The following is a 112,272-nucleotide window of genomic DNA, read 5'->3' as shown; positions in this document are numbered from 1 at the left end:
AACGCACACACACCCATACATGCTCCTCACGCAATCAAACATGCTCTCGGTGGCATTCCGAAGAGAGACTGAATGCAACGCAAAAGAGTGTTTTGATTGGACGGCGCACCTGATTTATTATCATTAGCATGAGCCATCCATTCTGTTCTGGTAGAGTCAGGTCTCGCCGTGGGAATGCTGGGACATTGGTCCGCACGGGTGACAGCAGGAAATGAGATCCCGCAGCAGGAACTTATTGATGTATGTAATGCATGGCAGTGTTTTCACCTGAGATTAAAGCAACGGAAAGGAGGGAGGGAGACACGGAGCGTAGAAAAACTAAAATGCCAAAAGGGCCATCGAGATGAAAGGTTAACTGCCTTCACAAACTATTATTGACCCCAGAATATTACATTAGCAAGGTGCGAGTTGCCCTTCTGGTGATTTGTACTACCTGTATCAAGCGGGCAAGCGTTTTCTGTTGAATAATCTCTCATAGAAACTAGCAATAGATTTTAATCGTTGAGTGACGGACGAGCTGTGTGGGAAAGCAAAAACCAAAGAAATCCACCAGTGCCGAGAGGAAAGTGCTGTGCAGTTGAGCTGAAAGGTGCAGTTTGGTTTGCTTTTCCTGATGCATTTTGCTACTGGGATAAAGTGGCACGTAGAAAAATAACATTTTCGGATGAAAAAACATTTACACTTCAAATAAAGTAAATCCAGATTTTTATAAAAATTGCTTCTAACAGCTCACTGGCATATTAGAAGTGACTGAGTCAGTATATAATTGTTATAAAGGATATTTTAATAACACATTCATAATTATTTAACTCCAGCTAAACATTGCATATTTGTATAGTAAGGATCAAAACGGTCTTATATTGCAATTAAGCCATTACAAACAGAATTAGGAAACAGAATTAGCTTGAGCTGTTATATGTCGATAACATGTAGGTGCTAATGTTGAATGGCATCTGTGGCAAAGTCAGCTCTCACAAAGGCTATATTAAAAGAAATACTGTAATTTGACTACTTTAGAAAATCTAAGGCTACATGAAGCTTTCCGAATCACTATAACAGTTTTTAGAAACACAGCTGGCAGCCTTATTCCTTAGCTTGAAATGTGTTGTACTATAAAACCTGTGGGTGTTGAAGAAAACAAATATCGTACAATTTTTGATCTGAGCAGCTAAGAAAAACTTGCTATGTACTGCCAAAGAATTTCAAAATGACCCGATGAAAGGAGGAAATGTTATTTCAATGCAGAGTTTAAGAAGAACACAAGGCCTTCATGTTGGGGCATCTTGCTAAATGCCACTCTTGGCCAGGAAAAACATAAAAGTATGAAAAATTCATTTTGATAGAGTTTCATGGAGTGATGTGACCAAACTAGAACTTTTTGGACTCATGGATCAGTGCTTTGTCTGGTCCAAAAAAGCCAAGGTTAATGAACACCGTCCCCATGGTCAAACATGGAGGAGAACCAGTCGTGTTATGTTACGTTTTGCAGTTGCCGGAATTGAAAATCATGACCGTTTGAAAGACATCATGGATGGACATGGACATCAGGCCATTTAGGCAAAGATTGCAAAGCTTTTGGTGCAGAAATTGAAGCAATCATCCCAAAGTATACGTCCAAAACTACTAAAGTTGGAGAATGTTTTTGAGTGGCCTGTTCAGTCTTCAGTGGAAATGTGAAAACCAAAGATTAATAATTGAGTAGAGAGCTGACAAACATTTCCATGCACTTAAAAGCAGTGTTTATTGGAGGTAATAAAGAACAAATGATTCTGCACCAATTGACTTTTGGGGGTTGATTTATTTTGTACATTAATTTACAGAACCAATTAGATTTTTTTTTCATTATTCATCAACCAAACTATCCGTATGCCCTCAGAATCACTCAAATGTGTATGAATAAATGTTCTTTACCTTTGTTTTTCTAATATATTATCATCTGCAGCAAGGGGGTTCAAAAATCTAGCACATATACATGCACTGTTCAACACTGTCTCACTTCCAACTTGTCACATATTGCTGCTTGGTCAGGACCCTTTGGCATAACTTTTTGATGCACAGGGTGCCCCTTTAGCATAATTTTTCGATGTGCAGGTCCTCCATTGCTTTAAATAAGAAATCCTTGGAGTCGATATGCCAACACAAGATACTGGGAATTTTATTGTCATGATTAAATTATATATTGGGTAATGATATTGCGATTATTGCATGTTGGGGTGTGATTTTTCAATGTAAACAGTTTTATTAACATTACATTATTTACACATTTATGAGCATAACCCCTGCCACTAAACCTACCTTTTGTCAATAAAACACAGGCAGATACAATTACCATCATTATTTATTCAAATAGGATTAATATTCAAAGTCATTCAAGGAAAAAAGATTGATTTGTGAGAGGAATAGAAGCGATCATCTAATTAATGAGAGTTACTAATTAAATCATCAACACTGTATTTAAATTACTTTATTATTTACTCGGTCTGAAAAATGTAGTTAATAAGTAACATAATTATTAAAATCGCTATATTTTTCTGAGGTCAATTTTGGCTTATTTGTCATAGCAGGTCTTGTTCGAAATACAATGAAAATTTTATTAATTAAATTGTTATTTTTTTTTGTATCTAGGTAAGGTTGTTGGCACAGAGCTAACTGCATATAAGACAGTACCGTACTTTAGTTTCATACGGATTACATAAATATACAATAATATTTGCTTTGATTTGAATTCATTCATTTAAAAGGTTTTCAATTTCTCAATCAGCACAAATCCAAATATATATATTTCAGTATTTTCATATTTGCGATGTAAAGTATCTGAATGCTAAACTCTTATTTATTATGTAAATGAACTGCTTTATACTTCAGTCACGTTTCAATGGTGACATAGAGGCGGCGCGCTGATGTTTGCTGTTTTATTTTGATAAAGTACCAACTGTGCTGTCAAGTTAGCATTGGAACTGGTGAGTGTGTGTGAGTGTGTGTGTGTGTGTGTGTGTGTGTGTGTGTGAGTGTGTGTGTGTGTGTGTACCGACGCAATCACTTCAGCTGTAGACCAGCAGAATCAACCTTAAATACTCATTATCTTAATAATAATGCAGAACTGTACAAATGTCTGTCTTGATACATGGTGCTTTTATAAAACAAACAAAACAGACAGGATGTCTCTTTCTGCCATTGGAGCTTCCTTTCTGTGAATAAATTAAGCATATCACAAAAAAATAACTGAAACTCAGCAAAAATGGCAAAATTGCCTGTCGCAGTTTTTTCCCCCTTGTTTATTTGTTAACTAAAGGTCCCATGGCGTGACAATTTCACATTATGAGGTTTTTTGCTTTGTCTTAAACTTAATCTGGAATCTTCCCTTTAAGTCATCACCTCCCGTTTCTCTGCTCAGTCTTCCCTTCGTTTCGCTCATTGTTACATTTGATTGGCCAGCTCGTGCGTTTCACCTATCATCAACAACAAAAAAATTACGCCGACTACATTATCAATCTCAAATGAACAAAATCTATTGCAAACACCGTCTTGCTTTCTCCACAGAATCAATTAGAAACTGCTAAAAGCGAACACACCCAGTAAACGACAAAAGTTTCCTAACTCCTGCTTTACATTCGCGTTAGCGCCGTTTAGGCCACTTGAATTAGCATTTTAACTGAATGGAGACGAATTGACATAGGATTTGGGATTCTCCCATTAAATCCAATATACATAAAATCATTCACATGACTGAAAAACAAGACTGTAATTCAAAACTTAGTCGAGGATTTTAAAATTCACGGACACGCACGACTGCCTGTTGCATGAACACTTCAGTCTCTTTAGTGCAGATCAGGGAAATGCAGGAATCACACTGAAGCATAAAGTCATTAATAGGGTCATGTGCTGACAGTAGGCTTTGCATAAATATCATATAGGCTTATGTATATCTAGGGGCTTGATAGTTATATAAAGAAAAGGAAAGATGAAACGAAGAGTCCAATCAAATTCCTCTAAGCGCCTTACAAACGGCAGGCCAGCCCTGTCATGTAACACAGAGATACGAATGCGATGCCCTCAAACCAGCCTTTGATTGCTGCTGTCATTTTCATTCATTTTAACATCACAACAAAGTAAATACACGTGGAGTGTCAGATCACCATCATCAGCTGGGTTTGTTAACACATAAAAGCAAGATCAGCTGCAAATCACCATCAAAGAAGTAATAGTAAACAAAATGTCACTTAGCAAAGACTTACACAAAGGGCCCTGATTTAGGCTTGTGTTCATAAAAACTCGCTGAATGATCTAGTAATGTCTCCTGATCATTGTTTTTAAGGTTTGCAAAATAGCACATCTTGTCAGACTAGTTACAAAACATAGCAAAATACACATAAAATATAAGTATATATTACTCCATTAATTTGGCCAAAGGTGACAGTAAAATACATTTATGATGGCACAAAATATTTAAAAATGTTTTAAATAAATGCATTCATCAAAAATTGCATCACTGATTTCTAAATCGCTGTCACAAAATAGTACAACAGTGTTTTCTTTGACCATAAAATAAATCTTTTTAGCAAAAAAATCACCATGTTTGAATTTTTGGAAGGATCACGCGACACCGAAGTAATGATGCTAAAAAATTAAGCTTCGTTGTAAATTTCAGTGTTCTGTTTAATTTAAAACTTTTTCCACAATTTTTTTATATCACGATAATATATTGGATTCATTTGACCATGATAATCAGGTAGTGAAATCTGTTACTGTGACCCTCCTACTGATTACTCCAACTTTAATTGGCAGGTTTGTGGAAAAGAGATCAGTGTTGAGCAAAATATGTAATTGTGCATTAAAGGGTTACTCCACCCCAAATGAAAAATATGTAATAATCACTTACCCCCATGTCCTTCCAAACCCGCAATAGCTTTGTTTGACTTCAGAACACGATTTTAAATATTGACTGCCAAGTAAATAACATAGTCAAGGCCAGAAAAGCATGAAAGACATAGTCAGAATAGTCCATCTGCACTGTAAGCCTGTACAGCTTGATTGAACTTAAAAAATGTATGGAAACTCGTTGCCCTAAAAAAAGTGAGCAATACATGAACAATACATTTCAAATTCATTGAACTAACAGTTTTTACTTCAGTGCTAATGACATTTTAGGTACATTAAACTTGAAATGTATTGTTTTTTCAACATGAAAAAAAAAATCTACATTTTTAGGGCAACGAGTTTCCATACATTTTTTAAGTTCAATCAACCTTTAGACTTAAGGTTATGCACAGCAGAAAACACATCTGGACAAAAGTTGTGAGCAGACCCAAAACCTGAATTTAAATATAGCTACTTACTGTAAATTATTTAATGATGATGCACCTGCATTACAAACAAGGACAAATAGTAACAATGATTTATCAAAACAGTGACAAAATAAAATGTTATATCTTTAAAACAGCAAATACTAAACAAGCACAGTATGTTATTATACTGTATTAATATGGAACATGACAAAGACAAGTTTAATGAACATCTGCTAAGATTATCATCTAACAACTCTGTAACAGACGTGAAGAAACATGCACTCACTGTACCTGTTTACATGGCAAGCTGAGTTTTAACTGCCAGAATCATGCCCTTCAACTCCTTCTTACCCAAACCTACCAAAACGTGTTGAATGAAAAGAAAGGTGTTGCCCATGCACTTTGGGTAGTCTAGGTGCAGTGCATAAGTTAAACCAAAGAGAAGACACATGGCCTGGGGTATGTTGCTTAAATTGTTCATTACACCATTCCCCTCCAAGATGAGTCCCACTGAGGATGGATGGAGGCGGGACGGGGGCTGCAGAGCCACATCTTCATTTTCTTGATTGAGGATACCAACTGGCACATGTTTGTAGGCATCTCCATCTTCAGAAGCCTGGACAAGAATATGGAGATTACTAGTAAATTTTAGCATTGTATAGTTTTTTTCTCTTCGATTTCTTTATCATTTAAATATTCCTTTTATGTTTGCTTTTGTCTACAAGTCATTGCATATGACATGAACTACTGCTTACATACAAAATATGTGAAGTTATGAGATTATCCTGGATTGTATTTTAGACGTTGTATTTTAGACGTAACTGTGGTTTAAACATGCTTTCATTTTGATCTTGGTGGTGCTTACTTTTGTGGGCACTGAATGTACAATATACACTGCTTTCAAAGCTACAGCCTTGAAATGGACATTGAACCTTTCGGTGGTCTTTCAAGATGTCGAAGGTGGGCAAAGTATTCAGTAATCTGACAGGGTTCAATAAAATTGCAAAGCTGACAGTGGAACTTAGTTTCAAATATCCCCTCAGATTGTTGTTTTTAATTTGCATTATGAAAACGAGTTAAGAGTATTTTAAGGCTATTAAAATATTTAAAAGTACAAAAACAATCCTGATATAAGCATGGAAACGGCTTGCTCCCATGTTTAATTCTGTAATGTTTTAGCAAGCATCCCCTTTTATCACAAGCAAAAATTTCCAGATCATCCTGATTAGCCTTGATTTGAACTTCTTGGGATCTAAAGAGTTAGAAAAATCAACATTAGATAGTTTTATTTAGCTGAAAAGACATATTTTCATTTACAAATTTCTTATAAGCAGATAACAAAAACGAATTATTTAGCTACAAGCATCTAGCATGTCATCGTAAAACAGAATCGCATTAACTGAAATGTAGCTTAGCTAACAGCACACTAATGAGCGCGTCTTTGATAACTTAACATTAGTATTTCTCGCGTGCTGAAAGAGGATCAAATACCAATTTAAGATAGTTTGTTTAATGCTCACAAAGACATGGAAAATTCTAATGGGTTATTAATAAAGTTGCACAATATTTACGGATATATCCACGGCTATATTTTTAACTAGCTATATTTTGATGCACAAACCCGAAGCGAATTAATACAGCAGATGACGCTTTCGGGTTGTTTGTTTCATGGGGATTACTGATCAAAAATAGGATACGTGTTATATTTCAGACGTGACGATTTCCCAATAGAACTAAAATTATATAAAAGTGGCGGAATGCGATTGATTCAACGCTGTGGTGAAAACGGACATGTAAACACAGCCTAAACGTACATTTAGCTTTACAGTTATACTTCTCATTTAGTAATGATTGCTATTGTCTTGTCTGTTTGAGTCCGAAATGCAAAGTCATACTCACAGTAATCAGCATCTTTGATAAAAAGGGCGCGATGCCTGCATCCATGTCTGACGTCACTTAAAAGAGCCAATCAAAATTGTCCTTATATTGCATTGCGTCTTGCAACAGATTAAAACAAGCTCAGTTAAGTTTATTCAATTTAAACAATTCACTAGTATGCAAAAAAATCATCCAAATCGTAACAAACTAAAAACATGAAGTGACAATATGTTTCTTGTACGCAAGTAGTCTGCAGTGTGCCATCAGTGGTTCAACAGTAACATCGACGAGAAAACTAATTTCAGCACATTTTGGAGAGCATCTGATGTAGAACGACATTCTGGCAATGTCTTTCTTACTTTTCTGGAGCTTGAGCTTTCATTACTTGGAAGTCAATGGGACAGTCCCCCAAATCCATCCAAAATATCTTAAATTGTGCTCTGAAGATGAACAAAGCTTTTACAGATTTGGAACGACGGGGTACGTGATTAATGACAAAATGTTCATTTTGGGGTGGATTAACCCTTCAACAACTTTTATTTAGTATGCAACTCACTGACACATCCCCAATGATTCTGTGAGGTAAGTTGTCTCACTTTTTTCTAACATATATAATTAGTAGTGAGCTTTGGTTAATGTTTTATTTCCGCTTGACTAGAGAAGAACTAGAGGAGGAAAGCGGCCACGCTCACAGTTCACCACCCTCTCCTCCATGCCAAAGAAGACAAGTAATCCAGGTTAAATGAAACGTAATCAAGCTCACCACTATCTGGCCCTATATATGTCAGCTGGACTGAAAGAGGAGACGACGGAGAGAGAGACTCGTTCTGTTCTCCCCGAGTTGACTGTGTGGTCCCTCTGTTCATCGAAAGAGAGAGAGACAGATTGACATTCCATCCCACAACACGACCTCATCCATGGAATAGTGATTAGCCAATCAGCATTCCGCTCACATGAGCTCCTCTATCAATGAGTGAGTGAGACGGAGCGAGAGATAGTGAGCCATGCAGAAAAAGAGAGAGAGAGAGAGAGAGACAGACAAGGTGGGAAAGGGTGGGCTGCAGGTTCGATGGAGAGTGGGAGGGAAGAGCGGGAGGAGGAGGAGGAGGAGAGGGGAAGGGAAGCACCGGGAATGTTGATGCAAAGTACCGACAAATGCGGAGATGAAGCATTAAGCGTGACTGATGAAGATGTATGGTGAGCGTACACACAGTCCATCACAGATAATGCCACACACACACACACACAACAAACAAACAGGCCGTCTGTGAGGCTTCATACATACATGTAAATTCATGCACGCTCACCGTGTTGACTCATACTGCCTCACAGAAGAGAGCGAGAGGGGCACGGGCATGAGCAGATGTGTGCTTACTCCCTCTCTCTCACGCTCACACTCGCCGCCAGAGTCACCTTAGCAAGGCCACGGAGATACGGATATTAGGATACAGAGGACTGTGCGCGAGCTGGAAAGAGCCGGAACGCAGAGGGGAAAGGTAAAGAGAAGGAAACGATATAAAGAGATTACTGAGGTCTTGTTCTTGGGAGGAGACGCCTCTCTGCTTGCTCTCCGTAGCTCTCTGGTGTACGAAGAAACTACTGGGACATTAAAGAGATTTGGTTTTATTTCTTGAAATCAGACGATGGAAAGAAAAAAAGCAATGCCATATGGGAAAGAAGGTTCGAGATAAAAATATGACAGACTGGAGGACGAGATGAACGACGACAAGGAGAAACAAGAAGTCAGCTGGGGGAAAAAAATGAAAGAGGGGAGATGAGATTGAAAGGAGCCAAGAGAGAGAAAAAGAGGGAATGACAAATAGAAATAGTAATTAGATGAAAGAGACACAGAAGGCAGTAGAAAAAGATGGTGATATTACAGTAGATTAATAAAAAGGGGTGGAATAAATACAGGCATATTTTCTTAGAATCTATAGTTATTTGCACTTAGTGTAAATAGCATCTGTTTACACTGTTAAAATAGCAAATTTATACTTATAATGCAAATAGTGGCAATCTTGTGGTACATTATAATTAAATACAGTTAAATATAATTTGAATTCAAATTATTAAACGAATGCCACCTTATTGGGACAATAAAGCCTGCCCTACATCTACCGTAAGCCTATTATTTCAACTTTTGGATTATTACCTGTATTTTTATTGAAAACAGAAGCAGGCAGAAAAGAAAAGGTGATAAAGTAGAAATAAGGGAAAAGATAAAATAGATGGTGACAAGAAAAAGAGGGATGAGATAAAGAAAACAGATGGAAATTACACAGACAAAAGGAAATAGATGAGAAAGATAAATAAGATGAAAGAGATCATGAAGAAAAGAGACGGGATAGAAAAAGAGGGGGTGAAAGAGAAAAGGAATTAAAAAAACAAGATCATGAAGAGGATGAGAATAAATGCAGAAGAGATGAAGATGAGACAACAGAGAAAAGAGATGGAATGGAGAGATAGAAAAAATTTTAAGTAAAAGTAGATTCAACAGAGAGAGAGAACAAAGAAAAATATGGGATGAGAAAGATAATGAAAAAGATAAAAGAAAGAAATGGAACAAAAAGGAAAGCGTATGAGGGATGAGATGAAGAAGAGACATTAGAGAGAAAAGAGATGGGATTGGACAAGAAGAGGTGAATAAACAGTAAAGAGACGGAAGCAGAGTCAACAAAAAGAGGGAATGAGGGTGAAGAAGAGACTACAAAGAGAAAAAAGACTGCATGAAGAGATTATAGAAAAAGAGGGATGAGATAAGGAAGAGACAACATAGAGAAAAAGAATTGACAGCGGAAGAAAGAGAGTGATGAGAGGAGGGAATGATCTCTCACAGAGGGAGTGTGCGGAGGAGATCCATCATTCCTACATGCAGTGATCAATGTGATGATAGGAATCTGAGAGAGGAGAAATGATCAGAGCGGAGCGTGAACTCACAGCGGCTCCTCCAAACACAGCACTGCAGTCCGACAGCACCAGAGGCTCGCTGCAATTAATGAAGCGTGCAGCTCTGTTGTTCAAAACCGACGCGGCACAAAAGTTCAGCGCGGTTCAGGCTCCACGCGAAAATCTTCCCAATGACTTCTGAAAGGGTGAACTGAAACGAGAGCAGCTCGATGCGAGCCTCGACGAAACATGTGGTCATCTTCAAGGTGAGCATAATCACCATCTGGACAACCATCTGCAATTATGTAACGTCTTTCACTTCAAAAGCACGCAGTGATTTGTGGGCCGGGCGATGGGGAAGGTGAGTCTCCAGCGCATCATTTCATGCCATAACACCCTGGACATATGGAATATGAGCAACCAAGCATGGTGGAGATTACATCCATCAATCTGGTCTACCACATGTTCACATTATTACGTCCGTGAGACGTGACTTATGAGACAAGCCTATGTTTATTTCCAACTTAATTATGAAAAAAAAACCACAATTACACAACATTTAGTTCCAGTCCACTTATTTGACTGGGCAGCATTTTAACATTCACATTTTACATAACAGCTCTGTGGATGTGTTTGTTGAAAATGATGAAAACGATGTCTGAATCACATGGTGTCGACATGTGCCATTCATACAAGAGAAGTCTTGCTTATGTTTGACCATTTTTGATTAAAAATACAGTAAAGACAGCCATGTTATAATTAAAAGTTTTAAAATGAAAATTAAAAAGGTTATTTTGCACATGAATATATTTGTATAATATTATTTATTTCTGTGATGTCAAAGCTGAATTTTCAGAAGCATTACTCTGCAGTTCACATTATCCGTCAGAATTTCTGTTTCTTATTCAGTTTTGATGTTTTTAATACATTTATTTAAATAACAAATATTTTGTAACATTGTAAATGACTTCTTTTGAGATATATATATATATATATATATATATATATATATATATATATATATATATATATATATATATATATATATATATTTTGCAATTTTACTAAATATTTCTTATTTAAATAAATGTATTAAAATATCAAATATATATATATATATATATATATATATATATATATATATATATATATATATATATATATATATATACACACTTAATCAACATTTGAAGTGGATCAAAACCTTTCATCAAAATTTTCCTAAATGTGTTTGTCTTAGAATAACTTTGATTAACTTTTTTCCACTTTAAATGTTGACTACTGTATATTCTGACTATTGCATGACATTTCTGACTCAAAGCTTACTGTATGTATATACTATGAACTCAACAAACTGCAAACATAAAAAAAAAACAAAAAAAAAAAACAGCAACATGCTACCATAATAAAAGCATGATTTTCGGTCATGCACCGTGGTATTCCTCCAATACCATCCGTTCACACTACTTCAATCTGTAACTGGCGGAATGATTTATTATTCGTAGTGGAGCTATTATGACAAATAAAACAAATGAAATGTTACTTTCTTTACAGCAGAACCCTAAACCGAGCGAGCCGCCCCACTCGAATGAAGGTTACCGCAGGCAATTTGTACTCCTCAGTTCCCGGCAAATGTAAAAACACGGGTTGTACAAAGCCCACGACGCCGCACCATTATAAACTCACGCGGAAATCTCGCTCGTCTTCAAATAAACACTGTCACCAAATCTCCAGTCAATTTAAAATCCATCCGTTGAGTACTACGCCAGCCTCACGCGCTGTGAAATTGAGGTTTCAACACGAATAACAAGGCTTTAAAAGAAAGCGCATCAACATAACTCCGATAGTATTCCTCCTCAGCCTAATGTGAATAAAACATCAGATAGAAGCAATCAAACGCTCGATGCAGGGCTAAGCGGTGCGAAGGGCAAAATTTAAGATGGAAGCCATTAAGGAGAAGTGCATTTCAAGAGCTTTTAGGACTCTTTATGAGTTTGTCTGTTAGCCTTGTGCCCCAGGCAGAGACTTGATTAGCTTCGCCATTGGTTTGTTTCTCACTTCTCTTTCTTGTTTCTTGGTATTTGTCTGCAGTGATCACCACAACACTTTCCGCTGCCGCTGGTGGAATCACAGAGTGCCGTTAACCTTCAGTGGCATACGAAGCCTCATTTCGTGGGTAGCCCCTTTTTGCTTTTAGGTGACGTAGCTGAAAATGACACGGTGAGCACCTGAAGCGGCAGCGCGCAAAGAAAGCAGCCACAACCGAGGCGAGAAAAGGGCTTGGAAATAATTGCACCCCTGTCATTCAAGACTCCCACGCGCCGTCTACATAGAAGGTCACTACATTTAACCTGACACTTGAACTGTAGTCCATGTACCGCAAGACACCTGGGCCCTCCAGGTCCGTATGAGGTTAAGTGCCCTGTCTCTCCCGCTCACCTTCAGCTTCTCCACACCACTGTCAGAAATTAAGCTTCTCGTTTAAGGAATTAAAAGGTAAAAAGGACTTTCTCTAAGGAACACAAAAGGATTTTTTTTCGTATATGTTTTCAATTACAATTCACTAGAAATGAAGGGACCCAAAAACATTGAACTGACGTTAATAATCAAGTTGTGCACTATATCCTGAAAAAGAAAGTGTGAAACTAGTCACTCAAGATTCAAATCATGAACAAAGATTTAGACTAGTCTTTTGAGCTATATTCAAAAAAATAATAATTGTAACGATATGACACACAAAAAATGATCTTCTCATGAATTCTTCAAACTACTTTTTGTAAAAATGTGGCAAGGAGATCTCAGATTTTAAGAAAGATTACTGACTGAGATTTGCAATTAATAGTTGTATGCACATAAAGCTCTAGAGGACTTGTAAAAAAAAATGAAATAAAATAAAAAGTATGTTGCATTAAAGTTGGAATGAAACGAAAAATATTGGGATCCATATATAAACATAGATGTATAATGACATGCATATGACATAGGTATTACAAGGAGAAGGCGGCTCATGGTATTGTTTCCCCATAAAAGGTTTATAAATTATACAGAACTATTATTATTTTTATTTTATTGATTTTTTTGAGAAAGTAAAAATGCACAAAGTTTCCTGTGAAGGCTAAGTTTAGGCATAGGGTCGGTGTAGGGCAATAAAAAAATATGGCTTGTACAGTATAAAAACCATTACGCTTATAGTGTGCGCGCATGGATGAATTAATCACAATAAGCTCTATAACTTTTAAGCGTATAGAAAACAGACTTTTCATTTCATGCTGACTTTAAGCTCTAAAATGAACAAAAAAGCACAATAAAAGCATATAAAAAGCCATCCAAATGCTATATTCTGAAATTTCTTCTGAAGCCATACGATAACTCTGTCACATTCACAATCCTCATTAAGTTTCATTATACTGAAAAGAGTGGCCAAGATATTCTTCAAAAAAAAAAAAAACCTTTTAGTGTCGTACAAAAGAAAAAAGGTCACATGGGTGTGAAATGACATGAGGGTTAGTAAAAGATGACTGAATTACCATTTAAATTGATTTTCAGGGGTAATCTGTAGCTTCATGATGGCTTTTTTTCAAAATATTAAACTTTTTTTTTTTGTCAAACGACTCAATTGAATTGAATAATTAAGCTACATTACAATAACGAATTACTGGATTGATCTATAAAATCAAATTAACATCAAATGCGAAAAGCGCCTTTAAAAAAAAATCACACACGAGATATGATCTACTAGAACTCATTTTAAATTACCACCCGTTCCCTATATTAGAGCACTTCTGACCCTGCTCTTCAACCGCTCCACCCAACCAAAGACTATCACAACGGCCCCAGGCTCCTCAGACATTTGCAAACAGACGCGAGGCTCGAGGAATGATGAATTATCGGAAAATGGGCATTAAAACACGCTCTCACATCGAGTCTGAGATTTGCTAGAATCAGCTTTCCGTGAGAACGTGCGCGGCTGAGGAGTTAGCGCCTAATGTAATGTTGCTCTTGATAAATGCTGATAGTAGCAAAGGGTGACTGCCTACCTCACTCCCCTGAGGACAGACCTCAGATCAGTTTCAAGAGCGTCATTTTGCAAGTGTAATTTGGCTGGTTGTCCATAATGTTAAGATAATGCTATTTGCCTGCAAAGTGGAGGCAGCAATAAATGTCGAAGGACCCTGTGGGCATCACGATAGTGTCATTGCGTGCAAGGAAACTCGCGTGCTTTTTTTTTCCTACCCCTCCTGCCCTCCCACCTTTTCTTCCCCTGCATTGCAGACCCAGGCCTAAGTGGTGGAGGCAGGCCGGAGCCAGTATCACGACACCGCGAGGTCAGTGTGCTGGGCATTAGGAAGAGGACAATGCTGGAAGACTGACACCATTAGAGTTTGGCCGGCGTTCCCGGGCAGCTGCCAAATGTCCACATCCATTGTCTCGGCCATCCCATAATACTAATCCCACCACACATATCAGCCTCTATGGCGCTTCCACGAAGAAGAGCTTCAGAGGAGGAGGCGCGTAAGCAGTTTAAAAAAGTAGGAGGGACGCCTTATCTGGTTGGCTCATGAATATTAATTACGTGATGTAACGTTCAGCCAATAGCCCTCCTGATGAGCTAAACGGCAGAGTGCTACTTCTTCCAGTTGCGTTGTTGTCAGTAAACGCACTACATAAACTGATAAATAACAGAGAACTTACTGACCAATACGATTATAATATAGGAAGATGCAAATTCTGGCTAATACTTACTTGGCCAATGTTTGCTGATCATTTCAAGATCTGCTGAAGGTTTTATTTCGCCGTGTTATTAAAATAATAATGTTATTAAAGATGATCTTTAAGTAGGTGTTGATGCCAAGATGAAGGCAGGTGCAATTAGATCCTTGGGATTTTACTCTGCTGCAGTAATACATTACACTTAAAAGTTTAGGAAACTAATTAAAAACAACAAAAAAACTGTACTTTTTTTAATTTGGTAATCATGCATTCATTGAGTTTCTATTTTAAATAAACACTTTTCATTTGAACTTTAGATTTTCTTAAAATCATGTGACACTAAAGACTGGAGCATCACAGAAATAATTGCATTTTAACAATTGTAATAATATTCACAATATTACTGTCTTACTGCATTTTCATCAAATAAATGCAGCCTTTGGTGACTATAAGAGACAAATAAATATTACATTTAAATATTAAAAGACCCTAAGCTTTGCATTTCAGTAACAATTAATCGTCATGCAAATATTTAAGTGAAGTGAACCCAGAATGCTTTAACTGCATACTAGAAATGCCATTTTGACGTATTTCTCATTTTAAGGTCAATAATATTATCATTAATTACGACACGATAAAAGTTAGTTTAAACTCATGATTTGTTTGGAATATAATGAGCGTGTTCTGCAATCGGGCGACCGAGTAGTACTCACCAATTTGAGAACAGCTGCCCTAATGCTTTTGCCAGCGTAGTGGACAGTCCCCAGCACAAGCAGCAGCTGTGTTTGTCCAGACCGGAAGGCCAGGTAGCACAGGTGCCAACGGAGGGGTTTCTTTCCTTTGTGTGGGCATGGATGTTCTGCCAGGCGGTGACCGCACATGCTACACGCAGAAGGCCAGAAGGCCTTGAATGTTCTGCTGGAAACGCTTCCCACACTAACCACCGAAGCAGATGGAGAAGGAAATAGAAGATGACAGCAAAAGCAACATTGTCAAAATACAGGTTTCTAAATGTGCAAGTGTGATCTGCAAACTTATAAAACTTATGCTGGTAAACAAACTTTAGTTAATACGGATGGGAACTTCGACGTCCAGCTCCACTGTTTTTTTTTTTTTCACCTTAAAGTTTACAAAGCTACAAGATACTCACAGCTGAAAGAAGCTAAACTATTACCAAGAAATATATTTACCTACACTACGAGCTACTAAAACTGGATACATAATGTGAAGCTACTTGCATGGGCAATATTTATAAAACCGTTATAATTCATAATTTAATCATTTTTATGGAAGACCGTGAATGTTTTACTGTGAGTTAACAGTTACAATATTAATCTTGAATAATTACACCTATTATATAATTACAATTATATAACAAAAAAAACTAGTCTACCCTTCAAATGTTAATAATAAGTCCCTTCTGTTCACCAAGGCTGGATTTATTTGTTCACAAATACAGAAAAAACATTAATATTGTAAAATATTTAAATTGCAATTTCTAAAAAATTGAATTGATTTCTGTGACTCAAAGCTGAACTCTTCATCATCATTACTCCAGTCTTCAATGTCGTATCATCCTTTAGAAATCTTTCTGTTATGATGATTTGCTGCTCAAGAAACATTTCTTATTGCTGTCAATGTTGAAAACAGCTGATGGAAACTATCAATTTTTTTCTCAAAATAGCTGAGCTATAGCTCCTAAAAAATATTTAGAGAGCTATTAAGCGGGGAAGTTTTTTTGAGGTATCGGAAGAGGTACTGGATGTGTCTTTTGTGAGGTTGTGGAGGATGATGGGTCGTGGTGAGTAGGTGCTGCTGAAGGGCAGATTTGGAAGCAAAGCGTTGTGTGCGCGGCGTACGCAACACACCGAACAGAGGTTTCAGCCTGGAGTGAGAGAGCCAATGAAGGTCAAGCTCTTTTTTGAGTCACACTGCGATGACCACATAGGTCACAACACGGCCTTACTATTCATCAGGCACCAGCAGCCCTCTTCATCCCTCTGCCAAGTTGGTTGAGGTTTTATCCAGCTAAGGCCTTGCCATTTCTGACTGACCTTCAATGAATGTTCGCAAAACAGAAATGTAGACTTTCAAATCTGAAAATTCCAATAGCTTTGAAGCGCATCACAAGATACAAGCAGAGAGCCAAGACAATTTAATAATGGCCTACAAGAATGATAGCGATAGTTGTAACTTTTTTTAATGTAATTTTGAATAATCTTTGTTCATATATATACACACATATATATATACACACACACACACACACACATATATATACACATACATATACACACATATATATATATATATATATATATATATATATATATATATATATATATATATATATATATATATATATATATATATAATTTTAATGTATAATGTTTAATGTAATATTTATATGATATTTATAGAGTAAATAATATTTTTGGGTTTTATTTCAATTTTAGTGAAATGCATTCAAAGTATAAAAAATATAACAGAATCTCAGTGGAAACAGGACAATTTTTTCCAGCCAACGAATACTAAAGAAAACTATCAACAGCCAATCAGAATCCCCCCCACCTTTAAGACCCTTAAACAAAACATTATGGACCATTGGTGCGGATGCTATTAAAATGATAGTTATCACCCTTGATGTAAACAAGACTTAAGTCTAATGACTCAAGCCATCATGCATGCTCATATCGCAAACGCTTCAGGATGAGATGTTGATAAAAATGGCTTACTAAGAATCACTAACAATAAAAAAAGCGCCTTTGGGGACCTCGAAAAGCACTCTTTGAATGAAAATGTATTATGGGTATTAAATGACAAACGTTTCCTCCAAAACTGCGTGCCAGCCGAGATTACTACCCCAGGACTAACTTTCAAAATAATTTCGCACCATCCTCTGAAACTTTCCTGACACCCGAGAGTTCTGCACCCTGCGCAAACTTTCTTAATAACAATAACAAAGCAGGACAGAGATGATGTACAGCAGCAGCTAACAGGACGAGCGGGAGAGGCAGTGGAGCTGTTTTCCAGAGCCATCATGAGCTTTGGCAGTGGGTAGTGTGACGAGTGTTGCTGCGGGCCACAGGACGACTCGATGCGTTACGCTCCGCTACATCTCTTCTTCATCTCTCCCTCCGCCGCTGCTGCTGTGTGTTCATCGTTTTTTGGATGAGCAGGAGGAGAAGATCGCAGTTTATTAACACGATTTTGCCAAAAGCAGCCGAGGTGGAAATGTGGACCGAAGCAGCTCAGTGAGAAACGCGAAGTGGATGTGACGAATACACAGAGACAGGTAGAGGAACTTTACAAACATGCGCACGGAGGTGGAAAGAATAAAACGCATGTGATGCAACGGCAGCCATAAAATTAATTCAGTTTGGCTTGGCAGCACACGCACTGGAAGAATCAGATAGCTACTTCTACCGTGCGCCGTATCCCACATGAATAAATACAAACACACCGACGTGAATCATCTCCTCGGCCTCCAGGTGAAGCTTTTTACATCCACAGTTAAAGGAGTATTTCACACAAAAAAGAAAATTGTGTCATTTATTCAACATGCTCCTGTCTTCTATTTTGCATGTATTTATGCTTTTTTTGTAACAGTTTTTACTTACAAATAATAGCAAAGAAATCAAGGTAGGGCTGCATGAGGATTTTATCTGTGACGACGATTTCAGCTTGTCGATTTATTAAACTTAACTATATGCAATATTTGCCCACTGATTCTTCATCCTCAAAACTTTATTTTAATTCCCATTTGTATATGGGTTTTTTTTACTGGTACCAAGCATCCACAAACTTTTATGGTTGCATTTGCCAAATTTAAAGCATTTAAATTCCTTTTTTAATAAATCAATGGTTTGCCTAATCTTTCCAACCTGGCAACCATAACCATAACCATTTGAGTAAATATTCTCTTGACTCATGCTTATGCTAAAATGTAGTATTTATGATATCAGTGTAACAAAAAGGCAAATGACAATAATACTGATTACATTTTACACTGAATTAAACTGTTTAATTCTGATGCTGAAAGTCTGAAATAGTATTTTCTTGTAAAATGCAATCTAATAAATGCATGAATGAGAATGGATGCTTTGTAAAGCACTTTTTAAAACTCTTGCAGTCATATGCTGGCTTTATATTTAAGTACTTATTCTCTTATGCTCTAATAGCATAAAAACGAGAACGGAATTCATCTTCAAAAATGTCTCCTTTTGTTTTCCCACTGAAAAAAATAACATTATACGTCATTTTCATTTGTGGCTGAACTATGCCTTTAAGGTGCATGACTCATTACTAAGACATCAGGCCAAACTATTTTTTAATTCTCCCTCTTTCAATCTCACCCTCAGACTAACATGTTCCTTCTGACCTTGACGTAAGAGCGAGTGTGGCAGGAGATGCTCGTAGCGAGGGAAGGATTTATCACAGACAGTAGTGGAATGAACAATGGTGTGTAACTCACCAAACCAATGCATCTTTAGTAGATATGTTAAAATTGCATTAGAAACTCTTTAAATCCCCTAAGGCCGACTGAACGCGCACAGAAACACACCAACAGAGAGGACATTGCTTAAATTTGCACCGTGCACCAGTGTGTCAGTAGTCATTTTCAGAGCGCTATATGTAATGCTTGAAGCGAAAGTAAATAATTAAACAAATCTTTTTGCAAACTCTTGCATCAGCACAACAAAGATGTGGTTTGTACCATACCAATTATTCCGGGGAAGCCATCTTAGGAAAGATTCTTTTTTTTCGGCCTAATTCAACGGCTTTGGCTCGGAAGATAATGCACTGGACTCGTTTAATGGCTAATCACAAGTTCATTACGGCTCCCTCATTTAAGAAATTGACTATAAACCAGTTAGGATTATTTCTCATCGAGCAGCCCGAACGATCCTCCGGCTTGCCATTATTTCATAGACACAGGCTCTATTACACCACTCATCTTTTTTTTTCCTTCTTCTCTTATTGCCCTTCAAAACACGTCCGCCAGAGGACACGGCGTCAGGGACACATACACACACACACACGCCCCCAGTGGCGGGCCGAGGTACTGCAGTGGTGCAATCAGAAACCCCCTGCTATCAAAGTTAATGAGTCGTTTTGCTTGCGCTATTACTTCCGCTTGCACACCCTAATTTATGGTTGCTCGCCTGGCCTGTTGCAGTCCTGTGTGCATGGCCGGCCTGGTTCGGCAAGCCCTGCCAATGTTTATCTGCAGCGGCCAACTGAGTGTGTATGAGCGGAAGTTTGTGTGGGTGGTTAAAGGAGATGCATTGTGGGGCGAGCAGCGAGTTTAAACTCGATTAGACCTCGAATCTGTCGCAGGTTATTGGTGCCGTGTAACTAGGCCAAAGGAGGTTTGAGTCACGCCGGTCGAGTGATAAACCGCATTCGTGTACCGTGTTGATAAACGAAAGGTTGCAAACCCTGCAAGCTATGAGGCATTAAGATTGTGGTCTTGAGTATATATCTTAAAAGGATGTTTTCTCCCAAAAATGAACAGTTTATGCACCCTTACGTCGTTCCATAAAGAGTTTCATCCATGGAGATGTTTCGGAAAATGCGCAGAGACTTTAAAACTACAAAAAGGATAAACAGATCCATTAAATGCAGTACAAAGAACTCTCGCGCTATTATTTCAGAAAACGTTAACTTCACTATTTTTCAAAGCATAATAATTTAAGCTTAATTGCATTAACATTATATTTAACATGGCTGAATTTGGGGCTTACAGTTACAACAATGAAACATGTCTACTTTTGATAAGTACTACTTTATGATTTGCACACCACTGTTAAGAAGTCAGTAAGATTTTATTCAGAAAATACTTTTATTCGGCAACTAGCGGTGTAATATTAAAATCCATTATAATGATACAGTAAATCAGCTTATTAGAATGATTGATGAAGGATCGCATGAATCCAAAAACTGGAGTAAAGATTTCAGCTTTGATCACAGAAATAAATTAAATTTAAAAATATTCAAAATGAAAATTGATATGAACTATTTTTTTCAGTTTCTATAGTCTAAATACAGCCTTGGCGAGCACAGGAGACTTTTCAAAAACCCTAATTTTGGAACTGAAGTTGACGCTCATAATACTTTAGTACTAAAAGAATTAAAAGTACTTTGAAGTACTGTCAAACTTTTCCATAGTGACCTTTGCACTTTAACTCAAGTAGAGGATTTGTGTTCATTTTCCACCACTGCATAGACTGCAAGCACCTCGAATGACTGCTGAATACCGCTTGTGTCACAGCAACTGAAATCATTAGGAATGGCATTATCATTAGTACAATTTATAATGTGACCGACGCAAGACCATAATTGACATTACTGTCTCACCCCGTACATGGGTAATGACACTCAGAGCTATCACTCTCTGTAAGCCGTTCTGCCAACAATGAAACACTGTGGCCTGCGAATAAGGCTGCTGTCATATTGTTTGAAGTGACCTTAATCATCATCACAACCTCTTACTTCAATCCTGTTCATTAGTTTAATTCCTGTTGCCATGGAAACTAAATGTTGAGCGACACTCACTTCTGGACCGGTGTCGTTCCTTCTGTCCACTCCTCCACGATGCAGTTGGGTGAAGTCTGTCTGTCGAGTACGTCATTGGCGGTCTCCAGATCTCAAATTACAGGAAATGACCCATAGCGCAGCTCGTAGCGGTACGGTTTCCATCAGCGCTGCATAAAAACCTTGCTTGCATGTTGGCCATGAAACATGATGAGATGAAGAGATGGCTGGAGGCAGGAACAGATACTGTAAGGAAGCTGGAGGCAACAGTGTGATGGAGGTCTTGACATTTTCTGTGGCCTTACGGTGAGATCCTCAAACATGGCTTCTGTTTGGTCTTCTGATGGGTCGCCTATCTTCCAAGGGGCTCTAATATACCTGGAAAATATCTATTAAGCATTCCCATCCATCACGGTAGCAATTGCACAGTTGGCCCTGAAGTGCACCGCCTGGATGCCGGTTCCAGAAATAATTTTTTTTGGCCTTTTTTGCAAAGCCATAAATGTCATGTGACTGATTGCTCTGTACGTGGCTCCTCGCCACAGACAGTGAAAAATACAAGTCTGCTTCACACTATTAAAATCCCTCCAAAGAAATACAGCGCTGATGAAATATCGTCTATTAGAACTTTGTTCCCGATTTACACTACCATTAAAAAGTTTTGGGTCAGTAAAGTGAATGTACTAGAAATTACTGCTTTTATTCAGAAAGGATCCATTACGTTGATCAAAAGTGCCAGAGGCATTTATAATAATAAAAGATTCTATTTCAAATAAACGCTGTTCGCTGAATTTTCTATTCATTAAAGAATTTGGGGGAAAAAGTCTTAGGTATCGTAAGTATATTTGTAGCAATAGCCAACAATACAATGTATGAGTCAAAATGATTGATTTTTCTTTAAAAATCATGAGGATATTAAGTAAATACTATGTTCCGTAAAGATGTTTTGTAAATTTCATTTTTTGAAAAATATATCAAACCTGATTTCTGATTAGTAATATACAACTTAATTTGGACAACTTTAAAGGTGATTTTCTCAATTTTATTTTATTTAATTTTTTTGCACCCTCACAAATTTTCTGAAACATTCAGCTGCATTACAGGACTAAATTACATATTCAATTCTATATTTTTTATTGTAATAATATTTCACAAAACTAGTGTTTTTATTGTATTTTTGAGAAAGTAAATGCAGCCTTGGTGAGCAGAAGAGACTTGACACTAAAAATGTGAAAATCCTGCGAATCCAAACTTTCGCACAGCAGTCGTTCTATTTTAAGACAGGTTTGTATTGACAAAATACATAATGAAACAAGCCTTTTTCCTGTGCAGCAGCACAATTATGGCATCTACCAGCAGGAGCTAACTGCTGTTATTCATGTCTGTAATTTTGACATGACGTGAAAACTGCTGAAATATTAATTATGTTCTGATTGGCTGTTGTTGTACGGAAGGATTTTCACAGCTCTTTACTGGAATTGGTGGGACATGCCATCACTGGGGTGGCATGCTTTTAAAAGTACCTTGTTTACCCCTAATATGGTGCACATTACCACCTCAAGTACACCATTAGTAGGTAAAAGGAGCGAATTAGCACCTAAAAGGTACACACTGATACATTCTGAAAGGCTTTTCTTCCATTTTGTTCATAATCACAGACGCCGATGAAGCAGCGGTGAAGAACTGCAGCGTTCTTGTTCCAACAGGCTCGGACAGAAACAAACAAACAAAAAAATCCTGCACTCCTGACACCGGTAACGGATGAGAGGACGTGCTGAAGATAAGCCGCGCGCCCCGTTTACACCTGGGATTAAAATCTGTCTCAGGCGATCCCATCACAAGTGGTCAGGCGAGACAGATTTCTGTTTACACCTGATAGCAACACATCTCCCGTGGCTGCTTGTGTACAGATTTCATATGCATTATTAACTACCTCCAAATGCAGCTTCAATAATTGTTTTGGACACTGTTCGTACCTGCTTGTATTGCTCTGCCATTTCTGATTGGATCAACTGCTCGGAGATAGTCAGCTTGAGGTGAATCAGGACTATATCTGCAATACACAAATGAAAAGATTTAGATTTCAATTAACGCTAGTAGGTCAAAAGCGTCACTTGAGTTTTGCGTCGCATTTTATTACAACGCAACATCTGAATGGTAGCATGATTTTGTCTCTTTAATTAAATAGCTGGTAAAAGCAGCTTTAATTGTCGTTAATCAATTCCTTTTACAAAAACGTGTGCTGCGTTTACGTCATTCATGGAGCACTCTTTTCACAAATTTTTTTTATAAATGCTAACAAACACTGGAAATTGCACTTTATGCTAAATTATGAGCGTGCAGGCTAGCCCCTAATTAGAGGAAAATTCAGAAGGTAATTGTGACAGGACACGGTGACAGCCAGATGCTCCCACGGTAAAGAGACATGCAATCAGCCACTTTAAGTGAGGAAAAATGCCCTTATTGACCAGATCGTGGCATATGAGAAAACAAACCTTCCCAGCAATGTCACAGAACAAAGGAATTTAACACACAAGAAGTCTGCTGTATGATGCCTGACATCCAGTCATTTTAATATACCTGTGCATTAAGCATCATTTACTAGAGTTACTGGTAAACATGGCCGTCGCTAGGAATTCTGGGCCCTGTGCACTGAAATTGCTTTGGGGCCGCCCTCGAAATCACGTTATGGGAGGTCGGCGGTGGTATGAGTTGCAATCGTAAAATGTACAATAACTTTGGGGTGATGGGTCAAAGGACCTTCGAGTAAATAAGTGAAAACATTATTTCTTCACCCTCATGTCGTTCCAAATGACTTTCTTCTGTTGAACACAAAAGGGGATTTTAGTTCAAACCATTTTAGTTACCCTTTTTTTTGTACTGTACGGACAAATATCTTCTCAAATTACTTTAAAGACATTTAGAAATTTGGGTTTGGAGTGGCGTGATGTTGAATAAACGATCTGAATGTTTTATTTTTGGGTGAATCTCCCTTTAGGAATCTTCATACAAGCTTCATACTATGGTGTTGAATTGTTTTTCCAATATACCTCATTGCAGTGGCTGTTTTCAGTCAGCATCACACACCTGAATGCATCAAGCGTCTTTATGAGATTCTGCGCTGTTTATGAGACTCTTCTTTGACACGCAGCTCACGGATGCATCGGGTAGCGCTACTTATCACATTTTGAAGTATTTGCTTTATGCGGTTTCGCATGCGCTGTAATTTAAAAAGCGTTCCTAATATCCCTCGGATCAGCGCTCTAATGGAATGGAATGTCCCGGTGTTCCCGATGGCCAGTAGCTCTGGGCCCTATGCACTCTGTCACCCTTTTCCCCCCCATTAGCGTCACACCTGCTGGTAAATACCAGTTGAAATAGCTCAGTCAACCAAGTTGGTTAAATTTTATCATTAGTAACTGGGTGAACAAGCCTAAACAAGCAGTTCCATGAATGTTTAATTTAACATTAATATGCCCATTTTTAAACAGCTCACATACGGAGTTAATCTTTCATCTGTAATGTATGCCCTAGTCGATAATTTGAGTAATTTTTCTATTAATAATAATAATAATAATAATAATAATAAAAAATACACATATATATACACACACACACACATATACAAAAGTCAATTTGCAACAAAAAAAGTTACAAATTCACAAACATTGTATGAAGCTAACAATTCATTTAAAGTAAATTTTATTGTGATTATAATTAATGTATGCAATTAGTTGTCTTAACACTTTACAGGTCTACAAACCTACTTCCAAAAGATGTGTTTAGTTTTTTGGGTTTTTTTTTTCTAGTATCTAAATAGTGTCTGATCACAATGAAAAATTAGCTGGCCCTCCTTGGTGCTTTTGTCTCATTTTCAAGTGAAAAATGTCCAAAGACTATTAAATCAATATGCATTTACTCAAGTATAAAAACTGTTTTGTGAGAACCAGAAAATAGATATGCAGACATCAGAAAAACTCGATTCAAAGGGAAAACAGTATTCTTTGTCTTTCTCAGAAGATAAGTCTTCAATTCATTTTCTATATTTAACAGTATATTTTCTATATTTAACAGTGTCTAGATAATTGAACTGAAAAACAAGAGAAAAATACAGTGCGTTCAACATTTAACGCCATGACTATGATTTTAAGACTTAATTTGTCAATTTGTCATTTTTTAATTTGTCAAAGACATTTAAATTCAGACCTTTTAGTGGCTGAGCAGATGCTGCAGGGCTCCACGTGATGCTGTATAAAAAGAGTTACAGGTGAACTTCCTCCAGGGATCCAAACAGCTGCCGAAAGGTTGAGGAACACGAACGGGGAGGAATTCCAGTCCGTCCCAGCGGACCTAGAAACAACACACACTCGCAAACAATTACCCAAGTAACGGTGAACATGAAAGTAATGCGTGAGAGAGGCAGCGATAATGAGAACGAATCGGAACAACACACACATCCACATAATAGGATTGGTTTTACGAGTGCTAAACACCCGCTATCATGCCGCGCACACGTTCAGCGAGGATGAACGGCGGCTTAGTGACACCATCCAAACCTGCGGCGTGTCAGAGCTCCCTTTGGACTCTAGAGGTGTGAAAGGCCTCCTGTGAATTACATTGCCCGTCTTATTGGATTGTGTGTATTGACAGACACTGCAGACAGATGGCCGTTTCGCAACGCTCTGGCGGCGGACGCCGGTAGCCACCCCCGCTAGCATATGTCCAGCGAAGACAATGACACGCAAAACGAAAATAAAAACAAAGAAATATGCGTGTTCTTCTGTCAGTCTCACTTTGTGCTGAACGAACAGATCGGGTTGGGTCGATCCTATCACGCCGTGCGATCGCCTGTCGCGCAGAAACACCAGCTTAAAATGAAAGGCCTCGCGGTTGCCGATACAGGTGTAATTTCCGCAGTCGATGCGAATGAATTTAATGAACGACGTACAAAAGACAAACATCCCGAAGGGTATATGAGAGATCTTAGATACGGGTGCTTTTGTTGAGGGGTTTTTTCACCGCGATCGGCACCTCCGCACTCAAATCTCCTATCAGCAAAATATATCTGAGGCGCTGCTTTGTTGATTTGAACAACAATGGATTTTTAACTACCGGAGCATGTTCGTACAAATCGACTGATAACCCGCGATAACCCAACTTCTGCTCCATCAGCCTCTGTCGCCACTAAAGAACGAGATACAAGAACGCACGTCTCCTTTCTCAGGTTGCCGTAACAGTGTTTATGAATGTAAGCACTTTAAAAAGGGGAAAAAATTGCTTTGTAACCATAGCATCCACCTAAACACCATATCGACTAGATGTTATTATTACTACAGAGAAATGGCGATAACTTTGTGATTAGAATTAGTACATTAGTCATTTAGAATAACGATTATCAAGCAAGCTATTCATTGGCATACTGTATTATTGCTATGACAAACATTAGTGATGAGCATGTTGAACTACACTACTAAAAATACAGGTTACAAAAAGAGGATGGATTTGAATCATAAATCCTAGTTGGAATGGATGTTTTTGGTGCACCTCCTCCAAAGTCAGGTTGGTCTTTTGTGGCTATCCGAATGCATTCATTCATAAGAAAGCAATTGGAACAAAGCATTTACCTCTTTACCTCTCTACCTACTTTACGTCCGTATTTAACAGTGTCCACTTTTGACTGCGCGGACAAAAATGGATCTTAATACCAAATGTAAACAGGGCCAATAAAGAAACTTTATTTTAAGAGGGTAGTGACAATAAAACACCCTTTAGTCCAAATCAAACTCAAGTACACTTAATGTTTGCAGGCGAAATGTGTCCAAATGTATTTTATTACATAATGCAAGTGCATGATGCATTCTCAGTGTCACTCAGCTGGATATTTGCATAACAGGCCGTCTTGAGGTAATGTTTAAGCAACCTACTACAGTAATAAAGAGCAAGTTTCTGGCCTTATATTTACAACAAAGGAGGGAACCAAGCATTATCTACAGACATATATAACAGATAAAGAGGGATCTCCTGACTTTCGGCTAGTAAACAACCAGAATATCTTATTAACACCTTATTAAATTTAATGCAAAAATTAATCTATGGTGTTTAAGTACTAAAAATAAATGCAGTTACTAAGGTATTTCGGAAGAAAATCCGGTTACCATGGTAAGTTTTTGAGAGTCGTAATACTTGATAAACCCCAAAGATTTGTTGTTGCTTGGTAAACAAAAGCCTCAGATATAAACGGCACAAAACAACCATTTACACTCATTATCAATGAAGGCTTACAAAAGCTTGCAATCCACCTCCATCTAATATTTTAAGCATTGTGTATATTACAAGAGCGGAAAGTCTCAGGACGACTTAAATTGAATTAAGAATAAACACAAGCATTTAAAAAGGTTATAAGAACTATAAAAACAAGACCTTGTGTTATTTCACCTCAAATGTAATATATATATATATATATATATAAATATATATATATATATATATATATATATATACACACACACACACACACACACATACACACACACACATATACACACACACACACACACACACACATACACACACACACACACACACATATATATCCTCTGTAATATCTTGTAAATCTTAAAGCCTGTTCACACCAAGAAACGATAACAATACAGATATAGTTCTAAAATTCATTCTCAATATTAAAAAATAACAGCTATGATCGTCGTCTTTCTATTTATCACGCTTGGTGTGAACAAGGCTTTCTGTTTAGCTTTCAAATTTGAACATACTGTTCTAAACAACAACATTATCATCAAGATTTATGTTAGTACTTATCAAAGAAATGTTTGGATGCTATTCTCTCATGTGTAGTATACTGACAAATGCATTTCCAGTTCTCTGTCTGGAGTTCAGTGGTTTGAGAATGAAATGCTGATGGGCGAGTCCCACATCAGCAACAATAAAATAATTCATCAAGAACAGATTGTGGAGGTGCAGTCTGGGGTCACGATCAGAACGGCGCTCTGAATGAAAATGTGCAGGCTTTAAAAAAAAAACCCAAAAAAACATACAAGTAGACGTTTTTATTAGGAAGAGCCAATACCATCCACACCATCTACTCTAATAAGGCCAAACTGATGACGGTTAACATTCAAAAGCTAAAAAAAAAAGAATTAATCAATGAATAATACAGCAGCCTTCTCAAATACAAATGCAGCGGTTACGATAGATTAAGAGTAGATTAGATAAAGTACTCCGATTTTGTATGTTTGCACGCTTCAAGCCAGTTAAAACCTAAAAAGGACGTAAAGGATCATTTAAAAATGTTATGCTATGCAAGCACCTTTAACTTTTTTAACTTGAGAGAGACTACTTCTAACACCGTACATCTCACCACCATGCAACATATTTATCCAAAGAAGTCTAATTTATATATTTATATTCTTATATTATACATTATACATTTATATTAAACATATTTTTTTACATGCATGTGTTTATAATTATATGTACATAATACAGTGTACACTTTATGTGTGTAAACAAGAACTTTTATTTTGGAAACGATTAATTGTTTCCAAAATGTAATTCGAAGTCGACTAGAAATCTTTCTTCAATCTAATAAAAAAAAAAAAAAAAAAAAAAGCGTAACTGAACCTCAATCGATGAGCTCGTCTGAACACCTGGTTTCTTTTAAGGGATTTGTAAAATGTTACAAACTCCGTTTATTTGACTTTTTCTCTCTTGCCATTTCCATAATATAATTTAAAGAGCGAAAGGTATGGTAATAAAGCTGAAATTACCGTCGCTGCTGACGAGGGAAACAATTTAAAGATGCCATTTCAGTCCATTACTCTGCTTTATAGCCTTCCCTGCATTTCAACCGTCCGCACAAACCTTCTGTGTTTTTGTTACTTAAATGAAGTCTCGCTTTTCCTTTTGTCTATATATTGACAGCTTTGTAACCGTAAAATTAATTTAGCAAAAGAGCCGCAGTGATGACAAATATGACATTTTAACGTCTATTCACTCCGTGCATTCATGAACCTCAAGCGAGCGCTTACGTTCGTATTTTACAACGCAGAAACGGCCAACGATAACAGGCCGGACTGACGTGAAGTGATTTCGCTAAACAAAAGCAATTGGTGTCAGCAGCACTGGTGACTGATAGGCCTGTGCTGAAGTTAATTTATTTACACCGTTGTTAATCTCATTAGTGTGTTTCTTTCCTTCGAGGTCTTTCATTAGGCTGCTGAAAGTTAATTAATGACTCACTCCCAGACGGCATTTTCTTACTTCTTGGAATAACAAATACAAAGGATCCGCTTCATTACGAACGAACGCTCCCGCAAAACACTTTCCACCTCTACTTTCGCCAAATGACTCCTCGCGCACCTTGGGCAGGTTTAACTAAGTTGAATTTTACTGCTAAACCGCCGTCGCGCAATTTCAGACTTCCTTCAGAATTTCTTCACGCGTGCCGAACAAGGGATGAGGCGTTCAAAACCTTGCAAGCGTTTAACTCCATCAGAGCTATTTTTTTTCTACGCACCTGACTGTTTTTCTTTTGTACAGCTCAGAATATTTGAAGTAGGAGGAAAAGGCCTTGAACTGAGATTCAGTGCCAAAAGGAAACACGTTTCTAAGCTTTATAAATAGTCTCATTTAAATACACTGTATGTAAGATGAACCGCGGCTAAAGGCTCCCCTTAAAGCAAAATATATGATCTAGGAATGCTTTTTTTTTTTTTTTTTGCCACAAACGCACACAAAAAACATTGCTTTCTATTTCAAAGTGATTTTCAAAAAAACACTTCCTATATAAACAAAGGGTTGTAAGCCCACTTTAAAATACTATATAATAAATTTAATCCCATTATTAGCACTGCAGGTATGCACATATTACCATGCAATATACTGGGAAAAAAAATATTATTAAATAATTATTTCATTGCTCTAAACAAAAGCAAATGCATAAAAATGTAAAGGAATTTGTATTAAAATATGTGCTCACTTCCATTAGTAAAATTTGAAAAAAGCTAATATATATTTATTATATACATATATATTTAGATAACATAAGTGAATAATTACATAAAGTAGAATCCTTGTGAAAAGAGATTCATCTGAAAGGTATGACTTATGTATAGAAATGCATATTTGCCCGTTTTCGTTTAATTTAATTAAAGATATGCATAATAATATGCATAGCAGCAACCCTATGGATGCAAATTTTCTCTCAATTGGCTTATAGGTAAAAAGCTCACAGAAATACTAAATAATAACCCAATTCATTGTAGTAGGTATTATATTTACAGCATTTCATTCTGGTACGCCAGCCTTACCTCAAGAGAATTTTGTCCTTCTACTTCAAAAATAAATGACTAGACAAACAAAATACAATTTATTATAATTTATATAATAACAAAAGCCATAGACATCTTACTACAGAGACACGAGATTGGATCAATTACCTTGCAACCGTTTTGCTAGACTAAATCTAAAAATAGCACAGCCGTTCAACAAAAGTGTTGAGATTGTGCCATCTATGGTCAAGAAAAAAAAAAATCCTGGTAGGAGGGTCACCGTTGGTTGGAGGATACTCAAACTCAGCATTTAATATAATTTAACAGCATTGGCACGCATCCTTTTTTCAAGAACAGCAGAGGATACGTACAAGCCCCTGGACGTCAACATGTTTCCTCACAACACACGGCGTTAAACAGCGGAGGAGAGCATCAGCTACCTGATGGCTCATCTCAAAGCGCATCATGACCCGTCAGACGAGCGCTGACCCATGGACGCGGACAGAAACACCCATTTCGAACGTGAAAATGGGCCGTTAACGCCAGGAAGGTGAAACTTTCCCCCGGCTTACAATGCATTTCCACCGACGCCACTTAAGACGGGCTCCAGCCAGTCGATCTTTCTGAACAGATTATACTGAATTATCGGAAATGTTGGCAATTAATGTGCAGGTTGTTTCCTGGCAACCGTCTCTTAAAGCTCGCTCACATCAGACGGCGATAATCTGGAAAGGCCAGAGGTGGCTGAAATTATTAACACAATCAGCGTCTCGCGCTAATGCATGCCACGAGGCCAAGATTTGATGGGCTCCACAAGTTCCTCAAAAACCATTTCCATGGATAGAATCGAATGGAAGCATGTTTATTGGCCGCCACTGCGTATCTTTGTGCGATGATGCCCTCTGGTGCTTGTTTTTATTGCTCATTTACATGGACGTGGTTCGAAAATGTTTTAGGCTTGAAGGTGAAACAACATCCAAAACAGCTATTTGTAAAGTCTTTGTGTTAGAAACGGCAGATGGCCTTGTTTCGTCAAAGTTGTACTTTTCTGAATGACTAAACGATATATTGCTTTTGGTGGCAATGATTTAACGACAGCAAAAAACATATTTACTCTGATTCAAATCTGTATGACTTTCAAGCTACAAAAAATTGATGGAAAAAACAATCATAGAGACGACTAGCTTACACTGAAGCCATATGATATATTATAAATATATTAGGCAGATTATATTTCTGTTCCTCACAGAAAGCTTTGGGATGACTTTAAAATATCAAATATAGGACACAACTCTATGTAATACTTATTTTTAGGTTTAAATGTGCTGGTTTGCTTGTATTGTCTTGGAAAGACCCTTGTGTTCCTCAAAAAAGAAGATCATACAGGTTTGGCTGGACACGACAGTAAATAAATGATAACAGGTTTAGGAGCACAGAGCTCTCTAGTTACTTAGAAACTGCCTTTCTAACATGAATATTATGACAATACACAAATTGGAAGAAACCACAAATGGAAAATCTGACATAAAATAATACTGCGATAATACTGTACTCACTGTTTTGTTAATTTCCTCGAGAGCGTCCCTCACTCCAGCCCACTTCAAGGCCGCCTGTCCTGAATTAAAGGATGTTTTGAGCAAGAAAGCATCTGCTAAACGGCAAAAAAAAACTTTCAAAATTAATAATAAATTAAAACTATTGCACTAAATGCATATTTCAGACATATACATAATATATATATATATATATATATATATATATATATATATATATATATATATATATATATATATATATATATATATATATATATATATATATATATATACATTCAGCAGGGTTGAAAACTTACTAAACATTTCTGTTTTGGATTTAATTATACTTGTTACCGTTAGTAAATATATTATTTCAATTAATGCAATGCAATGTATTGGTTGAAGTCCGCTAGTAAAAAAGCATGTTTTTCCTAGTTATTCTATTTTCTATTTTAATAAAAATGTTTTTATTACAAAATGCTACTTGCAACTATGCAAATTCTATTAAATTCTATAATTAAATAGAGTAAAAAGACCAAAACTTACAAACTTATTTTAAAAGATTTTTCCATCACAAATTTTCAGTGTGGTTTCACTTTTGGCTGCACCGTAACGTATTCAAATTGATGGTAAATTGAGCTCATGTTAACAGGTAATGCATGCTAAAATTCACTTTCAAGCACATACACACCAGCACTTTCTCGTCATTTTATTAAATGAGTTCAATTTATTCTGACAAGCTCTCTCCATTCGTCTCTCTCTTTGTCTCAGGACACGATTCCCCTGGGCCAGAACGTTGAGGCAGAAAGTTCCAACAATTAACCAAAAAAAAAAAAAAAAAAAAAAAAAAAAAAAAAAAAAAAAAAGGTAATAACAGACTAACGTTTTTATGGCAGGCTTAAGGCAGAGACAGGGGGAGGGCAGGATTATAAGAGCAATGAAGGGGAAGAGACTTCCAGGCTGGTCTCAATTCATTAAACAAGCCTTCAAGAAGAGGAAAATAAACTTCAAAGCCACAGACACGTTTAAATATATATAAATTCACATTTTTCTAATACATACATGATGCTGTGGGCTCGATTCACAGATGTCAGATTAAAGAATAAAAACATTCCACTGTCTTTGAGGCGTCAAGCCAGATTGGCAAAACCTCCAAAAAGCAGCCGATTCACTTCAGAGACCATCCTTTTCATGCAAAACAGACCGTAAGAGCATGGCTTCCAGTGCACCTTTGCAAAAATGTGCTCAAATTGCCAAAGCAAAGAACAAAGCATGACCCTGTTGGACACACATTTCAAGTTAAAAAAAAAAAAAAAAAATCATCCCTTTTTCCTCACAAATCAAGGGCTGAGCTTATGAACTGACATACAGTACACCGACATGGGTTACTATTTCACACACGCACAAAAAAAAAGTTAAACTTTCAGCCCCAACATTACAGTGCAAAACAATAAATACTGTAAATGACAAACGAAACGGACGTCAAGCTCTTCAGAGCTAAGAGAAGACGGCCCAAGAGAGATGAAGGGAGAGAAAGACATTGATGAAAACACAAAAGTGGTACAGTGTCTGTATTTACATCTTGCACAGGGCTTAAAAACTGAAGTGTATTTACAAACAGGTGGGTGGAGCAAACCTGGTCAAACCACACCCACTGAACGACAAAAAGACTAATGAAAAAGACTAATTGTCACAGAAAGCTGGAAGAAGGGCCCTCGAGGGCTTCAGAACAGGGTTTATTGAGAGACTAACAGATATGTTCTCAAGAAAATAAAAGGTAACGGTCATTTTGGACAGTTTGTGGATCGATGCGGTCGACAGACCATTTGACGTTACCAATTTCAACTCGCGTGCGGATTCACAAACATATTCTAGAACTGTTCTACCACAAAGTCCTTAGCTTCATTTACCGTACAAACGACATAAAATGAAACGCTAAAACAGAAGGGAACGTACTGAATTATGAAGCATGGTTTGGTCTAAAAATGACTTTCAACGGAACGGATGAAGACTGTAATCTCAGAAGCATAAATTAAGCCTAGACCCAGAGCATCATTAACAGTTCATGATAATTAAATGCCCAGGAATATAAAGTCACTTCAGTTCAGTACAACAATATTTAATAGGCTATTGTCTTGCATACCTCTTTCTTTCTCTTCTTTATGGTCAACGCCAGAGTTAAACCTTTTCTTTGCTGCGCACTTTCTCCATTCGATTCACCATTTTAAAATAATAAATATATTTGCTAGAAGGTAAAAGCAAGATATCGTTCTCATTTTTTTTTTAAATACAATAAAATAACTGTATAAAACCACCACATTTAGTCTCGACTCTTTTCCTTGACATTTACAACAAGTTACATCATTTACCGTGACCGCTTGTTCCCTGCGAAATGTATTTTACACCGGATAGGGATGTTAAGAGGGTCGAGAGCGTTACTTCTAAACAAATCAAGGGAAATCATCCACCGATAACTTTGATTTAAATAAATTAAGATACAAATTAAGACAGAGGACCCGCCCCTAGCCACTGAACCAATCACGTTTGACCTCCAAAACATCGTTATGGATGCGGTTGAGTTTTACTACAGCCTTTCGGAGCGCTCTCGAGATTGACTACCTCTATTATCTGAAGCAAATATTAGCAGTATAACTTCATGTTGTTGTTTGTTGCATGTGCATGGCAGTGGGACAGAGTGTGTGTGTGTGTGTGTGTGTGTGTGTGTGTATCTAGTGTGTCTGTAGACTGCAGGTTTGTTCAACAGTCAGCAATCATCAGGTTTCCCAGACCACCGTGCAGTAACTGGTAATTCTGCAATGCGTGACACCTGAATCAGACAGTAAATGTGTGAATTAGAGCTATAGGGAGGAGAAGCCGTGTATGAGGTAAAGAGTGTGTAAGACTGTGTGTGTGTGTGTTTGTCAGAGGGAGAGATGTGTGCTGTGGTGGCTCAGATGCTGTGGTGCGTGAGCTTGATTTTTTTTGAGAGACAGCCTCAGGTGCTGTTGGTCAGAGTAGATCCGGGCTGTACAGAACCTTCAGAGCCATCTGGCAGAAAGTAAAGGAGACAAAGCAGACAAAAAAAAGGACATTTTAAATGATATTTGTCAGTGTTATCACGTATTACACACACTAGTGCTCAAATCAAATGTCAGTAAGGTAATAAATAAGATTTATAGGAATATTATATTTGAAGAATTCATTTGCAAAAAAAAAAAAAAAAAAAAAAAAACACGTATAACTCCGCTGAACGATTTTCAAAGATCAAGTTGATCTCGTTGTGCATTCTCAATCAAACAGCAGTGGTTTATTTTGATTAGGTTAAAAATAACATGAAAACATAATGAATACATTATTGATGTAAATGTAAAAAGTCATCTGTTTTTGCAAATAAACTCATTATTTTGCAAATAAACTCATATATATATATACACATATATATATATATATATATATATATATATATATATATATATATATATAACAAAACATAACTCATAACATAACTCATATTTTGCACTTATTCTACCAAGAATAAAAAAAAAATAATTAGCACTGTTTCACAAAAATATTAAGCACCACACATTTATAACAAAACATTTCTTGAGCAATTCAGCATATCAGAATGATTTCTGAAAAATCATGTGACACTGAAGACTGAAGTAATGCCGCTGATAATTCAGCTTTACATTGCCGAAATAAATTACATTCTAAAATTCAAAATCAAAAAGTTTTATTTTGAAAAAGTTTAAAAATAGATTCACATATCACACTTTTTAATGTATTTTGAGTTATATTAATGCAGCCTTGGTAAGTGTAAGTAGGATGTTACTACAACAGAAAAAGTAATTTCTGAAGCACTTCTCTCATTAGAATCAACGCACAGATTGATTGTCCACTATAAAGAACAGGAAGGGTTTATTAACATTAAGCTAATAAGGCGAGATTTGATTTGATGTTGTTTTAACCCCAGCCACTCCCAGAGCATCAGTGAGAAGGATAAGAGCATTACCGTTGGAGGAAGCTACGGTCTGTGCGCGGGCATGAGGTGGAATGAGAGTGGAATTGAGCTGCGGCTGAATCATCAGCTCTGAAATAAAGAGAAACACACTCCATTGACAGACCTCTAGGTGGAACAAACAATGGAGAAAAATATAAAATGCTCTTTGAGGGACGTTTCACACGAACTATCTCGGGGTTGAATAGTAAAAATAACATTAAATAAAATGTGCAAGGACTGCATCACTAAGCAATACCAAAGGGGAAAAAAATATCACCCCTAAAAGAAGAAAAGCAACCGAGTATTTTGGAGGGGCTGAGCAAAGCGCTGCTAGTTTCCTCTCAATCGCTTCTGCAGTGTTTAATTTTCTTCCCTGAAGTCCAATTATATTAGTCAAGGTTTCTTGCATCAAACGTAGCTGTAATTTAGTTTTACATGACCATTCGCCGCCCTCTCTCTAACCCTTAGAATTAAAGGAACGGTTCATCCATAAATGAAAGTTCGGTCATAATTTACGTGCATTCACATTTTCCAAATTTGTATTATTTTATTTCTACAGATCACAAAAAGAGATTTGTACTGGCTGTGCAATTAATTTCCATGGGGAATTAAGCTTTGAAGCTTTAAAAAGAATGTAAAAGTATCATAAAATTATTATTAAGGACTCCCTCTGAAGTCTTCTGATATTATTCCATATTTGAAATTTGAAATCTCTATTCAGTGATAAATATTGTGTGCTGCATTGAAGAGCATCGTGATGGGGAGTAAATAATGATTATCTTTTTACCTTTAAAAGTTTGGGGTCAGAAATATATATATATATATATATATATATATATATATATATATATATATATATATATATATATATATATGTGTGTGTTTTTTATGCGCAACACTTTTTTGTTGTTCGTTTTTTACACATCTGTAAAACGGTAATATTGTGAAATATTATAATTTTTTTTTTTTAATTTAGATCATTTTTTATTTTAAACAAACTGAATTTTCAGCATTAATCCAGTGTCACATGACCTTGTAGAAATGATTGTAATATGCCTATTTTCTGCTCGAGAAACATTTAATATTAGTTTTGTCAATATTGAAAACAGTTGTGCTGCTTAATATTTTTGAAGAAACAGTGATACAGTTTGTTTTAAGGAATAGATAAATAAAATTCATTCATTGCATTCAGACCCCAAACTTTTGAATGGTAAGAAAAGTAAATTAATAACCGGTTAATCTCTAAGGACTGCTGTCTATACTGTCTGGGGTGGGTTATGTCTTATGTGAGACTCTGAACAGGCTAGTTTTAATAAAAGGTCTGGTGCACTGGGCAGGATTTCTCATGTCTTCATTTAATGATTCTCACAGCTGGATTTACAATGAAGACGGATTAAATACTGATCTGAATCCTTGTTCTGAGTCTGAATAAGATCAGGCTAAAACTTACACTAATCCCACAGAAATCTGTTTACTAAGATGACACCTGTATGCCATCAGTGAGAAGTTTGTTGCAAAGGATATGCATGAGAGGCTCCTGTGACTCACCTGTGGTGGTGAAGTTGAAGAGCGGAGGCAGCTCTCGGCCGCTGGGCAGACGGGTGCCAGGTTGGCGCAGCTCGTCAAAGAAGGCATGAGCGCAGGCCTGGAGCGGAGACAGTCGTGTCACTGGTGTGTACTCTAACAGCCGAGAGCACAGGGCTATTGCCTCAGGTGGAGTTCTGGGTTTAAACACCTGCGGAGAAACAACACTAGAGTTAACAGACAGCTGACTTGAAATTAGATTCTCACTGAAAATACATATGTAAGAGCTGGGCAAAATAACGTGAACACTCGTAGTGAAAAGAAAATTCTGAAAAATCAAAGAGCTATCTGAACCTCCATAGACAGCAACACAAACGAAACGATCCAGGTCCAGAAACTTGTTCAATACATACAGTAACGACTTCACTTTTGCAGCATTATGAGAATAAGTTTTTTTGTGCAAAGAATACAAAAAAAAAACAATTTACTCAACCATTCTTCTCCCGAGTTACAAATTCTATCATTTCAGAGAGTATAACAGCATATATGCACTCTTTCTCCTAAGCATAAACAACTCTGATTACGTTTATGCGCGTGCTTCCCACTGACGTCACATGGACTGTTTTATCCATGTATTTACTACGTTTTCGGAGCTGGGAACATTTCAGTTCAATTGCTGCCTACAGAGGATCAGATAACTCTCATTTCATCCAAAATATCTTCATTTGTGTTCCAAGACGAATGAAGGTCTAAAAGTTTTGGAATGACATGAGGGCGAGTAATTAAGGACAGACTTTTAATTTTGGGGTGCAATAACCCTTCAAGGTGTTTAATACAACTTCTGACCTTCTTGGAATAGATTCATTTAACTTTTGAATATTCTCCAGTTGAATGCTGTCTATCAAACCATCCCTCAATTCAGAGATGTTGAAGGAGGGTATCAGCTTCTTACTCTTCTCCTCAAAACTGTCCACGGTGGTTTGATAACACTCTAGTGCAGTGGTTCCCAACCTTTTCTTGTTTGAGGCACCCTTGGAAAGCCTTTCAAAAGTTCCCGGCACCCTTATAAGGAAATAGATATTTAAAATCTCCGTAGCTTTTTTATTATTATTTATTTATTTGTTTCATTTCGAGAGTTTGCATGCAACAACACCTTATACCTAGTCCTAGATGATATGAGAATACTGTTTACACTGATTCTGCCTTAATAAAAAAATTTTGTTGAAATTTTGGCGGCACCCTCAAAAGATCTCACGGCACCCCTTAGTGCCGCGGCACACCGGTTGGGAACCACTGCTCTAGTGGTTTGACCAGCCAGGGCACATGTTCAAGTTCATATCGGCTCTCCAAAGCTGTCTTTGTTGTGTGATCATGGCACCATATTTTTCATATTTAACACTAGTGTCTGTGATTAAAGTTTTTGCAGCTCCATCACAGATGTTGGCTTTGTGAAGGTCTCTGTGTTTGGGGTTTGTGGAAGCAGGGTCTTAAAGTGAATATATTATATTGTTTGGACACAATCCTTCTAAGTGTTTAATGGCCCCTCACATCATTTACTTTCGTAAATATGTGCTTCAACTGTGGACATTAACAACATCTTTCCCAATTCTCATTTATAACGGAGAAGATTTAATCTTTTGTCTATATTCTGTGTTCTGTTAGTATTATTTGTAGCACACTTCCCGTCCAATAACCACAGTAAGCTTTGGGCCATGTATATATAACAAATAATAAATACAGTTTTGGAGCTCATTAATGTGCGATGAGCTTCAGTTGAATCAAAGCGTGAACCCATCAAATCTTTCTGTTTACTTCTCTTCATTTTAGTATGAAATGAACATGTATGAACATCAAAAGGTAAGCTATCTTAGAGTACAATGTATTAAAACGCCTTACGTAATCACTCATTCAGTATGTCAACCTGTGGAAAACAAGCTTAGGTAAACAATGCCTCGTAACAATCCACTCCATTTGGCATCTATAAGCTTATTAGTTGGCTGTTTGCTCCTTAATTGATTTTTATTTTTTGGGGCCCTGTAGAGAATGAAACGATAAATAAAAGGTAATTGTAACAAGTGAATCTGGTCAGCTTAACATGTTTCTTCCTGTATCTTGGACAGAACGAGCAGTAAACAGACTGTCAAAAGTTGTTGCTAGAGAATATTTATAAGCCGGTTTTGTAACACTGCTGACTGATACTTCATGGCCTTGGCTGTAGATGCGAGTCAGATATCTGTGTGAGATTTTACCTTGGTCCACGGATGTGCTTTGATCTGTGGGAACTTGAACTCTGTGTAGTTCGGGTTCATTTCACGGATCTGTTCTCTTGTGGGTGTTCCAAGTACCTAAAAAAAAAAAAAAAAAAAAAATTCAAGGATATTTTTCTTTTGTATTTGAATTTATTAAAAACAAAACACAGGAGAAAAATGTATATTATACTATTATTACAATTTTAAATAACCGTTTATTAACTATTAATTCCTGTCATGCAAAGCTGAATTTTCAAGCTTAAAATCAATCTCCACAAGAAACATATTATATTATCAATGTTGAAAACAGCTGAGCTGCTTCACATTTTTGTGGAACCTGTGATGCACTCATTTTTAGGATTTATTGCCAACTAGAAAGGACGGCATTCATTTGATATAGTAATCTTGCGCAGCATTATGCCTTTACTGTCACTTGTGATTAATTTAATGCTCCCTTGCTGTACAAAAGCATTCATTTTGTTAAAATCATCTTGACTCAACTGAATCTAAAAGTATGGCTCAAAAGGGTTAGGTTTACCTTTATGATCTCCACTAGCTGGTCCACACCACTGTCTCCGGGGAAGATGGGTTGCCCCAGCAGCAGCTCGGCCAGCACACATCCAGCTGACCAGATGTCGATGTTGGAGGTGTAGTCTGTCGCACCAAAGATGAGCTCAGGGGCGCGATAGTATCGTGAGCAGATATAAGAGACGTTGGGCTCACCCCTCACCAGCTGCTTCGCACTGAGAGAGACAGATTTGAATTATGAGGGGGAAAAAAAATTAATCAGTTATTATGAAACAAATGTCTACAACAACAACAAAAAACAAACAGAGTATCAGGCTCAATGCCATAAAAATGTCCCTCCATCCCAGTATAAAAGAGAGTTTTTGTTCATGCAGTGGTTTCTTTGTCATTTTTAAACAAAGCGAGTAAAAACTAATGGACTAAAACATGCCTGAATGACAGAACTGCAGGAAAAACGGCTCTCAGATTCAATACAGCTGTTTCACTTTCAAACAGAGCGATTATTCCAGGCTGATGTGCATCTCTCCACTCAGACAAATAACTCTTTTTCAAGCCTTGGCGTTGCCAAATTGTCCACTTTTTTCCAGACACAAAAAGCAGTGTTCATGTTCCCTCAAAAGAAAACAGTGACCTGAACGCCATCAAGTGCTTTACACATAATCACAAATTAAATACTTGTAACTGCAATAAATTAAACAAATGTGGTCTGGATTACAGTGGTCGACACTTCTGCCTATCATGCAACGGTTCAAGTGGTTTCTTATTTAAAAAATAATAAAAACGAAATATATCTGAAAAAGCAGCCGGAGTTTGGCCTGGAAGACAAAGGATCACGTCAAAGAGACAATCCAACTGGCCTCATCAATATCTGAACGCATATTGCTTTTGTCAATGAACCGTGGACAAGAACAAAATCTAAAACAAATAGAACTTCTAAAGGCTGGAGGCAGGGCGAGTTAATGCATCCCCAATACACATAAAAACTACCTACAAAGAGGTGCACTCTCAAAATATAATGACTATTATAGTGTAACACCCATTAAAACAGAACATAATGTTCACTGGCGGGCAGAGGGACGCATTTGAGAAGCCATCAGATCCACCCGCTCGCTCACACGCTCTCTCTCTCTCTTCACACAGCACTGACCTGCCAAAGTCACAGAGCTTGAGAACAGCTGTTTCTGGGTCCACCAGAAGGTTCTGTGGTTTGATGTCTCTGTGACACACACCCTGGGAATGGATGTAGGCCAAACTGCGGAAAAGCTGATACATATACACCTAAGAGAAAACAAGAACACATGTAAGCATTTTTATAGTAAAGACAAATAAAAAGATATAATCAGCCTCCATTTTTATGTTAATAAAGATTAAGAATTTGATTAAATGTAATTAAAATTACTAATACTAATGGAAAATTTTACATTTCTGCCCACACACTTTCTGGCAAGACGTGTGTATATGTATGTATATGTATGTATATATATGTGTATATGTATATATATGTGTATATATATATGTGTATATGTATATATATATATATATATATATATATATATATATATATATATATATATATATATATATATATATATATATATATATGTGTGTGTGTGTGTGTGTGTGTGTGTGTGTGTGTGTGTGTGTGTGTGTGTGTGTATATATATATATATATATATATATACATATATATAAATAGATTTATATAAAGTCTAACAATGTGACTCATTTTCAAGTGAAATTGAATATTAAGCAGGAAATAATGCACAGTGGGTCTTGGGACTATTTCATCTATGCTTTGACTGGATTGGAAAGCATAGGCAGTAATATTATTGTCTAATTTATTTCCTGTCCACATAGCTTTGGTTATGTCAGCAAAAAGAAGACTTGTCTCAGAGGCGTTAAAAGTTATTAAAGCAATAAGCCTTGAGAGGCTGTGTGTCAGAGACTTTCCCACAGTGACGACAAAAGAAACCTAATAAAACAACAGTTACATTTATTAATCATTTTTTCAACTAATATAGTCCTATTCCCTCTTCTCAATCTACAATTTTAATTTGTACACATATTTATATTTTATAATTTTATATTTATATTTGTACCTATCTGTAGTAATACTAGCCTAACCGAAAGATGCTTGTGGAAGCAACTCACAAGCGTATTGATCTAGATATTACAAATACAGTTCATTAATAGCATGAACTGATGCACTGCGCACAATCAGACAAAAAACATTTAGAGAGAATATGGTACATTTTTGTTGCTTTGACAAAATGTCAGGAACTGAAGTATGTTTTGTTCACCAGTGAACATTACCTTAACATAAAAGATGGGAATAATGGTTTTAGCTTTGCTGAAGTGCCGGGCAACCCTGTAGACAGTCTCAGGCACATAGTCCAGCACCAGATTGAGGTAAACCTCGTCCTTCTGTGGAATAAAGACACATAAACCTCTGTAAATTATAACAAACAACAACCTCCCAAAAATACACTACACAGTCAAAACTTTTCTGACAGAAAAAAATATATATATAGCAATAATTTAACATTTTAATTTATTATATATATATATATATATATATATATATATATATATATATATATATATATATATATATATATATATATATATATATATATAATAATTTAACATTTTAATTTATTCCTGTGGTGGATAAATATACATATATGAAAATATAAAAAAATATATATATACTATATATACATAATAAAGATATACACACATGTGAACAAAAATGTTTATTTTGGATGTGATTAATTGAGAATTAATTTATCAATTAATTAATTAATCATCAATTAATAACCGTTTCTTATTATGACTCATATTAAAAACATGTACATTCATTGTGGCAATCAGGATTCTTTGATGAACTGAAAACTGAAAAGAACAGCATTTAAGTTAATGGTTAAAAAAATGATAAAAAAATATTTGAGAAAATTAATTTATCATTAACCTTCCCTGTCACTTTAAATCATTTTAATGCATTACGCACTCTTGTTGAAAAATATTCATTAAAAAAAAAAAAATTATAATAAATACTGACCCCAAACTTTTCAACAGTAGTGTAAACAGAGCTTAAGAACAAATATCCCAGTTTACCTTCTCTCCACTGCAATAGAAGAAGTAGCGCAGCCTCACTATATTGCAGTGGTCCAGTTTCCTCATGATCTGAAGTTCTCGGTTCTTCACAAACACAGAAGAAAGACTGTTAGCAGCTCTCAGGGATAAGAGACATCACTATATTTACACACAAGTAGTCACGACAGTACAATTCCCCTACAGCAGTCTGGGTTTAACAAGGACACAGTGTTAGGTTCAGTAGTTAACAGCACTTGTGGGTCATGAAAACGATTAGCCATGTAAAGGGCGGCATTGGTAATATAAAAGGCTGCTGAGATATTCCATTCAGAATATTGAGACCGAGAAGGTCTCTTAACCAAAGACCGCTCCCAATTAGTTCAGTCACTCTAAATGAAAATAACCCAATATAAATAATTTAAAACACTTACACATGATACATTGATTTTTCATTCATCTTTACATCTACTGGTGAGTCACAATCAGTGTAACGTTAGTATAATTTATTTATGCATTAACATTTTGAATTGGTTGAAATTTTTATGTTTTCATTTATTTTGGTGTGTTCATTTTTATTTAATTTTTAAATAAATTTTTTTCCGCTTAATATTTTTTCAGTTTTAGACATTTTAGTATTTCCAAATGTATTTATCTAAATGAGTTGCCATAAACTTAAAAAAAAAAAAAAAAAAAAAAAAAAAAAGGTTTTACTTGATTTTTAACTACCAAATAACATTTTTAATATGTTCCGTTAACTATTAAAAATGAACTATTCTATGTCGATTACAGTTTACAGTGATAGTCTCTTTGCTAGTTACATCAGCACAAGCAAAAGTGCTATTGCTAGCCAGCACTTAACTTTAAAAAAAAAACAACAACAACAGTGCGTTAATATGACGTTAATGCAATAAAATTGTGTTTGTGAGCTGGTCAATATTTCAGTTTACTTACAATGAACATACTTGTGAGATAGAAGGTACAAAGTAGTTAAAGTTACAGTTCTACAAAAAATTTTTGGTTTGTTTTTGTTTTTCTAACTTAGGATTTCCAGTGTTTCTTGCTGTTGTCGAACTCTATCACTTTTATATTAAAATACATGTAACTGAACAGAGCAAGTGTAGAAGCTCGTGTGAGAGCAAGTCATACCTTAAACCGTTTATCCTGAAGTACCTTCTTGATGGCCACCCACTCCTGACTGTCAATGAGGCGTGCCTGATACACCACGCCAAAGGAGCCATTACCGATCACCTTGATATCAGTGTAGGACACCTCCTGCGGGCGATCCGGGCCCTGGCCTGGGGTGGCAACAACTGTGGTCACCTTCCCACTGTCTCCTACAACGCATTCGAGACATTAGATCTGATTAAATCAGGATTGTTCCCCGGGTGAAAATGGATATTTTGTTCAGGGATGACGCTTTTGCAGCAACTACGTTCATTCAGCAATGCTATTCTCTAAAATAAACATGCTCCTACCGATCTGGCATGTACAGGATACTCTGATATATTCACATATTATGATTAAAAAAGGTCATTTACCGTAAGCATCGCCGTCACTGCAAAACTACTGCTTTTTTATACTGCTAGAAGATTAGAATGATATGCATATTGGACGTAAACTAAATAAAAATAAAAAAATGCAAGTCTAAATGAAGCATGGCACATGTATCACTAAATATGGGCCTGACCTGTCTGTGTCCTTCACATGGGACAGTTACCACCTATTCAACGCCCTACAACCTAGTTAGTTGCTGAGTAAAGCATTCAAACAATCACTTTAAAAGCAGCACCATGGAGAAACATGCTCGTTAAGCAGTTATTATAAGAGTATAATATAAGTGTCTTAAATCCTAGTGTACTGCCTGCTTGGACAGCATTATCCATTATTGCACTACACAACTGACTAGGGCACTGCCATTTTTACTGACATCTTACCATGGTAAAGTTGTTATTTTGAAATATGGGACCATTGTAATATAGTTTTCTCTGGTAGCACCATTATAATACTTTACGTTGCAAATAAATACCAATGCACATTCATATGGAAATCAGTAGCACGTTATATAAACGTACCATGGTTTTACCATCACTGTACCATGGTAACGCTATTGCAATTACTATACACGAAAGGCTGTCTACGCAGCACAGTTGGTTAGCATTTCTTGGTTTATAATTCAACTGAAAAATTGTGATATTTTCCTTGGTTAGCTTATGCTAATTTCGTGAAGATGACATAACTGTCAACATCATGAAAACATGGGTGTGTTGTTCAGTATATACATGCTATATCCACACGATATGTCTACATTTGGAACCGAAACAACTTTGCTTATATACTCACTAGATAGTTTTAAATTCGCGCAAGCAGACGAACTGTCCGCCGAGGCCTGCGAGACCCCGGGCTTTCCTGCGTTGCTCCCCACGACAGCGGCGGATCCGGCGGATGCTGCAGCGGCTCCGGACGCCCCCTGAGGCTCAGCGAACGAGGTCGTCCTGGGCCGCCCGCTGCCGCTCATATCTGACTGAAAGTGTGCCGAGGCTGTGGGGCGAGGATCCGCGGTTCCCTCGTCGACTTGGCCTGTTGCGGGGTGAAACATTGGGTTAAAAACGAAAAGATGACAAACCTTTTTGCCGCGACCCTCAGCGTTCACCCACTCTCTCACGCGCCGAGAATACGCGCAGCCTCATGGGGAATGCAGTTCGGCGCACTGTAGGCGCGCTATATCGATCCGGACTCCAAACAACTCCAAAAGCAGGTGTCACACACACCTGAGTCACTGCCTCCAACTTTATCATGCACAATTAGTTATTTTCGTACGCTGTTAATAATAATACATAACAATAAAATCTCCCAAAACTAAGACAGATATATAGACTGACGTTAAAGAAAAAGAGCTGTTCCTGCTTGTAAATAAAAACATGATAATAAATATATTAGCTATATATAATAACACCCTGCATCCATATGCTTTTTTTTAATATGCCTCTAATTTATCATGCAATTAGTTATTTGTATGTAATATTAATCATAATAATGATAACTACAAATAATTTAAAATGAATTCAAATAAAACACTAATAAAATAAAACTCTGCTCATTATTACTTGTTATAGAAACCTGAGGTCTGATAAAGATAATAAATATTAAAATGGAACTCTAAATCAATGCTTTTTTTAATACGACTGTATGCTTAAACAACTTTATCACGAACAATTAGTTTAATAACGTTTAAAATTATTTCAAATTAAACTTGTATTAATTAAAAAAAACTATAAAATAATAAGCTGTTCCTTATTACTGATAATAAAAAATGTTTGATATCTATTTATCTAACATACTTTTGTCACACACGTAAAAAGAAGCGCACAAAAAAAAACCAAGCGTTGTGTTAGGTCTTTAATTTTTTCAATAATCTCTTGTTTAGAAATATTGCACATGGTCAACATGCCTGTTGATGAGTTCACACTCACCTTTCTCATTCTAAAACTCCTTCTCCAAAGTAAAGACAGTTTATTGGATACACAATCATAAGGTGTACACGCATACATGTGCAGGTATGTGTGTGTGTGTGCAAGCGTTTGCCTGTGGCCGGGGGAAGGGAAAGGAAGGGCAGATAAATCAAGTTCAGAATCGAGCTGAATGGTTACATATGCCGATTTCTCCTCGCGCGCGTCAGTAGCCACCGGTTTTCAGGCATATGCTAACAGTCTTTTAATGTAGTGCCACTGCATTTTGGGGAGGGGAAACATGAATAGCATTTGCTCGGGGGTCAGTTTGATTTGTCGGGGTGCATGTAATGTTTTAAGCACATACGCTCGCACACACACAGACATCTGTATATCATGGACATATAGAAATATATAGGTATATTTATACATTTATATTGTCACACATTCAAGTGAAGACTGAGTAGCATTTTTATACTCATCACTCCTTCTCTTTCAGCAAAACCAGACGCAAGAAAGTGCTAGGTTACTTTTTTTTTTTTTTCTTTTTAGTTTGTTCAGTTTGGATTTCTCTCTCGATACTCGTTGATTTTTTTTTTCTTCCCCCCACTCTCCTTTCAATATATATATATTTTTTATTACATCTTGTACAGTGAAAATCTATGGCACTAACAGGTCACTCGTCTACTTCAAAAAAAAAAAATATCCCACCCACGTCCTATTGCACCAATGAAAGAAGAGGCAGAGTAAGAAAGAGGAGATCCTGAGAAATGCCGCCCCAGCGCTGGTCTCGGGTCAGCTTTCCCTTGAGTAATCCTGGATCGAAATGGTCGTTGCAGGCTACAAAGCTTCCTCTGACTCCAGACCAGCGCTTAAAGTGGCGCTTTCCATCAACACTTCGGTTAAAAAAGTCTTAAGGAGATGAAAAAACGAGGGGCTTTCCTTACGGGATGCGGAAAGGGAGAATCGAACGCAATGGGACAAAGTCGTTGGTTAGTTTTTAAATATCTAAAAACAAATACTTTCCTGATTTAAACCATGGTCTAGGACCATATATTGTGCAAACACCTGATTGAAATATAAAAAAAGAAAGAAAGAAACGAGGAAAAGAACACAGAGAGAGCCTCGTGCCCACCCTCTGCCCCCCTCCCCAGCCATCACGGTTATATATATACAGTGTACAGGGAAAAAGCCTAAGTCGGCGGCCAGAGAAGAGGAGCTTCAGCTAAGAGGCTAAAACAGAGTCTTTTTTTTTCTTTTTGACATAATCGCTCCGACACTTAGATAGCTGGATTAGTCCATGCTGAAAATATTACTTGAGGAGGAAGAAGAAGAAGAAGAAGAAGAAGAAGAGGCGCAAGCTAATACAAAATAAGATATCAGTCAGTTCCACCGTTACGACACAACAACAAAACGACAAAGCATAACTACACGTTGATTCGAAGAGGGGTAGTGTCTCTATTCGTTTGCGTCTTCTTTTTCGAGGTTAGGACGACGTTGTCCTCTCTCGCTTTTGAGTGTGCTGTGTTGTTGTTGTTGTTGTTGTTGTTGTTTATGCGATTGTGGCGGTCGCCGTAGCCTCTGTTTTCTGCTCCGCTGGTCTACGTGATTACGAGTCTTGAGTTTGTCGCTTCTGGGACCAAAACAAAACGAAACAAAACAAAAACAAAAAAAAAAACCTGTGAATTTACAGCCCGTGCTGAAGAACAGTAACAGCCGATGCATGTACCCCGTCGCGGGGGACGTAACATTCGCGCGAAGACCCTGCTCCTTCCCTTGGCTATTGCTTTCCTCCGTCTCTCGGTCTTTACAAATGAAAGTGCAAGCGCATTAGAACCCCCCTCCCCATCCCACCCCCGTCCCGTTTTGGATTGAAAGTTACCGGTACCTCAAAACAGTCTAATTTCTCGTCTAAAACATTCAGTCCATTCGATAAAAATCTGTGCTGGCCCCAGGCAGGGGGCTTTACTGAGCGTGTGCAGACAGGCTGGTTTGGTGCTGCCTGTGGTGCAGCATTGAAGGGCTCTAAAATTTCCGACGGAAAGTGAAGCCACGCCCTAATGCAGAGGTGGACCAATGACGGCCTAACACGAGTGGCGTATGCAAATGAGTGCGACCTCATGCGCTCCTTGTGCAAGTCGTTAATGTGTGAAAGTGATATTATTATGTAATTGCATAAAGTGTGTGCGCGCGTGTGTGTGCGTGTGCGTGTAACTGTGCATAACAACAGAACATCAACGAAGTGAACGCAATGGCAACGAAATCAGTTCGATTAGGAACGAAGCAAAATCCACGTAAGTGCTGTACTGTATATCGCCAGCGGAAATGGGTTTACACATTTCTAGAATCCGTTCCTACATTCGTCTTTCATTCTTTCATTCCGCTCGACTCCTCCGTCGTTCTTCATCTGGACTCCTGCGGATCGCCCGTGTCTTTCTTTGTCTCTTCCGTGGCTCTCCCCCTTTCATCCGCTCCGGAGTTCTCCCTGGCCGCTGGATTGGACGGTCCGGGAGTGGAGGCGGGGTCAAAACATCCGGTGGCCACGCCCCCTACGCTTTCAGAACTGCCGGCGGTCTGCATGATCTTCTGCCTTACCTCGCGGATCTTCAGCTGCAGGCACACCTTGCTGGGAAATGTGTCCGAGTGGCGAGCTTGGAAGGCAGCTGTGGCTTGCGCTGTACCACAAAGAAAACAGACATGTTTTGCAATGTTTTCTTTTTCCATTTGATGCTGGCAGTTAAAAAATTGTAATAAAAAATGCAAAGCACTGAGCCTCTGAAGCGATGAATTTGATAACTGTAAAACTATTTCTTTATATTAATTATAAATATTAATTTCGTTTATTAATTCCTAACAAATTTACTTTTAATCTCACAATTCGCAATTTTGAGTTTATATCTCACAATTCTAACTTTATAGGACTTTATAGGACATAGACAATAACTATCAAGATAATGATAAAGATATAGTTTTAAAAATCGTTCTCAATATTAAAACATAGCACACCACAGCTATAACTATAAACGCACAGAGAAACAATATAGTTGGAATCACCTTCGAAAGAATTATCCTGCACTAAGTAACAAGCTTTATACATTTTTATTTTAATATTAAAAAAATGACATTTATTCCTGTGATAACGCATTTTAGCATTACTCCGGTCTTCAATGTGACATAATCCTTCAGAAATCATTCTTATAAGCTAATTTGCTCCTCAATAATTATTAATAATATTTTTGTGGAAAAGTTGATACTATTTATTTCAGGATTGTTTAAGGAACAGATTGTTCAAAAGAACAGCATTTATTAAAACTGCCTTTTTTTTTTAAACGGTGATGTTGCGTTTCCCTGGTCATCTGCATCAAAAATCCATCCAAATGTTTTATATTTAAATTTTGCTAAATATACAGTATGTACATTTATATCACAATATAACACAATATTTTTATGTTAGGTCAAATCACACAAAAAAAAGTTACTAACAAGTGTAATCAGCCGCTATGGGAGTTATGTCTTTTGACTGCTTTTATTACGCGCTCTATTTTTTTCCTTTTTTTAAAAAGTCGTGAAAACACTTTCTTTTACTATTTAAAAAAATGGATATACAAAAAATGTATCAGCGGTCGTCTCCCATTTACCGCTATTGAAATTTACCCAGCTATGATGACTTCCTTTGCTAAGAAACCCCCCGAAATGCAGAAAGGGTCCATTCAAGTCAAGGCTGTGCCATGCTGAGAGATGGTTAACTCGGTGTTACCTGAGGGGAAGAAGCCGTGCTCCTGGAAGAGCTGCATAACGAGAGCACGCCGCTGGTCCAACATCCTACGCAGAGAGGAAGGCGGCACGCGGTCCAACTCCTCCAAAATGTGCTCTGTCTCTCCTGGTAAACACGGAAGACAAGAAAACGCACATAAATAAAGCTCTCTATGCATGGGTTCGTGAAACTGAGTCTTAAGCGTAAAACTGAGCCCACCGGCTCTGTCGAAGGTAAAGATGTCCCCTTCACACTTGGCAGCACTCTTGGGTGTGTTGGGCTCTGAGCTGCAGCTGGACAAACGCCGACTCTTCCTCCGCGGTGAGCTGGGGTCATCAGCGGAGTCCAGATCTAAAGAAGGAAAGAAAAGGTCATAAAAGAAGGGGTCAAAGTCGCCCAAAAAAAGCAAACGTTGCTCAAGAAGGATCCCCTAGATCCTTAACTTGCTTTCAAATATAGCTGTCTAATAAACCCGGCATCGTATGACATTGTCAGTGCCGTTTTTTTATATATATTTATAATCTTCTTTCACCTGTTGAGTTCCTCCTCTTCTTGCGGTAGCTGCCCAATATGGCCCTAGGGGAAGTTGCTAGACTCTGTAAATTTGGAGAGGGCAGCACATCTTCAGGTTTGAACTCCGGCAGCTCTTTAAGACGCTCTTCAAAAGCAAACAGGGCCCTGGGAAAGAGCAAATATACAGGTTACAAAATGAAATAATAACTGACATATCCAATAATGTTAAAAAAGAGAATACATAAATAGCACTTTGTGAAAGATATGAGCAGAAATGGAGGGACGGGACTAACCGATGATTAATTATTTGGTGTAAATGCAAATAAATGAGGCCTGAAAGATGCACGAGTACAAACAAAAACAAATGTGTAACAATGGCATGAATGGTGCACTACAGTCAGTTTTCGCTTCCAGGTCAAAATTAGTAAACTGTAGCTAGACAATGGAGTAATATGACATCTGGTTTGATGTCACTGGCACCTTGAATACTGAGATGTGTTCATTTTACTGTAACACACTTATATTACACTTGTATATAACCTTGAGCACATGCTTGCAAACAAAAAGGCCATAAATATAATGCACTTGCATACATAAACTTGTGTTTTTAGGCCAAATGGTGATACTGTTACAATGATTGCGTAACTAGCTTTTAACTATTGCCGTTTTTGTTAACTAAAACTAGTTTTTATTACTTAAATTAAAGATGAAATAAAGAAATATATTAGGTCAAAATGTAAACTTTAAACTGCAATCTTAAAAATTTAGGTTTGAAAATGAAAGTTAACTGAAGCTAACTGAAATAAACAAGTTGAAGTGATTGCAGCTAACATAAATATAAATAAAAGCGAAACAAATGATTAAAAACTAAATTAGAAGAATGAAAACAGAAAATATAGAAATTAAGGCTAATTAAATATAACAATAAATACTATTATAGTATAAAAGGGGTACTGCTCAGGGACAATGCCTCTCACCTGTCACCAGCATCAGTGGTGCTTTTCAGTGGAGGTGGGCGGAACTTGGTCTTTTTAACTGAAGGGGGGTCGGTCTGCGAAGGGGGTGGTGGGGGGTCCAAAAGAGAAGCTTCCCTGCATCCTGCCTGAAAGAAAAAAAACGAAGCAAAAACAGATTATAGAAGATTGTGGGGATCTGACCCTGCACACAGTTAAATTTCATATGAATTCAGTAAAGTTGGATAGCAGCAGAGAAAAGCATCTCACCTCTCGACTCTCGTCTTTAATGTTGTTCTCAGCTTGACTTTCGGCCTCCCCTTCTATCGCTCTTGCTCTCTCGGCTCTCTCTGTTTGAGACGGGCCCCCTCCTACGTCTCTCTCAGACTCTCTCTCCATTTTGCTGCCTTTCCTTCCGTCCTCTTTCCCTTCGCAGTGCTGAGCTATTGAACAATTTGAACATGACTTTGATCATGAGGGACTGCAAGAACATACCTTAATCAATATATTTAATGACAACTGCTGTTAAAGAACTTAAAATTGCCATTAAAAGCTTGTATTAACAAAAATTTCACAAAATGATTTTTATTCAGGATTCTCTAATGAATAGAAAATAAAAAATAACACACACACACATACATATAAATATATATATATACACACACACACATATATATATATATATATATATATATATATATATATATATATATATATATATATACACATACACACATACATATATATATATATATATATATATATATATATATATATATATATAAGGTCTGTATTGTCAATTTCCATCCTGAATATAACATATTATTATTATTTTTTTTTTTAAATTAATTGTAGTTTATTAAGAAATTATTTTGTATACATATACATAACAATGAATTATAAGTAACTAACCCTAAATCGAACCCTCTTCCTAATCCTCACTTTACAATCGGTACATGTTATTAATTCATTAATTGTTGTTACTCACTAATTAATATATAATTTCACTCTAACAGGGACACACCTTAACTTTAATGTATAACTGAAATGAATGGGGTTACCTTTATGTGTGTGTTGCACCGATTCCTCCGAACCACTAGGTGGCGTCTGATGTCCATCCTTGGACACCACCAGGTCTTTCTGTTTCTCCATCTCCTTCCTAGATTCTGGTCCTCTCTCTTTTTCCAATGGCATGTTTACCTGAGACAGCAGCTGCGCATCTGTCTGCGTGAGTGGATGCGCAGCCGCAGCTGAGGGGGTCTTCGCCTGAGGCATCGAGGATGATGCTGGGGCCGATGTAGAACTTGCTGTGCTCTGTGGCACGGCTGTCACCGACACCACTCCTCCGGCTAAACTGACGCTGGGGTAAATGGTGGTAACAAGTTGACGGGTGGCTGTGGAGGCTTGTGACAATCCTCCCGGGGGCGGGCATGGAGCCAGGAGGGGTGGCTGACCTGTGGTAGAAATTTGATTATGTTTGTCATGCGGTGTTAAATATGTGTTGGGTTAAAGTACTGACCATTACGACACTCACTTGCAACAATTGGTTGAACCAAAGCCTGACCGGCCGGAGCAATTGCAGTGAAGCCAAGGGTCGCCACTGGAGATTGCAGAAAAGATGGACCCGCGGGTGACGGGGTCTGGTGGGTGGAAGAGACTGCAGGTGTTGAACCCAATGGCAAAGGAGCCGCAACTCCAGGAGTTGACTGGACATACGTGATCCTTAGAAACAAAAGCACAGCAGAGTTAGATTAGATATAGTAACTTTTCCAAGACATGTGTCTTGATCTCTTTTAACACTCCTAACTCTAACATCAGAGGATAAACAACTGATAAAATGGCATGTGTTCATTTTATACCATTCATTTTGTTTTAAAGTGTGTTTTTCAGTCCTTTCAGTGTAGGCCATATTCAAAACTGTAGTTAATTTCATTGAAATGGCATATAATTTTAAAAATAAAAATTCATAATTTTGCTATCAGTGATAAGAAAAGTATATAGACTCTATATATACTCTCACAAATTTTAATTTTATCGTAAAACGTTGAAGTAACTAATGTTTGGTGCCCATGGTCAAAGTTTATTTATTATATATAAAGGCAAAGAAATAACCTTTTTTTAATAATATAGAGATTTTTGTCTTGTAAAAACAAACAGTGTTAGTGCATCTTTAAATCAGATGTTGTTCGAGGACCAATAAGGATGTTGATCCAGGAACATATCCTACTTGGCACAGTCACTAGAAGGTTAGACTGTTATGTTTCAGTGCTCAGATGTCTGGCAGCAGTTTTAAAGAAGACAGTGGGCAGTAAAGTACCTTGTAGGTGGTGGCGTCAAGAGCACCGTCTGAGGAGGGGTGGGCCCAGGGGCCATGACAGTCGCTGTTGGCATAGAGACAGGAAACGAGCTGCCAGTATGCACTGATCCTCCAGGATGCACATTTGTTTGGACCACAGGCATTGGTGCAATCTGAATGATCTGAAAAGCAAAAAAAGCGCATGAACCTGACACAACTGTTGCAAATACAATAAATGGTTTTTGTTTCGGTACCGGGATAGTAACTCAAGCCGATCTACCTTACTTCCTGGTTGAGTCCCATTTTGAACAGGAAGGGGTGGACCCACCAGGGAAATTGGCTGCGGAGGTGTAGATCCTGTTCCAACTGTTGCCATGGGAACCAACATCTTGCTCTGCAAGACTGGGGACTGAGCTTGAACTGTGCACAGAGATGAAAAGGACTGATATAGTAGAGACCGAGAATAGACTTGATAAATTTATTTCCGAAACACTGTGTGCATAATCCTGATCCTTGTAAGCTTGGGAAACCTCATTAAATCTGTTGAAAGGCATCAACAAAGCTCACATTCCCTTGGATGAGGTCGCATCAAATAATTTATAGGGTTCCCACATGTTTTGAAATGAATTTCACTGACTAGCTCGTGAATGAGTCATTTGTGAAGTGGTTCGACTGAGTCATTGAAAAGAACCAATTCACTCATATGTCAAATATTGGGTTTGTTTTACACAAAATGTAAACATCCAGTCCAGTCATTTACAGGTTTTGCTCTGTTAAACCTCTAAAACCAAAACTTTAAAATATTAGTGTCCATAGGTTAAAATAATAATAAAAAAATAAATCAACCTCTTTTTCCCATTTTTTTTAGTAAGTATAATAAAAGCTAAAATAAATTCAGGTTGGATGACGTAAACAAAAACTTGAGAGATTAATATTAATTTTAATAATAATAACAATAATACTATTACTCGTACTTTTATTTAGAAAATGTGCATTAAATTGGTCAAAAGTGACAATTAAATAGAAGTTACAAACCTCTCTTGAACTTCACCAAAAAAATCCTATTTCCTATATCCTAAAATTCATTTTCTTGAAAATATTAAGCAACGCAACAATTTACACAGCTAATAAGAAATGTTTTTGCACGCCAACAAGCATATTAGCATGACTTCTAATGTGATTTCATAATTACTTAAAATATATTTCATTTCAAATAATTAAACAAAAAAACATTGTATCATTATTTTTAATGCATTTGTAACAAAGATTTGATTCACTTTCAACCTGAATTTAACTTAACACGTGCCCGATTTCTTCACCACAATTTAACTGCCCCAAATCTCACCTCCACCTCCGGGGCTGACTCCTCCCACCGCCGAGACCGAAGCATATCTTATTCCTTGCCCCGCCCCTGAATGCACACCATTGGCCAGGCTGACATGGGTGGGCGCGGCACTGGGCAAGGTAAGGACGCTGGAGGGCTGCTGGGTCTGCTGGGAGGAGGGACTGTTGGGATTGGCAGTTGCAGGCAGAGTTGGAAGGATGTACTGCACCTGTGTTACGGGTTTCCCGCCACTAGGAGGTGTAATGGGGGCAGCAGGGAGGAACTGGTGATGAAGCAGGGGAAGGGGTACTGCATTGTTACTAGGGGCTCCGTTGCATGGAGTAGGTTGGGGTGGGGTGATGAGCTGAACGGTGGGTTGGTTTGGGAAGGCTCCTCCCAGGACTAGGCCAGTTACTAAGCTTCCTTGCCCATTAGGTTTGGGAGAAGAGGAGGAAAAGTACCCACCTCCTCCTGCTCCACCGGCACCGAGCAGTAGCTTGGGCTTCCCGTCTGGAAGCAGGGTGCCAATAGCCACACCCCCATCAGCTGGCTTGCTGGCGATTGGGATAGGAGTGCTAGTGACGGGACGAACAACATTGGTCACTACGGTGGTGGCCATCCTGACAGCGCCTTGGGAAGGGTACGTCCCAGCGTCGTGCGCCAAAGTGGCGTTCATACCAGTGACGGAGGCCGAATTAACGTGGAACGGAACCTGCCCTCCTCCACCTCCTCCTTTCCCTTCTTTGGGCCCACTATTATCCAGTTCTGCACCCGCCATGCCTCTCTTCTCCTTCTTCTCCAGGTTCCTTTCACGCCCTACTTCGTTGTCTTTGTTGCTAGCTGTGCCAGTCGGAGGGAACGCCAAAGAGGAATGGACTGGTTGGAAGGTGCGCTGAAGAGAAAAAGAACATCTTTGGCATACAGTCACTATTTTACACAACGATAATCAGTTGATTTCATCCACATTCATGTTGGATTTGATGTCTGTGTCGGTGTGTGTGTCTTTCATAAACAGTACATGAATCACATTTCAAATATGCAAAATACAGAATAAATTTTAAGTGAAAAAGTTAGTAGAAAATAGAAATGACAAAAACACAACAAAATTACTGAAACGAAACAATAATAAAATGGAATATATAAAAATAAAAACTAATTCAAAATACTGATAAAAGCTATAACAGACAGTATCGTAAGTATTGAAAAAACATGTTTAAATGAGTAAATAATGACAGAACTTGGGTGAACTATCTCTTTAAGGCAAACAATTTGTTTAGTGAACCATCTAAGAGACAGAACGCTTAGAGACATCTGCTGCTTTGTGGGTATATCCATTGGCATGGAAAACCTCACGAGAAAATCCTGAAGAAATAATAGTTACTTGCCAGACAACCAAACACACAGATGCTGAAATAATCTGGTTTTATAAATAATAACTAGATGAGAGCAAATATCATTTCTGTTGCTATGGTAATAGGGCTTATCTAATTTAAAGCATCTTTCTTAACAAAGAAAACTATGGTATTTTCATCAATTAAATATAAACATTATTTCAGACGACATTAGAGCTGCATGTGGAGGCAAATAACATTGACATTTTTAAAACATCAAGATTTTATAACTTGTATAATGTGAAAGTGTGCTTTTGTCACCGTTTTTAATTGGATTTCCAAAGGAATTCGGAGTTTGCTGAATGTAGATTCGTTTAAAAGTCACCTAACACTGCATGACCGACAATTTAAAAAGAAAGAGTTTAAAAGAAAAGTTAAAAATAGCTGAACTCTAACAGATGCAATGCGGAACATATTGGTTGACATGTCATGCCAACTACCCACATGATGTATTAAGTGTTACCTTGCTGTCAGCTTCATCTGCATGCTCGTTTTCGTCATCGCTGTCTGTCACTCTCTCTTTACACTTCAGGTCAATGGAGCCGTCTGCAAACGAGTCTTCTGTGGGGGAATCACACGTTTAGCTGTGAGACCAGGGCTTGCAAATCTCACACTCATGGGACTGAGAGCGCAGAGCAGTGAGGAGATTTTTGCCTTTCCAAAATGAATTAATGATGTTTGGATGGCGGTGGTGCATCAGAGAGCACAGAGCTCGTGGGAGACGCAGACTGAAGAATCAGTCAGGACTGACTAATAATGAGAAAATGAGAATGGAACGCAAGACACTTGTAAAATCAAAACCGAATCACTGAAAGATAATCATTTTCTGATGGTGGGTACGTTCCACGTATAACAGCATTTTCTACGGACCTGGGGGTTTTGGGGTCTTGCGTGTTTCGAAATGCAGAAAACATAAGACAGAATCGCGGAATCCAGTCATAGAGATTAAATTTGTTGTAGAGCTAAATCTGGATCGTTAAAACAGAAGTAGGGCTGTATACAAATCCTCATATAAATAAAGAATTTTATTACATTTAAGATACATTCAATTGTTAACGGTTTAATAATTATCACTGTTCAATCATTTGTAAAAAAAAAAAAAAAAAAAAAAAAACAGACCATACAGAATTTCAGAAAAAATAAATAAATAAATAAAACAAGTTTAATAAGGCTCCATTATCTACATTATTACCATATAATTGAAGTATTACAAAATTAAATTTGGAAACAAATATAAACTATATAGGCCTGTACCATTATTCAGTTTTGAATCAGTTGTTAAAGCTGTATGAATTCAACTGATCTGTTATCCTTCTTAATCATTAAAATGTAATTAAGCCAATGAGAATGGAATCCAGGCTAAATAAAGCGGATTTCATAAGACCCTAGGTTTTCAACAGATTAAGACCGCTAGCACAAAAAGTTAACATTTTATTTTAAGGAGTTTGCATGTGTCACGTCTTTGAACTCTTTTGTTGTTGTTTTTGATTGTCCCATGTGCTCTGTGTGCCCTACTTTCCGTTCCTCTGTTAATTGTATCATTGTCTTCAGGTGTGTCTCATTAATTTAGTCATTTACTTTTTTGTATTTAAGTCCAGTTTGTTTCCGTTCAGTTTGGTTTAATGTCTGCCTGAAACTATATTGTTTATTTCGTATGTGGAAGATTTGTGTTTATGTTATATTCTTGTCTAGCGCTCCTTCTCTCTCGTGACAACATGCACTTACTATTATAATAATTAGTAATGCATAATTACATGTAAGTAACCCTAAGCCAAACCCTAACTATATTAGGAAGGACATTTAGTTTAATATTACTTAATTGTGTAATTACACTTTAACGAAAATTCCTAGAAGTTAGCACAGTGATGCTAAGGAGCTCAGGATGGTTGCTAGGTAGGGCTGTGTGATAGTCATGTGCATCTCATCAGTAAAGCAGGTTCTGGGATCAATCACGTGCTATCAGACGGAGCAGCATTTAATACATAGAGCCGTAGTTCACAGACAAGCTAGTTAATTGCTCATCTCTATTGCTAGGGAATTCAAGGTGGTTGCTAGGATGTTCTGGGTTGCCGCTATTTATCATATTGACGAAGATGTATCCATCTTGTTTTTAATGCATGGCAATTTGTAACTTATTGCAAACATGTTTCTTTTATTATTTACCAGTATTATTCACACTAATGGTTTTACCAACTGCTGCACTCCAGTCATTTACTTACAACGGCTAACGTATCACATTGGCAGAACACAGCTCACTTTTGCGTTGCAAAATGAGTAGGATATGATGCGCGTAATTTACCTATGACATCATCATCCCCCTCTTCGCAGATCACCATAGGCTCTTCATCGCTGGTCACATCCTCACTCGGGCGTCGGGGGCGAGCAGGGGCACGGGGATGAAAGAGTCCCGTACTATCCAGCGCTCTGTCCTTCTCCCGCCTCTCCAGAGTATGCACAGCGCTCTGGGAAAAGGCGCGAGGCCGTTGAAGCTGCCCTCCCATTGGTCCTCCGTGACTGTCAGGCCGAGGTGAGGTCCAGCTAAGCCCTGCTCCTTTGTGGTCTGCCCCCTGAGATGTGGTGGAGTGGGCTTCTGGGGAAACAAAAAAGGTTAATTCAACATAAGTCGTGTTTCACACTACTATGCACTCATAGTTTCACAAGACCAACAAACGCCCACGCATGTAAACAAACTCCCACGCGGACCTGTGCTTTCAGATACGCTGCGCTCGCGAGCTTCTTTGGCCCCTGGAGTTCCCCGGCCCTCAGACAGGGACTTCCTTCTGTCCTTGTTACACCATTTCCAATCAGGGTGAGCTCGGAAATGAGCCTCCTTCACCTAAAAGACCGAAAAACCCAAAGGAGAGACATGTATACTAAAATGCTTTTGTAATGCATTTATTTCATGTTAAGTGTACAACAAATACATTTACTTATGTACTTAATTAAATTATACTTTAGGTATACTAAACTGGTATACTTTAAGTCTGCTGAACCGGAACAACTAATTTTGTACACTTTAATTGTGTATAAATAGAACTATAATAAAACTAAAGATCTACTGAAGTGCATTGGTTTGCACCAAAGTGGAAATAATGCAATATACTTTATGTACACCCTAAATATATCTATTATTCAAAAGATCATACGATCCTCATCAGTTGTGACATGAAAATGTATTTTAGGCTTAAAATAAAGACATGTACATTTGGCACAAGTAGTACTCCAAATAAAGTTTATATAATTTTTATATCAATGCGCCTCAAGCAATTTGTCAGTAAATATGTTAATAGGCCTGAACTATAGTCAGTATGAAATGAATGTACTTAAATATATTACTTTTTTCACTAGAGGAGTTACTAAGGTAATAATAAGGTAACAGTGCAACTAATGATGCTGAAAATTCAGATTTTAATCACAAGGACTACCTTTTAAAATACATCCAAATATAAAACAGCTGTTAAAATTGTGGTAATATTTCTCAGTACTCAACGTTACGTCCTAATTTCAAAAGAAAGACAACAGATGCATGATCTTTCTCTGATAATATTTCACAAAAATGACTGTACCTGGAAGGCAAGATCATGATACTTCTGCTTCTCTTTGGGTCCCAGCGCGTACCACCACTCACCCAGTATTTTACTGACAGTACGATTGTCCTGGTTGGGGTGCCGCTGGTGAACAAGCGCACGGTGCCTCTTACTAAAGATCATAAATGCATTCATTGGCCGTCTGATGTGGTCCTTTTCCCTCTTCGTTGTTTGAGAGAGTAGAGAGAGGGATTGGAGAAAATAATGATTTGTATAACACTTTTAACAGAATATTAAAAAGGGAAAGAAATGATGGCAATGCTTATCAACTAGCCTGAAACCCATGACAAGTTTCTGGGTAATTTTTAAGCACTTAATAAAAGTGAGATGGCGAGACTGTCAGGTGATACTCAAAGGAAGCTAAGCAACTGATAAAATGTTTTAAAAAAGACTTACCTTTTTGTCACCGTCTTTTGGTAGTGCACTGAGAGATTGTGTGCGCCTTTTCACTGGGCTTGTGGATGAAGCAGTGTCTTGAGCTGGGAAAAAACTAAAAAAAAAAAAAAAGAAAAAAAGATAATTGAATCAAAAACAAAGTAAAAATAAAAATTATGATTTATATTTTTAATAATTTTTTTTCTCATAATATGTGTATATTACATGTCCTTACAAAGCATTTTTTTAAATGTTATAATCTAAATGTTTGCTGTCATTGTAAAGATATGAGATGCAAACAGATATTTACAGGTCGTCAGCATCGCTCTCGGTCTCGCTGTCACCTCCTCTCTCCACGGGTGGGTCTTCAGCAGTAGGAGGAGGGCAAGACGGGGAACCTCTCTCTGGTGCTGGATGGTCAGAAGGTCCCTCAGTCACAAGGGCAACTCCACAGCGAGGTTCTGCAAGTTTATTCAGTTTCAAAACATCAACTGATGGCATATATTCTGAATGGGATTTTGTGTATATTCTATTCAGTATCATACAAGAAAATGTTGCAATGTCAAATTATAGTGTTCAGATGTTACCTTTGCTCTGATTTACAAGCGTTTGGCCATCTGTAGGCTGCATGGACATTTTTGTCTGGCTGGTTTCCAGAAAAGGAACCAATGAATGCCACGCGAATACTGGCACAGAGCGAGGCTCCACGTTGGTCCAAACTAAATGCAGAAACAGGCAAACCTATTATATATATATTCACACGACTCTTACGGAAAACCTACAGCCTCTCTATTCTCTTAGGAGAGAACTGGTGAAAAAAAACACCTTTCTGTGAATGAAAGCCACTCATGTACATATCAGTGAAACAAAGGAAGTGTGTAACTGTCCTGTGCATCTGTCATTCCAGCGATCTGTGTATCTCAGATTAAGTACTCGTGAAAATCAGGGCAGTCCAATCACCCTCTAGCCATGCATGTCTGGGCAAGTTCCTGTGTATCATTTCAGACATGCTGCAACTGTCTAAAGAAACACTGACCCTGAAAGCACAGTGCATTCTACGCTACACACACCCAAACACACCTGCTGCTGACCAGCATACCAAAGTCACTACGAACCCCCCTTATTTTTACAGTTTGTCACCCTGAGAGGAAATAGAAAGTGACTTCCAAAACAACATATTCTGGCCGGCACTCTAGCAACTCTTTTCACTTTTGTAAAAAAGAAACTATAAATTAACTGTGCAATAACTTAATTTGAATTAAATAAACATGAATAGAACTGCCTAGAAAAGTTCACACTGGGAGAATCCAATACATTTTTAAAAGAACACTGAAAATTAAGAATAGTGTGTGACATTTTGAAATTTAGCCTGAGAGAGAGGCATAATCTTAATGCCTCCTTGACGAATAAAAGTATTAATCTCCTTTTAAAGTGCTTTTGAATCATAGTTTACAAATAATATAAAGTTGGCATATTCACATTCATAAATTATTTTACAAACTTTAAACTGTTGGTGGCTACGGTAATCAATAATTTACAAACATATATACATGTTATAATTGGTTTTATTCATCTTTAAGGTTTCTTACCAGTGCCAGGCCGTCCCATGATTATATCTTTGCGAGGAGCAGGGTGAGGGGACTCCGCTGGCAGGATGAGGGGCAACAGAGCAGTGGGTGAAGGATGGCAAGCCACAGGCTGTGGGAGAGCACCACCTGCATCTGCAGGCCCACCTGACTTCCTCTCCTGATCTTTACCTCCTGAGCCAGATAGTGCAAGGGCAGGTCCAGTGGTTGCATTAGAGGTGGACACATTCAAAGCAGCAGAGTTTGAATGGGCAGGATGTCCAGGAGCCACAGGCGTCAATGACTGAGAGGAAGTCACCAGGACTAAGGTGGGAGCAGGATTGCGAAGGAGAACAGCTCCATTGGTGGCTGCACCGTTTATGGGCACAGGGGCCTGGAGGCCAATGGCATGGTGAGGGGGCTGGCTGTGTTCCCTAGAGCGTGAGCTTGCTCTACGGCTCAGGGGACCGTCGCTGAATTTTGCCAACGGCACATCAGGATTACGAACAATGACAGGAGAATCGCGTAGAGGAACAATACGACGTGAACTTGGATCTTGTGGAAGAGGTGAGGGTGGTGTGGGAGAAACCAGCATAGGGGGTGGAGTGGAAGCGGCAGAGGATGAGGGTCGGCTTGTGACGCTCCTCTGTCGAGGAAATGAGAGAGATGATGGGGTGGTAGGCTGGCTTTGAGGGGATAGAACCCTGAATGCTGCTGCGTTGAGGCTGAGGCCAGGGTCATTGAGTTGGGGATCAGATTTCACATAGTCTGATGCACTGGGCAGTGGGGGTGGAGGGACATCCAGCTTACGTTTACTGGGACTCATGGGTACGGTGAACGTCAGGTTGGTCTGAAAAGTGGGGACGATGCCAGAAATGTGGCGCTCACGTTCTGCACTGGGAGTGCCAGGGATTTTTGTGCCACTGAGGTGGCGAGGGCGGCGAGGGGTCAGCGGTGCTGTGATGGGGCTAAAATTAGCTGGGCGGAAGCCAAATAGTGTGGGTGAGGGGGACGGCGCAGGTGAGAACGGTGACTGATTGGATACAGGTGAGAATGAGGGAGTGCAGGAGCGTGAGCTACCAAGTGAGACCAGCATATTTGCAGCCTCACACTCGTCAAAGTCAAAGCGCGACATGTCACGTGGCATATCTTGTGGTATAAGAGAAGTCATCACCAGACGTGGTCGAGAGTCCCCGCCACGGCTGCTGGCTTCGCTGCTGTCTCTTGAGTTGTCGTCCCAGTCATACTCGCTGCTGGTGCGTCCACCTAAACGGAGGTCAGGTGTGAGGGTGCCCGTGCTACTGGCGCCACTCCTGTCTCGGCCGACCCCACCTCCGGCTTCCATCTCTTTGGTGCGCATGGAGAGATGCCGCGAGCAGTAGCCACGCCTCTGCGACTCCTTTGAGCAGCCTTCACGTGAGCACAGTCTGCGCCATTGCTTGCCGTTAAACTTCTTCCGGATGCCTGTAGGAGTGCACACCACATCACCTTTTTTGTACTTCGGTTGAGCCGCCGTGAGGGGTGTGCGGGAACGTGATGAAGAGGACGAGGATCCGGAGCCACCCCCAGATGCACCATGCGAGTTGGAGCTGGGCGTCTTGTCCAGGGAGCCTCGAGAAGAGCTTGGGGGCAAGGGAGGAAGCTGGGATGTGGAGGAGATGACTGCCGCACCTGTTGCTGAATCCAGGCCCAGGAGCATAGGGGGGTGATTTGGGTGAGGAGCAAGGGGCAGGTGGGGTGCAATTGGGGTGCTGAGCCCTCTCACCACAGAAAGGTGAGGGCTGAGGTAGTTTGGTTTAGAAAGAATGGGCCGATGCTGAGACGGAGCCCCCAGAGCTTTGCTTCCCATGGCAGTGATGCCTCCATCCCTTAGCTGGCTAAGACAGCTGACTTCCAAGTCCACCCCATCTGGGGCGGACGAATAAGGAGGATGATGCTTTTGCCTCTCCCTCTCCCTTTCTCGATCTCTTTCCCTTTCTCTCTCTAAGTGCCTATGCAAGTCTCTTTCCTGATCCTTCTCTCTGTGATGTTCCCAGTCTCTGTTTGGGGCCACACTGAGTACAGATGTGATGGCAGTGTTAACAACAGAAGACGAAGAATGGGGTGAGGGGAAAGGTTGAAGCAAACTCTGAACAAACGTTGGCCTAGTTAGTTGAACTACCTCCTGCTCCACTTCCATGTCCTCTCTTTCGTCCCACTCTCTGTCTCTCACCCTTCTACCATCAATTCCTGGTTCTGCTGGTTGGGGCGGCTCTAGGTCCCAAGGAGGAACCAGGAGGCGAAGATTTTGTCGTGAAACCCAAATGGCCTGAGCCCTTCCGTCGTCTTCTACACCTCTCCTGTCCTTTCTCTCATCAGACCGATCCTCACGTAGCTGAACACGGTATGGGAAAGACACAGCTGGATGTGGATCTACTTGAGTGACTATACCTTCTCTGTACCACTGTTGCACTCCCTCACTGCCCTCGTCACTTCCTCCGAAGGGGATGCAGACTCGTGTGCCTATAGCCACCGGGGCCACACCGGGAGGTGACGCATCTAGAATAAGGTCAACAGAATCAGTAGCCACTCGAAATGGGTACTTGCATATGGTCTTTTCTCCATTTAGTTGCACCTCCATAATCCCATGCTCCTCGCTAACCCTCCGCACAACTCCAGTGCGAAACACACCAGACATTTCACGTCCCCGATCGTGAGGCCAGCCTTCCCCTGATCTGGGACCCTGTCGGGCCAGAACTCTCTGATTTTTGAGACCTTTGGCAAGAACCCCGGCTAGACCAGATGACAGGCTCTCCTGCGAGGACGTCGAAGTGCTATGTGCTTGTGGTTTTTGGGAGTTGGAGTGAGAATCGCGTCTTGAAGCTGTCACTTCCAAGTCAGCCGAGTGTTCGCTGGCTGTGTCGGTTGAAGAGCAACGCTGTGGGCTGGATGCGCTCGGCCCATTCCTGTCTCCGCACTCACCTGCAGTTCTACCTGTGGGCCCAGTTACATTGTTGTGTCCGTACCCAGTGATGTTGTCCTCAGCCAGCTGGCTTTGACCATGTAGGTCCGTGTGTGCAGCAGAGGCAGCTGGGCCCTGACTAGCACTACTTCCGTTATGAGAGCTGCTGCTGCTCTGTGGGGGTGTGCTGGGAGTGCTGGCGTTGCCATGGTTTCCGGCATAGTGCTCCGAGGTGTACTTCTTCTTGGGCACACGGGCCTTAAAAGTGGCCGTTTTGCGACTAGACGAAGGGTTGGGGCTGTTGCTGGCACTGGTCGTGCTACTGTTGCTGTCACTCTGTGTTCCGCCAGACTTGGAGCTCCCGGGGCATTCCTCCGTCTTCCCAAAATCCACAGCTATACTGAGGACCCCCTCCTTTTCCGGAGACCTGCTTCTTCTCAGTTGTCCTTCCTGTGATGAATCAGAATTTGAGGAGATATGTCTCTTGGGAGAGGTAGGTGAAATTTGTGGTTTTTCCTCTGTTTCTCTCTTCTCTTCCTGTGGGCTACTGTCCGCTGTCCTCCTCTTTACTCCCTTGGCGCGAGTGGATGGGGGCGACCGCCTTTCTTGCTTTTTAATGGGCTTCATCTTGTCTTGCTCTAAGAGAGTCTCTAATCCTCTTGATTTCCTGCAAGTCCCAGCCTATCAATATCTTCCACTCTGTTTCCCTCTTGCATCCCGCCCCTTCTCTTTTTCTTCTGTTCTTGTCCAAGCCTCTTCCTGTTTGCGCTGTCCTTTCCTTCTTAAATTAGAGCCTGCAATGAAACACAGAACACGAGATGGATCAGTTTGTAATACAGCACTACAATTCTCACACAGAGAATCAGGAGTATAGAAAACAGAATATACAACCAAAAACAAGTTAGTGCATAAAATAAAATTCTAAGTTTAGTGTCTAATCTCATCAAAACATCTTCATTAGTGTGAATTTATGTAACGTAGCCTTAAAAAGTGGATATAACACAACAAGAAAATCTGACAACGACAGAACACAAAGAAAAATACTTGCCCAGACAAGTCACACACACACTTTGGTTTTTTGGCTGGATCAGAGGAGGCGGGGGAATTCCTTGTTCAGTGGTATTTCTGTGACTCTAAGACTCTCTCTCACTCGCTCTTTCAAATGACCTTTTTGCATTTGTTACAGAGGCAATCCACCCCTACAGTCCTCACTTCCTGTCACAGCACTACAACATCTCAATGTACAATACTATCCTTACACATTACTACATACGCATTCTTTTCTCCTACCAAAACTCCCTTTTCTCTACCATCCAGACTTCTGTTTAAAGCCCATTTTAAAGCCTGCAGATATGTTATCAACATCAATGTTTGCATAAATATATTTAGACACTTGGATATACTTTCTACAACCCAGTTTAAATAAACACTACAGAATACATATAATTCAGTATAGTCAAATGACAATTATTTTAAGCTTTGAATATCTCAAAAACTGCATGCAGGTTATATGACTATAAAATACGACTGACTGGTTTTTATTAAATTATGGGTGTACATCTAATATATATATATTATGATTAAAGGTCAGAACATGAATGACCTCTTTTGATAAGCCAGTGCATGCTGCAATTGATGAAGATGTAACAGATCATTTTAGGTCCGCAATGCAAAACTGTCCCATTCTTGTGAGCAGAAACCACAGTAACCACACTGCCATTTGCACTGTAAGGCAAGTTTGCAGGCAATATGCAAATCTAAGATACGCAGTATATAACCTTCAATAAGAAAATTTCATCATAAAATAGTTTACTAAGACCTGCTATGACTTTTATTGCTCGGTCATGCAGGTGAGTAAAATTTTTAGGTCACTAAACTATTCTAGTGCATACAAGATAACACAAATAATGCAAATAATGACAGGTTCTATTTAAAAGGGCACCTAGTTTGGATTGTATTCTTACATCACTTTTTTGTAGTTTTTTTTTTAATACCTATTTCTGTATGGACTCACCACCACTAAAGTTATGTTTGTGCTTTTTTTCGATGTCGTGTTTATAAAATAAAGATATTCTATATTTTAGAAACACTATTAATTTAATATATTTTCATAGGTTTATAATTACATAATAATGAGTAGTTGTAACTGTCAACTCTGCATGACACATTGTGTCATGTGATGTCAACATGGCAACGCCCATAAGCGGCCGACCCCTTTCATATAGGGAATGTATATACCTTTAATGATTTTGTAACTCAAACCGTAGAGCATGGCACCAGCTACATCAAGGTTATGGGTTTGATTCCCAGCGAACGAACGAACTGATCAAATATACCTTGAATGCTGCATGAGTCACTTTGAACGAAACGTCTTCATAATGCATAACATAAAAAAAAATCTGTGTAAAAAAACCGGCAAAGAAAAAAATAAAGCTAATACGCGATGCACAAAATAGCCATTTAACTTTCTCGGCCTGCCCACCGCACTCACTGACCCTTCAAGTAATTATATCAACTCAATCTTATAATGACTCGCCGAATGCACAATGATAAATGTTCCCATGCAACACCAAGACTCCAGATAAACACAAATGGCATTAAACAAAGTAAAAGCTCTGTCTCCCGTCGACAATGGTGCCGCTGTCGTCGACTTGCGAAAGTTTTGCTGAGTAGTACACCGCCGTATCTGTGTCAAGCGCTTTTATTGGTCGTAGTGCCCTACTCTACGCTTACAACCACCTACGACACAGTCGAGTGGCGTAGGCCTCCTCCATAACACAAGGCCGCAGAGCAGTTTCCCGTCTCCCTAAGGCTTCCGAATCGAGGGCGACGGTGCCCATATTATTAAATATGAGGGGAAATAAAAACAAACAATCCTTCTCAAATGCGTGCGCCTATAGGGTGCGCATATGAAAACATCCGAATAAAATTTACTGAATGCAACTGAAAAGATATTATTAAAATATAGGCAAGTTTAAAGAACAAAACAATCGCGTTACCTCCATAAAAAAAAAAAAAAAAAAACTACGGATCTGAGCAGTGACAGTTCCTGAAAGGTAAAGGGATACGCAAAAGCAGTTTGTTGAAGCTGTAGCTGTTGTGTCACACAAATATTTTCAGGAAAAAAAAGTTTTTAGGCTGACTGTGCACCTCCACCCCTCCCTTTCAATGTGTGTGCATGTTAAAATGCTTACTCCGCCATTTTATACAATCCACTAAGAAAAATTAAACAAATGACGGCGAAACGTTGTGGCTGGATCCGCGACGTAAAGGGAAAACACAGCATTAAATATATAGGCAGATCACTGCAGTACTGCAGATGAAAGGTTTCAACTCACCCCGTGAATATTTACAGTGCCGTCGAAATGGTGTCGATGCGAAAACCAAGCCTAAAAAAACACGGAATCCCCGAGAAAGCTTTTGCAGAGAGTGTTTTTCTTCCGCAAATGAGAAAAAGTCCAGCCGTTGAGGTTCCAGGGTACTCTACAGTCGCAAAATGGTGAATGAAGCACTAAGCCTTGACAACCAGCGCCCTCAGCCAATCAGCATTCACAAAAGGGTACAGTAGCCTATCAGTACTCGGGTAGCTGTGATGAGGGCGGAGCCATCTGTCAAAGTCCCGTTGATCGACAGGCAGCTCGGACCAATCGCGCTATGGGAAAACAAGAAACAGCTGGTCGATCCTGAAGCGGCATCAGCCAATGGGACTCAAAGGGAGGGGCAACCGAGTAGGTGGGCAAAATCGACAATATTAACAATTTGCGATGTCTAACTGCTTTTGTAGTGTAGTTCAGCAAAACGGTTTTGCAGATGTGAAATAAAAGAGAAAATATGAGTGAATAAAACAAAAATAGCGAGGCAGTGATGTTAACAAAATGAATAAAACTTTCAGCAGTACTTTCGTGAATTGTAAGACTGCAAAAAGCCTAGTTGTTGGTTAAATAAAAGCGTACATCTTTTTTTTTTAATTAAGTCCTAAATTGTTTATTAACCTTTAGATGATGCAAAAAACAAACAATATTTTTTATTGTTTTCATGTAAACAGCACAAACATGCGTACACTTGCAATTGAGCGTCCTTCCTGTGTTTTTACGTTAACATCAGCTGTTGGAAAATCCCACTAAAAGCAGTGGCTGTCGAATAAAAGCATTGCGTTCAGTAACAAACGGGAAGGAATCTCGCTTCCAGCCCCAAGTACGCTTCATTCGATTTTGGCATCCAGAAAAGAAACCCACAAAATTAAAGCGGACGCAACAACTTCAGCGACTCCTCTTTCATTTTACACATTCTATACCTTCACGAATCCAGCCAATCGCGGAGCCCCGCTCAGGCTACTTATGACGTCGGCGGCCGTCTTGAGCCCGCCTCCCGCCGGCAGCGTCATCAAATCGACCCGTGATTGGTCAAGCTGCAGGGGTCTCCAGACCAATGACCAAGGCATGTGATGAGCTCATTATGCCTGTTGCCATCACTGCAACCAAACAGGAAGGCTTGCGAGAAAATTAAGTCTGAATTGAGGAATTGAAATGCACTGCCACAGAGTGCAGGCAGATATAGGTTCCTGCATTGCAAAATCAGTTTTAATGTGATCTTATCACTGTGGGTGGCCTGCTTTGAGCCACGTTTGGATAAATGTGTGGTATCAACGAATGCAAATGGTTGTGTGTGGAACTGCATACTATGGAGATGATCTGTTTATGCATCACGGCTCAGCTGGACCGCCACGCACTCTGCATGCAATTAAGACATGCAATGGAAAATTGCATAACGCGTACACACACACACACACACACACACACACACACACTTAAGCACTCAGTCATCCACGCAGAGACGGTAATCTCTTAGCACACACCACACCCTGTTCTGTTGTTCTGGTAAAGCTCCCCAGAAGTCCAATAGAGATACGTGAGCGCTTGAATGTCTTGTGTAAGGTTAACATTTAACTACGAGAAGAAAAAGTTATGTCAGCGCTCAAAGGCCAGTTTCGGCCTGACCTATAAAACAAAGTGAAAACGAAAGGGAAAGGCAGGCCGAAGTGTAGCAGAATTAGTCATAACGAAACTTTCAGGTTGACTGATACACACTTTGATGGGGATATTATGAAGTACAAAGAAAAGGTACGAGGCCTTCTGAAAAAAAAAGGGCCAATTTGAGTCTTTGACTCAAACAATGAGAAAAACAAACAACCGCTCTGCTCCGACTTCTACACAAACACTACCCACCACACTACTGTAAACTTTCTTTGGTAAGTATATACATATATGTATAAGTAAATTTATATATATATATATATATATATATATATATATATATATATATATATATATGTATATATATATATATATATATGTATATATGTATATATGTATGTATATATGTATGTGTATGTATATATGTATGTGTATGTATATATGTATGTATATGTATATATATATATATATATATATATATATGTGTATATATGTATATATGTATATATATGTATATATGTATATATATGTGTATATATGTATATATATATGTGTATATGTACATATACAGTATATATACATATATACATACATTATATATATATATTATATATATATATATATATATATATGAAGAGTTAATTTGCAAAAACAGATAATTCCTTTTTTTTCAAAAAACATCTTTTATGATATTATGTTTTGCTACTTTTATTTAACTACTTTTAATTAAAATTAATATTTAATTAATTGTAGAATATATATACATATATTTTTTTATTATTATATTTTATAACTATTTATTTAGGCTACAGAATAATTCGCTATACAACTGCATTATCTCTTTAGTATTTTTGGTTTCTTTTTGGATCTATTTAAGAGAGTCAAAAGCCTGTCAGCGTCAGTCAATCGATACCAATGGCACAGATACGCACACAAACAATCACAATCAGAGACAAATTAGGCCTCCTTATTACAACCAACCTCTGGCTCATAGTGCCCAATTTTCCAGCAAAACTTAACCTTTGACCTACCCTAACCAGGTCAACGAGTCCTCACAGCAAGTGTCCAGGCTTCACTGTCACTCAAGCAGTGTGTGACTCTGACTCCTCCACCCCCTGCTCTTTTGTAAAACATTTCAGTATTTCTGGGTGAAGAAAGCAAGCAGGTGTAAAGTTAATAATAATAATAAAAAAAAACCTTCTGTTAATATTTGTTTTATGTATTAAAATTTGTTCGAATTGTGGCTAGTGGAACACTAATATTACCCATTTCATAAATAATAATTGTTTAAAACCTGAAAAAATATGAATAATAATGTATTATGGGGAATTCAGTGGTTTGATTCGTTCAGTTCTGTAGTTGTCTCATAAACATATTCATCCACACACACACACACACACACAAAGTATTTTACTTTAAGTTTTTACTAGTTGTTATAAATTACAGGATGTTACATCCATACAATAAAATAATTTCTTTAAAAAGTGCCTTAAATAGCAGAAAATCATAATTTATTCTTGTCCAAATTAGTCAGTGTATTTTTTCCATCAAGTATCAATGTGCAATCAAAATATTTTATAGTACTTTTCTTTTGGCAACATTTTGTTCATTTTATTTATAAAAACCATACATAGTTAATTCTAAAAATTAAATTTAAATTACTTATAATTTTTTCTTAGAAAAATGTGTCCATAAATCTTGTGCTACAGGTCTTTTAATCATGTTTTCAAAAGTGTCAGTGTTTTCAGCAAGTGGAGTTTATACATACACATATATACATATACATATATATATACACATATATATATATATATATATATATATATATATATATATATATATATATATATATATATATATATATATATATATATATATATATATATATATATATATATATGTATATATATATATATATATATATATATATATATATATATATATATATATATATATATATATATATATATATATGTATATATATATATATATATATATATATATATATATATATATATATATATATATGTGTGTGTGTATATATATATATATATATATATATATGTGTGTGTGTGTGTGTGTGTATATATATATATATATATATATATATATGTGTGTGTGTGTGTGTATATATATATATATATATATATATATATATATATATATATATATATATATATATATATATATACACACCTTGTTGACTAATTTGCTTTCAATTATTATGTTAAAGTTTGGTTTAATGTGTAAACTGATATTTTAAGAGCGCTTCATACTAACACATTAACACATTGGCCTCCTGACATGAAGACTGGACTGAAAGATAAGGAGCTTCATTTTTACTCCGAGGAGATATGAACATGAGCTCAGAGGTGACCCGTTTCTGCACCACCAGCGGCGTCAAACGGAATCGCAAAAATAATAATTATGACTGACTTCCAGACTTCGCTCATTAAACCAGAACTAAAACGACACTACGCCTTTAAGAGCCTCGAGAACCGCTTCTAAACAAAAGTGAACGGTGGAGATATTTCGGCAGCAGAGGGCGCCGTTTTACAAAGAATTGCAAGTGGATACAATTCTCCAGTTTCGAGTTCTCTTCTGCGCTCTTAACCACGTCCAGTCCGGCGGAGGAAATGATTTCAGTGCGTCTAAAACGAAAGACGCCGCCTGGTTTGTGGGGGAATGTGAGTGTTAACGGTCTCCCTGCGGTGTGCGTTTCCAGTTCATTAGGAAAGCAAATCCTGATTTTGCATCTCGCTTCACCTCAAACAGGATCTGGAATAACAGCCCTTGCTCTTTTGTGTTTGAAACTGAAACTACCGAAGCATAACGTGAAAAGACCTTAAATGTGTGTGTGTGTGTGTGTGTGTGTGTGTGTGTGTGTGTGTGTGTAGCAACATTTTGAATCCCTGTCCCAACCAGTCCCAAAACACCATTGTATTACTGTGATATATTAATGTAGTACCATACCAAATAAAACACCTGCCATTCTATTCTAGTTTAATGATTTAAGCATGTTATTAGTTTTAAATGATTAGGGTTTGAGGTTCAATAGACAGCGTAGTGAAAATATCATATACTTTGAAATTAAAGTGCATTTTAGTTGTATTTGTTTACAAGGTCCCATCAACGGAGAACAATTCGGAGAAGATGCAAATAAAGGACAAGAACCCGGATCCGCTTTTACCTGTTTTAATGAACCCTGATTACAGTTTTAATTACAAGAGCAAAAGAAACCACATGAGAAACTAAAGTATACATGGTTCCTTGTAACGTCAAGTTTTGTCTCTCTTTACAAAGTATTACATAACCGTTGAGAGACAGATGGAAAGCTTTAAGAAAGAAGCAAAAGGAGAAAGACCTTGAACACAAAGAAATAATTGTCTTTTTCTTACATCATCCCCTTAAAATGGAAAATATATATTTATATATGTACACAACCAAAAACAAAAAGATGAAATAAAAATGTGATCGCATAATATCACCCTCCCTCTTTACCTGGTTTTTTTAATTACAACTAAAAACCAGCAATAATACAAAGCCAGAGCACTTTTATATCACGGTATCAAAGAGGGTAGAGGAATACGCTTTATTAAAATGTTCATCTCGACAGGTTAAAATCCAGGTAAGGGGTACAAACGAAATACCAGCAATAATTTCAACATTAAAAATGATAAATGGTAATATAAACAAAAAAAGGTATAATAAAACAGCACTGCTTATATTGAATAAAGAGCGAGAGGAAAAAGTATTTTCTAACAAATAAGGCAGCTGTCAGTTAAAATACAGATACTGAACCGGTGTAAGGCCGCCAAACAAACTCCAAAAAAGTAAATAGAGGAAAGAAAAATGAGTGTTAAGTGTGTCAGGTCCTATACTTCCTCCTTAGGTGAGGGCTAAGAGGCTGAATATCCACTTTCTATTTGTCAGTTCGGTGAAGTGAGGTCCCTTTCTCCAGGTCGTCATTGACTACGAAGTCCCTGCATTTTGCTACAAATGGAGCCGGCCGTAGCCAAACAGTAAGCCAAATAGGATGTGTTACCTGTTCGATCTCGATCATCGTAGGTAAAGAGCAGCCTCCTACAACTAAAACACTGCAGAGAGACTGAGACGGAGAACGCAAATGCGACGGGTCGTGTTAAAACTATACGTAGACCTTACAAGGCCGAGGACAGCTGTGCCATTCAGGGTTCTCAAAGACTGGTCAGTTGTGTTTAACTTTGTCTAGAACAACACTTTTCTTTCGCAATAAAGCACTGCAGGGCCCTGAAACTAAACATCCCGCTGACGTAGCTTTACCATATAGATTTCCCTCCTGAAATATAATTTGTATCAAAACCAGCGTTTGTTCTTTTATCAAATATATACGACTATCGTGCAATAAAGTGAGAATATATGGACTCTAAATGCAAATCTTATTTAGGATAGTTTCTTCTAAGGTACAAAACTAAATAAGGCATAAAAGCAGTGTTTGAGGTCGTGTTTCTAAGGCCTCTCCTGTATTTGAGTTTGTACGTGTCGATAAAGCAACCCATTGAAAAGCACTGGGCGGTCAGTCTTCCGTAAAAAGGCACAAATGTTTGTTCATTTGAAGGCTTTATATTCAAAGATTACCTGTTGGATAGGAAAGGGGTGTGGGGTGGTATGCCTGAGATTTACCGTCAACAAACCAAGAAGATTTGCGTTCTTTACAAAACGACAGGGTGTACAGGATTGTTTAAGTGGTTTTAGGGTGGATTACAAAGCTAAAACCAAAAAGCGCCCTCTGATACGTTGCCCCAATGTTCCTATTACGTTCCCTCAAGGTTAAAACTGCATTATAAAAAAATAAATAAATACGTTGGAGAAGGAATAATCATACGTGATCTACAATTTGTCATCCAGCTGGTGTTCATGGACTTACATATATAAAACGGATCCCCCAATGTATATATACACACGTGTTAAGATGCGTTAAGAGGTTGTCGAGTGGTCCCGTCAGCCGGCGGAGCTTGCTGAACAGCTAGGAAAGTTGGTGTCCGGAGCCGGCAGTGAAGGCTGATAGCACGCTAGCGTTATTGGCTCTGAAGGCAGTGACATGAAGAGTCTGGTTTGAGAGCGAAAGTCAAGCTGGTTCTGCAAAAAGTCTGGGACTTTAATCTTAGTAAGCAAAAAAAAAAAAAAAAAAGTGTCTGTAATCGCAAAGTCTGAGAACTTGAGTCCGAGGTGGTGCCAGCATCCTTCCTGCATTTTTCACTTCATCCAAGAGTGTCTATTTAAATAAAATGTCCACTTGCCTGTGACCATATGACAAAATTTTATGGGCATAAATGACAAGACAAAAAAAAAAGAAAAAAAAAAAAAAAAAGAAAGCATCATAGGGAAAAGATCCCATATTTTACAGGGGTGCATCAATGTCCGGTTTAGGCACTTCTGTAATCTCTTGATTTACCAAAAAAAAAATAAAAAATATTGGGGTTGATCCCTACATCCTAACGGAGAGCTTCTTGGGGAGAGAAAAAGTGTCCAAGAATACTAGTGGGATGATGTTAGTCTAACACAGCAAACAAGAAGGAATGGGTTCGGTAAGCAAGGGGCTCTGGCTAAACTTGGGAAAGGGGCCTTGTTACTTAAAATGCATTTAAAAAGTCAGTATTAATAATTTTTAGTGTTGCAACATTTTGAAGTGAGTGAACCTGCATGTAAAGAAGTTTAAAAGATGGTTTGGACATCCAAACATGCTGAATGGGTGGTCTTCACGTAACTTCTGAGAGCAACAGTTACCTTCAGCCCTTAAGGAGGACATCTCTGTGTTGGTAAGTTTGTGTTTGTCTTCTTCAGCAAACGTTGTTTTCTAATGACAGCTGTGCTGTGGCTCGCTGCAGCTCAGAGCTCACCCTCCTCTGGCCCGTCCCTAGAGGTGCAGCCAAAGTCTCCGGACTCTTCCTCTCTCCATTTTCTTCCCCTAGTTTAGGCTCCATATCCTGGCTAAGTTCTTCCCTCTCTGCCCTGCTCTTCTTGTCCTCAGCCTCTTCGGTTCCCGCCTCCATTCGCTGGTCCTCACTCCAGCGACGTTTAAAACGCAGCTTCAGAGGGATGCAGCGCGTACCCCCGGGGCTAATGGGAGCGCCCTGAACCAGGTTTAGCTCTCGGGGTTCTGCTTTAAGACCTAAAAGATTTACCCCAAGCCCTGAGGTAGGGGCAGCTGGGGTCTTGAAGACATCTTCCTCGAGATCATCATCATCAGTCATGCGATCGTGGTTGGGTGGAGGGGCGAGGCCACCATTGGTATGGGGAGGGGAAAAGACATCACATTCATCGTCTTCTTGCTCCTCCTCACTAATGTCGGTGACCTCAACTTCTTCCTCCGACTCCATGTCTGAGATAGGCTCAACCTACAGAAGAAAGCAAAATGAGCATTACGGAAAACCGTTTTCATTCTCAAAAGAGATACAGTGTGGATTTTTATAAAGCTGAACATACCTTGATCTTTGGTGGTCCAGCTGGGGTTGAGTTGTTGGTCATCATTCCAGATGAAGCAGAGTTTGAGGCTGAACCAGGCTCCCCGCTGTAAGAGAAGGAAGCAACAGCGCTTCCAGAATTTGCTCCTGTCAGGTTTGGCCCTTCTCTCTGTTTGCGCCCCAGCGGTGGTGGCTGCAACTTAAACTTGAACGGAGATAGATGAGGCTCCTCAGCCTGATGGTGCAGAGGGTGACTTGACAGGTGTGGACCTACACCCGCTGGTGCTCCTAGTCCCTTGTCTGGGCGCTGAGGCTGGGGGATGACGATATTGGGATAGTGCAAGAACGCACGGGGACTCAAATGATAGTTGTAGACACTCTGAGTGTGAGCTTGCAGGTAACGCTTCATGTCTTCTGGATTGAACGAGAAGTGGGAGCCCAGCATGGGTGACAGGGATGGAGAAGGTGTGTAGGCCATGTGAGATGTAGGGGTCATGGAGAGAGCTGGAGAAAGAGCAGGAGCCAGCAAGCCTCCAGGGCCTGGGAGGGGGGACACTGGGAATGGAGACAAGGGTTCGGGGTGGACCCTGTGTGGGGGAGCATGGGGCCCGCTCCTGGGGAGCCCAGTTGGGTTGGGAGGTGCACCGTAGACACGGAACAATGAATCGTGGGACAGGCGCGGATGGAGCAGGTTTCTGAAGGCACGGTCGGCCGGGCGCTCATCACCGGGAGCTAGGCCAGTTTCCTCAAGCTCCGAGTTGGTGGAGGTGCCATCGCTGCAGTCGGAGACGGAGCCACGAGCTATGCGCCGAGGCACAGCACTGAAGACACCGGGACTACGCAGTTCCTCACTGGGAGAAAGGACGTCTGATGGCGTGGATGGAGGGAAGCGGAAATGAGTGCTTACACCTGATGGGACAGGCGGTGCACTTTGTGGAACACCAGAACCTATGAGAAAGGTTGAGAAAGTTTAATAATTGTTGTACTTTGCAAAAATTAAATGGCTTGGTTTCAGAAAGACTGAGTTTAAGAAGCGAGGGTCTTCACCTGCAGAGCCCATGTCAATAAACGGATAGTTGACCAGAACCAGCTTGTTGAAGTTGAACTTGTAGGTGAATCTTTTCCCTTTGGTCTTGTGCAAGATCCTTTTGTTGTAGTAGTATCTGCGGAGACAGTGTTGGCATGGTTACACAGTTGCCAAGCCATTATTATTAGGAGTCATAGTTGGTTGAAGGCCGCCCATTTTTATGTATTTGACATTCTTGTACTTGTTTAACTTTTCAAAGGCAATGACCAATTCAGAGATGGAAGTTACAACAATTTGCACATTTAATCAAAAACAGAGTGACTGGTTTTTGAACACAAAGTATAGTTCTCTTGCAATAAAAGATTGACCAAAAGTGTAAAATCTTTTGCTGAGACTGAAAGCCTGGGACAAATAATTAATTTTAAACATATCGGTTAAAAAAAAATGTGTGTAGCCAAAATGTCTCTGATCATTTGCAGCACCTGTCAGGAAACCAAATGTCAGACCAGCGAGAAAAACCAAAACATTTCCAGTTAAAGCCTGACGTAATTTTTTGTTAAGGAGCGCTGAAAGTTATTATATATAACACACGTTAAATTCTTCCATACATGAAAGGATTCAGCCAACTAGATTTAGATATGTGCAGAGCAGATACGTGACTTCATGGCTATTTGAAGCTTCAGATGTTAAGATGATTTATGGGTTCAATGTGTTTAATTAAGATGTCACTGAGAATGCAGAGTGTGTACATGTGTGAGAAGACATGATTGTGATATACAATGATGTGTGAATTAGGGCACCAAGAAGTTCACAGGCACATACACAACCAACAGAAAAAAGGGCACATACATAACACTTGCACATGCACAACTCTTTGAAGTGCATTTGAACTTCAAAAGAGCACAAGAACTCTTAAGCGTGTCTGTATTTGCACACGCGTGTTGAGCAGACATTGACATACATGCAGTACATATGGCGATCTGAATGGCCTTTTGTTTACTTTCACTAAGCTTAACACGAATGACATCCATTCTGAAAACCGCGGTCTTGTTATATGATGACGAGTGTGTACATGTTGTTTTGCATTGTCTGTTGGCCTGCAGTATGTTCATTTTCAACAGCTCAACAATGAGACGCCTGTGCAGCCTGGAGTCTGTCTGAATGGTGTTTGAAATTTAGGGAACACGTGCAACCTCTTAGGTATGGAAGAAAAGAAAGGAGAGAGGCAGAGAGAGAGAGAGAGAGAGAGAGAGAGAGATTTACTGGTGGTAAACTGGGTTAAACTAAACTGAAAGTACTGTTATTGGTTGCTGATGAAAGCACAATGAAATTAGCCAAACATGATATCTGTCCATCTCTTAAATTAACATTTATAGACTAGTTAAGTGTTCCACAAAAGGTGATGACATTTTGTTTGTGGGCAGAGCCTATCTGTTGACATAAAATGACAGTTTTCAAGTAACAGTCTATGGAAGGCATGACATAAAAAGAATAAAAAGTGCCAATTTAAGTTTAGATTTAAAATTCTCACAATTCTGAAAAGGAAAAACAACTCATTCTGTCTTTTCCCGTTTATATCCTTGATTCTGGCTTACCTCCTGCAGAACTGACAAAATCATTATTGTTAAAGTCTGAAACTATGATATAAACTTGCATTTGATGGGGAAAAATGCAGAAGTGTGAGACAAAATAAATAAAAAATTTTACAAGACTGGTTGTTAGTAACAGGTTTAAACGGTAAATCAACTACAACTGTAGGGCTAATGCAATGTGTCCCCTATGAACTGTATGAGTGAATATTTTGTAGATATTTTCCATTTTGTTTATATCCAAAAGGCACAACATTTTTTTTCTCTCTTATTCAATTAATACAACCATTTCCCTCCACTTGTTAACAGTGTTCATCTGCCACCACTAAGCCTGTGGAGATGCAAATTACATAACTGTGATGTCTACTTGCAGCTGATGTATTCAAAACACTTAAAATGCAATGTATTGCCAAGTTTTGAGTCAAGAATTTGCAAAACAATTTAGATAAAACACTAAAATGTAGTACTTAAGGATAGCCATTTGAGGGAAAAAAAAAAAAAAAGTGAAAAAAAAAAAAAAAAAACATAGTAACATTTATGTTCGCCTGAATGAAAATACAAAGCATGAAAGATGTGTTAAATTTTAGAAACACCGGACAATCAAATTTTAAAGAAATTTGACGAGCGCAAGTACGGAGCCCCGAACTTTACAATAACGCAAATGAAGAACATTAGCTTCAACAGAGCATGAAAAAGTCAATATGAGGTCACTGTAAAATGTGTGTGCATGCTCTTTTGGAGTTAACTTAAGAGGGCATGTTTTGTGTCCTCCACATGTGTTGAACAGAGGCGAGCTCTCTAGTGTTTCTCAGAAGTCACTGAGGAACTTTCTGCTTTACATCTGAACTGTACACAGCCTTCTGATGCCTTTCTTCTTTCCCCTCCCTTCCCCTTCCATTCATATGTCCATATTTCTCTTTGAGAAATGAAAGAGTTCTCGGAAGTGGAGGACGCACACTAGCCCTGTAAGTGATGGCTGATGAGCGCTAAGTGGGCTTGATTATTCTGGGATGGTAAAGGCAGGTTCAGCAGGTTTGAGTGGGCATCCGCGGGTTGCCATGACAACCAGTCCAAAGCATTGAATAACACGAAGAGACAGACAAACAGGCAACTGGACAGATTGCGAATGACAGACGAGGACAGAAAAAGGCAAAGGCAGAAAAAAAAATGGTATACGGTGAGGAACAGAAAGACGAGCAATGCATAGGTGTTGTTGACGAACAAAAAGTCGATCCAAGAACAAAAGCATATGAAATTGACTTGACATCTAATTTTAAGTTAGCATAAATATGCATCATCAGTCTGGCTGTTAGCATTTTGATAACAGTCTACTTTTATGCTAACATATCAAATTTCCACTAAACAATTAAATATGCAGTATGTATCTGATATTTATTGTTATAGAGTGTGTCTGCCCATTGTCATGCTAGCATGCTATCTCAAATTGTCATGTTGTCAAAAGTGATAAGGCCCATTCACACCAAGAATTTTAATGCTAACTACATGATATCTGGAATCACTAATTCTATGACAATAGCAGCATCATTAATTTTGTAACAATAATGAAATATTATTCCTGGAATCACTTTTTTGACTGCATGAGTATTCAAAATGGAATACATCATAATGTTATCGTGCATTGGTGTGAGCGATAATACAGTTAGCACTGCTGGCGTGAACAGGCTCCTACGCTCTTAAACACCAAAAATGTATGTATAATTCACATGTTTCTCGACACCATTTTTGCTCAAATATTAACTGAGATCCTTCTGGAATTGCCTAAGATCTAAAAAGTTGGCCAAAAGCATCTAGAGCAGTCACTGCATCAGTAAAGTGTTTATCAATGTTGTCTAGGTAGGCAGCTCCCTTGGTTGTCAAAGGTACTCTGATGCATGTTTTCATCAGCAAAGACACAGTGGGTGACATACTATGATAAAAAAAAAAAAGGTGTTAGTAAGTAGATGCATTCTTCACCTGAGCGCTCGGCTGAGCTTGTCATAATTCATCTGGGGCTTGCACTTGCGGGCGCCCCACAGTCGTGCCACCTCGTCCGGGTCTTTGATGACGAATTCGCCATAATCCCCCTGCCAGGCGATGACATCATGGTACTCCTCCTTCCGCAGCAGCTCCAGGATGAAGTGCCAGAGCTGGATCTGTCTGGAACCAGGACTCGACTCCGGCTTGTAGGCCCAGTCTGGGAAGGCAAACCCTATAGGTCAGACATAAAACACACTTGAGAGCATTGCCACTTTGATGCAATCTGGCCAGTGAGGGCATGTTTCACCACATCTTATCTCGATTAATAAGAGGTTGTATTACCTCCGCTGACTATTAAAATGACATTAAGCCAAGGGAACGATGCGATTGCAAGGCTGTAGGCCTTTACGCAGACTCTCTCTCTGGATTTTAGTCTGGTTAAAAGTTTTGTTTGCAATTCCTATTTATCTCTCAATCACCTCCAAGTCTGAATAAGTTGTAAGAAATGCCTTAGCGTCTAGTTAACGAGCGCTTCGATCCAGAATCCTTGAGGCAGCAGTCAAAATAACACTCACATACACACAACACAGATGGTACGCAGGCTCTACTTTTAGACGCAATACTTTCAGAAAAAGAAGCAGGAGGCCGCTGGAGGCGAGACAAAAACACGGCCGTGACTTTAATGGTCTTTTGTCTCATTACAGGAACTGTTTGTGCTTTGAGACATTAACACGGACAGACGGTTACACAACATGCTAAGTGACAGACCTATTACGAATCCATGCACAGTGCTGAGTCAACGTGACATCGTGAGACGGCGGAAGAGCTCCTTGAAAAACACCTGAGAACGTTAGCCTTCTGCGCACTTGGACGAGTGCACAGAGAAAAGAGAAAAAAAAAAAAAAAAGAGCAAAGTCTACAGACTCAACCCGAACGAGGTGAAGTATTTCTGCTGGCTCTAAATTAGACACAATGTCCTATTAGGAAAGAAAACACAAAATCAGAGCAAATAACAATGAACCGAGATTCTATCTCTCGGGTGCGCTGTGTCAGGTGGGAACGACCGAAAATAACAGCATAATTCCCACACTCGCACACAAAAGAGTAAGAGAGGGTCTTGGCGCACGACGTGTTGTTGTGCTCACTGGAATGCCCCTTTCAGACGGTTTAGAGCTTGGCTGCAAATAAAGCCTATCGCCGTGTTAGGCAGCGAACGCAGAACAGCTCAGCATTACCACCACCGCCAACCGCACACATGTGCTGCGGGGACCCACGCTGCGCAGGGGGGCGGCAAGATGACTTGGACACCGTGGGCTGGTACTAACTGTCCATGACAACTGCTGAACAGTCGGCAATGTGGCTTGACTCATGATTGAGATGTTTGGTTGAGAGATCTGGCAGATCGGAGATGTAAAACTCACTTGAACCACTGAAAAGCAGCAGGCCGGTTCCATTTCTTGAGGTAAACAACACAGTCATATGAGCAACAAGTCAGTGAATATCCTGAATTTAAGATAAGTTTCACAAGCATTGAAGGGCTAGCTCACGCCCGTTTTATCTGCCTTCGAAGCATCCTAGGCGTATGTGACGTTCTTCTTTCAGACAAATCCAATTGTCCAACTGTCCAGACCCCTCCAAGCTTTTCCATGGCTATATACACTTCGGAAGACATTAAATAAAGTATGTGCTTTCATAATAAATCGCTCGGGGGTGAATAAAGGCCTCCTGTTGTGAATTCATGCATTTTTGTAAGAAGTATCCCTGGTAATATCCAAGACAAATATCATGAATTCGCTACAGGATGCTGTGTGATGGACGTTTTATTACGCACGTCTGCCCTTTATTTAACGTGTTTTGGACTATTAAAAGGAAACACCCTCCCACTGCAGTGACAGAGCTTAGAAGTTCAAGGACAATTTTTTTATATAACTCCCATTGGATTCGTCTGAAAGAAGAAAGTCACATACCCAGAATGCCTTAATGGTGAGTAAAATTTTCATTTTTGGGTGAGCTATCCCTTTAATGAGATAAATTTAGTTCATGTATAAAGTAATGGTAACTTGCAGCTCCGTAAGTGAGTCATATGTTGATTCAGTAACCACTTGACAAGTTCATTCAGTGCAAGTGATTCAGACCAGCTCATAAGTTATTGAGTTATTTACTCATGAATCACACAATGATTCTGATTCCAGCTAATAAAGAGACATTCAACCGTGAATGGACTACACAGGTACATTAAAAAAATCCAGTTCATTTGCTATTGAATCAAGATGCATTTTTCAGTAAAAACACACAAATTTGCAACTGGAGTAAAACTCAAAGACTTGATTCCTTTTGCTGTGCGTTAAAGAATCAGCTGGAAACCCTGGAAGAAATGCACCAGAAGATATACTAAAATAAAAAAGATTTCACCCCACCGATCGGGCCTGTAATTTTGGCACCTTTTTCCAAAGGGGTTTATAGGAACACGACTTCACAAAGTCTCCTCGTCATTCATGGCAGTTTTACAAAGACATGTCACATTAAACGGCTCATATATGATTAGCTGTGTGTTTGTGGGACCAGACCTCCACCGAGCGAGTGGGCACACAGAAACACAAAGCATCCCACAGCGTGTACGCGTCAGCGCTGACTCACGGAGTATGCGTGAGTGTATTTGTCATTCAGCTTTCACAAGAAGTGCGCCTTTTCCCTCCACTCTCATACCTTTTTCTCTCTCTTGTGCGTTGGGTCCCTGGCTCCCACACCATCTCCTAGCAACAAGACACTTTAGTGCTATAAATACACGTATAGCAGAGAAAAAAACCTGAATGCAATTAATCAATTAATGGAAGCAAAACGCACAAGCTAAAATATCAAAGTACATTTGATTCTGATAAATAAATGGGGATTAAAGGGACCGCTTCCCCAAATATGAAAATTCATTCATGTTTCAAACCCGCATGACTCTTTCTTATTTAAAACACACACAAAAAAAAAACAACAACTGTAAACTTCAAAACAACTTTAGAACCTACTGACTCTTGAATGAAGGAAATTGTGCTGATATTTTTTGGAGCTGTATGGACAAAAACCTTCAAAATACCTACTGAAAAGGTTTGAAATGACAAGAATGACTTTCATATAATATATATATATATATATATATATATATATATATTCTTTGCTGTGCTGAACACAAATAAAATATATTTTGAAGAAAGTTTTTAAAAATTTTAAAAAGTTTTTTTTCCTACTATGAAAGTCAGTGGTGACCCAAAACAAAACTTTCTTCAAATTATCTTAAGAAATTCATACAGATTTGGATTTTGGGGGAACTATTCCTTTAAAACATGCGCTCGGGGGTTTGCGCGATAAAAGTGACGTTTTCTCAAAAAGAACAAAGAAAAAAGCCGCAATTGGCAATACGGTGACGATCAACAGGTAGACGTCCCTTAATACGAAGAGACATAAAATAAACCCCAGACGAGGGTTAAATGTCAGACTCCGGGGAAGGCAGAGGAATTACTTTACAAGAAACCGCTCTGAGGTACTTTCAAACAAACCAGTGTTCCATAATACGCTCTTTTTTTTCTTCTTCTCTTCTCTCCACAAGCCCACAAGACAACTTAGCACGTGCACACAAACAGGCTCAATCAAAGCGCAATAACAGCTAAAACAGGCACGTCCCCTGGTGTCTGTGGGTTCTGCTGGGACTGCTGTTTCTCTGACGGTTACTGTCACTAATGGGTATGGAGTCAGGAGACCGCCAGACGAAACCCTCGCTTGACAGGGCCCTGTGCACACTCTTACAAAAACAATATGACATAAGCCTTACATGATAGCACCTGTACAAACTGTCCCGGCACGAACAAACAAACCGACTGACGAACATCTGACCGAACATTACACGCAACTTGGAGGAAATTGGACGCTAATATCCGCCTCGGTACCGCTCTTTTGCCATTTGTGTGCGTAAAGTCTCTAAAAACGGCACCTATTGCCGTCGTCTCTGTTTGCGATTAGCGTTCAGCTGCAACAGCTTTCTTTTTTTTATGGCGAGGCCGTGACGCAAGTACGAAAAAGAAAACAAAAACGCCGTCCTCTGCGTCTCTGGTCTGTATTTAAAGGCTCAGAAATGTTTAGGGCCCCCGCGCTCATTCGTTCTGTTTCTCTCCATCTCTCCCCCACTTCCCTCCCTTCCTCCTATTCTTTGTGGGCTCTATATTTAGGCAGAGGAAAAGGTCGTTCTCCATCTACTAATGATGGTGGCGACAGGAAAAAAAAAAAAGGGTACGAGTGAGTGCCAGCGTGAATGTGTGCAGGATGAGTAATACAAAAGAACCACGAGCGGCTCTGCTGCCTAAATGTTCGGCTTACAATCGGCCGCCTTGAAAAATACCGACGGCCGATTGATATGGGGCACGTTGGCGTCGGTCCGAGTACGTTCGGCAGTTGGTTGCACTGATCCGAGCTGCGTGGAATGAGTCAGTGTTGTTTTGCGTTAATGAGAACGCCCCCGACAAAAAAAAACAAAATAAAACACAACAAAACCCTGCGACTGCATGTTTGTGTGTTTCACATTCTCTCGGGGCGATATAGATCTCACCTTCTTATTTGCGTTAGGACGACTCATCCGGGTGATACCTGGGCGCTTTGTTTAGATAAACAGAAATCGGTCGTATAACAGTGACATAACTACTCAGCTGTCAATATAGCTTGGTGCTATGAGAAATATTTATGACATACGCAATGTTATTTTGTTATCGGTTGTAAAGTTGTGATGATTAACACTTCTACCAGCGGTTTTGCGCCTGCCGTTGGTCACAAATTACATGGAAGTGTAAAGGCTGCTATTTATTGTAGCGTCTCTGATTTAAACCTCTAGAATGTAAAAAAAAAATGCCGGCGTCGTTTGAGGAGTTGTGATTCATTTAATTTGCTCAAACGAATCACCGATTCGGCCACTTGTTTGCATCATCACACAAAAATATAATTAGCAAACAATCTATTTAGGGAACAATACGATTTTCACTCATTTAACGACTTAATGGTTTAAAGGCTTTTCAGCAAAGGCTGTTTGGTCAAACTTACGGTTTTTGAAATTGGGGAAAAAAAAAAAAAAAACTTTGTACTAAACTATACAAATAAAAATGGAAAATAAATAAAATAAAAAAGGCAAAAATAAATACAAATACAAATACCCACTGCCATTAGAATAGAAGAACATTGAGAAAAAAAATAACTAGAATAGTAATCATTTTTTTGTTTTGATTCATGTTTTTTTAGCTGTATTAATGCCAATAAACGTTAGTATTGTGTATTGACGATAGTCAGAGATTTTGGCTTTGTTGATAGTCAAGACGATATTATGCTCATTCTCCTATTAAATGTATACTACTATTATTATTATAATTAATATTAGGTGGTCTATTAATATTGGGCTATTATAATCGAACTGCCCCGCTTTTCAACTCATCGTCGTACAGACAAGCAAATGAGGCTTCTCCTCCTCACTGGAAATGGACAACAAAACTGAACTGCAGGGCCATAAACCTTTATTTACAAATGATGTCAAGAGTGCTAAGAGAGACATCTTTTGTTTAGCAGCTATGAATGAACATGACAAAACTGCATTACAGCACATTAACAAATAAAACATTGACGCTTCTTCTTCTTCATTGTTACAATAAACAAATATGCAGTTAGTAAGTTGTCGGTCTGAAACGGGGCTCGTCGTGGGGAGCGCGGTCCGGAGCGCTGTATGACTTATGTATCCGTTTTTCTTAACTCCAAGAAATACCAACTTAGGCTATCTGAAAATACTTGTTCATTTTTGTTGATAACTTCCGCGCGAATGCGGCAAACTTATAACTGCAGGACGAGCGGTCCTAATAGCGATGTATGACTGCTGTATATGAATATATGAACTAGCTGCTTTAAATATTTAACATGTCAAGTTTTTCAGTTTGTTTGAAAGTATATTAGTTTGTTATGGGTGCTTCTGGCTCTCATGACTTAAAATCCTCAAATAGTTCTAAAATAGCCTGTGACGAGCCACTGATGCACGATAGTGTCGTTTATCTGCAATCTCACAGGCTGACGATATGAAAAATGACCATATCGCCCAACCCTAACGGCCATTCACACCAAGGATAACTGTTACGCTATAATTTTTATTTAATAATTTAATCACAGTATAATTAAATCGTAGTATAAACACTCACTCCAAGACATTTTCCAACTGAAGAATGATACAAATACAACCAATCAGAAGCTGATCAGAGCTTGAGCATAGAAACAATATCATCCGTTGGTGTGGATGCTAAAATACTTTCAATAAATAGTTAGGAATTCTAGAACGGTTAAAAACGTTCAGGCACACAGAGCGGAATAAAGGTGTTTGTTTGTGTTTAACATTATTCCACCTATGGCTATTTTCGTGGCGAGAAACCATGTTTATATCCAAAACTGTATTTGGCTAAACTGTGTTAAAACCCTCTTCGGAACTGAATAATAAAATGTCCTCAGTGGGTTGAAACCAGCCCAATCTAATAAAACGAGCTTAATAGATAAAAGGCATTCGACAGAAAGAACACGTTGGAGGATCTTCCCCTAGTTAGTATTAAAAACTTGTGTCCAGTTCTACAGCGGGTATAAACGATCTCACATCGGCTGCAGGATAAGCTGACCATTGGACGATAGGCAGGCAGGCAGACAGAGAAAGGGGAGGATATGGAGAGAGCCAGTCAACCAGAAAGAGAGAACAAACACTCAGGTTGAGAGGAGAGGATCAAAGCGTCGGCCAGTCATCTGTAGATGTGCAGCGCTAGCCTGCAGCCCTCACATGATCGCCGCCATGCGCTCTTACATAACGCGCAGTGTGTATTTGTCTGCCCACAACACAGTCATGCCTCCTCTTGCCAACCCTGATGGGAAGGGTTCAGGGTTGTTGCCCCTAACAGGCAGCAGACAGGCACGTAAATCCCTCCGCTTCATCTCTATAACCCCCAAAGCAAATAACAACCTTTCGGGTGCATTTGAGTCATCGTTGCAGCGCTAACTGGAGAAGGTGTGCTGATACTCTGCTGGTTAATCTCTAGTTACCTACTGAAGGGTCAAGCCAGCGGTGTGAGTTTCTTGAGGACACTGACGAGACTGGAAAAAGGCAGAGAAACTGTCTGAAAGTGGATGAATGATACATGCAGTCATCTAATGAAATTTGCTTACACAACTGACTTCAATACTGCACTGAAGAAGGCTCAGATATTTGCTACGAACAGTCTACATGCAAATTAATTTCATAGATCTTGCGTCTATGCTAATAAAGAGCCGCCGACAAAGAGCAAAGGTTTATAGTTGCACTTGGTTGCAAAATGGATGATATTTTAATATATAATGAAGGCGGCTTACTTGCATTAACATTAAACTTCAATTATCACTCTGAACATGTTTTCATTGCTACTAGCTTTAACGTTAGATTTCAATTATCACTCTAAAACATGTATTTATTGCAACAAAAATCACCAAATATGATATCAATGATATGTAATATCAATGCTCGGACCAAGGTCAAGTAAATAATTGTGGTTCGCAATTGAAACACTCCGACAGAGCTTTATTTAGGATGTGTTTGTCGACACGGCACAACTAGCTCATTTGACTGAACAATAATACTTGCCTGTGTGCCGCGAGTGTGGCATTATCACTTTAACTGTAAATAAGTCAAGGTTGATTGATCACAGCGGGCTATTTCCGTCAGGGCCATCACTGAAGTTTACAGACGCATGACAAATGTTCTAAACGGAATTGAAAAGCACTGACAGACCTGGCATCGGCAACAGGTTTACACAGACAGCGGCGTCTCTAGAATAAAGAAAAGCTAATTCAGAGCTGACGTGAACCGTGACGGTCAGGATAAACAAGCGATGTAAGATTTGCATTGAATGCACAGATATAAATGGAAGATATCAAAATAGTATAAAGGGAAAAAAGCATTTAAAACTAACAAAATCAAAATGATTTGTTTAGAAATTGTTATATGGTAAAAAAAAAAATTAAATAAAACACAATCTAATAAATAATAATACATTTAAAAAATATAACAATAATTAAGTGCTCAAACGTAACAATTTATAGTAATGTGTACATTACTTTTAAAGGAACACTTCACTTTTTTTTTGGAAATGGGCTCATTCTCCAACTCCCCCAGAATTAACAAATTGAGTTTTACCGTTTTGGAATCCATTCAGCCGATCGCCGGGTCTGGTAATAGCCGTTTTAGCATAGCTTAGCACAGATCGTTGAATCCAATTAGACCAGTAGCATCACATTTAAAAATGACTAAAGATTTTATACATTTTTCTCATTTAAAACTTGACTCTTCTGTAGATACATGGTGCCGTAGCGCAGTGATATCACGCAGCACCTGTGGAAGTGTTCCTTTAAATGCTATTAATTATTTGTTTTTAAATATTTTAACTTAAGTATAAAAAGGGAAGAATAATCTAATCAAAACTAGGGAAAATGAGCATACACAAAAATAAAACCAATGTTGACCGATTCACCAAAACAAATAAAAAAGGATAAAATCACAATAATAAAAAGATTTTTGAAAAAAAGCACAGTACATACCTATTATTATAATATAATTTTTTTTTTTTTTTACATTAAACACTTTTAAACAACTAAAATGTGAAATGCAAAATGACCAAATGAACAAAAACCTGAAAAAATTTTTAAAATACATTTCCACACACACAAGCATAGACTCCACTATCCCAACAGTATGAAAATAATGCAACAGGTAACCTCTGCCAACACTATGTTATAGTCAAAATACAGATAATCTTTCTCCTTGATCTAAAGTGTGTGATACTGCACACTTAGACAGGTGTTTTGGGAACACTTTAACCCAAATACGAGAGAAGCGAGGGCAAAAGGGATCAAGTGTTTGATTATGTTAGCACGCGTGTTATCCTCTGCACTGCGCGAGACTCTAGGTCATTTTGCCACCCATGTCACAGCGTGAGGGTATTTGCCACCCAAGCAGAGACTGAAGAGCGCCTTGTGTCCCGAACACCGTCGCCAAGGAGGAGCCATTAGCTATGTCTAATACTTTCACAGCTGTGGCTCCGTAAGCTAAACATCAAGTAGCTGTTATTTTCATGTCTACAATCTTCATGTCAACACCAGCGAGACCAAAAACTCCAGTTACCGGCACACGGCGGTGGAGACAGCGCTCCAGATGTCCGGGACGCCGCAGCACGACGGCCAACTCTGCCCAGACAGAAACCAGACGCGTCACAGGGGAGTTCCTCGTAGGGATATGATTAAATCAACCATAAATGGTCAGGCAGGGCGAGTTTCTGGGCCAATTTTCCTGCTATGTGAGGACTGCCGAGCATGAGGAGCAGCCTGCGACGGCCGCCTGCCAAACAATCCTTACCAACAGGCCTGTGCAGGTCTCCTGAACCGCGTGTGCACTCACTAACCAGGCCTGCGAGCATCACCAGAAACATTAGCTTGGGCCTCATATGACTTGGCTGTTTGGGTTCAATATGCAACATGAACATAATACCTGAAGACTTGCATGTTTTTGCATGCGTTTTGTTCCACAACTTGCCTGATATTTATGTTTTGTTTAAGGGCTGGCAAGGAACACAAACTGAATTATTCCTAACTTAGAAAGGGATTTAGCACAAAGGTTCAGTGCCTGTCAACAACTAATAGTGGATTTTTAACTAAATTCAATCAAATTCATTAAAGCAAAACTGAAAATGGACTAATTACTAATTAAAAACTACTTAAAGCAGCCATACTTAAGAAATGTTTGATTTAACTTTAGCAGAGGTAAAACAATGAAAAATCATTTTTTTCTTCAAACAAAATTAAAAACTATAATCAAGTTATCCTAATGCAGTAAATCATAAATCATTAATATAGTTACTACATTACAGTAAAGACAACATAATCAGTTTATTTTCCAGGGCAGTAAAGATTAAGCACGTGTGGTACACTGGTCAATTAATCAATGCCAGCCACCATGCTATAAATTATCCTACAAGTTGGCCTCTAATTATAAGCCTATACTTGATGCAATCTCTTAAGAATTTAAAATGGGTATTGGCCACTCAATAGGAAACGTAAATTATACCCGCATTATTCTTGAACGAGTTTAATTGCTTCAACGCAAGATATTAAAAACATGATTTACCAGTGCAGGGGAAAAACTTTAAAAGAAGCAGAAAACAGCAAGCCCTTTAGTTGACTGGTAATGTGGAATTGGTGAGATTCAATCTTAAAAGTCTCCCAGCCATCATGTTCTCTTCATCAGAGTGTTAAATCACACACTCCAGTGGCCTTCGCTCAGGCAGCCGAGCAAAAGTCATTAGAACCGCCGAGGTTGCAAGGGTGATAGTGGCATTACGTTTTATCAGCGAGACGTGGATTTCTAATATCTTATCAGAGTAAAGCTTTCATCCTGGCTTTATCTCCTGCTGGGAGCCACTTCTACATGAACTTTTAACCGATTTCTTTTCCTTCCCCCACTTCTGTTCGCACTTAGTCATGGGCAGAGAAGATCAATCAAAGGAAAACCAGTGCAGATCTGCTTGATTTTTCCGGATCCAGATACTGGTTCTAGATAAGAAACCCCCCAAAAAACTGATAAGACGTCTATGCCGCAAAGTTCAAGCTAGGTGTTTTCAATAGCTCCCTCTACATAGGTGCATGTTCTTCTAAGTTAAAGTTGTGTCAAAATTATGTCATCAGTTACTCACCCAAACTTGAAGAAAGGAGGATGGCTTTTTGAATCATTGTATGGTGACTTTAAGACATCTTTTTTTGTGTATGTGGACCACAGAAAAGTAATATGTTTTGAATCACACAACGGTGAAAAACTAAAGGCAGGATTTTAGGAATCTAAACTATCCCCTTAAACCCGAGATACTGCAAAGCAGCAACATTGTGCATGGTAATGCTGATGGATGAAACTAAAGCGAACCTCACCCTCCTGGTCTTGGAGGGCAGGTGGAAGTCAGCCAGATTGAATCTGGCTACAATCATCAAGCTCAGCGTTTTCTCCTTGATGCTCCAAACTCATTCAGAGCAGCTAATTTTAACTGCCATCACCCAGCCTGTGCCAGATTATACAGGGTTGGGCAAGACCGACCAGGAGAACTCTTCTCCAGAGTTGCCGAAAACAGCAACACAAACTTAAACCGACTTAGCTGAGCAATAAACATGGTGTGCGTCTGTCTCGCCCCGTCACTGCGCTCCCTATTATTGGTCTGTTCAGAAGACAGCTTACTAAATTCTCTACGATGTTCCCTCCCAGTTGTGGGCTTTGATTCCGATTCTTCCTCGTCCAGTTGTCGGAGATCATTGTTCTATTACTGGCATTTCCACGTGGCTGCAACTGGCGATAGACGCCATACCTTCCCCTTACAGCAATGCAAAGCTGTGCAAGTCTCTGTCTTGCTGAAAAACGAGGCGTATTCGCTGGAGAACCCTGCAATTTCCATGATGTTGAAAACAGGATTTAAGACAATTCTCCAGCAACAACGTTTAAAAGATAGCATTTAACACAAAGCTCTGCAACTTGTTGCAGCACGTCTGAAGACAAAGTTCTCGGTTGATGTCCCCATTGTGAGATTTCCCTGTCGATTGGGGGATGGGGACAGGTATACAACTGATATGCAAAATCGGTCGAGTTAGCTAATGTTGACTCAAAGATATACCAAAAAAAATTGTTGCCATAACAGCATCATTCAAACCTCGGGTGCTGTATTTGAAGTAATGGGTGGAGCCAGCATTAAAATAAACCTAAGCTTGCGTTTTGTCAATGATGCAACGTCTGATAACGTGAAGCGGCAACGTGATTGTCTGATTTCAAGCCCTGGCACCCTGCTGAGAGCTGTGATTGGTCCACATCAACTGCAAGAAAGCACCATTAAACCCAAAGGCTGGCCAGGAGACAGTCATCTGGGCCCCAGGTGATTCTCTAGATTGTATGTGTGTGACCTGACTGAAAAGTGTGTGTGTGTTGTGGAATGTCTAAAGAAAAGTGAACGAGTTTGAGAGTGTGGCAGACAGGAGACTAGGTGTCTGAATATCTCCATGGGGACCCTGGAGGCAACGTTTAGTGTGTTCAACCTCCCCCATTAACGACCAACCAGAGCAGGCAATGACTATGACTTGCATCTCACCTCAAACATCAACAACAAGTCGCATTTGCAAACAATTTTATCTAAAAATATTAAACATTTAAAAAAAAAAAATCTTAAAAAGGCTGATGACCAATTAAATAATTTTGAGGTCTCTTTAAAAGAGATTAAAAACTATTTTTAATGACATGCGTCAACACTTAGAAGATACAGTACACACTGGTTTTATGATGCAATTTGATCCTTAAATTAGCATGCATTTATGTCAAATCTAAAAAGAAAGAAAAACTGACTGGATGACCAATCGACTAGCCATCCCTAATAGCGTACAGATCACTCCAGCACTTTAAAACAATGCATGCATATTTATAAAAGTAAATGGGAGGCAATTTTGATTTCACACCAACTTTGATTCCACTTTCCACCTCCATATCAGTGTGTAGTATTACGTAGTTTCCTAGACACTATTTTGTAGAGTACCGCAATGACTATAGAGAGCTGCGTGTTCAACGCCGATACCACCCATCTGGAAAGAGGGTTAAAATAAAAAAAAAAAAAGAATTAAGAGCACGCAAGAACGTAATATCACAAAAGAGATCAAGAGCGTGATGAAGTGGAAAAAGAGGTGGCGGTGTGGGGCCGAGAACGAGAAGTCAATAGATTGCCTCTTTTCAAGTTCTGTGTTGTGGTTAAGTCTCTAGACTCGGGCTTCACTTTCATTTTCCTCCAAAGACGAACGCACAGACACACACACAGTTGCTGACGGCACATGCCGCGGCTCCAGCTGTGGGATTAGAACGCCGTCTCCACGGTCGCTCCCTGTTTTCTCTCCCACCCCGGGCCAAGACTGCAGCACAGAGAACCCTCGCCAATCCTTTCCCTCGCTGCTAATGGGCCTTTCATTTACAAGCTTTCCATTAGCGCACAGACATCAGGCCTCCGCAAACTATGCGTGGCCACATGTCAGTCACAGCCACCAGCTCTCGATGTAGTTAGAATCAGGCTAAAAGTCCTATTGAGGAAGGCACGACTATATAGGTCGTTTTGTTTGAAACCACACACTTTAAATGTCTGGAAATCACCTAAGAGCCACGAGACATCAGAATTCCACTAAAAACGTTAGGTTCGCAAATTATTTCGCCTGCTAATACTCTAATTTCCACTGTTCTGCAAAAGCGGCTAAAAGTTCCACCACCACATTCAGTGGCCTACACGGAATTGGAAACCCACTGACAGGTTCTGAAAGTACTCTCTCCTCCACGCAGACCTCCGTGACTCAGATCAGGAGCCCAGATCGAAGCTGCGTGACCCTTATGTAGCATCATTTGTGATCACTGACTCTCTTCCTCTCTGTCTCTCTGTATTCCCAGCCATGCTGCACCAGCACTGGATCCTGCCTGCAAAAATAAATTGGTTGCATAAAAATAAAAGTGGGAGCGAGTCAAAGTGGCGTCACCACAAAGATGGCAGCTCAAGAGACGGAGAGAGCGCACAACTGTGAGAATTAGGAACGTGTGTGTGTGCCGCCTCCTTGAGCGTAGGCTGGTGTGTGTGTGTGTGTGTAATGCAACACAGACAGCAGCCATTAAAGCGGAATGTGGGGGGTCTGGGCCCCACTAATAAACTATGTGCTCCACACACATAAGCACACAAAACACACACTTCAACCGTGACTTCTTGTCTTCATTACAACCATATTACGGGAATAGGGTGCGCCATTGTCACAAAATCACCCTGATTTATATTTGTCACCAAATAATAGTTAAATCACATAATCTAGAACCTTAGGATAGAATCTATAAAAGACAAATTCAAATGCAATGAATTTAATGCAATTCAATTGATTTGGGGACAATACTTGAAAGTGTGACAAAACTATAAGCTGCGTGAATAAAAGCTGTTCAAATTAAACATTTTAACAGATAAACGTGCACTAAAACAAATGAAGGAAAGAAACAGAAACAACTGAACTTAACATCAGGAATGTGTTACGTTTTTGCATACCAAAAAAAAACTATTTTTTTATAATTATCATCGAAAACACAGTATTTAAAGCCACAAATATTCTGTGCAAACTTTTTTGTTTGCTTTTTGCATAGAGACCATATAATTGTTTTAACTAGATCACTGAAACAAACTGATTTACTACAACAAATAGGACTTTGCAATACTTCATATGAGACGAAGAGTTTAGAGAAGTGCATTTGATTATTTGCCATAATTAGTTTTTCTGTAGTGTGCAATATGACGTGACATAAAAACCTGATTTGTGGCGTTTGTGACGCCAACAAATCTTCCCAACCTAGTAACCCAGGAATTTATTTTTTTGCCCTTGCTCTTCCTTTTCGGATCGAGATCTAAACTGAAAATAAACTCTCGAATGCTCGCTAACACTTCACAACTTTCCTCACCATGAGCCCGGGCACAAACTCCAAAGAGGAACGCTCTTGAAAATGTCAGGGAAAGTATACACATCGCAAACTCACAAATTGTTACACGAGCGTGACCACACACACACCAAAAGACGGCCAAAGCCACACGCTCACACAGACAAACACACACGGGGGGAAAAACTGTCAGCCGCAGTCTCGACAAAACCTCAGAGTTCCCACCAAACCGTGGTCTCCTCTAGACACAACACTCCACAAGTCGGTTGAGCTCAAACCTCGGTTAGCAACCTGCTTGGCACAAATATCCAGCGTGCATGGCATTAGATTCACCTGAAATGCAGATTAAAGAACCTGAACTTTACACCACCTGAGTACTGCTACAGAGTAACAAAGATAAAGCAGTCATATGCGATGCGCACGCTGTTACAAAGCGCATTGCTCATCGTAAGATCAACCCTGTTTTTCAGGAAAACTAGCTTGAATTCGACAGACAGGTATTGATTTGAGACTACAAACAGACTGACTCAAGAAAGATAAAAAGAGAACATATTTCAAGCCCTTTTGTACTAGGATGAGCCATAATATTTAGGTCACGGTGATTGAATCCATCTTTAGATGGCGGAAAATGCCTTGCACAAACCCAACAGGACGTCCTATGACAACAGGAGCTCATCACAAGCTTTCCTACTATATATTACCGTCTATATTTTAAGCAGAAAATTTAGGACAGAGGTTTCTGTTTGAACTAACTTTAGCTCTGGCAGAAGTCATCCTTATTCAGATGGAAAAATAATAACTCATGTGTCTATTTAACGGGAGGGAATAAAGTCTACAGATGTGACGAGGAAGCTTCAAAGTATCTGGTAGCTGATATCTGAACTTCGCCTCTGCTAGGATCGTTTTCTAAATAATCTGAAAGGAAGCCTAATACTTAGGGAGAAAGTAAACTGTGTCACTATAGGTCAAATCGTAGTATACGAGTCTCACTGTGTGGCTGGGTTAGATGTTTGCTATAGACAGTGTTTCCAGGAAAAAACACACGCCAGGAAACACAGCCAATCTGCCGAGCCACATAAAACACACCAGCCAATCACATGCACACTTCCTGAGCAACTCTAGACAGGTTAAGTCATACAAGCAAGCGGGCCTGATTACACATGTTAACTCAAAAAGCAAGACTAGTCGTCTAAAAGGAATCCAAACATTTAAAACGGAATAAAAAGTTGAAATGGTGAAGCTACGTTTTCAAACTGAAGGATTCAGGGTGAATTTAGCACAGCATTAACACTCATCCCACTGACTACTGCTTACAAAGAGTAAAAAATGTGCAAAAACATCCAAATAGTAAAAAGAAACACCCATGGCACGTTCTTGCCAATGGAACAGTGAATCATACCTTGCAGTGAAAGAGAAATTAAACACCAACACCTACGCTCAGCCCACCCTGACCCAGACCCTCCTTTGAAAAATAATGGCACCCACCGCCACCCTCCCAAAGAGCTGGCTAATTGCCCATGTGGGTCCCTTAAACTTCATACGCTGGAAGAGACAACAGAGAGCCCAGTTCCAGATGTGAGACCCACATGTGGCAAACTGCTGATATAATGAATAACGCAATTGGAAAAAGGCACCAAAAATAGGCCACTTATTGGCCTACAAGGCAGACAGACAGATATCATGCTTAGCTGGGCGAGAGTTGACGGCCAAACAAGAGTGCCAAAGTGCAAACGACTGATGCAACGGTGTATCTTTTTGCATAAACCCTAGAGAAAGGCACACTGGAAATTCAACAGCAGAGGTTTAATACCAAATACGTTTATTTTTTTTGCGATCCAAGCCAAATTCTCACACAAAGCTTGACGGTACAAAAACCTCACGTGTGATCAAAGCACTGCTGCGGTGACTTCATTTCAGCACAATATTATTAACCGGCAGGTAAAATAGCTGGTTTAGGTGACTCTTTAATCCCTTGGGTGGCAAAGTAGCTGTTGAAAAGAAAGGGGCCGATCTCGTCGCTCCAACACAAAGCCTAGGTGACCTGGGCGGGGAACACCTCGCCTAAAAGGAACAATTTGATACGGCACAAAGACTAACCGTACAAGTCATTTCCGCTCGCAGAAACTCTTTTGACCTTCTGTTTATTTTCCAATCTTAAAGGAAAGGGCTAGGTGGCGGACAAAATCTATTACAGCAAATACCTGGCCTAAATTTTAGGCAGCGTTACCCATAATGCACTTTCACGACGGAACACCTAATGAAATGCCCCGGGTCAATGAAAACCACTAAGATCAGAGGCTTTGTGAGTTCTGCTACCTTTAAAATCCCACTCTGTTTGCAATTGACATGAGCTACTAAGCGTGTGCAGAACCCCACCTCTGCACGCCCACGTGAAAACGCAGACTTGCGTCCCAGACACGACGCACAACATGGAAAACTTCAACCATACCATAAGAAGGCTTACTTTATACTGCAGACCAAATGAGGGGGAGGACGAATGGAAGAATTAGCTAATGGTTTAATGCATAAGACCACGACTTCAGCGTTGGTGGAGCTCAGACACCCAACAGAGACTGAACTGACATGAACCGGCAGCATTTTTCCATACAAGCAGATGAATATTCGCTAGGTTATTATGAATCGAACTACTGCAAAGGCAGATTACAATGCATGACTGCTTTAAAAATAACAGACGCATTACAAATAGTCAAATTAGTTAGTTGGTCTAGCAGCGGAGTCATGAAGTAACATGAACTGAGGTGAAGGTATCTTTTAGATGTTGTTGTTTATATTACAACGACATAATGTAAAACTAAAAGAACAAATCTTACCACGTTCCTGCTTATTTGAAGGGTACAGAAAAGTGGTTTTAGCTTGTCAAACAACCAGACCAAGCAAGTAAAAGTGATTGTCAGCTTAGCCAAAATGCGCCTCCACACAAAGTAAACAAAGAAAAGCAATACGTACTTAACGACCTGTAGCTGACTGAAACATTTAAACGACATTTCAATTTACATTTTTGCACACAAGCCACTCTAAATGAACTGAGCACAGCAGTAAACACAAACAAAGCAGAAATGTGAAGTATCTTGTGCAAAATCCTCCGGCACACGCAGAGAGGCGCTGTGATGGGATGCCACTTTCTCAGGGCCAAATGGCTGAAAGTTGCTCGCAAATGGTGGATGCCATACTGGATCAACACAAGCGGCTATAAAGCCATTTTAAACACCTTCGCGTTTTCTCGTGAAGTTTAATGCACCTGGGAAGCTTAATAAACGCGTTTAAAGCGTGAATTATATCCGACGCAGACCTGACTGTCCGAGTCGGGACCGTTCAAAAGTTGTGAAAACTTGTGTGCTCCAACATATCGATTTTAATCCCTATAAGCGAGCTTTGGGGGTAAACGAGGCGGACAGAATGACAGCTGAACGCAAATATTTCTAAAACGCACACACAATATGGAAGCGATGCGTGTCGCCAACACAAAAACTCATTAAAACTAACTTTGCCAACAAGCTGCCTGCTTCTTCGCACTTTCAACTCTGCAAACCCTTCAAAAACAACACTGCACAGCTGTCTACCGTGTCTTTTAACGCTTGTCTTGACTTTGATCAGTGCATAAAAAGTCGCTTAAAACGCGAATATTACGAACGCATCACCCGATCCTAGCGGAATTAGCGAGCTGCATATCCAGAGTGAAACTCATCCAAACGAAAAAAAAAACTCTCTAAAAGACGTTCCTGGCATCTCGACTTTTTTATAACAGCAGCCTAAAGCTGGATTAAATCGATCCGTTGTTGTTGTTGTGTGGGAAAACTTACCCGTATCGCCCGGGGTCTTCATGTTGGAGAGTATAGCCGCTTCGTTAGCAGTCGTGCTAACTGAGAAAGAGTGAGTGAGAAAGAGAGAGAGGGAGAGATGAAATTAACTTCTTCCTCTCGGCGAGCTCAGGATCGCACACAAAACTCCTCTGTAAACTTTTCCTCCTCGAATCCAGCCCCTTCGCTCGTCCTCCCCCGGTTTGTTTGGAGTTTTCGCGTTTTGCTTTCCCTCCCCAACGTGGAGGACGCTCGCCGCTCGCCGTGTGGCCGGACAGAATCGCTCTTTCGCGGTCAGATATCGGAGCGCGTCGTGCCGATGGAAGAGGACCGCGTCCGCGCTGAACTCCTGATCACTTCACACGCGCTGCGAAGTTGCATATTCGAGCCTGCTCGCTGAAACACGAGGCGAAGTCGACAAAATCAAAACAAACGCGAAGACAGAAATGCCCGATCCACTTTTCTCCCTCTCTTTCCACGGACTTTTTCCTTTTCCACTCACTCCGTGTAACTCTCTCTCTCTCCTCCTCCTCCTCCTCTATCTGGGTGTCGTGTTTCGTTCTTCCAGCCCACGCGAAGCGGGGGAGGGAGGGGCGGAGAGCGCGCGTGGCCACGCCCACTCGTCGTTCTTGCCGGCGTCACTGCGGCGTTGCTGCGGAGACCGCCAACGCCGACCGATCTCGGCTAACACCTCGATCACAAATACGACCCTAGACCACAAAACCAGTCACAAGAGTCTTTTTTTCTTAAAATTGAGATTGATACCTCACCTGAAAGCTGAATATATAAGCCTTCCACTGATGTATGGTTTGTTAAATAGAATAATAATTGGCCGAGATAAAGATCGACATAAAAAAGGAATCTGAGGGAGCAAAAATAAAGAAAAAAATGTATTATATATATATATATATATATATATATATATATATATATATATATATATATATATATTCAGAAGTTTGTAGGAATGCATATTACTAATCAAAAATGAAGTTAATTGCTTAATATGCTAATAAGTTTTGGCATGAAAGGAAAATAATGTTATTTTTGCGTATTGGCTAGCCAGAGTCAGATATTTGAAATTTGTTAACAAGGAAGTCCTTAAGACAACTTTTTACAAACTATTTTGTTTATTTTTTCTGCTTTAGGTTGGGTTCTTTTAACGCTTACATTTCATCGTTTTTTTTTGGTTATGCTCAAACATAAAAAAAGGGGTTATATTCTGGAATGTGATTATGTACTGTAAAGCTGAGGCAAAAAAAAGTAAATCTTGGCTAGTGTAGCTAGTTGCCGATGACATGTCGTCCCACAGAAACAGACCGAAAATCAATAAAATCTGTCGTCAGTGGTGGTCTCACGTTCCTCAAAGTTGACACTGCTAAAAACGAGCTTTGTATTAAGGCTTGTTGTGTTATTTAGTGATTAATGTCTCTCGCAGAGACTACAAATCTGTTTTTATTTACTCATCCTCACGTCGTTTCCAACCCAAATGTCTTTCTTTCTTCGGCGGAACTCAGTTGAGAAGAATATCAGTGCTCCTCAGACAGCTTTCAAACAGGTAGTGCATTAATTCAGCCATTTTTTTTGCAGCTTGACAACTTGTGTTTTTGTGGGGAAGTGCAACTCTGAGGTTATTCCGCCAAACGCTGCTAATACATGACTCGAGGTTCAAGGATGAGCTCGCTTAAAAAAAGCAACAGGAATTAATATTAATAACCGCTGGCATCGAAGGTAGCTTTAACAGGCATAAATATAAGCCGAGAATGTAAATATAGAACGAGCAATAACCTTTTGCATGAAAAGGCTATGGATCCAACAGATGCTGAAATTATAGTTTGTTATTTGCGCGAGGCGAAGTGTCACGGTGTCGTAACATATGGATCGAACGCGACAGAATGCTCTTCAAGGTTGTTTACTCAGAAAAATGCAATTGTTATTGAGAGTGCTAAATGTGGGCTGGAGTGAGAAACGAATGCGAGTCTGTAGGTGGCCTTCTCTTTTCCTTATCTCTCATTCTTTTCCTCCACCGCCTCCCTTTCTCGCTCTCAGAGCGGGAGCAGTTGTCAGTGGAAACTCAAGGGTAGTAGATGACATTTGTAAAGCATTTGCACGTAAGTGCTAAATTACCAGTTCGGCGCTAATGCTGCTAGCGAACACACGCACATAGGCCAGGCCTCGGCTGCTTCTTGTACGCGAACCTCATCCCCGGGGACTTCCCAATGTGTTGAGAACGCAACGAAAACCCCACTTCTCGATCTTTAAACGTAAGCCACGGCGAAATAAATGACAAACGGCATTTGTCTTTCATTAGCCACGATACATTTCACACAAAATGCTCAACCTCAATCATTGCTCTCTAATTAACACTGGAGTAAAAAAAAAAAAAAAAAAAAAAAAACCTGACGTCTCCCAGTAATTGATGTTAATTTGAACGCTGCTCTGAATACAGCCATTTGCTGGCGCATAAGCAAATGAGTCAAAACGGCTGAGACGGAGAAAAGAGACAGAGATCTGGTTTGTGGCCTCGTTCGGAGATGTTTTCTTTCGCTCCTCTCCTTTGTGGCACGACCCCGCCGTCTCTAATCAGAATGACAGACAGACGCGCAGGAGAGAAAGAGAGGGGGAGAGACGGAGATGAGAAAAAAAAGAGATAGAGAGAAAAAGAGGAGTCATACTCAAAGCAAATGGGCCTTGGGAACATACAAAGTGGTGCGCGGCACAGGACGAACTGTAGTGCTTCTTTAGTGCAGCACTAATGGGCAATTCACATATTCTTGTAACTTAATGAAAACCATAACCGTGCGCTTAGAGAAATAACCCTTTTTTGGGAATCCAAGAATATCAAAGCGATGGAAGGACATAGCAGTGCGAGTACGTCATAAAGATTACTCCAAAATGGATTCGTAGGGAGAAGAAAGAGGTAATTTATGTGCTGTTTTTTCCATGGTATTCTCAGATGCACAGAACACTTTCGCTCGCTCACGAATCCGACGCGCGCCTGATCGCGAGAACACGACCAGAGCACTGTTGCTCGGTGTCCGAGATCGCTCACTTGTTCGCTCGATCACATGGATTTGACCAGAAATTATTACTTTCATTCAGCAAAGACACATTATAAATAAATACTGTTCCCTCAAAAATATGAAGCTTCTTAAAATTGATTAAAAAAGCATATTGGATTGATTTGTAAGGCATCATCTGACAATTCAACTTTACATCACAGATATAAATGATATATTAATATATATTAAAACAGAAAAAATTTAAATGAGAAATGTAAACTATTTCACAGTTTTTACTGTATTTAGGATATTTTTAAAATCTGCGTCTGTCAGTATTAAAGTCTTCTTTCAAAAAACAATCCTCAAACTTTTGATCAACACCTTAGTTCACTAACCAAATGGAAATAACGGTACATTTAAATACGGGATCAAAAAAACTTAATAAACTTAATTAACAGCTAAAACAAACATTAATTACAATGTGTTGACCAGTACAAATACAATATAGCTTCAGTTGTGCAACATAAATCATTATGAGAATAAAATGATCCTCATACAGGATAAACATTTAGATCAAGTAATCAGTGTGAATACATTAAATAAGAGTTTAAATCACACTTTAATTGATTTTATGAAGACAGGTTGGAATTAACACCTTGATTTACACCACTAACAAATTTTAAGCAATTACCAATTTCTTAATTCCTACGCACGACTGCATCTTATGGTGCGTCCCTAATTTCAGTCAAGCTGTATTAAATTACTTGTCTTACACAGAAACAAGATAGATGTCATAACAAATCAAAGTGATCCTTCAGCCTGTTGTCCTTTACTTCAACTCCTCACCCACTGACAAGTCTACACAAAACACCACAATCACTGCAATTAGCGTCCCATCTCCCACACATTTGAGGCCAATGATCACTCAACCGAGGATTCAGAATGAATGAGGAAGATTAATCACTGACAGCTAAATGTACTGATTAATGAGCGGTCATTAAAACTTCACGAAGGACTGATCAAAGCAACTTCATATACGTTGTGGCCAGTTTTACAGCGCAACAAATAGAAGCTTGTTGAGCAAGGCATATTGGGGCGGGAGGGTGTTTCTGCAATTTCTGATGAAGGAAATCTAACGATAATGCGATTGGGGCTTGGAAGGCAAAGGTGTCTTCTCGTAGTCATCTCCCAAACACGGCTATAGTTCTAGTAGCAAATGCCCCCCATTGACCCCGTGAAGGGGGCCCAATATACACATCCACATATGCATGCATGCAGAATCCAAACACACACACACTCAAATGCACAAAGGAAGCTTTGTGCACCAATGATGGAAGGTTTGTGTGTGCGTGTGTGTGTGTGTGTGTGTAATTGGTATTACGAATGTGTTTAAAGGTGTCAAGGTCAGCGGCATGGCATAACTTTTCATTTTTCTCACCAGGTTTTGCAAAAATACTGTTAAACTATGGCATCCGAGGTCTCGTCTTCCCAGCTGAGAGAGAGAGAGAGAGAGAGAGAGAGAAAAGGAGGCCGAGAGAGATATAGAAGTGCTGTGGGACCAACAGGGAGGAATTCCCAAGGGAATCGGGGATTAGGAAAGAGTGTCAGAGAGAGAGAGAAAGGAAGGGGTTGGGCTAAAATGCTAAAAGTGCAAGGGGTAAAAGCAGCAGCCCAAAAATGGAGGGGGAAGGGCACCGAGGGAAAGAAAAAAGAGAGAGTATGTATACATCTGTGTGTGTGTGCGTGTAAAGGAGCGTGTGAATAGACTCTTTGTGATCAAAAGACTTGTTTATTTTCTCTGCGCTTGAACTCTTCAGGAAACACATTTGGCCTGTCTCTCCGCCGTCTGCCACAGTAACCTCGAAACACGCACCTTTGACTTTCCACACAACTCCAGAGATGGACTTTACAGTGCTGCGATCGCATGGACAATATCTCCTGTTCAAACGCACAGGCACATCTCAAAGGGATTCTTGATGGGGAGCGTGCAAATTAACGTCCATGTTTTCTCTTTCAAGTACACATAAACTCTCCCTCTCGTTCTGTTCAGTGTCCCCTTGCTCTCTGCTTCTCCTTGTCCCAGCTGGTATTCACACATTTCTAATAGGATTAGCACACATTCACTTTGGGGAAGAGCAGATCGATGTATACGAGGGATGAAGGGGAGGAAGATACGAAGTAGGAAAAGCAGTCTATGGGGTTAAATGTGGAAGAGAACCGGACTGATACTTCCATATGCAAAACCACATGTTGATAAGGCGATTGTAGTAGTTGCAAGGTTATCTAAAGTGGTTTCAATATGGTTACTTTGGTGTTTTGGTTTCTAGAGAATTACTAATCTCTAAAAGTGGTTGCTACGTGGTTTCTAGCCTATTTTTAGGGTGTTGCTATGCAATTACTAAGGTTTTTTTTTGGTTTTTAGGACATTGCTGGCTCGGAAGGTGGCTGCCAGGGTGTTTCTAGGTGGTTGCCAGGGTGTTGCTATGCAATTACTTTGGTGTTTTTGGTTTCTAGTATATTGCTGAAACATGAGCAACGTGGCATGAGACATTGCTGGTTCTAAAGTTAGTTGCTAGTTTGTTTGTAGTTCATTCTGGATGGTTGCTATGGTGTTGCTATGTGGTTACTATGGTGTTTTTAGATTCATTAGAACATTATTGTCCCTGAAGTTGGTTGCTAAACAACAGTTTCTAGACCATTCTGGGTGGTTGCTAGGGTGTTGCTATGCAATTAATATGGTGTTTTTGGTTTCTAGGAAATTGCTAGGACATGAGTGAGGTGGCATGAGACATTAGACGAGACTACAATCTAAAAAATTTAAAAATGCTATGCATAAAAATTTGAACAATTAATAATTGTATATACACAACTAGTTAAAATTTTGCCACATGGAATATGCTAATTTTATTCAGTTTGCATGGGTCAGAAGCACTGTTTTATTTCTTAACTGTTTTTGCAAATATTGCCATTTTTCCAGAAAAATGACATTCATAATGTGCACGGAAAAATGAAAAAGTTAATGATGTCCTAGTCCCTAGATATGGCTCACATCCCTCCTTCAATGGAAACCTGTGCTGTGAGCACTCGCTGACATTTAATACTCATTGTTACCACCAAGTATGAGCAATATAAATGAAATAGACCGAAAAAGCCATGAAAAATGAAATACAGATCAATTTGTTTAAAAAAAAGCCAGGTGGATACTGTACCCATGTGGGGCTCGTGATGCTGACTAGCTCCTTCCCATAAGCAAATGCAATGAGAATGTAGTGGTAATTCATCACACACACACACACACACACACAAACATATACACACACGCCAGGCGGTGCATACATGGGTACCCTCCAGCTATTTAAAGTAAATATTTCAAAAGTGGTAAAACCAGGTGCCTTGCGACCACTTGATTAGGTGTAAATAAAGTTGACTGTAATCCCTGAGAGAGCGAGACTGTTTGTATGTGTGTGTGTGTACGCGTTAGGCCTCATAAGCCAGCGAGGAAAAGAGACTGAAGGAGAGGAATGCAGGAGTTATATTTGACCCATTTCAGGCACTTTGCCAAGCACTGTGCCAAGCCTATGAGAGCGAGAGAGAGTGCTGGAATGAGGGTGAGGAATTAAAAGTGAGAACAGAAGTAAATTGTGGAGCAGAGACACAGTGCACCAGCCGCAAGAAACATGAGCGAGGTTAAGTGTTAGAGGACACCGAACGGCTACGAGAGCGTACACGTGTTTATAAGCGCCTGCGAGGGCCGCTGGTATGGTGTCGGTCTATATCGGGTCCGGCATGTGCGTGTTGAAAGCGTCTCCTGTATCTCATCTAGGAACTCTCTCTTCCTACTCCTATTCGCACTATTCGCGACTTCCTACTCGTCTTTTATCTCCCGCCCGGTGCACGAACGCGGACTCTTTCCATCCTTCTTTCGGCCCAGAATAGTCGCGGAGTGAAAAATCTCAAACCGACATCTCCGCTTTGTTTTGCTTGGAGACGTCCTCAAAGTCTCCCGATAATTTGTTTCATATTAAAGCAACAAAGTTATATTTAAGAAAAGAGGACAGTGGGACGAGGGATTTGAAATGATGGGGTAACGCTGGGATACGTACGGGGTATAAAGTAAACGTGAGACGGAGCGCAGGGTTCGGAAAGACTGAAACGCTGCCCGGGGTGAGTCTGTCGAACACTGCAGACTGTGTGGCAACTGCGGCCTCATTACCTCACTGGCAATGAAGTCTCAGCCCTGCCTTTTAACATAGAGGAAATGTGTGTGTGTGTGTGTGTGTTTGTGTGTGTTGCAGTGAGAGGAACACAGTGTCGGTTTGTGAGGGGGAGAGAAATAAAGAAAGAGGGTGAGAATATGTGTTTGCGTACCCAGTGCCAGGATGACTGTGGTGTGCCGACAGCTTGCCAACGCTCCAACCTCAATCACGTTCATCGGGTGTCGAGAAACACCTCGCGGTGTCTGTTGCTATGGCCATTAGTCTCCAACCGCACATAGATATAAGCCAAGATAATAATACATAATCATTAAACGCCGTTATAATGACAAGCCACCGTGATGCCTACGTCGCAGTTTGGCACAACGAACAAAGGATCCGAGTAACTATATTTAACACTTTTAAACTTGGCCTTTTTTTTTTTTCGCTTGAATGCAGTGTGACCTTTCGAAGGCTGTGAAATTTAGTCAAACGCATCTACCACTTAAAGGACTGCCGCGGTAAAATAAAGTTTGAAAAAATTGGAGTTTGGAGAAACGTAGCATGCTTAGCAGTGGATCCTCCGCAGCGAATGGGTGCCGTCAGTCCGAACCGTTTTATAAAAACAATCGCAATAATCCACGAGCACGTCACACCACTCCATTCCAACGAGTGTTTATAATACACAAATCCATCATTACGACTTTTTCATTCTAGACTCCCAGCTAAAATAGTCCTCTATCCATAATATTGCTTTCTCCAGTGAAAAAGTCTTCTTGTCTGAACCAGAAGAGAAAAATGCACAAATCAAGCACCATTTACAAGTGAAAAAAATCTAAAATTGTACTAAACAAATAGTAGAGGACAACAGGGGACGTTTTCACCAGAGGAAACATTATTTTGGCCAGAAGCAGCGGTGTAAATTTAAAACGTCTTGATGGATTTGTTTCTTACAGACATGCAGTGTTTTACTTCACAAGAAGTTAAATGATGGTCTGGAGTGGTGTGGATTACATGTGGATGTTTTTATCGGCTATTCAGACTCTCATTCTGACGGCACCCATTCACTTAAGAGGATGGAGAATCAAACTCATCTTGGAAGGCCTGATGGACATTTTCAGCTAATTTTATTTTTGGGGTGAATTAAGAAAGAAAAATTCAAGTCCATTAAACACCAAAGAAGCAAGTTTTTTCTTGTCAATGGTATCCAATACTGTTTTGGATCCCACTGATTATACGGACAAAGAAAGTAGAAAAATTCATCTTGTGTGTTCTGCAGGCAAAATAAAGTCATTACTGGAAACAGTGTTTCCTCAAATATATTTGTGGAAGGATACTGTGTGCACTGTGGATGCAGCCTTGGATTCTGCCAACTGCTTGAGAGTCTCTACATTTTAAACTGTAAGATGTCATGCATTGTGTCAACGTCTTCCGCATCTTGTTTTCGTGCCTCTGCAAGAACTCCAGCCTACATGTTTGGCCGGATGATGTAGAACACAAGGCCCCGAACCGAATGTGAACAACCTTGTTTGTTAGAACGGTTCGCTTTTGTGTTTAAATGCGGAGGACATGGATGAGTAAATTAGCGAGAGTGAGACATCTTCTCATGCCTTGCCTTTGTGTGTTTCTGTACGGATCAGCATGTTCAACATTACGCGCTCGTGAATGTCTGATTCTGAATGCCTGCCATTATGGTAGGTATTTTCATCACCGATATAAAAGGTTTCGTCGATAACAAGAGCTCACCAATACAAATGAAAGTTCAGTACATTAATCAAGTATACATACGCTGGCAACTAGTTAGTAGGGAAGTGAAACAAAAACTAGTAGGCGGGTTGCCTGCATAACAAGTAAACTAATCAGTTTTAGAGAAACCCAGGATGTTTAGGCTGTTTTCAGGTTTACTCAGATTTAGATGTGTTTTCTCATACTAGTTTGCTTTAATAACCGACTAGTTGGAACATATTTGAGACCTATTCCTAGTATTTAAGCTAAACCCTCAGACCCACGTTTAAAAAGATGTTTAAAGTGTTAAATAGTGTACTTTAGGGATTTTTGTTTCTTCACAGACTTAAGACAGTTCGCATTTAATTACACCACAAGGTACGTTTTGTCTTTACGAAAGTAAATAGTTCGACAGGCTATAATTAGACGAAGACTGAAATAAAAAAAAAAAAAAAATAAGCAAATATATAATGAATCGTGTAATTTGAGTGTAACTAAACATGCTAAAAAACAAGTTTGCCTGTCGTGAGAGCGTGTTTGTGGTAGGTCCACAGCTTCAAACCACTATTCAGATTCTCAGCCGACATTCAAATCTGTATTCAAAAAAACTCACCCATCACACCGGGTTCTGTCACGAAATGGGAAGTTAACAGTTATTTACATGATCGCTCACCGCAGACACTTAGTCGGTTCTGCAGGTGGAAATCTTTCCGTAATCTAGTAAAATCTGCTTGGTTCGACGCTGAAAGTCGCCGTGTGGAATTAGATAGAGTTTTGTGTCCATCTAGCGGTTAATATTGGTATTGTATACGTGATCAAAAATTGAAGTAAACGCAGACGGAATTTAAAAAAGGCGGGAAAGGCGCGTTCGAATCGTGACCGCTCGTTTCCTCCAGTTTTCTACCAGGTCATTTATCTGGTTCAAGATTGTAAACCAGGCTGTTCAACACGCCTGAACAAATTTAGAAATGTGCTCCAAAACAGTGTCTCTATAAGCAAATTATTTTGTAGGTACCCTGCTGAAAAACAATAAAGAGTACAATAGAAACCATCACTGGTTATAATGTACAATGTGGTCGTCTCCTGTTGGTGGATTGTTAAGACCACTATTTAGGAACATGTCCCAAAACATTACAGAAATGTTTAATGCTTATTTGTGTTGTAAATTACAATGTCATTTTTAATGATTCAAATTTAATGGTTTATATGTTTGTGATGGTCTTTGTAGAGGAAACCATTAGATGGTTTTTATTTGTTTAATTATAGTTTATTTGTTCAAAACTAATTTTTATGAGGAGGCCGGCTAGCCTAGCATAATTTAAACATTTAAAAATGCACTACATCAAACGTACCATCACTAGCTATACGTATAACAACCCTGGCACATTTTAACTAGCAATGTTTCAGTTTATCTCTGTACTCTTCATTGTCTCTGTTCTGACAATGATCAGTTACGCTCTTTTTAGTGTTTGCTTTTCAACATACCTGAAGTTGCGGAAAACCTTTTGTATTAGACACCCTGGGCATGGAATAATTTGCAAAAAGATCTGAATCTAGATAAATTTGTGTTTCATAACGGCATCGTAAAAAGTGGTAATAGAAGATTATGATTGTTTTTGTTGAGAGGATGTTTAAATGTGATTGTAACGTGTAGCCTACTTCTTGTATTTATTTTTAATTGTCTTACTGTATAGCTGCTCTCTTGGTCACGGTTCTCTTCTGGCCTCAATGAGACTTACTTAAATTAAACAAATAAAGGTAAAATAAAAATTAAAACAAGACCATCTCATAACAGTACAGGACCATGGTGCTGCCACAGTGGACCAAACTTAAAGACTGGCTAGGTTGTGCATTTTTAAAGGCACATGGGTGGAAGTTAAATAGACTTGTTATAGGGACTTTAAAACGTCCAAATATTTATGTGTCGTGAGTTTTAAAAGTGACAGCACAATGACGTCACAGCAAAAGAGGTCAAGAACTGCTGTAGATGTTAAAAAGCAGCGCTTGACTGACTTCTCAAAACACCTCATAACCCGCTTTTAAAAGAGCGCCTCTTAGAGACTCCAGTCTGAGAAATCATCAGCTTGTTAGTGTTAAAACTTGAAAGTGTTTGAGAATGTCTTGCATTCCCATGCTTAATGTTTTTCTCCCGGGGACCTGGATTTCCATTGCGTGACAGTTGGCAGGTGTGATCTGAAAGTTTTCTTTTTAGAACTAACCATTCCTTAGCTAACATAAAATCAACTTAAGTCAGTTATGTGTCATGTAGAAGACACGGTTATTGATATATACGTCCTTCTGGAGAAGAAACGTGTGGTTGCTCTGTGGAATAATAACTAGATGATTCTTCAGAACAGCTTTGAAACACAGTTCACCTACAGTGCAACTGCAGCGTTAGCCTTCCAGGCCTAAAATAAAATAGAGCAGATTTTCCAGACACTCAGGTTTTCAAAAATAATCAGTGTACAGAAAGGCAGGTTGAAAGTTGCCGTCTTCCACCACACTAACACACCAGGAGTATTACAGGTTCAGAACAAGATCAACTCAATCAGCGGCGTTTGTGGCCTAGCAACATACCACTAAAATGTGGGTTACAGTGAAGCACGTACAACAGAACTAAACGAGGCCAACCCCTTAATGTTAAAACACTCAGTATGGCCACAAGACTTAAAGTGCAGATTGACACTTTGACAATCGACAATGTTACTGCTTAGTAACCATGTCAAAAGCGCTATGAACTTTTTGCAGCATAAATATTGCAAGTTTTAACTGTACATTTTTTAAAAGAATTGTGAAATGTGCTTTTATAAAACTTTATACTTTACATGTATTCGTCTGTATTTAAAGCTTAAAAAAATCTGTATTTTGCTTCACTGCAGTCTCTCTCGCTCTCTTTTTTTCCAAAAGGGGAGACTGTTAAAATCAAAAACAAAAATGTGGTAACTAACATTATGCCACTAATGCTGTTGATCAAACTTCTATTAAATATTGTTTTTGAATTGGGCTTTTCACACTTGAGCCTAAACTCGTTTTAACTATGGGTCAACATAAATGATCTTGCTTCAAGTTCACCCAGGGTCTTACTATTTACAAATCTAAAACCATTAATTGGTGCAAGACTTTAGTAAGGAAGCTGTCACTTAAAGTCACTTTCATTGCTGAACTTAACATATTTCCCTCAGATACATGCATATTTAATAAGGCAGGCATTGTTTACCATATGCCTGGATGGTAAACTACTTGTGATGTTCTAGCAATAAGTTATCTGACACTGCATGCCTTTGACCTGCAAAAGATCTTCATAACCCAGAGTTAAACAGCAGAGGGTAACA

General features: G+C 39.1%; 4 protein-coding genes across 7 annotated transcripts; all 4 read right to left on the bottom strand.

Moving 5' to 3' along the window:
- Positions 1–5,437: 5,437 nt before the first annotated feature.
- On the bottom strand, positions 5,438–26,574 carry LOC122342539. Its single transcript, XM_043236382.1, has 4 exons — positions 25,503–26,574; positions 23,273–23,349; positions 15,473–15,695; positions 5,438–5,901 (listed from the first exon to the last, which is right to left on the bottom strand). The coding sequence occupies exons 1-4, from the start codon at positions 25,757–25,759 to the stop codon at positions 5,766–5,768; spliced, it is 693 nt and encodes a 230-aa protein (XP_043092317.1). The 5' UTR covers positions 25,760–26,574; the 3' UTR covers positions 5,438–5,765.
- A 6,238-nt stretch (positions 26,575–32,812) lies between these two features.
- Positions 32,813–46,235, bottom strand: gsk3aa (glycogen synthase kinase 3 alpha a). 2 transcript variants are annotated; one of them, XM_043237690.1, is made up of 10 exons: positions 45,856–46,235; positions 44,662–44,849; positions 43,537–43,620; positions 42,733–42,843; positions 41,567–41,697; positions 40,430–40,634; positions 39,892–39,987; positions 37,667–37,853; positions 36,131–36,208; positions 32,813–35,166 (listed from the first exon to the last, which is right to left on the bottom strand). In XM_043237690.1, the coding sequence occupies exons 1-10, from the start codon at positions 46,109–46,111 to the stop codon at positions 35,114–35,116; spliced, it is 1,389 nt and encodes a 462-aa protein (XP_043093625.1). In that variant the 5' UTR covers positions 46,112–46,235; the 3' UTR covers positions 32,813–35,113. The 2 variants fall into 2 exon arrangements, with proteins under 2 accessions (XP_043093625.1, XP_043093626.1); XM_043237691.1 differs by lacking the exon at positions 36,131–36,208.
- A 663-nt stretch (positions 46,236–46,898) lies between these two features.
- cica (capicua transcriptional repressor a) lies at positions 46,899–69,160 on the bottom strand. 2 transcript variants are annotated; one of them, XM_043236328.1, is made up of 21 exons: positions 68,999–69,160; positions 62,744–66,454; positions 61,742–61,873; positions 61,465–61,615; positions 61,176–61,269; positions 60,759–60,941; positions 59,896–60,028; positions 59,492–59,782; positions 57,656–57,753; positions 55,823–56,693; positions 54,758–54,897; positions 54,499–54,659; positions 53,716–53,903; positions 53,243–53,635; positions 52,452–52,624; positions 52,206–52,330; positions 51,248–51,393; positions 50,935–51,066; positions 50,719–50,841; positions 49,320–49,636; positions 46,899–48,594 (listed from the first exon to the last, which is right to left on the bottom strand). In XM_043236328.1, the coding sequence occupies exons 2-20, from the start codon at positions 66,285–66,287 to the stop codon at positions 49,365–49,367; spliced, it is 7,350 nt and encodes a 2,449-aa protein (XP_043092263.1). In that variant the 5' UTR covers positions 66,288–66,454; positions 68,999–69,160; the 3' UTR covers positions 46,899–48,594; positions 49,320–49,364. The 2 variants fall into 2 exon arrangements, with proteins under 2 accessions (XP_043092263.1, XP_043092264.1); XM_043236329.1 differs by having other exon boundaries at positions 46,899–49,636; positions 59,492–59,779.
- A 4,652-nt stretch (positions 69,161–73,812) lies between these two features.
- erf (Ets2 repressor factor) lies at positions 73,813–100,564 on the bottom strand. 2 transcript variants are annotated; one of them, XM_043237145.1, is made up of 5 exons: positions 100,024–100,564; positions 81,667–81,901; positions 78,124–78,239; positions 77,099–78,024; positions 73,813–77,010 (listed from the first exon to the last, which is right to left on the bottom strand). In XM_043237145.1, the coding sequence occupies exons 1-5, from the start codon at positions 100,043–100,045 to the stop codon at positions 76,453–76,455; spliced, it is 1,857 nt and encodes a 618-aa protein (XP_043093080.1). In that variant the 5' UTR covers positions 100,046–100,564; the 3' UTR covers positions 73,813–76,452. The 2 variants fall into 2 exon arrangements, with proteins under 2 accessions (XP_043093080.1, XP_043093082.1); XM_043237147.1 differs by having other exon boundaries at positions 81,667–81,886.
- Between the last annotated feature and the right edge of the window lie 11,708 nt (positions 100,565–112,272).

This window comes from Puntigrus tetrazona, chromosome 4 (genome assembly GCF_018831695.1).
Source record: "Puntigrus tetrazona isolate hp1 chromosome 4, ASM1883169v1, whole genome shotgun sequence".
NCBI lineage: Eukaryota > Metazoa > Chordata > Actinopteri > Cypriniformes > Cyprinidae > Puntigrus > Puntigrus tetrazona.
The sequence above is the reverse complement of the archived record's forward strand: the minus strand, read 5'-3'. Positions and strand labels throughout refer to the sequence as shown.

Excerpts from the sequence above, each read along its gene's own strand:
- cica (XM_043236328.1), bottom strand. The coding sequence starts at position 66,287 with ATGAAGCCCATTAAAAAGCAAGAAAGGCGGTCGCCCCCATCCACTCGC. Across the intron at positions 54,898-55,822 it reads AGTCAGCCCCGGAGGTGGAG|TTCAAGCTCAGTCCCCAGTC; the intron begins GTGAGATTTGGG and ends CTCTGTGCACAG. Across the intron at positions 52,625-53,242 it reads GGTGCAACACACACATAAAG|CTCAGCACTGCGAAGGGAAA; the intron begins GTAACCCCATTC and ends ATTGTTCAATAG.
- gsk3aa (XM_043237690.1), bottom strand. The coding sequence starts at position 46,111 with ATGTTTCACCCCGCAACAGGCCAAGTCGACGAGGGAACCGCGGATCCT. Across the intron at positions 43,621-44,661 it reads TTCAGGATAAACGGTTTAAG|AACCGAGAACTTCAGATCAT; the intron begins GTATGACTTGCT and ends GTGTTTGTGAAG. Across the intron at positions 37,854-39,891 it reads AAGCACATCCGTGGACCAAG|GTGTTTAAACCCAGAACTCC; the intron begins GTAAAATCTCAC and ends GTTTCTCCGCAG.
- erf (XM_043237145.1), bottom strand. The coding sequence starts at position 100,045 with ATGAAGACCCCGGGCGATACGG. Across the intron at positions 81,902-100,023 it reads GAAGACCCCGGGCGATACGG|GGTTTGCCTTCCCAGACTGG; the intron begins GTAAGTTTTCCC and ends TCTGACCTATAG. Across the intron at positions 77,011-77,098 it reads CTGGACCACCAAAGATCAAG|GTTGAGCCTATCTCAGACAT; the intron begins GTATGTTCAGCT and ends TTTCTTCTGTAG.
- LOC122342539 (XM_043236382.1), bottom strand. The coding sequence starts at position 25,759 with ATGTGGATGTGTGTGTTGTTCCGATTCGTTCTCATTATCGCTGCCTCT. Across the intron at positions 15,696-23,272 it reads TGGCAGAGCAATACAAGCAG|TGTGGGAAGCGTTTCCAGCA; the intron begins GTACGAACAGTG and ends TTCGGTGGTTAG. Across the intron at positions 5,902-15,472 it reads GGGCAGCTGTTCTCAAATTG|GCTTCTGAAGATGGAGATGC; the intron begins GTGAGTACTACT and ends ATTCTTGTCCAG.